General features: G+C 30.1%; 14 protein-coding genes across 29 annotated transcripts in view; 3 read left to right on the top strand and 11 right to left on the bottom strand.

The window, feature by feature from the left end:
* Positions 1-6012, top strand: part of LOC100802507 (CCR4-NOT transcription complex subunit 10) — a 6482-nt gene extending 470 nt beyond the window's left edge. Inside the window, exons 1-7 of one of the 5 annotated variants that reach the window (XR_005889316.1) lie at positions 1-75; positions 1433-1519; positions 2238-2417; positions 2528-2614; positions 2717-2788; positions 3669-5668; positions 5778-6012. The exon at positions 1-75 is cut by the window's left edge and continues 450 nt beyond it. Coding sequence is in view for 3 of the 5 variants with exons in the window: in XM_003549694.5 (XP_003549742.1) it covers positions 1-75; positions 1433-1519; positions 2238-2417; positions 2528-2614; positions 2717-2788; positions 3669-5612 (2445 nt within the window). In the remaining 2 variants the exon portion in view is untranslated. Of the gene's footprint in view, positions 76-481; positions 696-1432; positions 1520-2237; positions 2418-2527; positions 2615-2673; positions 2789-3668 lie in introns of those variants that run through there. The other 4 variants (XR_005889317.1, XM_003549694.5, XM_041011158.1 and 1 more) reach the window with 4 other exon arrangements.
* Positions 6013-13364: 7352 nt separating this feature from the next.
* Positions 13365-15282, bottom strand: ADR11 (AAI_LTSS superfamily protein). Its single transcript, NM_001349545.1, has 2 exons — positions 14453-15282; positions 13365-13607 (listed from the first exon to the last, which is right to left on the bottom strand). The coding sequence occupies exon 1, from the start codon at positions 15027-15029 to the stop codon at positions 14457-14459; it is 573 nt and encodes a 190-aa protein (NP_001336474.1). The 5' UTR covers positions 15030-15282; the 3' UTR covers positions 13365-13607; positions 14453-14456.
* A 12798-nt stretch (positions 15283-28080) lies between these two features.
* LOC100782188 (vesicle-associated membrane protein 711) lies at positions 28081-32702 on the top strand. The gene is made up of 4 exons (XM_003550766.5): positions 28081-29042; positions 31058-31248; positions 31849-32012; positions 32453-32702. The coding sequence occupies exons 1-4, from the start codon at positions 28811-28813 to the stop codon at positions 32541-32543; spliced, it is 678 nt and encodes a 225-aa protein (XP_003550814.1). The 5' UTR covers positions 28081-28810; the 3' UTR covers positions 32544-32702.
* Positions 32703-34205: 1503 nt separating this feature from the next.
* LOC102663027 (uncharacterized) lies at positions 34206-40110 on the bottom strand. Of its 2 annotated transcripts, none has more exons than XM_006600675.4 (3): positions 39378-40110; positions 37119-37303; positions 34206-34825 (listed from the first exon to the last, which is right to left on the bottom strand). In XM_006600675.4, the coding sequence occupies exons 1-3, from the start codon at positions 39871-39873 to the stop codon at positions 34313-34315; spliced, it is 1194 nt and encodes a 397-aa protein (XP_006600738.1). In that variant the 5' UTR covers positions 39874-40110; the 3' UTR covers positions 34206-34312. The 2 variants fall into 2 exon arrangements, with proteins under 2 accessions (XP_006600738.1, XP_006600737.1); XM_006600674.4 differs by having other exon boundaries at positions 37119-37306; positions 39378-40108.
* A 2923-nt stretch (positions 40111-43033) lies between these two features.
* LOC100800909 (putative clathrin assembly protein At5g35200) lies at positions 43034-47799 on the bottom strand. Of its 3 annotated transcripts, none has more exons than XM_003549691.5 (16): positions 47565-47799; positions 47042-47153; positions 46883-46952; positions 46632-46729; positions 46374-46515; positions 46178-46278; positions 45876-45959; positions 45683-45733; positions 45532-45597; positions 45392-45457; positions 45229-45309; positions 45043-45120; positions 44679-44837; positions 44456-44531; positions 44011-44126; positions 43034-43841 (listed from the first exon to the last, which is right to left on the bottom strand). In XM_003549691.5, the coding sequence occupies exons 2-16, from the start codon at positions 47135-47137 to the stop codon at positions 43479-43481; spliced, it is 1647 nt and encodes a 548-aa protein (XP_003549739.1). In that variant the 5' UTR covers positions 47138-47153; positions 47565-47799; the 3' UTR covers positions 43034-43478. The 3 variants fall into 3 exon arrangements, with proteins under 3 accessions (XP_003549739.1, XP_006600736.1, XP_040867091.1); XM_006600673.4 differs by having other exon boundaries at positions 47622-47796; XM_041011157.1 differs by lacking the exon at positions 47565-47799 and adding an exon at positions 47376-47558.
* A 13822-nt stretch (positions 47800-61621) lies between these two features.
* On the bottom strand, positions 61622-70216 carry LOC100781652 (N-alpha-acetyltransferase 35, NatC auxiliary subunit). Of its 2 annotated transcripts, XM_003550765.5 has the most exons (16): positions 69925-70213; positions 69647-69714; positions 69260-69415; positions 68661-68828; positions 67986-68136; positions 67196-67275; positions 66358-66627; positions 66137-66280; positions 65192-65326; positions 64799-64897; positions 64106-64162; positions 63682-63886; positions 63401-63519; positions 63116-63184; positions 62104-62202; positions 61622-62028 (listed from the first exon to the last, which is right to left on the bottom strand). In XM_003550765.5, exons 1-16 carry the CDS (start codon positions 70022-70024, stop codon positions 61792-61794), a joined length of 2157 nt encoding a protein of 718 aa, XP_003550813.1. In that variant the 5' UTR covers positions 70025-70213; the 3' UTR covers positions 61622-61791. The 2 variants fall into 2 exon arrangements, 1 of the variants encoding a protein (XP_003550813.1); XR_419057.4 differs by lacking the exon at positions 61622-62028 and having other exon boundaries at positions 63116-63204; positions 69925-70216.
* A 1381-nt stretch (positions 70217-71597) lies between these two features.
* On the bottom strand, positions 71598-76848 carry LOC100781105 (probable glycosyltransferase At5g20260). 2 transcript variants are annotated; one of them, XM_041011156.1, is made up of 4 exons: positions 76374-76848; positions 76029-76195; positions 73428-73779; positions 71598-72900 (listed from the first exon to the last, which is right to left on the bottom strand). In XM_041011156.1, the coding sequence occupies exons 1-4, from the start codon at positions 76647-76649 to the stop codon at positions 72232-72234; spliced, it is 1464 nt and encodes a 487-aa protein (XP_040867090.1). In that variant the 5' UTR covers positions 76650-76848; the 3' UTR covers positions 71598-72231. The 2 variants fall into 2 exon arrangements, with proteins under 2 accessions (XP_040867090.1, XP_040867089.1); XM_041011155.1 differs by having other exon boundaries at positions 71602-72900; positions 73428-73782; positions 76374-76846.
* A 9690-nt stretch (positions 76849-86538) lies between these two features.
* Positions 86539-90425, bottom strand: LOC100780563 (xylogalacturonan beta-1,3-xylosyltransferase). 3 transcript variants are annotated; one of them, XM_026126542.2, is made up of 4 exons: positions 90291-90425; positions 89633-89784; positions 88208-88577; positions 86539-87324 (listed from the first exon to the last, which is right to left on the bottom strand). In XM_026126542.2, the coding sequence occupies exons 3-4, from the start codon at positions 88562-88564 to the stop codon at positions 86650-86652; spliced, it is 1032 nt and encodes a 343-aa protein (XP_025982327.1). In that variant the 5' UTR covers positions 88565-88577; positions 89633-89784; positions 90291-90425; the 3' UTR covers positions 86539-86649. The 3 variants fall into 3 exon arrangements, with proteins under 3 accessions (XP_025982327.1, XP_040867088.1, XP_006600735.1); XM_041011154.1 differs by having other exon boundaries at positions 90212-90368; XM_006600672.3 differs by having other exon boundaries at positions 89923-90361.
* A 5184-nt stretch (positions 90426-95609) lies between these two features.
* On the bottom strand, positions 95610-98567 carry LOC100780035 (probable glycosyltransferase At5g20260). Of its 2 annotated transcripts, none has more exons than XM_006600671.4 (4): positions 98118-98567; positions 97846-97997; positions 96764-97133; positions 95610-96279 (listed from the first exon to the last, which is right to left on the bottom strand). In XM_006600671.4, exons 1-4 carry the CDS (start codon positions 98415-98417, stop codon positions 95614-95616), a joined length of 1488 nt encoding a protein of 495 aa, XP_006600734.1. In that variant the 5' UTR covers positions 98418-98567; the 3' UTR covers positions 95610-95613. The 2 variants fall into 2 exon arrangements, with proteins under 2 accessions (XP_006600734.1, XP_003550810.1); XM_003550762.5 differs by having other exon boundaries at positions 97846-98000; positions 98118-98561.
* Positions 98568-100528: 1961 nt separating this feature from the next.
* Positions 100529-103639, bottom strand: LOC100800373 (probable glycosyltransferase At3g42180). 2 transcript variants are annotated; one of them, XM_003549690.5, is made up of 4 exons: positions 103071-103639; positions 102805-102974; positions 101725-102091; positions 100529-101332 (listed from the first exon to the last, which is right to left on the bottom strand). In XM_003549690.5, the coding sequence occupies exons 1-4, from the start codon at positions 103284-103286 to the stop codon at positions 100664-100666; spliced, it is 1422 nt and encodes a 473-aa protein (XP_003549738.1). In that variant the 5' UTR covers positions 103287-103639; the 3' UTR covers positions 100529-100663. The 2 variants fall into 2 exon arrangements, with proteins under 2 accessions (XP_003549738.1, XP_025982120.1); XM_026126335.2 differs by lacking the exon at positions 103071-103639 and having other exon boundaries at positions 101725-102096; positions 102805-102942.
* Positions 103640-104829: 1190 nt separating this feature from the next.
* On the bottom strand, positions 104830-107054 carry LOC100779495 (probable glycosyltransferase At3g42180). Its single transcript, XM_014769695.3, has 2 exons — positions 106394-107054; positions 104830-105740 (listed from the first exon to the last, which is right to left on the bottom strand). The coding sequence occupies exons 1-2, from the start codon at positions 106769-106771 to the stop codon at positions 105072-105074; spliced, it is 1047 nt and encodes a 348-aa protein (XP_014625181.3). The 5' UTR covers positions 106772-107054; the 3' UTR covers positions 104830-105071.
* A 6767-nt stretch (positions 107055-113821) lies between these two features.
* On the bottom strand, positions 113822-116865 carry LOC100799310 (heptahelical transmembrane protein 1). Its single transcript, XM_003549688.5, has 4 exons — positions 116299-116865; positions 116125-116214; positions 115269-115326; positions 113822-114871 (listed from the first exon to the last, which is right to left on the bottom strand). The coding sequence occupies exons 1-4, from the start codon at positions 116568-116570 to the stop codon at positions 114188-114190; spliced, it is 1104 nt and encodes a 367-aa protein (XP_003549736.1). The 5' UTR covers positions 116571-116865; the 3' UTR covers positions 113822-114187.
* Positions 116866-121878: 5013 nt separating this feature from the next.
* LOC100798787 (probable sucrose-phosphate synthase) lies at positions 121879-128412 on the bottom strand. Its single transcript, XM_003549687.5, has 13 exons — positions 128014-128412; positions 127817-127906; positions 127473-127723; positions 127224-127287; positions 126220-126918; positions 125501-125617; positions 125202-125333; positions 124907-125083; positions 124417-124470; positions 124274-124336; positions 123243-124187; positions 122978-123105; positions 121879-122821 (listed from the first exon to the last, which is right to left on the bottom strand). Exons 1-13 carry the CDS (start codon positions 128191-128193, stop codon positions 122542-122544), a joined length of 3180 nt encoding a protein of 1059 aa, XP_003549735.1. The 5' UTR covers positions 128194-128412; the 3' UTR covers positions 121879-122541.
* A 10312-nt stretch (positions 128413-138724) lies between these two features.
* On the top strand, positions 138725-143059 carry LOC100798260 (calmodulin-binding receptor-like cytoplasmic kinase 3). Of its 3 annotated transcripts, none has more exons than XM_041011153.1 (8): positions 138725-139260; positions 139332-139806; positions 139956-140168; positions 140425-140684; positions 140866-141031; positions 141114-141203; positions 141790-142088; positions 142753-143059. In XM_041011153.1, exons 2-8 carry the CDS (start codon positions 139545-139547, stop codon positions 142960-142962), a joined length of 1500 nt encoding a protein of 499 aa, XP_040867087.1. In that variant the 5' UTR covers positions 138725-139260; positions 139332-139544; the 3' UTR covers positions 142963-143059. The 3 variants fall into 3 exon arrangements, with proteins under 3 accessions (XP_040867087.1, XP_006600732.1, XP_014625422.1); XM_006600669.4 differs by having other exon boundaries at positions 138730-138884; positions 138982-139806; XM_014769936.3 differs by having other exon boundaries at positions 138732-138884; positions 138985-139806.
* The last annotated feature ends 46 nt before the right edge of the window (positions 143060-143105 follow it).

The following is a 143105-nucleotide window of genomic DNA, read 5'->3' as shown; positions in this document are numbered from 1 at the left end:
TTCCAGTCAGGCAAGTTTGCCGAGTGCGTCGAGGTCTTGAACCAGCTATTGCAGAAGAAGCAAGGCGATCCAAAGGTAGTTAAATTCGCTTCACCATTTTCCGTCGATACTGATCTAAGCGACGTCGTTTCAGTTCTGTATCTGTTTCTCCATGCTTATAGTTCTCGATTGACGCTCGTTCTTGCGTTTTTTTTTTCTTGCTGCTTCGCTCCGTGCTAATTTTTATACTAACTGCTATGCTTCGAGTGATTGATCTATTTGTTCGGTTTTTAATTTTATGAGCTGAATTTCAATTTTGGTACCTTGCTGGAACTGTAGCTAGTGAGCACTTGCAGGTGCAGTGTAGCGTCTGTGGCTGTAGATTTGAATGTGCATCGGTTGTTCAGCTGGTTTGTATGACTATGAATTTCCTCGGGTAGAAAGTGAACGTTTAAGTTGTGTTATGTGCTTCTTTCAGTGGATGTCTATGCAAAGGCATTGGCGCTGTGTGATGTGTGGAACTAGTAGGAATGTTGGACGTAAGGAGAAATTTGTTGGACTTGTAGAAGAAACTGCTGCTGTGGATCTAACATGGAAATTTGACTGCCAAAAGGGGTTTTCAGCTCATTTTTCTGGATAAGGAAATCTTTCTATGTTGGATTCGGTTCGTTTGTCGCATTGTTATTTTTGGTTCTTGATGCTAACTTGATTCACGGGTTAGTTACTGGTCGCACGTGCAACACTAATAAGTTTAAGTTGACGTGTCATTTTGTTAATTTTTGTTCTTGATGCTAACCTGATTTGGGGGATAGTTACCGGTCACACATGCAACATGAACTTACACTTGCATACTTCCATGCAAGTCATTCGATGATGCCTTGTTGCGCTGTAATGGTTTACTGAATGGTTCACAATCACGCCTTGCAACTCACATTGTTTGTGCAAGTATATTTTCCCGAGTGAATTGTGAATTGTTTATCTATGTTTTTTTTTTTCTTCCTTTCATGGAATTTGAAAATGTTTTGGTCCTGAACTTGTACTCTTTATGCATTCTCATAACTGATGAGGCATGCTATATATGAATAAATTAAAATAATTGAAGTGACCTTTGTGTATGTATATCTGTGAAAGTTATTTATGTTGAAGAAATAAATGGACTTTTATCGTCACTGTGTGTGTGTTTTATAGAGCATGGATGTGGTGTTTCTGCTATGCCACATGCCAATTATCTTGTACAAAATATACAATTAAAAATTCTGAAAATTCAATTTCTGATTTTGTGGATTGCATTTGAGATGGAAATTATGTTTTTAGAACAATAAAATTCTCTGCCATCCACATGGAGGCCTGTTATGAGCAAGTGAGGAATATGGTTTTAGAACCCCCCCCCCCCCCCCCCCCCCCCCCCACACAACAATCTTAGTGTTTATGGTTTTAAATCTGAATATTTCAGGTCCTTCATAATATTGCAATTGTGGATTTCTTCCGAGATGGTTGTTCGGATCCCAAGAAGTTGCTTGAAGTAATTAATGGCATCAAGGTATGCTATTTTAAATTTCATCTTGTTTTGGATTTCTGCAAAGTGACAGTTTTGTGATGGGCAGTAGGTTTTATTTTTCACGAATGGTATTTGAAGGAACCAATTTTCACTTGTATTACCTTTATGGATTAAGAAACTGGAAGTGCATGGCATTGGCACCAATTGAGAATAAGATGACAAAATTAAATGTAGACCTAGTTCATAATGTGGCCTCTTTTAAATTTAATTTCTGAGCCTTTATAGTGGTTCATGCAAGTATTTTGGGGTCAATGAAATGCTATGTTGGCTTGTGGCTTGAGCCAGCGGAATGAGTGTTTAAGATAGTAGAAGGCCATATTTTTGTTTCTTTCATTGGAATAAGGATGCAGATAAGATTTAATTACCTGTTGGACCTGGTATACTATAGTTGATCACAATTTTGTTTCCCAAATTCTTTCTTTTTGGTCTCTTATTTATGACATTCTTAAAAGAGGAAACTTTACATACACATCACCACCTCAATGATAATATTACAAGTTAGGAAACAATGGTGAAGAAGAGCTGGATAGCTTTTCCTCATTGAATAACTATCAAATAAAATTCAGTGCAGAAATCAGGAAGTCTTTCTTAAGCTTTCAGTATGTTGGCTTTAAGTTCTCATTTCTCTCATGTTTTGCCCTTATCCTCTATTTATTTGCAATTTTCTACTTATCCCTTCTGTTGCTTGGAGTTGATTCAGAGAAAAAACGACGAGCTTGCTCTGGCTTCGGAAGAACAAGGAGAGTCAGTTAACAATGTTGGAAATAAAGTTTTGGGGTCCAAAGGAAGTAATGCTTCGGTACACCAGTTTTCAGGTGCAAATAGCACCAGCACCATGTATACAGATGAATTTGACTCTTCTGTGGCAATGCTAAATATTGTATGTTCATTTTGCTCCTTATATTAATTTCATTTACATTTCTGTTGCTTTGAATGAATGTGACTTAATTATCTTTGTTGATATGGATTTTGTTATTTCAATCTCTTTAGGCGATCGTTTGGTTCCATCTTCATGACTATGTGAAGACATTGTCAGTTTTGGAACCTCTCTTTCAAAATATTGAACCCATAGATGAGGTATGTCATATATTATTTGATGTTATTTTGTTTTCAAAATTACACTGATACGTTGATAGCTTTGTTTTGCTCCTTTCTTTTGTGTTCTCTTTTCTAAAGCAGACAACAGCTCTACATATTTGCCTTCTGCTGCTTGATGCTAGCCTTGCTTGCCATGATGCATCAAAATCAGCTGTAAGTTCTATTTGATAATGTGAATGGTTGGTTTACTTTTTAACAATTGCAAGTTTTGTAGCTTAATGCATTGCTCTATTCTCTACCATGATAATCATATCTCATAAATTTGTTATTTTTATTTTTTAACTTTCTTATAGTTTGTGGTGGCTAGTTATGTGTTCAATGTAAATATCAATGTTATTACATAATTTATACTTACCCTGACCAGTTCAACCATGAGTCTCTCATTTCTCTGTCAGTCTGTTGATAACAAAAATCTTTCTTCCCAAGCCAATGTTGGGCATGGCAGATGAATGTTTTCAATGGTGATTTGTTCATCTGATCTGTTTCAATCCTTCATTTTTAGCTATTTGGAAGTTTTCTTTATTGTGCATAAATCATGTACTTAAATACGTAATGCTCACTCATCAGAGCTAGAAACTGACTTTGCAAATTATAAATTATAAATTAGCTATAAAATTATTTATTAGGATATTGATATTAGCCATAACATAAAACCCCTAACACTTTAGGCAACCAATGTTGGGCATGGCATTGGGTTCATATGCAGGAAATGTGGGTTTACTCTCAACAAGACGGTTGTGTTGGGAGCTAAACTGACATGATCCAATTTCATTTTGAAAACACTAACCCAGTATCTATATTAAGCCAGTCAAACTGAAAAATTAGTGTGTATAATTTACTTGCTTTTGATTGTTTTCTCTGATAATATACAATGTTAAACTTTCTTGGCATAAATTCTTACCCTACTAGTTGTAGTATCTGTTTATATTGAATAATTTGTTGAGTGAGTGGCTTAAAAATTTCACTGTAAGCAGTTTTTTAGTTTCCCTAATTGTACCAGTGTGGTATTCTGAGCTGGAATCTGTTTGTTTAGGATGTGTTGACTTATCTGGAAAAAGCCTTTGGTGTTAGTAGTGCGAGTCAAGGTGATAGTGGGAACACAGCACAGCAGCAAGCTGTAAATCTAATTACGAAGTCGGTACCTGTTGCCATTAGTGCATCAGCTGCTGATGCATCCAGTTCTGACTTAGGGTCGAGTGCAAATGCATCTGAAAATCATCTATCCAGAGCTTTGTCTGAAGATACACTTGATTATGAAGCCATGATTTTGGATATGGCTGGACAAAATCTAGTGAGGCCAATGGGCCCATCTTCAAATGATCTTTCAAGGGCTTTGGTTGACAGGTTTTCTACTGTTGATTTAAAGCTTAAATTGCAACTTTACAAGGTTAGGTTTCTGCTTCTTACTAGGAACTTGAAGCTAGCAAAACGAGAAGTCAAGCTGGCCATGAACATCGCACGTGGAAGAGATTCATCAATGGCTCTTCTTTTGAAATCCCAGCTTGAATATGCACGTGGTAACCACCGCAAAGCTGTGAAGCTATTGATGGCATCAAATAATCGGACTGACACAGCATTTTCAAGCATTTTCAACAACAATCTTGGGTGCATTTATTATCAGCTCGGAAAGTATCAGACGTCTTCATTATTCTTCTCAAAGGCATTAACCAATTGCTCATCACTGCGGAAGGACCAAGCACTAAAGCTAGCCACTTTCTCACAGGATAATTCTCTCCTTATAATATATAATTGTGGTGTGCAGCACTTGGCTTGTGGGAAGCCAATACTTGCTGCTCGATGTTTCCAGAAGGCAAGTCTGGTCTTTTACAAACAACCTCTCTTGTGGCTCCGACTCTCAGAATGCTGTTTGATGGCTTTAGAAAAGGGCCTAATCAAATCAAGTTGGGTTCCATCAGAGAAGTTGGGGGTAGGAGTTTGTGTTGTTGGGATAGGAAAATGGAGGCAACTTGTGGTGGAAGATCAGATTTCAGGAAATGGACTTGTGGACTCATCTGAAGGGGATGATTGTCCAGGTGAAGATGGGCGACTAAAGTTATCGATGTCCCTTGCCCGGCAGTGCCTCTTGAATGCTCTACACTTGCTGGACTCCAACAGTGCAAATTGTTTGAAGTCTGGTTTGCCCTCTAACTCTTCTGTGGAGGATAATGATGGAAGTGAAGTGTCGCCTTCAAAGAATTCAAATATTAAAAACTTACATGGCATTGATTCAAAGGCATTTTCAGTAGCAGTAGGGTTAGGTCAGGTCAATGCAAATGGGGACACTAAAGAACAAAAAGGAGGAAATAGTCAGGAACTTGTTCAGAACTCCCTCTCCTATTATGAAAATGTCCGTAAAAGAGAAAATCAATTGGTTAAGCAAGCTGTTCTTGCTAATTTAGCATATGTGGAGCTGGAATTGGACAATCCTGTGAAGGCACTATCAGTTGCTAAATCTCTCTTAGAACTTCCAGAATGTTCCAGAATTTACATCTTTCTAGGCCATGTTTATGCAGCAGAGGCTCTCTGCTTGCTGAACAGACCAAAGGAAGCAGCTGAGCACTTGTCATTTTATTTGTCTGGGGGAAACAATGTTGACTTGCCTTTCAGCCTAGAGGACTGTGAGAAATGGCAACCGGAGAGGACTGCTGATTTTGACGAGGTGAATGGAGGATCCACAACTGCTAAGAATTCTTCTCTTGAAGGCACTCAGAGTATTGTTTTCCTCAAGCCAGAGGAGGCACGAGCAACAATTTATGCAAATTTTGCTGTAATGTCGGCGATGCAGGGTGAATTTGAGAAATCCAATATACTGGTTGCGCAGGCATTGTCCATATTACCCAACAGTCCAGAAGCCACTCTTACTGCAGTTTATGTGGATCTCATGCTTGGTAAGCCACAGGAAGCTCTGACCAAATTAAAACGTTGTAGCCGTATTAGGTTCCTTCCTAGTGGAATAACATTGAATAAATCTTCTTGAGTGTTGTATGCTTGGGTTTTGTCATTGTGCCTGGCCCTCTCAGCGTTAGTTAGCAGGTAGCTTAATCCTTCCATAGCATTTGTAACATATATAAGTTCAATTCAGAGAATAATTTTTTTATGATTCATTTTCCTGATAATTCTCAAATTTAGGGTTCACTTACAGGTGGTGGCTGTGTTTTGGTTAGTGCTGGTGCCCACCTTTGAAATTTGAGGTGTAGATCTGATTCGGATTGTGTTTTTTACTTTTTAGAGGCTAATTTGCTTTACATTCAAGAATAGAGGTCATCTCATTGTCCCTGTGCTTATATTCAGAAAACTGAAAAGTTGATTTTGGAATTCCATTTTGAATCCGACGGAGTTCGCTCTTTCTCATTCTCACTCCGTGTGGATGTTATCCAGATGAATATGATCTCGTGTCTTGTGCTTTTTCCCAGTTGCTGTTTTGCTATGTGTGCTATGCGCGGGTGGCTGACGCTCGTATTTTTCCATTAGCAACTATCATTAGTACAAAGTTTAATACAATGAAGTTTGCGAATTTCTGTGTGGACAAGTGTAAATTTGGATTCTCATGATAAGGCAGAAGGGTGATAGAAACTGGATGTTATCCTTTTAACTTAATTTTCTTAAAAGTTGAGAGACGTGATAAAGGAAACCTTTTTTATTATTCACTTGAAACAGTTTTTGTTACGTGTGCACAGTGCAACTTTTTTTAAAAATAGTGTGCACAGTGCAACTTTTTTTAAAAATAGTATGCACTATTTACGTGAAATGATTATTAGAATATAATTAAATTTAGATTATGTTTGATAAGATATTTTAGCTAGTTTTTAATTTTTTTTATTTTACAAGTTATTTTTATTAATTTTTAATTTTTTTAAATGTTATTTGAAGTAATATGTTTTAAAACATAATTTTTAATTTTTTATATTTTACTTTTTTATCTTTAGAGTATTTATTAAATTTATTATCACTCTTTTAAATAAAAATGTGTTTTATTATTTAAACAATTGTATTATTAATTTTCATACATTATTTATTTTAAGCATTTTATTATTTATAACATTTAATTTATTATTTCAAGATTATATTTCATGAATTTGACAAAATAAACATTAGATTTATTTTATTTATTATTATTTTGAATAATTTTATATTAGATAATTTATTTTAACTATTATGTAAATTAATATAATAAAAAATAATATCTTTTTAAGTGTATATTTTTTACTTTATTTTAAATTTAAATATATTTTAAGATATAGTATAAGATTAATAATAGAATAGAGAAAAAACATAATAATTGAAACTAAAAAATAATGAAAACAACTTATTTATAAATAAAAATTACAAGAATTTAAAGTTAATTAAAAAGTTAAAATTGTAACACCTCAAATCTCTCATTATTAATGTTATTTGACATTTTAATTATAAAATATAATAAACAAAATATAAGTTTGTCTCAAGTTCAAGATAAAACCATACTTATCCTCTCTCTCTCTCTCTCTCTATATATATATATATATATATATATATATTTTAAAAATAACAAGTTATAACTTTATTTTTAAAATTCGCTTCAAGCATAACTTGATTCATTGAAGTCATTCAATGTTTTATATATTTTTTTTACGTTAACATGATAAATGGTGAAAATCTTATACCATTGAATAATTGTGTACAAATATGATAGACCATTTTATTGATGAAACGAATTATTAACAAACTTGATTTTCTGTAAATTTTATTTTTATAAGATTAATTGATAAAAAAAAAACTAATTTTATGCAGGGGTTCTCTTTCCAAAGTGTAGGCGAGAGTATTGCACTCATCTCCTTTTGGGGTCAAGCTGCTATAAAAGCCTGATAATAATAGATAACAGATAACGCTCTCGTTTTTCTTTTCCCAACTTTTTTGGTTCTCCTTTAGTCCTTTTCCGCGGTTTCTGGCATGCTTTCTCGAAAGATAATAAGAAATAATGATTAGCTTATTACTTAATACATTCAGCAAAATAAAAGCTTATTACTAAATACTTAATAGCACTATTTAAGCTTTTAGGCAGAAGATACTTTTATGTTTGCAATTTTATTTTTTACTTTTTGTAAGTTTTTGTTGCTTCAAATTAGGAGTCGTAGTTTGGGTGCTTTGTCGACATGAGTATCTTGGGTCGGATTTGACCATACCACATAAAAAGGAATTCAAATAAATACTTATTGAGTAAAGGTGAGTCTGGATTAATACTTAAGCAACCTAACTCATACGTAACACTGCTTAAGCATTAATATATTCTATGTTTTTATTTTGGATGTACTTTAGGGTAATCATGTATTTATGTTCAACATACTTGAAATGTTTTTCTCTTTTGTAAATTGTAATGACTCTGCATGCCAACTCTTGCCTTAACAAAAAATAATTATGTATTTATGTTCATTGGAATTTTCTTACCCCAGAAGAAGGTCTCCTGTTATTTAATGTGTTTGTTTTACAGTTACTTCAATATAAACAGAGGATGGGGGGAAACAATAGTTCCATCTTATTCAAAATAAAAATGTGTCTAATTAAAATTACGGATGACAAAATATGCTAGACTGATCTGATCAGTCTATTTTGCCCATCAATTTTTGTTAGTTGATTTGGGATTTTCAATTAACCAGTCCAAATTGATCTGATTTTTTTTTAGGTTAACCTTCTTACAGTTCGATGCAGGTTAGTCCGAGTGCTCGGACTAATTTTGACAGCTTTAGATTTTAGGTTATATTTTTATTGTTATCATTGCACTTATAAGAAAAATTAGAAATCTACTAGTTTAATTTCCATAAGATTAATATTTTTATGGTTTCAAAAACTGAAATGTGTATAAGTTAGTTTAGTTGAGTTTTAGGTTCAAAACGAATAAAATCGTACTACTTAATTTGACATATTTTTTTAAAACTTTTTTTTTAGAATTTTAAGTTGAATAATTTATTATATAAGAGTAATTAAGATTGTTAATATTGCAATAATCTTAAAATTTAATTTATCTAAACAAGAAAACTATCTTCGATTTGATACAATACATTAAGGTTTAAAATTTAAACCTTATCATTTTTTAAAATTTAAATAAATAAATTTAAAAATAATAAATTAAATTAAATGTTGAATGTATAAGATTTGGATAAATCATGTAGTTTAATGAAGGTAAGAATATCTCTTAAAAATACTCTTTTTAAGGGTGATGGTTCAAATTTATAATATAAAATGTTGATTGTCACTCAAGTTAGATTTTAAGATAATATTTTTTAAACATATTTTAAGATAATTTGTTGATAGACAATATGTAACTTAATAATAAATTGTTAGAGTTTAATTCCTATACAGTATAATTTTTTTATACTGTCAACTAAAATTATGATAAGTAGACTTTTAATTTAGTTATTATAAAAATTAACATAGTATATATTATAATTTATAATTGAATGAAAATAAAAAATTCCTTTATATGGTCAAAGTTCTTGAAGGACCCTTTTATTAACATGTACTACATACTTAAATGATTAATGATGCAGGTAATTTCTTCTAACTTTATTTGGAGAAGAGTTTTCTCCTAATCTAAGTTTTGATGTATAAAAAATTAATTATTGTCTCGTCATCTATAAATAAAAATTAGAATTAGAGTAGTTGTATCTATATTTAAAAGGTGTAACCCAAGTGATGAATAATTTAAACCTTTTAAATATATGTTAGAGGTTCGATTTCTAACTATATAAAGAGAATAATATACGTGAAAAGTGAATTTTTTCCTTGATACTCTATTTACTTGAGAGATTAATCGTCCACTATGAAAATATCTTTGATGTGAAAAAAAAAACCTGTGATCCTAAAGTTCGAGAATCCCGTTCAATTACGAGGCAGAAAAGTTATGCAACGAGAAAATTGTAGTTACAGTGGGGCTATATAACATGTTGCTTTTGAAAGGCAGCATAGTTTTGCGTATGATTAAGGAAAAAGCTTTCTATAATATACTATATTTTTTCATTATTAATGAACAATAATTAATCATTGTCCATAATGGAGTATTAATAAATTAGTATTAATAATGTGGTAGTATATTATAGACTTCTCCGATATTAACGGGCGGAAAATTTACCTACTCTGTAAGTATTATTTCTTTGAAGGCTAGGAGTACGTATTATTAAACATTAGTAACATGTCCTTACCAAAATGGAAAACACATTTAGAGTCTATTTTAACAAACTTCTCCATAAATATTTATAGGATAAAAATTTATAATCTAAAATTAGAGCTTATATATAAGTTAAAAATAAGTTTATGAAGAAGTTAAATTGAGAAAACTTATATTCCTTTTTTTCTTATTTATAAGACTCAATTTATAATATTTTTGTAATTAGTTATTTTAGATTATAAATACCACTTATTAAAAGAAGAAAAATAATGTATTAATAGATCATTATAATATAAAAGTATTAAAGATAAAGATAATTTTAAAAAATTTATAAATTTAAGATATATTTATTGTTATGAATTAAATTAATCACTTTGTTTAGTTTTGATGAATGAGGTAACTTAGTATATATAGGAATAGTACAAATTAAATTAACTTATTTATCTTTTAGAGATTTTCGTTTATTTTTTTTATTTTCTTTTCCGATAAGTATTTACAAATAAATTTATCTGAACAATGCACTTCAATGAATGGTCCTTTCCGATAAGGCGAGGAAACTTCCCCAACGATTAGCTTCAAAATCGCTTAAAAAAGCATCAAGTTTCAACATGGTATAAAGACTGACAAAATCGAATCTATTTTGTTGGTTTATTTTCAACCATTATAAAACCATTCTCTATAAAAGTTGTGAATACACTAAATGCATTACTCCAGCATTGGTTGTGCCTGAGCTTAACCAATTATAGTAAAGGGTTATCTTGTTTATCAAACCTATAAAGTTTGATTGAACAACACTTGATTTTAGTACCTAAAGATACAAGTGAAAGAATACTTGAGAAATTATCTAAAGGATGAAACAATACTTATATATAAGTTAGAATATAGTTCCTGTAATTATGTGTTATTAGTGAAATTTTTAGTAGCTATCAAGGACTATATACATACCCCGAGGAGTGAAACAAACCAAAACAAAAACTTTGTATTTTTATTTTCTTTTTCCTTCACCCCTTTTTATTTTATTAATGATTTTAAGAGAGTAGAGCTTGTGAGGAAGTGTTTTCATTTTTGAACTTAAAGTTTTATAAAAAGTTGTTGATCACCCATAGGACAATATATATAGCTATTTCTTCTTATAGTTTTATACAGATTAGTGAAACATTTTGTCTACATGCTTTCAACCTGTTTCAAAAAGATTTTAATTTTTGAAAAAAATACAATTCAACCTTCTTTTTTTCTTTAAACCCCTCATTGTTATGTTTTCTAGTGTCTTTACAATGAGCTTTTTTTCTAAAGAAAATGATTTTGAAAATATTTTTTAAAGTAAAAATGTCTTCTAAAACTAACTTTCATATTCAATTCTACTAGTTAAATAAAACCTAAATCTATAAACTCAATCTAGACAAGAATATTCCCGAATAATGTTGAATAAAAAAGTTGCATAGATTTTTCCTGAAGTGTCGTGTGATTATTATGGCTCATGAGAGACAGAGAGGGAGTGCGTAGTGAAAGTGTGGGGCATACAGCAGATATACAGTTAATTAGGATATTGATTAAAGTGTCGTTTAGGACATTACGTGACAATGCTATAGCGGATTTTGTGAATTCTGATAGTCACAGTGACATGATATGCCTAAATTGGACAATGTTATTTTCGTGATTTTTGTTTATTTCTTTTTAATATTAAAAGTAACATTATTATCCCTCGAAAGCAAGGTGGAATCTTTCACAGCCCATTGAAAACCAAAACCAGGGTTCCTTTTCCCTTTCTCTCTCCATCAGGTGGAATCATACGTCATTCTATGTCCCAAATTAATCATCTCTCGCGGATTTAGGAAAAATATTTAACTGCCTGTATCTCATTTTCCAGAGAATTGATTCTAAGATTAAAAAAGATTTTAAATATATTTTTATATGTTTGATTTTATTTTTAAAAATAATTTAAAATTAATTATGAATTTAGAATGATTGTGAATTAAAATAATTTTAAGTTTATATGTTAGATAAAAAAATTTTATATATTTTTTTAAAATTTAACTTTAAAATAATATATCCAAATATAAATCACATTACTTTAAAATTAATTTTACAAAATCAAATTTACCCAAATTCATAATAATAATAATAAATCTAAGAAATTTAAACAATCTCACCTTACCCTTTTCCGACAAATAATTCCGGTTAAGCTGATCATTAGTAATATAATGTATTTGGTCGTTAATTCATTATTATGGGCAAGTGGTTCTTTTTTAAAATAATTCAAATTAAATATGAATAAATATGTGCTTACTCGCATGGGTTATGACATTAGTTCTTGACAAACAAGTTGAGAAGACTATAATTTGAATAAAAGCTTATATATTACATGATGAGGTAAGTTTTCTTTAATTTTTAGTGAAATAACTAAAAAATAGTAAAATCAAAGTGCTAAAGATAATTAAACTAATATTAAATCAAATTTTAAAACAATTATTTATAAGTAAGATATTATTTTAAAATAAAACAAGTCAAATGGATATTGTAAAATAATTGAAAACAGAGTGTGTGCGTTCAATATTAAGATGAAAATAAGTAATTTTGCTATTCAGTATTATTCCATCTCGATCAAAAATATATGTGCTGAGTATTATTATTATTATTATTATTATTATTATTATTATTATTATTATTATTATTATTATTATTATTATTATTAAATCAATTGTAAAGTTAATTTATATATGGAGAGTACTTAATGATTGATAAACTATTAACTATTAATATCGGATAAAAATATATAGTTGGATAGAAATTATTTTCTTCCTTTAGCATTTTTAATCATCACATTTTTTTATAATTTCAAATAATAAAAAATGATGTTTTTCCTAAGAGTTACTTCCGTCAAAACTGTAAGCTATTTTTTTTATACTTGCCTTTTGCACTTCATCAATTATATTTTGTCATGGATTTTTTAGGTAATTTTATCATTTGAGATATAACCCTAATATAGTTAACATACAAATTTAGCACTAAAGAAAAATGTTGGACCAATAAATTTGATAAATAAGTTTTAATTATTAAACAATATTTAAAAGTATAAGTGTAAATGGGTTCCTATAAAAAAAATGAGTGTAACTTGGTAGGATTGAGTTGGACTTGATTAGTATATTTCAAGATTGAACCCAATGAAACATGAATGAGTTGGGTTTGTTGTTTTGTTGGTAAGTAACCAAATTGATATAACTCGACATTAATTGGATTGACTTAGGTTAGGTGGTCGGGTCAACTAATTAAAATATTATTATAGTTAAACATTGAAATTAAAAAAATAGAAAAAATATCCAATATAACGTGAAAGATTAAATAAAAATAACATTACATAACTAAAACTAGAAAGAAAGAAACAAGCGATAATCTCACTTATAAAAATGAGACACCCCTAAGGTAAATATTTTTTATTAGTTTCTCAAAAACTGCAAATGATCGATCTGTTTCCATGCCCACAAAGAACATGGTTAATATTTTTTTTTCCTTCTTTATAGAGATTCGAGATTGAGCAGCAGATCCCAATTTGAAGTAAATGCTATACAACAAGAGAAACACGAAACTGATATATTCAACAAATTAAAGCGCAATTCATATAAATTAATAATTGAACATGTCACAGAGAAGCATCTTTGCTGCTACTTGCCTAAGATTATATTAAACCATACATGCAACGATCTCAATTAAAAACAAATGGTTTTACAAATAATAGCAAAACAAACAACAGCAGTTCCAATCAGAAGAGAAGAGAGATAGTGTGGCTCGACATCCTCTCATGTCGATTTTGACCATATATTCCTCAATCCTTTCCACCTGCAAAGCATAGGCCATGACATACAATGAGACAAAGATTTCAAAGTTCACGGGTAGATTAAAGGACGATATAATTACTTTACTGATACGAAATAGAAATTAAATCACGCATAGCATATAGTGTGCTGGACAACATTCATAATCATATATAGCATCAGCTTAAAAAAAAAAGAGGAAAAAGACAGATTGCAAAAATGATACATTTACTCAAAAAAACTTTATATTGTTTTTATTAGAAAAAATGGAGAAAAGTGTTGAAATGTATATTTTTTTATTGAATTGTTTAAACAGAAATTATAAACGTAATATTATAATTTTATGCATAAATATTGTGCTTTTCTACTTGAAATGTTTTAATTAATTTAACAATTTCTATTTGAATATGGATAGGAAAGTTGGTGTTTGGACAACTTTTCTTGCTTATGACGTAGTCAAAGTAACGTCTAATCTCTTTAATTAAAAAGCATATCCTATCATGATCATTATTTCAATAAAAAAAAAAACCTTTGATTACTTTCTTGGTCACAAACTTAATAGCATGCATGGGTCACAATTAGCTTTCCAAGACAGAAATTTAAAGAGAAATAATAGAAGACAAAGTAGACAACCATGCATGGTACTAGCTCCTTCCAAAGAAGAAGGTCAAAGATTAAGAGAAGTTAAATGATTGAATACTAAATATACTTCAATTTCTAAGTCAAGATTAATTTTCATTAGGAGAAAACTGGGTAGGAGATTTACAGAAAGAAAGAAAATTGCTATTCATATACTGTGTAGCTCACACCGTTAATTATTGAATAAAAAAAAGGAAGGAAAAAAAGGTTCATGGATTTCTGGCACTTAACTAGTTTAGAGGGAGCACGTGTAACCAGGAGGAGGAGACTTGCCACAAGTCACAAGGAGCTGAAGGGCAAGTGGGACATAAATGTTGAGGTTGAGAAGCTTCAGTTTAAGAGTGGTGCAAAGACACACCGCAGCTTCAACCTCAACAAGCCCTTGAAGCACGGGGCAGCACTGGTTCGCAACAGGGTCACCCAAACCAATGTGAACCAACCCTCCAAGAAGATCCACACAGGCACCAAGTTTGAGCGTGTCAATGGGGCACGTAGCCTGCGCAGGAGACTTTGGTGGTGGGCATGGAGTGTTCCCTCCCTTCCCTGGTGTGGTTGGTGGGTTAATAATTGGAATTGGAGGGAGAATACCTGGGGGCTTCACTATTGGTGGAAGAACAACGGGAGGAACATTAATGGGAGGGATGGTGACTGGTGGCTTAACAACGGGTGTTTTGGGTGTCTTTGGTGTTTTACCAGGCTTGTGCTTTTTGGGGGGTTTGCCACAGTAGCCACAACCGAGAATGGGAGTGGCGGAAGAGAGAAAGATCATGCAGAGGAAGAGGTAAGCATAGATCTTTGAGGACTCCATGCTTACTACTAGTAAGTGTGAGAATGGAGACTAAGGATGGGGTGCATATATAGGAATAAGAATAGAAACGAGGAGAAGAAAACAAAAGGGGTTAAGAGCAGATCACGTGAAGATGGGGCTAGCTACACTCAAAAAGGCAGATGCCAAGTTTTGCAAGCTGGCACACCTTACAAGTGTACACATTCAGAATTTTAGTTTACACCATATCCCAGAACGGAACCCCTCTCTCTCGCAGCACAAACTTACTTAACCCGTTCCAGTTACTGTGCTTGTTGCTTAACCTCTATTTTATATATGGTTCCAGATTAAGTGTGTGTGTGTGTGCCTCCGAGGTGAAAGAAAAGGGAGCCTGGCCCGTGAAAGTACAGGCTTAGGTTGCTTAACCGGTTAAACCAACCAAAAACTGTACCCTTCATCTTGCCTTCGCCAGGGATCCACAAGACTTTCTCCGCGTTAATAACCTCAAATAATTCGTATACTATCTTGCTATTTCTTTTTAATCTTTTTATTGGTTCAGACTTCATAGTTAAGATAATTAAATCTGACTTGTTTATCATAGGGTTTAAGTTAGCAAATCTTTTATGCATGTGTTTAATATATATACTCACTTGTTTTTTTAGAAGAAGTATATATATATATATATATATATATATATATATATGACATTTTTACTATTTAGTGAATGAATTATTTTTGTGTGATAGTTAGAAAAATAAATATTGATTATTAAATCTTACAATACATTAGATTAAATTAAGCTCAAGTCAGTGAGATTTTTTTTAAAAAAAAAATCATGATTTTTTTTAGGTTAATTATATGATATTAAATCTCAATCATTTATGTATGATATTTTTATGAGATTAAGATTTGCTTTTGTTTTTTTTAAGACATGTAATTTCCTTATATTAATTTTGTCACTAGAGTATAGCAGATGTCAAGTAGGTTCTAGTTCATCCTTTCATCTTACAAACAAAATAATATAAGGAAAAATGTTATATCATGTCATGTTAATAATGTTGAAATTTCTAACCTAATCTATAACATGAACAATGTTGAACATTTTCTCTGCTTTTTTGTTAATCTTTATCATTGTGTTAGTCATTTCCTTCTAGTTTTGTTGATCTTCATCCATCATTTCTAAACTCCATTTACAATATAAATATGACATTAAGTAGATTTTATCAAACCATCTAAATTTACTAACTGATCCATGCACAAACTGATTATGCACCGTGTTTATCTAGGAACCAGAATCATGCAAACAAACAATAATGAGACCTACACTGTCAAAAATAACCAAAACCAAAACCATGCAAACAACCAAAACACCAATAAATCTACAAAACAAATAGAATAGATAATGATTTCATTGAAAATCCCTAAGTGCTCTTGTTATGAAGGAAGCAGAACCATACAACATTTGCTCTCATATTTCCTCTGATATTTTACCAGAATCAGAAACAAAACTATGCCACCAAAGTCTATTTTCTAGTAGTGTGTACATGAAGCTACTACCATATACATAACCCACAAGACCACAACTATATACAAAAGGATGCACTACTATTGCTTAAAAACACAAGTATAATTTAATTTCCATGTTCATAACTGCAAACCAAGCAAAAATAAAAGTAAATAACAGCAACACTGCCATAACTTACGAACACAAGCTTCATTAGAGAATCGCAAATTCAACTCACGAGGGTTTAGTAGCATTTAGCACCATTATCAATTTCAGAGAGCACATTTTCAAACACAAAGCAAAGGCATTGCATAGATAGGGCTAATTTGGGGAGGAAGTCACGAGGGAACAGTCCACGAAACCAAATATGACTTCTTTGTCACGAGGTATCAAGAAGATGAAACGACGATGACATCACAATAAAACACGAGTGAGGTGGTGACAGCGTTGCAGCAGAATGCGGGGGATGGCAGCGAGTTAGAATTATGAGAAAGAGGACCGTTGCAAGGCCGAAAGGTAAGAGTGAAAGTAGAGTTGAAGTGCCAGAAACACAAAAAAATAATATAAACACGATAATACAACGTTGGTTTTTTCAAAAATCGATTTATCTTAAGTAGGTTAACATCAATTTTTGAAAAACTGATGCTAATGAAGTCACGTTAACATCCATTACTGAAAAATTGATGTTAACCAACTCAAGTTAACATCGATTTTCTAAAGAATTGATGTTAACAAACTCACGTTAATATTGGTTTTCATAGAACCGATATTAACGAAGTAATGTTATTTATGATTATGTCACCGTGTTTTTGTTTATGTCGGTTTTCTATAACACCGATGTTATTCTAACGATGTTAAAAGTAAATTTTCTAGTAGTAAAATAATTATTTTTTTTAATTACAAAGACTAAAAAAATTTAATTTTAAATTTGGAGGATAAAAAATAAATTTCAAAAAATTTGATCTACTAAAAACATATTTAAATCAAAAGATGTTAAAATAGATTAATTCAACTCAATCCTATAAAAAAAAACAAGTTGTATTGGATTGAACCCGTTTTATGACTTGATTAAAAAACTGAATCCAACCTTGATTAATTATGAGTTGGATAGGATTGACTTGTCAATTTTTCATAAAAAAAAAACTCATAGTTTTACTCACCAAACAAACAAAATAAAAAAAATCATAAATAAGAGGTCAAATTATTTTAATTTTAGCCATTTATTTACAATATGCAATTGTTATTTATTTCTCTCTCTATATCTCAATATAAAAATACTTTTCAATATTAAAAAAATCCTATTTTTCATGTAATTTTTTCCTTTGATTACTTAATTGTGAAGTGCATATAAATAAAAATTTTCAATTTTAATGTGCCACTTTTTTTTTTGGAATTAATCTAAACCGTGTACACAAACATTACAAATCAGTCACAAAAAAAAACATTGGAAATTAAATCGGAATATTATATTTGTACGCCAACTTGTTTTCTATTTTACTTTTCTCTTTATTTTTTTTATTATCATCGAGTGCATATAAATAAAAATTTGCAATTTTAATGTGTCACTTTTTTTCGGAATTAATCTTAACCGTGTACACAAACATTACAAACCAGTCACAAAAAAAAAACATTTGAAATTAAATCGAAATGTTATATTTGTAGGCCAACTACTTTACTCTTTATTTTTTTTATCATTATTTATAATATCTATTTTTTCCCTCTTTCTTTCGCCCATACGTTCTCAATTTCTCAAATTGTGATGTATGATTTAACCTTTTTAATTCGTTATAAATCAAAGCAGTCCTATTTAAGTTAATGAAGTGATTTTACTTCTGCTATGGTATAAACTATAAACTGTGCATGGTCCACATCCACTTTTTTGGTACCACTTTTGCATAATTCAATTATTCGTTACATTTATTTATATATATGATAAAAAATATTATCAATCAAAAGATATTAATCATTAAAATTATCTTTATTGATATAATCCTCTAAAAAAATTATTGATATAATTGTTTTGTAATCAAAATGAAACTACTAATAAATACTTAAGACAAAAAACTACTAATAAATACATTGTAAATTTATATTAATAATAAGATAATTTATTAACATTTAATATACTGATAATAATGAAATTATCTTTTAATACAATTAATGCATCGGATTGTTTATGATATCTACATATTTATGTTAATAGTTTAAGAGTTTAATGTTTATATATTGTAAAATAGTTTTTATTGACATCTAATTATAAATTACCATGTGAATTATTTTAATATAATTATTTAAAAATAAATAAATTAAATTTATCATACATGATGATCATGATTGGATAATTATGTAAATTTTTTTACAATTTTAGTGCATAACTTTTTTTCTTATACTTTAATTGTTATTACATTACACAAATATTATACTAGAAAAAATTAATGTATATAACACCAAATTATTAGTATAAAACATTTTTATATGGATATATATAACGTGTACTATTAAAGAGAAGGATATGTAATATCATAGATGTATAAACTTTTGAATCCGTTGTAACTTCATACCTCACTGTTTTTTTGGGTATATATACTACTTTGTTTCATTTTTATGAAGAATAATACTTTTACAGAAAAAAAAATTATAGCTAGTTAATTTCGTCTTTTCATTTAACTTATTAATGATTAAAATATGAAAATTCAAAATTAAAATAGAAACTTTTAAGTTACATTCTGTGACAAAAAAATTTAGACTGTGAAAGTAGTTTTTCTTGTGAATTCGTATTGTCATGACAGCGTATGTGTGCAGGGAATTGGTTTCTCGAAGTTTAGTTCAATAATCTAGTAATTTAACTTTTTTAAAAAAATCTAGTAATTATGTTTAAATTGGTTGTAAAATTGGGTTGACAGATATATATTATGTATTATGTAAGTTGTCTGTTTAGTACACTTAAAAAAATTCCACAATTGTTATTATATCTAATAGAAAGTCGTTTTTAGTTTGATTGTAGCGAGAATCCATGTAAAAAGTCCATTTTATACATTAATATTGTGGCCGGAACTAATCTAGAAAAAATTTGAAAAATACCAATGTTAAAAACTTTTTTTTACTGGTGTATAAATATATTTATAAGTTAGCATTTAAATAATTGGTTATTAACTAAAATCATTATATAAAAAACACAAGGCTTGTCAAGTTAAAGTGAGGAACAAAATTGAACAGTTAAAAATGGACATCTAAGTCAATACTTCTATGAGTACTCAATTTCTACATTAATATATTAAGGTTAGCACTCTACATTTACATCAATACGTTCATATCACCAAAACTTTGCAATCATGTTAGCATCTTTGTCAAATATTAGAAGTTAATGGATAGAGTAAAATTACAAAATTAGAAATATGAAAAGTAAAATCAAGTAATTAAAAATTAGGAGATCAAAATCATGAGAACAACAAGTATAATTAAATCTAAAAATTATTTATAAAGAAACAAATAGTCGCTGAAACAACGATTATTCTGCAACTTTGGTGGCACAAGAAGAATGAAGTTTTCCATCAACTGTAAAAAGTTTGAGAAATAGAAATGATTTTTGGTAGTTTTCGATCCTGCTTTACATTTACACGGCGCCATTTTGTTCAAGCTCAAGTATATTGTCCTTTCTCTAAAACTAAACTGTGGGGCAAGATAATTCCATAAACATAAACAAACAATAAACTTTTTTAAACTTTGTTTTTTGGTCGATCGACAAGAGACGAGAAAGCTAAAGAAAAGAAAAAGTGCAAAACAGTTAACACTTACGGCAAGACAATGCCACAAGTACCAAAAAGTTCTTAAACCTTCATGAGTTTTAGAAAGAGAGTATAGTATGGTCTTGAATTGAAAGTGAAACTTCAATGGCAATTTAGCAAGAAGCATATGCTTTGCTTCTTCACTATATTTGTATGTGTTTTTGTATATCATTTTCCAAGCTTATCCAACGTCACTCTATTGCATCAAACAAACTTGTCCTAACGCTTGAAATAGTTTTTTTTTTTTTAATCTTGGAAATGGAAAGGCATCCTATGATCGATGGATGAATGAATAGATGCTAAAGTCACCTATGAGCCATCACTTATGAACCCTGAGCTTAGGAAAAACTTTTGACTCCTGTATAGGCATTCTGTAGAAACAGTGGGTCGTGGAAGTTTGTGATGCATATATATTTAACATTTATTTATTTATTTTTACCAATCCTAGCTATACCAATTTTATCAATTTCCAATCCTTCAATTTTAGGATAATTTTGACCAAGCGTAAAAGAGTCATCACTTATGATCGATCGTTGTTTTCTACCTTTATTTAACTAAATAAATTACAACCTTTTGGATTACCTATAGATAGACAGATAGATCAAACTAGCCAAATACCCGGAAATTGACATGTACGTGAATGACGAATTAAAAGGTTGTAAACTTATTCACTTTTAACTGATGAAAAATAGAACCACGAAGAGAAAACGAGGGCATATGAATGAATTAGCAAGCACATAGCCTTTGCTGTAACTTTCCTCCCAATCCCTTTATAGCTAAATCAACTTGCCAACTCTTACCATCTACTAAGCTTGGACATGCAGCCCCTTTTACTACAAAATGAAAAAGAATGTACGTAGTAACCAAAACGCGCGATTGTAGTTAGATCTATCATCTACTATCTCCGTAGATACTTAGTTTTTGTCTTTTTGACCAACATAAACTGATCAGTTAATATAAATATTATGAGTTTATGTTAACAATGTATTTTAATTTTCTATATGAATAACATTAACTGATTTTGGTCATCTCTAATGCTCGAGGGATTAATTAACCTCTTGATTTCTGATTACGAGAATACTTGCTTTCAACAGAAAAAAACATAAATTCACAAAACGCCTTTAATAATAAATTTATATATATATATACACACACATATATTAATTAACTAAATAACAATTCAATATTAACATTTTTTATTAATGCTGTATATGACTTTTTTTCATAGTACTTGAGATTTTGTTTCGAAACTGTCATAGACTCATACCATTCATAGGTGGGGTGGAATTTATGACCTTGACTATCTTCCTTCCCTTCTCTGCAACGAAGATGTCATTGCCGGCCAATATAAGAGGTTGACTTGGGGAATTTAATTTAGGGTCTAATTATTATTTTTTCTCATTGTTTTAAAATCAATTATATTTTTTTTACAATATCTTTATTTTTCATTTTCAAATATAAGATGTCATTTTATATAATTATTTTCGATATAATGAAAAACTAATTTCATTAGTTATTGTATAAAAACTTTAAAATGAAACAATATTCAAGCATTAGACGACATGCAGGCATGCGCGTGGCAAAAAAACTCTCTAAAGTACATTATTTAGAACAACATTAATTACTATTTGCTGCAAATATTTTTGTACCGAATACATATAAAAAAAACTGAAATTGACTAATGAGGTTTGTGGTTTAAATTAGTAAAGGAGAAAAAAAAAATCTACTCATTAATCATGTTTGACAACATGCGCAGGACAAATTTTGCCTTCCCACATCGGCAGATTTCCTTCTCAAAAGTCTGCTGCCGACATGAATGTGAATTTTTTTTTTTTTTTGGGAGAGATAATTTATTTAAGCATTTAATTTTTCTAAAATGAGTAATTTTTTCCCCAGATTAGACACCACGAATGTTTTTTAACTAGTAGAAACTAACATCATTTGTAGGTGTGTGAGTATCCTTAAGCCAAAAAAAACTTTATATGATAGAATTTGAATATGAATTCTTTCATTAGATTATTTCTACTTATTAGATTTTACATCACACAATATCAACTCTTTAGGTTCTAAAATGAGTAATTTGGAAAGTAAAGTAATTTTAGTATTTGTTTTTACTGAAGTAATTCTAGTTATCGGCTAAAAAATTAATAAGAAACTAGCATTAAATAAGAAGCAAAACTGAAAATAGTAATTTTCATTAAGTCAAATAAAAAAGTCTTAGAAACTCAGTGTTAAATAGAGTGCTGCTTATATAGTTACACCTAGAATTTTATTTGAGAAAAAATGAATTACTTAAAAATTCATTAATAATAATAATAATTTTTAATTTCTATAATATTTGGATATTTTGTTTTGTTCCTCTTGAAAGAAGGTATGTGATTGTATATCTTTATTATTTTTTTAATTCATTTTAGTTACTAGCTAACATCAAGATATCTTGGTACGCGTGATTATATGACCAATAAGATTGAAAATCGAACTTGGTGTTCCCTAAAATAAACATCTTTGATCAATATTTGTTTTATTCCTAGTAATTGAAGATAAATAATAGAAAATTTACAATGACATCTTTGATCAATATAATATGATTGTATAAATTTCTTTTACAATTTTATAAAGACTCAAATAATGAGGTGAAATATTAGTGTAATTGAAATATTACATTTAGTACTTATCTCTTTTTTCTATTTTTTCATTTGTAAAATTTATTGCATAATTAATAGTTTCTAATATCAAACACTTCATTAGTACTTATTATTTATATTTTTTTCTTTTTATTACATAAAGCATATTCTGCCAACAAATTATTAGTCTAAGTGACATTGACTTACTGAGTTTGATCTCCTATGATTAGGAGAAGAGATTCTATTAAAAATGATCAGTCAAATTTTTCATTGAAGATTAATTATTAATAAAACTGATAAATTTAAATTATAGACATATTTAAATTCAAGTGATAATTAAATAATCTAGAGTTTGTTATTCATCCGTACTCTCTTTATATATCTCTTGCACACTCATAATATTACATCATCTTCTTCTTCTTCTTCTATGCAACGAGAATCGTATCATGTCCTCCATTCAAAATAAAAAATCATTCATGATGATTAAGTCCTTTTGGGTGATTAAACTATTTTATTTCTATCTTTTTAGGTGGTTAAGTTCTTTTACTTTTGCATTTTTAGGTGGTTAAGCTCTTTTGCTTTTATTTTTTGGTGGTTAAGCCATTTTCTTGTTTTTATCTTTTTAGGTGGTTAAACTTTTTTCTTGCTTCTGCCTTGTTAAGTGGTTAAACTTTTTTCTTACTTTTACATTTTTAAGTGGTTAAGCCGATTTGTTTTTACCTTATGATGACATGTTTACTTTTACCTTATGATGGTTAAGCGTGCTTATTTTTCTTAAGAGGTTAAGCTTTGTGTTATATTTGTTGTTTAATGGTTAAATTTTTATTTGTTGGCTTTAATCAAAGTGCAAACCTTCTAACAAAAAATCTTACATTTCCAAGTCACATATTTCTCATAAATGTTGTCTTTGTCATCACCATCTTATAAGAATGTGTTAAATTATTCTTATGATATAATAAATAATTACAAGTTATAATTTAAATTCAAATTATAAATAATTTAGTATATAATTTTAGAATTTCTTATTCCACTGTAATATATATATATATATATATATATATATATATATATATATATATGTTACACACTGACAATTCACAATTAAAATTAAATAAAATTTTAATTATTCCATCCTTCGATCCGTTCTTACACGTCGTTCTTACACGTGTGAGTGGGGGGTGGATCGAGAAAGAGAAAGAAAATGATTATTCAGATAGCATCATGTCCCTGATGTGGATGTGTAATAGTGGTCTTGTCCGTGATGGGATACACACCTTCTAAAGGCCTTTTAGTTTTTGTAACTTTGTAATCCGTGAATCAGCTTTCTATGCTTTGATGTGAAATCTCTCTCACTTATCTTTCCTTTATTTTCCTCTCTCTTATCACCGTATTTCTGAGTTTTACCGCCATTCACCATGCCTGTGCTGCACAAAATTCAGTATATAGTATATACATATCGTGAACCATATGCTATATAAATGGTGAATACCCGTCACACACCATCCCCCATGTTTAAAAGTGTTTACAAGAATTTACAATGTAAACCATGTATTAATTAAGAGAAAATAAATTATATAGTGTTGGTGTAATTCAGTTTTATATTTTGAGTAATAGCGTAAAAGTTTTTGACACAGATTTTTTTTTTCATAAATAAATATTAATTTATTAATTTTATTAAAAATATCAGTTAAGGAATATATATCCACGAACTTTCTTCCTCCTTTCATCCTTTTTCTATTATTGGATCAATTTTATATCATAATCATTTAACTTATTAACTAATAATTAAAGTAGTGCATGTTTGTATAATGATTAATTGATTACTTTTTTTTATAGGTCCTTTTAATTACTTCATTTAATAAACTTCAAAGTGAAGTTAATTCATGCAGACTTTAGTACACCTCGCCTCTCTCTCAGCCAGTCTGAGCTTTTTGCAACTAATGATCCCATTATTAGATTAGATTAATACGTAGAGTATGTATAAGTTTTTATAATAAGCTTTCATTAAAAAACTATGTTAAATTGGAAGGTAACTAACCAAAGCCTATTAGTTATTCTTTCAGTAAAAAGATTGGAAACTGGAAAGTTACGCAGATGCAGGGTGATTTTATCTGAAAATGAAGTTAGATCGATGTCGAAACTTCTCTGACCCTCTAAAATCTGCATTTGTTTTCTGACCACAGAATCACGATGGCGGACAAAAGACATTAAACCAATATATTAATCGGCATTTGTCGTCTGCGATGTCAAAGACTCTCCAAATAGATACAGTAACATGGAAATCGAGGCTCCGTTTTCAAGCAAAAACTAATGGCTGCGGTTTATTCCCCGAAGCTTATGGTTTCCGAGTGAACGTACACTGAAATGTACATAGTGTGAAATTGATTCAATCGTGATTTAATTTAGTGGTTTACCTGGGACGATCGACCATGCATGCAATTTGATTAAGTACAGCCAAAATTGATATTTATTTCCTGGGTAAAATTTTCCTTATAACAACGTATGTAGACACATCGGGTGCAAGTGGGTATAGAGATATACTTAGTATAATAATATATTTTCCGATGGAAATTATTGATCTGCAATTGTCATGTGGCAATACATTACAGGAGGAGGCAGATCACATACAAAACTTTATAAATGAGATATGGGTGTATATATATTTGGCATATATGATATCATCTGATATCCTTGTCATCCATCTGAAATACAGAGGTGGCACAATGATATGGCTAAGTCTCAATACAATTTTTCTCTCACTTATATCTGTTTCGTATTTGCACAAGATTTTTTTGGGAGATGATTGTATTTGCAAAAGATTAGTTTACGCTTCTTTTTTTTCTTAAACATTTTGTTATCTCATCTCTATTTCATCTTAAGCCAACATCAATTTGACACATGACCCTGCTAATCATTCTATTAATTTTCACTCTTAGTCATACCCTCGCACGTTCGATGAAAAATAATTTGGTCTTATATTAGAATCTTTTTTTTCTAATTTTATTTTACTTCAATGTAATAAAAATAGTTCATAATTAGTTACTTGAAAAATTAAACAATTTTTAACTGAAAGTTATATAAATTTAATTTATAAAATTAAAACACTTTTAGTGTGTGTTTGATTTATTGGCAATGCGTATTTCAAGACTTTTGAATGGAGAGATATGTTAGAAAGTGCTTTCAAATGAAGACGTTTGAAGTCACCCAATAACAAACCAAACACAATATTATTAGAATTATAACGGATAAATAATGTAAAATGACATAAAATTACGTGTAATTAAATTTAATTAGAACACATTAATAATTAAAATAATTTTTTAAAATAAATCATGAATTGTCTTATTAATTTTATAATAATTATTTTAAAAATTATGTGAAAAATAATTTCTAATTAGTTAATATTTTACATAAAAACCTAATTGAGTAATATAAAATCTTGATGAGTTCAATAGCGAAGGTATATTATTAGAATAATTTCAAGTACTTGAAATAGATACATCCTAAGGATTTAAAAGCACTTGGACCATAAGTAAAGGTGAAATGCTGAACATTAATTCTTAACAAACTATGTATGTGCTAAAGTATTACTATTTATCCTAGGACGCTTCTGATAAAGTTTACTTATATGGGAGTGAAGTGGAGGCGTTTTGTATGAGATGTGAGTAGATAATTTCAAAGACTATATGTGATACATCTTTAGTCATATCCAAAATTGACTTTTAGTTTAAAATTTAAAATGCCTTAATGCCCACACAAGTTAGGCTAAGCTTGTCCGAGTTGACCTGGGCCATCTAGAGGTCTAACATAAAACAATTTTAAATAACTTTTCATTAGAAAATTTTCTTGCAAATAAAAATAACATTAAAAGGCTATTTGGAAGAATAGTTAAAAATTTAACTGAAAAATCAAAAAGTTAATTGAAAATTGAAAAGTTAGTGTTAATTAAAAGTTGAAAAATTAGTTTATAGTTAAAGGTTATTAAGTTTGCTACACTGTTAGGTCATCGTTTCTAAAGTATTGACTATTTTGACAATGATTTGAATATGATAATTTTTTTTATCTTTAACATGTCTTGATGGATTAAGAGAGAATGATGCTTATAAATTATCTTAGTTATGATTCCTAAGTGATATAAGACTATTTTGATGTACTAGAATAAAAAGTTATAAGCTAACAACGAAATTAGCTGAAAAATTAATTAAAAATAAAAAAAAATTAACTAATAGTTGAACCTGAAAGTTAAAAATCTACTCAAAAATATGTTTATTGAAATAGTTAAACAAATTTTTCAATTAATAAAAAAAATAAAAATGAATTGAAATATAATGTCAAACAATGTATATATTATTTTGACACATTATAAATTTAGATTAAAAATTAAAAGCATTTATTCAAGTGGTATATTTTATTTTCGTTTAAAATAAGCTTTATTAGTATCAGTTACGTTATAAATCACAGGATGAAATGTTTAATATTTTAAATGGATTTTTTTTATTATTCGTTGCATATTATAGGCTCTGTTTTCTGAAGAAGAAAAAAAAGCATACACCCCAGTTCAAGTATAAATGCGGGTTGATGACAGTGTCACCTTGCATCCAGACAAGCTGATACTATTTAGTCTAAAACAGATGATATTTGAATTTAAAATCAAATATATTGAAAGATATAATAATGAATTTGATATCAGTGTATTCATTATTAAGTGACTTTTTTCTCAAAATCAATCTAATTATATAAATATATGAAATACTTGTTTGATTAAGCATTAGGTTGTCATAACATAAGTTTAATTTTACTCACGCTTCGCTGATGTAATATTTTTTAAAAACCTCTATATTTACCATAAAACAATTGTATGTAATTAAACGAAAGGCAGACGTGATCCCTTGTTCAAAAGTGATTTTTAAAAATAAAAGTGTATCGATGATTACCACAAAACTATATCTTACCTCCCATCCAATGAATGAACATTATGTTTGTTGTGGGCCATAGGGGTGCCAATGTGGAGCCAGACAATGTGATGTACTTAAAGGGTTACCCTACAGCTCATAACTGCTAATCATACACTCACACACTTGTTTACCCTAAAAAACCAACGTGTACGTGTCCCCCTCTTGCCTTAGTCCTCCCAATGCATCATGATGTGTTCTTGTTCCTTAGTTCATAAAGAAACCCTATTTATGTTCCCTTTTATTATAGCTCTAGGAATTGGATTCAACGTGTACCAGCTAGATATTCGTTCAGTAACACTCCTCTTCACTTGCTTTTTGCTATAGACTATTTTAGTGCAAGGAAGAGGAAAGGAGAAAAAGGATTCTAATGGATGAAAAAAAGAGAGAAAGGATTTTAATGAATGAATATGAGAGAAACATCTTGTTTAATTATCAAGTAAAGAAAATAAATTGTTATTATAGAGTCTAATCATGTAAAAGTTTTTTCTTTCTAGCTGGATAGAATGAATAATAAATATTTGTTTTGTTTAAAATAATTTCCATGACTAACCATGTGTATTTTCTTTTTAATATAGTGGTGTTATTGTTGTTATAACAAGTTACAATTAATTATGAATTCCTTTGACGTAGGATCTATGTCCATGTTTTCCGGCAATTTTGGTGGCACCGAAAATGCCATGGTAGGCATGAAAAAGGGTAGAGGCAGAGTTTCCTTTTAAATTTCCAGACTGTCGTTTACCCCATTTTTGGACACTAAATCAAATCAAATGGACACTTTGTTTTCTCTTCATCCTTGTCTTGGTATTGGTGTAATTGCACCTCCAAAACCAAAACCAATTTCGTTACACTTTTCTAATCATCCGAAACAACAAAAGGCCTTAATTTGGCAGATTAATTAACCTTCTTCTTGAGAATTTCTTCACTCCAAAATAATTAACCAAACCATTATTAATTAATGGGGATATTGTATGGAATGGTGGCAAGGGGCCAGGTGATTCTGGCTGAGTTCAGCGCCACCCAGAGTAATGCTAGTGTCGTAGCCAAGCAGATACTCAGCAAGATCAATCAAGGGAGTGATGATACCAATAACGATAGCAATGTTTCCTTTTCCCATGATCGCTATGTTTTTCATGTCAAGAGGACAGATGGCCTCACGGTTCTTTGCATGGCTGATGATGCATTTGGAAGTAAGCTTCCTCTCATAGTCTCATTCATTCATTTTTTTTATTAAAAAAGTATTGTTTTCTAGACTACTGCTTGTTTTTTTAGAAGCAAATGTTAATTAATTGTTAGTTTGTATTAATAGGAGAGATCCTTATATGAGTTTAACTTGGTGAATCTTTTAATACAACTATGAAATATTTTTTTTTATAGATAAATATTAATTATTAGTTTTTGTTAGTAAATATATTCCAACCCATGACATTTTCTTGTGGAAACAATGTTGATCCAACAGCTGCTTTACTTTTTTGTTCTGGGGTGGTGCTAATGAATGATTCACTTGTTGCCATTTTTTTTAATAGAATTGGTGCTGTTTTTATTTTTCGACATCAACGCAGATGATTTTTCGCTCATGTTTTGGTTGATTCAGATTTTTTTCGTTTGCAGTCTAGACCACATGGCTAGGAACACCTATAGCATGGTGGGGCTAGCTCTACGTTGAAACTTGAAACTGTTGAGCCTTGTTTTAGAGGAATTCCACTTGAACCAATAAAGTGGTAGTCAGATTTTGATTATATAAAAGAAAATAACTTCTTGTAGTTGGAAAGGAAATGAAATTATGAGTAAACTTGTTATAGATAATCTTAGGTAACTTGTTTGTTAGAGTAAACTTTTCGCTTTGATCTTAAAACCATGTATACTATCCCAAAATTACAGTTCTGTTATGAGACTGTATGTGAATGTGAGGCTTAAAAATGTCAAATCAAGAATGCTGTTAGCAATACACCAGACCCTACAGCAGTACCCAATACAATAGAACCCAATATAACAGAAAGGCCCATAAGAGAAATCAAGCGCCCAAGTTACCTTCAGGACTATGAAGTTTGAAGTGGAAGCATTAGCACGCCAATATCCAGTTCAGCACCAAAAGCACCCAACTAAAATCTGTTGCAACCATTTATAATAATAATTAGTAAATTGGAATATTGATATAGTTTGTTAGAGTTTGTTAGAAAGCTGTTACTACGAACTTGTGTATAAAAGATTGCTAGTATCAATGAAATACACAGAGAAATTTATCCCAATTCTTACCTTAGGAGGTGCCTTGTCCTCGAAACAAGGTGTTGAGCATCCTCTGCTGCTATCAAATGCCATATGCAAAATCCAGAAAAACGTGGGAATCTGATGGCGCCAAGATACACTCGTATGGGCCCAATCAAGCTAATGATCCCTTCCTTGCTCTTTTTTTTTTTTGGGAAGAACGAAGGCATACCTAGGAGTTACTTTGGTCGGAGAAAAACGTAGCATCATAATCAAGTAAATGTTTGCATTAAAGAATTATGCAGATTATTAAGATAAAACTTAAATTTTGATCGGAGAACAGTAAGAATAACAACTAAAGTACTGTATCTAAGTTGTATCCTCTTTTTTACACCATGCATCTCACAGCTCTGATTGGTCAGTTTAATGACATTCATTATATTTATTCTTACCTTGGACTTACTGGTTTCCTGTAATTTGTGATGCTGGAGAGCCTCCTGGCCCCCTCTTCTATAAATGGGATTACTCGGTATCATAAAACATATAACTTATTTGGAGTGAACTATAAAAGAATTTAGTTTTAGAAATTAGACTTTCAACACATTATGATGCTACTTATTCTGAAAACTGTTGAAAGCTTTCATTGCAATTGAAAATCCCTAGTTACTACTACTTACTAATGATATGACACTTCTTTGTTTACCGATAGTGTGAAATGCTTTACATTGACAACTAGATCACATTTGAACTTACTGAAATATGGTATCAAGTTGATGAAATTGAAACAGAATGGACAACATATTGCTGGTTATTACGTGACTAGGTGGTTGGTTGAAATCATTTCTGTGATATGTTTTTGGGTAGTCAGAATAAATTATTACAAAGTTTTTGAGTCAAACTGTTCACAAGAAAAACATTCCTGCTTGATTGGTTGTGCACTAAAGTTTGCAATTCCTGAATGAGCTGTAATGAATTGAATCTCCTCTTGGAATCTCTGCAGGAATGATCCCTTTTGCATTTCTTGAAGATATTCATAAAAAATTTGTGAAGACGTATGGCCGTGCTATTCTTTCAGCTCCTGCTTATGCCATGAATGATGAGTTCTCAAGGGTCTTGAACCAACAGATGGAGTATTACTCCAATGACCCAAATGCTGACAGATTAAACCGTCTCAAAGGTGAAATGACTCAGGCAAGTTCAAAATATACACATTTAGATTTGTCTACACTCTGATCCTTGTTTATAATTGATTCTCTTCTCGAATACTTTGTCTAATTTTTCATTTTTTTAATCAACAAATGTTAGTTTTTTTAGTGGGAGGATTCAACCTTTCCCATCCTGTTCCTTCTTCTTCACCACTAGTTTTTCATTCTGATCCTATAGATTCTTTTTGGTTAAATTTTTTAATTTACCTTATGATTTTCATATTTGACAAACTTAAACTTGGAATTACGTAGTTCCAACTAACTCTGTTTTGTATTTGATGTGGTAAAGTAAATTTCAAAGACATTAAGGTCAGATTTAGTGTGATAAGATTTTTTTTTTTATTTGGTAGCTACTATAATTAATATTTTAGGTTGTCTAGTGATACACAAGATTTTTACAAATTTCAGTCATTTGGACTGACTATGAAACTAATTTTATAATCTTTTAGGGTTCAATAATAAAAAATCAAATAAAAACTTAAAATTAATGATTTTTATAAATAATAAATAAATAATATATATCAATCTTACAAATAATCTTACGATTTAGACTAATACTTGAAAACTTGACTTGTGATAATGATAGGTGAGAACGGTGATGATTGACAACATTGACAAAGTGTTGGAGAGAGGTGGCCGGTTGGAGATGCTGGTGGAGAAAACTTCAGCTATGAATAGCAATTCGATTCGTTTCAAAAGGCAGTCCCGCCGTTATAAAAATAACCTGTGGTGGAGTAATGTTAGGCTAACGTAAGTATAATAAAATCCACATTTGCATAATTAATTTCATTCTCAATTTTTTTGCATTTTGATAAGGGAAGAAAAATATAGTAGTGTTGGATTTTTCTAGGTTTTCTTGATTGTCCTAGATGAGAATTAGTATATACTAATATTTCTTTAAGCACCCATTGCAGGGGCCTCTTATCATGTGCTTTGCTCATGAAGCCAGTCTATACCTAATTTATAGAAATCTTGGCCTTTGAAATTTTCCATTCATTATTACCATTATTGAATTGCACAATAAAGCTTGAGCATACCTTTGACCTACTTTTCCAATTTATTTTTGTTGCACTTTTTTTTAGTGTACCCTGAATTTGGGAGTAGAATAATTATTTTTGCCTTTTCTTAAAAAAAAAAGAGGTTTAAATATGAACTCAAATTCTTATGATCCTCCTCTCTTCCTCATGCAGGGCTGCACTTATTATAATTTTCTTCATTGTCGTTTACATTATACTCGCCTTCATCTGCCATGGTCCCTTGTTGTCTTCGTGCCGGAGATAAGCTCTGAAGGCTAAAAGTCAAAAAAAATTTGCACTATTTTTCGAGGCCATTCTACTACTTATTTAAGTTCAGAAAATAATTTATGGGGTCAACTAAAAAGGGAATATATTTATCGATATGCAATCATTTTTTATTTTTTTTTTACTGCATAGCAATTGGAAGTGTTTGAGGTTTCAAAAATTCATCCAAATCAAACTTAAAAAATAAATTTGATTCGATTTGATTTGAATTTTCATTTAAACTAAAATCCGAACCAATCAAATCAATATTACAGTTTAGTTTGGTTCAATTTTTATGATTTTTAATAAAACATTATTTCATTAAAATTTATATATATTTTTTCATATTTTAAATAAAATTACATTAAAAATTGTTAATAACAATCTACGAAACTTATTAATATGTTAAATCTTCTATAATAAAAAATTGTAAAATTTCATTTATTTTAAACTAAATATCTTAAAAAAATCATATACATTATATAAGTTTCGTATTCATAACATTACAAAATATTTTATGAAACTCAAGTGATACTCACACAAAAATATATAACAATAAAATAATATAAATGGTAGTATAAATATTATGATTTTATTTAGTTTGGATCGGTTTTAAAAATACAAATCACAGACTGAACCGAACCAATTAATTTTAAAAAAATCATCTAAACAAATAAAAAAATTGATTTTAGTTTGATTTTTTTATTTTTTGAGTGATTTTTTATTTTTATTTTGAATGATTTGAATTTAAAACCCGTGTGCAATCATTTATTAGATGATACCGATCTAGGCTAGTGCATGTTTTAGAAAGTAATTAAGCATTGTGGATGACTGGATGCACTCTCCAGTTTATTGTAGTATGTGATTTGCTTTTCATATTTAATATTTTTTTTATACATATGAACATTAAAAGCGAGCTAAACTTACAACCTAAGAAAATAAGTTCCTAAAGCATCTGCTGCAAGAGACAGCCCCAAGGAAGTGGGACAATTCTATTTTATATTTTTGCTATTTAACATTTAAAATTTGAAATGTGCCAATACTGTTTTTTCTTAGTAACATTAGTTTCACTATTAAATCAAACATTAAAGGTATCAACAAGCCGTTGAATATTCGATTCCTTTAAATAGATAAAGACGTTGCCCCTTCCAATAATATAATTAAAAAAAAGTTCAAATATTAAAGACGTTGCCCCTTCTTACTGAGATCCACCATATACAAGGTAATACATGATGTTTGCGCAATATAAAAACTATTTTTTAAAATTTTAAAATTGTTGCTACATATGACAGACAACTCTTTTGTGATAGTTAAATCATCCTCTTCGTGATAAAATTCAACTTTAATATACTTTCCCTATAAATTTTTACTGTATTATTGAATCATAGTTAAAGAATTTGATTTTTTCATATAAAAAAATTAATAGTGACACCTAAACTTCTAAAAAAAGTGTTTTTAATTTTGAACAAAACCATAAATTAACATATTAACGTCAACGTTCTGTTAATCATTACTAACAGAGACTTACAAATTACAATTATTCTTGAAATCCTTGATTTTATTTGCATTGTACAGTTTGAACAAATGAATGTTGTTTACGCAATGCCCAACAGTGGTAGCCTTGTACAAACAAGAAATATGTACGTGTGAATAAGAAAAGAAATAGTGAAATACTTGAATTTATATAATTTTGTACTCCCTAAATACAGAACCACGGAGAAGGGGGGAAATATTGAACCTTTAGAACTTGGTAAATCAAGAAAAGACTATCTAATTGAAATCATCAACAGTGAGCCAATCATTTGACTCATCTTCTGAATCCTTACCCTTTACACGGATAACCTTCTTCCTGCCATCACTCTCAGAACTTTTACGCAGCCGAACCCAGTCACTAGTAGCACCTTCAGGTGATGAACCCCTGATGTCATGTGCCTCCCTATAGCCTGATAATTTGTCAGAGCTATAACTCCTATCATCATCTAGATCACTGAATGAGACGTCCTCTTCCTGTTGAAGTTTTGTACAGGAAGCCAATGAACTAGCATCAATATCTGTATCTCCCAACCATTTTTCAGAGCTAATCGTGTCATCAACTTCTAAACCCTCTACTGCATTTGTAACCTCAGTCAGTATCTGGTTTTGTTCAGATGAGATACTTTCTCTTTCAGAGTCCTCCCTACCCTCTTGATATGTATCCACAGTCCTTGGTTTTTCAGGTTCTCCGGCTTGCAAATTTTTCCTCTCTCCTAGTTTCTGAAGAAGCACATCTCTTGCTTCAACAATCTAACCAAAAAGATAAACGAAAAACATGCATGATATAGCAGATTAAAACACTGTTGCCACCAAAATATGTACACATAGAGTACAAGAGATTATTATCTATAAGTAGTTTATCTTCAATCACATAATTGTTGGGAGCAGTAGACCAGACAATCTGAAAAAGTGAAAATACTTCATAGATCCAAATCATGTGGAGAGAATGCTATAAAAAAGAGAAACAAAGATAAAAACAAACACTAAAACTACTGAAGAACTTCTGGCCATAAGAAACTCTTGGGTAGACACAAATCCAACACATTATTCTTAGGCATAACCAATAAGAATTTTACAACTAATAAAATAAAAAAAAATCAGAATATCAAGTAAAACTAAATTTGATAACCTTTCTGTTTTATTTTATAATCTTCTTCCTAATTTTTTTGCTAAATTGCATTGAAATTGAAATATATAAAGGATTATAATTCAAATTTAGAAAATATAATTTAAATTTCAAAATAATATATTCTGGTGGTGTAAACTTGTAGAGTATTTTATTTTAAATAATAACTTTATTAATGCAAATAAAACATGTTGTTTTTAAGCGATCGTAAGACTTTGTTGCCGTTGAATTTATAATTTTAATTTTTAGTATACAATTTTAATTAGGATTGATAAATATTACTGTAATATTAATATTCAATGTATTCATAAAAGAAAGACATATTCAGTTTATACAATTTATCAAAAGTTTAAAATTAAAATCAAACTATAGTTATAATTAATAATTTTTAAAAAGAAACATCATAAATAAAAAGTTAAAATTAAGAAAAAAAATCCTCAATGTGAAGTTACATTCTATTTAAGGTGTAGCGTATTTTAGTTTTGAACTTTTTGTTTATAATTTTTCTTTTTAAAAATTATTAATGAATTATAATTATAAATAGAATAAAACCCTGCTCCACTTTTTGAACCTGCTGCTATACATATTTTTTTTATTCGTTTCTGCATCTCATGTACTTCATAAAATCAAATTTCCATGAAAAGTTTTCGACTTACCTTCGACATTAATAGAAAACATGAATATTATATATTAATTTTTCTTTAAAATTTTTTTTATTTCAATTTATTTTCACTATAATTTATTTATTTAAATTAGGTGTTTAATTGTTTCTATGATTTAAATTATGCAATCTTTTATAATGTTGTTTGTGTACGTGATTAAACTTTTTCTTATCATAAAAAAGAAAACATTACTAATATACTTTATAAAATATTTTTGGCATATTTTTATATTGGTAAAATTTTATTATAAAGAACAAAATTTTGTAGGTTTTATTTTCTTATTTAAGAAATTTCGTTCATAATCTGTATCTTTGATTTAGCAAAAAATTAGGAAGAAGATTAAAAAAAACAGAAAGAGTATCAAATTTAATTTTACTTGACATTCTGATTTTTTATTTATTTTATTTTATTAGTTGTAAAAATTTATCGGTTGTGCCTAAAAATGATGTGTTAAGAGTTTTTCATTGATTTTATAGGATCTGATTTAGGGAAAACTTAATCTCCTCTAATGATGTGTAATTATTACTATCCGTCTATATAAAGTATAAAAAAGCATCTTGCTGTGTACTCAGACACATGGTTTTCACTCAACTTCCCTTTGTTTCTCTTATTTTAGGGATAACCAGACCATGTTGAGACTGGCAGTACATGGGCTGCTATTCACTCGAGCAACATATACCATACAAGCTGCATTAAAGAATGGGGCATAGGGAACTAGAGGATGAGGAATGGGAACACTTCAATTAAGCATATAGAAATAGTGTCAAGTATAACCTGTACTAGTGCTATGTATTTCTTGGGTAGAACGAATTTTTACTACCAATGAGTACTATAGATGTTCAGCATGCAATAATTTGTTTTTGGTTCTGTATGCCTAAAAACAAAAACAGCAGATAACACATTCCATAGAGTATATCGACTAAATCTGATTAGCATGAACGAATAAGACTCACATAGATACAACTGCATTAACATAAGGAGAAAACTTATATACAATACCTTAGGAGCTGTTTTTACTGTTCTCTGATCAGAATTGAAGTTTTACCTTGGTAATCCGCAAAATCTTTTAATGCAGATTTTATAATGTAGATTACTGAGGTAAAACTCCAATTCTGATTGGAGACCTGTATAAGCAGTACCTAAAGTATTGTATCTAAGTTTTGTCCTTAGCGTAAAAGGAATTTAACACATACTTGGCCATGCTAATCAAGTGAATCAATTGAGAATAAGACAATATAGGATAAGCATGGCTTGCCTTGGGAGTTGATAGGCGCTCAAAATCATGCTGATTTAGTCTTGGAAGTATTAACAAAAAATAGATCATCCAAAACTTTTCCACATTCATGTAACTGCAAAGATTCAGCCTTAGTGCGATGAATTCAGGTACCAGTTGTTCTATAGCCAATGCATGTTCTCTCTGAGAATTGGACATGCTAAAATCTGCTGCAACAAATCAAATTTCAGTATTAAATCTCAATATATACTCAGGTAGAATAAAAATAAAGGAAAACTGTTGTTTTGGTTTCTTGGACTCATGCTATCTAAAAATAAAAATTCAAAACCACTTTTATTCAAAGAACATTTGCTTGAGAATCAAACAAGAGATATGCTCAGCAGGACACAAGCACTTTGGACTTTATATTGGTTGGAAGTGTGAACTAGTTTAATACAGGATTAATTTCTTCAATATCAGAAATGCTGAAGGAGCACTGCAGCAGTTGTTCGTTGAACTTACCCCCAATATAATTCTAAGAGGTTAGTTCCCAAGAATTACAATATTAGAAGTCAAAATGGCATGCAACTCGGATGTCATACCCCTAATATTCACTAAATAAACTGCACATTATTATATAGCAGCGACAGTTTTATAGTAAACATGATCATACCACACAAAATATTTAAATAAGCAAAAGTTAGAATTTTCCATGATATATGACAGTATGAGTGGGATGAAACTTCCATTATTTCTAAAAATTGTTAGAACCTTGCACATTAACCTTGTTACTTGTGAGCTTATCAGCTAAATAACAAATAGATCCATTGCCAAGTATAATGAAGAAAATGCCCCCAAAAAAAAATGATCAATTATAGTCACCTCTTTTACACTGCATCGGTAATGCACACTTCTTAAAAAAATATTAATTACACAAATTACTATGCTAAATGACTTTCTTTGATAAAATTATACTTTTAAAAGAGTTCAAATGTTGTTGTGAATTCATTTAAGTATTTAACTGAGATAAAAAAAAAACAAGGGTATTATTGGGAAAACAATAATTAATACTCTTGACTTTCTGAAGTGACAAATATTTCAAGACAAATGAAAATACTCGGAGACATATAATATGAGAGGCAGAGGAAATAAAAATTATCTGAACTGACATCCCATTTATTCTTAGATAATAGATAGTCTTTGAATTGACTGTAAGCTCATTTCATACACCATGATTATGCCAAGCATAATAAAAGTTTAACAGCCCTGGAAATTTAATCCACTCTATACTTACTTAAGGGGGTTTCCTTTCCTCAACTAAACTTAACCAAGAAAAATGTGATGGACAGCAAAGCTATGCATCCAAGACCAACTCATTGGATCTTTCTTTCATGTATAAAGAAAATAGTAGATACTTTTTGAGTATGAAAAAGTTTAGGAACAGGTCAGAGGTTGTCCCATACAATGGTCAAGGCCGCCATTAGCCTTAACAAAAGCTTACAGGCAGATATACTTACAAATGACCTACCAACAGTGAGGACTACATATAAGTCTAACAGTAGGAATTGAATCCAAAACCTTTTTGTTGGAACTGCTTGATCCTGGCAATTTAGCCAAACGTTATTGGCAGAGATTTTTCAACAATGGAATTCACATCCAAACATAGCTAGCTATTACTCCATACTCTAGAAGCATGACCACTGGCATTGATCATTGTCAGTAGTTTAAATTATCAAAATTCTTTTTGTACAAAGCAATTATACATTCAGTATAAATGCTGAAAGAGGCATCGCTGCCAGCGGCAGAGAAAATGTACATAGAATTTTATGTGTCCTGCATTCCTACCAGCTTGGCAAGAGACAGTACTTTCCAGCAGAGCATTATAAACTACGCATCCATTACAATCCCTATATCTCTACTCAATTTAACTTACGCAGGATTTGTATTTATTTATGAAATCAAATCACACAAAAGCATGAGCTATACCAATTTTAGCCACTGACAATTTCATTTTTCTGTTGCGCACTGTGCATGAATTAGTTAGGAAGGCAATTATTAAGCTTAGAAAAACGACCACGAAACTCATGAGATTTAGCCAATTAGCCAGAGAGGCACCACCGCAGAACGTCTGAGAACACGATTAAATTAAGAGTACAAGCGCACAATTAACTCAAGCAATTACAAACTTTATCATAATCACTAGTCAGATTATACAGATAGTATTCAATTGAGAAAACAGAGAATCATAATCAACACAAATAACAAATAAGACATATGATTATCGAAGCAAACTTCAAGTACCGTTATGGAGCGGCAAGGGGAATTCGGTCCAACACTGAGGCCGCGCAGAAATCTCCTTCACAAAACGAACAATATCTTTCGTGGTTCCAGGCACCGCGTCGTCATCGTTGCTCCGTTGTTGATCAGGCTCCAACTGCAACAACTGAGAAGCGAACTTGGAGATTCCGGTGACGGCTTTGTTCGAGGAAATGCGCGAGAGAGAGTTCTTGAAGCTTCCGCCGATCTCCACGAGATCGTTCCGGATTCCGGTCAGAGCTTGCAAGGAGGAGGAATCGCCGGCGGAGGCGGAGGAAGAAGAAGAAGAAGAAGAAGAAGAGGAAGACGACGGCGGCGGAGCGAGGAAGTTGGCGACGCCGCGGAAAATATGCGATATGTCGTCCTTGACGCCGTGGCGATCTGCGGCGGCTTGCGGCGGCGAAGACGAGTGGATAACGGTGCAGTCGTGGAGATTAGAAGATTCTGGGTCGGGGTGGTTGGACTTGAAGAGCCAAGACATTTTTCTTTTTAATTTCTATTATTTATCGGAATAAAGTATTTTTGTGTTTTTTTTTTCTGGTGCTAAATGATGTATTGTGGTGTGGAGCAGGCAGCTATGGGGATTGATAGGACTCAATTAGGAAGAGAACATGATGGCCACTTAGCTAAGCTTTCTGTGTTTCTGTTTCATCTGCAGTTGAGAGAGAGAGAATTTGACTCTAAAGATGAACTGTTCTAGTGATGCCATAATGGATTTTCAACATTAAAAAAGAAAGTAATTAAATCATTAAATATGTCTAAAAATGAAATAAATTTTTAATTATACTCTAATAGTAACTAACATGAGAAAGAAGGTAACACACATAAAGAGAGAATGGAATATCTAAAGAGACACTCATATTTTCATTAATTGAATTGAGTGAGAAGAATAGGTGAAAGTTGCATAAAAAATAGGCTTCATTAATAATAAAATGTTTGAGAATAATATGAATGAAAATTAAAAAATCATTATTAATAAATAATTGGTAACTTATAAATAAGATTAAATATTTTTTTTTTACTTTGATAATGTTTATTGGTGTTGTTACCTAATTACTTAGTGTGATAATGAAACTTTTTTGGTATGATTAAAAATATTTTGGGGTTATTAGTTCGAGTAAGAGCAATGTTAGTACTACATTCTTGCATTCTTTTTAATTAATTAAAAAAACTACAAAATTAAGAAAAAAAATTACAAAAAATGCTAGAAACACATTTTTCAATAATCTTTAATTATTATAAATTTAATTATAATATAATTTATATATTTAAAAGTATTTATTTATTAGAAATTATAAAACTTAGTTGTATAAAATAAATATTTATTATGAACAATACACAAACTAAAATATTAGTGATTGATAATTTTTCTAAAAATATTAAAATTTGAATTAAAAATAAAAATGAAAAGAATACATATTAAAATAAGAAACCAAAACAAATGTATTCTTTATATAAATTAGAATAATTATCTTGAACTAAATGTGTTTAAGAATTATTTTTCTTTTAAAATAATTTTAAGATTTTTTTTATCTCTTTTATATTTAATTTTATTTATTTTTTTCATATTTATTTATGAATTTAATTCCAATATTATATATCTAAAAAATAATCTTTCATCACAATATGAATTATTCACTGTAAATCTAATATATAATTTATATATTTAGATGATTTATTTATTATAAATGTTAGTAATATTTAATAAAAAAATGTTAGTAATATATCAATTAAAATACTAGTTTTTAAACTACTCTAATGTGTATAATATTTTTTCCAACAATTTATAAGTTTAATTGTACTTTTTATCTCCAACTTTTTAATTTGACATATTTTATTCTCAACTTTTAAGAATCTTACAAATTTAACCTCCCTTATTTTATTATCAACATAATTACACTTTTTACTTATAACTTATTATTTTTTGGATAATTATTACTCCTAATTTTTTTTTTGACAAAATTTACCTCTAACTTTTGTGCTTAATAAGATTCTTAAAAGTTTGCATAAATGCACCAAATTAAAAAATTGAGAATAAAATTTACCAAAAATAAAAAATAAAAAATACAATTAAGTCTAATTTATATAAAAAAATATTATGAAAAAAAGAGATATATACGTAAAAGATTTTAATCTAAAAAATTTATGAATTGCTTGCCAATGTAAAACTCTGTATAGCAATTAAACTGAGATTATAAATTGAGATTACATAAATGAGAATCTGTAAAATGAGCTTGAGGTAATTAATAGTTAGCGATACCGTAAATCCGAATGCACGTATGTATGCCTAGGACGTAAATGTCTTTCGTGTTGACCGCATAACTGCAATTGCTTTTTCACTTGTTTGAGTTTGACCTAATGCGTAACCTTCAGTCCTTCTTCCTTCACCCCCTCAGGCCTCAACCTCATGATTGTCACATACCATTGTTGATTTTTTATTTATTTATGGGCTACACTACACGCCACCATTCACATCGAGTTTTTATAGCAATCACAATCACTTGTATCAGAAGCGTTTTACATAAGACCTTACTTGAAACATACATAATCTTCCCGTGCACTCTAAACCAATGAAATTAATACTATCTTTTACAAATTTCTAATTATTTCACTTTAATTTTATGTTAAAAACTAATGCCGTTGTCATATAAGATTATAATTTCGTAGCCTTAAGAGGATCCAAACAATCACATGAACAAAAATCACCAGCTGGATACCATACCTTGCAAACACAAAAATTTTGTTCAGGAAAATAGGTTTCCTATTTCGATTTTTCATATAATTGCTAACTTTAAGAGCTAAAATTACTAGCATGTGAAAAGTGACGGCAAGTACATTTATATACGATTTTGTGAAACATGGTTTCTGATGATTAACTCTTAATTAAGGGATCTAGCAAATAGCAAGTAACATTTAATTTATGGACTCCTTTGGTGCCAATTAGTCCCTTCCACTTTAACTTAACACCAAAAAAATCCACCATTGGTTTTGCAGACAGTTTTAAGTTTTAAGTATGGGCTAAAGGCTTATCATCATTAATTTAAATTAAGATGTTTAATAAACATATCTATTTCAAATCGATGGTAGGTAAGCAAACCATCATTATCTCACGTTAAAAAGCTAAATATGGTATAACAGCTACGTCCTATGATTACCGCGTTACCATATCGAGAAACCAATGGAGTTGTCAAGACCAATGTATGGTCACACCGGAAAAGACTGTGTAGCTGTGTTAAACTGTTAAACCATGCGACACTAATCACTCTATTGATTAAGTTTAAGTTTTTTTTTTCTCTTTTATTCAAACATTATTTCTTTATCTATTGATTTCCCCAATACTTGGAACATAGTGAGAAAGAAAAACAAAACGGCGCACAAAGAAACCTGAAATTTTATACGGCTAATGTATCTTCTTCAATTCCAAAGGAGTGTCCGCTTAAGAAAAAGAGATGAAATTTACTACGAAAACACAATTTATACCTTAATTAGTTTCAAACAAATAAGGAAAAATATTGCTAGTTCACAACTTCTATGGGTATTAGTTCACCCATCGAGAAGAGAAAAATGAGTATAATAAATTAAATACTTGCACAAACGTCTTACAGAAGTAACACATTACACATGGGAATGAAGAAAAAAAGTGTTCCTCAAACCAAAATGACTCATTTATTAGACTTGACGTGTTTTCATTGAACAAATTGTATAACAATCACATAATGAATATAGTTCCCACCATATACAGGAAATAGCAACTGAGAACAATATAGTCCAATATATCAAGAACAAATTTTCTGCTAAAGCGTTGAAGTAGTCTCAACTAGGGGCAAATGAAACTAAGTGGTTTGAATCAGAGCTCATTATCAATTTACCTTGTACATAAAAAATCATATAATCAAAACCCTCCCTCTGTGCTAATTATTCAAAAAGAATTTCACTCTAGCTAACTATGGCACACACCCAACGTATGATACAAGTCTATTCTTTCTTAATGTTTCCCAATCTCGGAATCGAAAGCTTAGAGTAATCAGAGTATCCATTTCTTTTTTACCTTGAGCTTATTAAGGATTTGTTTTCCACAGGAAATGCCTAGATGAGACCTGTATATGGATTGTATGATTGAACAGGCATACCTGAGCCATAGGGATGGACAGCGGCGGCTCCATAAGGATTTCCAAAAGGATTTACAGATTGTTGTTGGGGGGGCATCATCATTTGTTGTTGTTGTTGATGTTGAAACATGAAAGTTTGCTGTTGGTTGGACATGGCAGCCATCTGAACAGAAGGTGGAGCGGCAACTGTATTAGAGGCAAAAAACGGATCGTGCATTGTCGGTTGCATCATGTTTCCCCCTGGTGCTGGCTCCCATGGATTATAGCTGACATTTTGGTTGTTTCTTCTGAGTGCATCATCGTATAGGCTGTCTAGTGTAAGCTTGTCCAAACCTCCAGCCTGATTACCAAGCAGGTCACCACCACTCATTATTAGAAAAGCAAAAACGTGTGTTCATGCAAGGAGTTTTTGTCATTGTTTATGCTGAGATGCATTACATGTTGAGAGACAGATTTCATTCACTAATCATGCGAGCTAACTAAACAGTCAATTTATTGTAGAAGTATACCAGTTTGCTAGCTGCAGTGGCAGTCTCGTTTGAACTAGGAGCAGTAACAAGTGCCAATTCCCATCCTGTAGTTCCATTTGCTTGATTTGAAGCAGCAGAAGGTTGTTGCTCAACAGCTGAAAACCATCATTAACAAGATAACATATAAATTGACCCCAAGACATATGCTTACATATATTCTAAATAGTAAAATATCAAATGTAGCATTTGAGTCTTAACTGCCAACAAAGTGCAGAAAAAGGAAAACAATGTGAGTATAATTCACATGATTAGCCACTAATTAAGAGATTTAGTCCTGATAATGTGAAACATCACACTTCTTGAAATGAAAACCAGTTTAGTCCAATTCTATGAACCAATTATTACTGTAAATTATTTCTAAAGGTTCACAAATGCTTTTACTCAATGTACTAAACAAAGTGGAGGAAAAGGAACAACAAATTACCAACGGGGACAATGGCTAAAGCCAATGCATTCTTCTCTTCCAACTCTGCAGCAGCAGGAACAGGATCCTCCAAATTCTAATTAGTAAGCCAACAGAAGAGAAATTTGTTAGTGCAGCTAAAGCAACATTGTTACAGATAAAGCATTACTAGTAGAACTAGTCAGCAATCTTGAATTATACCAAAATCAGGGCTAGAGAAAACACACAAAAAAAGAGTAATTACCAACAAATCAGGTGGTGGTTGTACTGGTGGTGCGTCCACTTTCACAGGTTCAGAAGGTGGAGGTGGAGAGGGTGAGGCTGAGGCTGAGGGTGGACGTTCCTCTTCCACTTCTGTTGTCTTTTTGTATTCAATAGCCAAAACTTCTTTGTTCTCAATAGCCTGCATTTAGTTAATATGAAAGCACTGGTTGGTAAAATATATTTATATGGCATATTAAGCCAACAATTCCATGGTTCCATTTGTGCCTTCTGTGTCAACTAGATGGGTATGAAGTAATACACTCGCTCTTTATGATTGCATCCTTAAAATAAAGCCACAGAGACCACCATAACAAAAAACATAGTTCTTCAATGTTCATACGTACCAGATCCTTGTGAACTATTGGTCCCTGGGGAGCATCTTTGACATACTCTTCCATGGCTTGCAGAAATGAGGAAGGGGGCTTCACATCATCAACTAATAAACTTAGTATATGTTTCCCAAAAGAACTATTGAAAAATCAAGCTAAATGTCTTTGACATAAACAAGCATGATATAAGATCCAACCAACCTGCTCAACTTTAATAAACTTCTCTCCCCGTCCAATGTCAAGATTACGGCATATTTCATAAAACTCTGACAGTCTCTCAGCCTGGATTCATGTAGAGAACCTTTAACATTACTGAATAGATGAAGTTAAGAATAGAAAAAGAAAACTACACCATAAGAGATACCTGGTGCCCAACCCTCCTGTATATATCAAGAGCTTTCAGAGCATCATGGCGTTGCATCTCAAAAAACTGTCACAATAGTCTCATAAATACATAGAAAGTTGAACATCAAGCCTCAAATCCATGAAGATAACCATATATACCTTATCAACCATATTGACTGTTCCATCACTAATAGCTTGATAAATTTTAATGCTTTCTGAAGCAACCTATAAACAATATGAAGTACATTCAGAAATGTGGTGGAGCAAAAACTACCAAAGAATATAGTATGGGGTTAAGTAATTGACCTACCATTGAGAGTGCTAACTGAATGACAAAGTTATTTACAGCTGCCCTGTGTGGCTGCACCACATAAAAGTTAAAACAAGTTGAACAATTACTATGCTGCCTGCCGAAGTAAAATTTGTTCATTAAATCAAACCCACAACCTGAAATGTTTGGGTAAAAATTCATCTATCTTGAACTATTTGGATCAAAAGCTTACCTGGCAACCAATAACCCGATTGAGAAGTTGCTGTAAAGCTGGCAACTGCTCTAACAGTTCTGCAGTATCCAAATCTTTGGTCCTCTGTGACAAAATTCACAAATGGCAGAGTTTCCTAATTTAGATTTATTTATGTAATAAGATAGCAATGACAAGTAAGGAAGGGCCTTCTAGTATCATATTATTACTGAACAATACTCGTTAATAGATACTATGCAGATAATTCAACTACTCATGTTGGAGTGAAAATCTTAATTTTAAAACAGTAAGTTAATGAAAATGATTAAAAAACAAGTACTTACAGGACGGTCTGCCTCAATGTCATACTTCAACACACGGAAACATTCCAGCCTCTCCTCCAAAAATAAGGCATAAGTGCGGACCCACGCAGAATAATCCCATGCTGAGCAATAAAACAATGAACAACAACTACAAATTCAATAAGCATAATAACAAAAATGACAATAAAAACAATCGTGGAGAGAAAGACAGAGGCACCATTTGGACTGGAATCATCTTTAAAATGAGCCATGTTGAGCATATGACTTCTACTTCTCCCATAATTTATGAGTTCTTCATGAAATGTAGGATCCACTTCCCTTAGAGCACGGTGAATAACAATTAAAGTTTTCAAAGCAACCTAAAGGTAAAAAACTTGTCAATCAACCGAAATAGAATCATACAAGATAAGATGAACACAGATCACAAAGCTAATAAACCATATTTTGCACGAGATGTAATGCATAATACACATACCGCCCAGTTATGTGTCTTTGATAACCGCCTGGCAAGTGCGTGGATACAATAGGCAACATCAGCCCTGGGTCTTGTAGCTGAGATAGCTGAAAATATAGCTACAAGAGAGAGAGAGAGCATAGAAACACTTGGAATCAAAATCTTAACTTATCCAACAATTGTTCCTCCTACAATCTACAAACATGTAACAAATAGCAGAAACATAAAACAAGTAGTAGACAAACAATCATAAGGTGAGGGAGAAAACAAACCTCTTATATGTTTTTCCTTAGCCGGACGTTCAACATGATTTGTGGCTCTAACTATAGCAATGTCCAATTCCTGGAACACAATAATAAATAAACCCATTGAGAACAAACACAAAACACCTGATCCAGTGATCCCATATCCAACAGAGTCTATTCTAATACCTTGTAATCACTGTTGACCTTAGCCAACGAGACTGTTGTGGTGTCCTTAAGGGCTCCAAGTGCTTTTCTCAGACTCTTCTGTGTGCCACCAGACATCCTCTCCCTCACTCAACTACAAAATTCAAAAACATAAGATCCCATTTCCAACTAATCTGACATCAAACACAGTTCTCTTTATAAACATCTTGTCTATTTTATTTTATTTTTACAAAAAGAGAGAGAACAATAATTAATCAAGTGTAAGTAATGAATATATCTCTTTAAATACAACTCGATAACGCAGTTGTTATATTACTGAGCTCAGATCCAATCCAACTAAGGAAACAAGCCTCACCGACAACAAAATAACTCCCCCAAGCTCTGAATAACGTACACAGACAGACAATAACCGAACAAGCTTCTAAATTAAACAACGAAAATGAAGAAGAACTAAGACATAAGAACCAAACACGGCCTACAATTATTTTAAAACTAAAACTAGAAATAAAAGGAAGGCATTGTTGACAAAAAAAGGTGGGCTCACAGAATTTTCCAGCAAGCGAATCGAATAAAATTGAAGAAGAAGAAGAAGAAGAAGAACCGCAAGTAGAGAAGTGGCTTCTCAGGCACAAAAGAAAAGGCACGATCTACGGTTAGAACAGGATTTCGCTGAAGCTGAAGAAGCTGAATTGAAGAGAGAGAAAGAGTGTTGTTGTTTGCCTGAGACCAGAGAGAGAAAGAAAAGTCGACAGACAATATAGGCTTGGTTTGGTTGGTGGTCGTCGTCGTCTCTGATATTTTTTAATTTTATTTATTATTATTATTGGTATTGGAACAAAGAAAAACAACGAGTCCAACAAAAAATTAAGAATTAGTTGTAGCATATTTTCGCTTAATCTTGGTGGTGTCAGAAAATACGGTATTGTAAGAAGTTGTACTGCTCCGTGGTTAAATTGGGATTTGATCCCCTGCTTTTGTCTCTACCTTCTCTATTCTTGGTCTCTTCTGCCACCTCACCCCTTTCAACTTTCAACCATCGCCCTGCTGTTTCACACTTCAAGACGCATCATATATAAGTAGTATTATTTTAAAGATTCTTTTAATTATTTATTTTATTTTTATTTATAATATTCATATTTAAAATGCTGTATGTTTCTTTTAATTAGACTCAATCTATAATCATCATTGTATTAATTATTTTTAAACTATAAATACTCCTTCTAAAAATAATAATATATTGACAAATTATTAAAAGAGAAATAAGTATTAATGACAATTATAATTTTTAAAAATTTATAAATTTAAGATAATTTTATTGTTATCAAATAAATTAATTATTTTTCTTAATTTTGATGAATTAGATAATTAAATTTTATATATAAAAACAAAGGAACTAATTTACATTATTTAAAAAATTGATTAATTTAGTTAGTAACATTAAATTTGTTAAAAAAATTATTAATTTTTCAAAAATATCCTTAAAATTATTGAGACTCATCATCTTATTATTTTCACTTAATTACTCTCTACCTAATTAATGATTACATGTTAATATTATTCTTCCATCCTTACAAGAGAAAGAATGTATTTATTTTTTTAATTCATAACATTTATTATAAAGTAATTAAGTGTATTTTAGTTTCAAAAAAAATAATAATTAATAGCAAAAAGAATTTTTAAAAAATATTATAAAAATCAACAAACAAATATAAAAAAATAATCTTATATTTAGATACAAGTGAAGCAATACTTAATAAAATGTGTTGAATATTTAATTTAATAACAAATAAATAGGTGGATTATTTTTTTATTAGTTTTAAAACATTTCCTTTTATATAGAGTTTTTCTAATGTGTTGCAACATTGTGCACGATAAAAGTAATTAATGAGTTAACTTTATCTAATTTAGATTACTACTTATGATTAATTACTCTTTCAAATTAATTATTATATTTTTCTTATTTAGATAAATAGATTTGTTTCTTATAATATTTTCCCCTTCAAAAAATAATTATCTTTTAAAAAAAATAAAAATAAAATAAAACAATCCCTCAGTATTATATATGAATTTAAATTAGATAAAATTAAGTCATTACTTATTATTCTTATTGTGTGCAATGTTACACACATTAGAAAAATTGTTGTATTAATATATGAGAAAAATGCAAATACCTTAATTGAAAGGAAAAATACTATCATAATCCAAGCTAAACATCCGGGAACATCTAAACATTATGTTGCATTTTTTTTTATCAAAAAAATTATGTTGGATTAATTTTAGAATAAGATCCTTAAAATTTTGGAGAATGGTTGGTTTTGCCTGTCAACGAGGCTTCAGATTATGGAAATGGTTCTCTAATTTTGATAAACGCTGCAAGAATTTTATGAATTATTGGTTTTTATAACAAAACTTTATATTTTTTTCCTAGCTGCTGAAAGATCACATTGTCCATCAATGGTTTAATAGACTGAGTAAGAGATTAATATTTCTCGCAATAGTTTATTGTGGTCATTGATTCAAGAGAATTTTATATATAAAGGAAATTAAACATAATTTTTTTTACTAAATAAATTATTCTTTCACATATAAACACAACAAAACCTTATATTATTACATAGGAGTGGACCTATCTTATGGGAAGAGGGGCTTTGGCCTCCTCATTTTTTTTTCATTTAAAAAACATAACAGATTATTATTTATTTATTTATTATAAAAGAATCTATATTTTATTAAGTAAAAAATCTGGGTTTTTTTATTTGTATGAATCAAAGACGGTATCAAAAAACTTATAACATTCACCCATCTTACTTAACCAATTGAGTTAGACCCTTTTGCTTTGGTAGTAAAAATCTGATTTGAAATTGAATATAATTTTTTTTTATACAATTAGTTTTTATCTCTTAACTTCTTTTGGATTATAAAATTAATAATAATCATATGTTTCTTAAGAAATCCTATGTCAATATTATATTTTATCAAATTTTAGTTATTATATAATCAATTTTTATCGCGTAACTTTTTAAAATTATAAAATCAATAATAATTTTATATTTTTAAAGAAATTTTTATCTAAATATCATATTTTATGAAATTTTAGTTATCATATATAATTAGTATTTTTTTTCTTTTGTTAATATCTAATTGTTAAATTATATTTCTTGTAATTGAAAAAATTGTTGTCTAAATCTCATATAAACAAGTGTTATTATAAATAAGTGTTATTGAATTGATTAGAGATTTTTATAATTTTCAAATTATTAAAACAGACAATAGTAGTCTTTGTAATAATAAGCCGGACTATGCAAAGTTGGCAAGAGACAAAAGTTAAAAGACACTAACACCACATGAAAGAAAGAAATTTTCAAATATGATATTAAGTAACAAATACTACACATAGTAATAAGATGAAAAGAAAATATTTATTAGTTATTTGTTAGTATAAATTAAAAAAATGTTAAAAATTAATATAAATTTAATTATTAATTTATTTTCATGACATATAAAAAAGATATTTTGTGTATTGATAGATTATTATTAAATAAATATTTAACATATTGAAACTTCAAATTATAAAAATTTTGTTTAAAAATTGATGAAATATAATTATCAGATGAATTTTATTTTTGGTGGTTGACCCCTCTTATCCCATTCTAGATGTGTTCCTGTCACAACCTTGTGTGTTTACAAAAGTTGATATTTGATTGAAGCTACTTATTTCCAGCTTCAATATAATTCTATTTGACCGGATTAAGACGTTCGGTAAATACTGTATTTACTAATTTATAAAGTATATGCTATTTAAATTAATTTATAGTTTATAAGTTTATAACTTATGAGAACTTGAATGATAATTTTTAGTGGATACTCTTTGTACATTTTTTATTTTTATTTTTATTATCATATTATAAGTGTAAAATATTCTAATTTTTATTATTTTATCTAAAAACTTGACTAACCTATACTTTAACGTGTATTCTTTCTCAATTATATTTTCTCCATACACAATATTAAAATAAATATTCTTTTTTTATAGTCTTCGTTGTGAAAATAATTTACCTTTTTTTTTTCTTTTGAGTGTCTATTTACTGAACTAATTTAAATTTTTACTTTAGTTCTCTATTATGTAAATCTGGCTCATGCGTGGCAATACATGGCCGAAGCTTAATTTCTAGTAGTGATGGCAATTAAAGAATACCGATAACGACAGAGACCAGAGGATACCAGCAAAGACATTATATATTGGAGGGTCCTGATGAAAATAGTGATCAAATAATGCTAGCTAGCAAAGACAATGATTGGAGGATGCTGGTGACAATTTATAATCAGATAAAGTCAATAAGGATGGATAAAAAAATAAAAAATAAAAACTAACAACAACGTATGATTAGATTTCACCGTCACCATGACCAGCATTGATAAAGGTTTTTGCCAAAGTATGCCAATAGCAATATAGCATCAAGTATGCATGCATGCATGCAACAGAGAGAACGAATAAAAAAAGAAGAAAAAGAATTGCCAAAAGCTGTTAACTTGGTAAAGGCTATATATGGACATTGGAGTAACCCTTCATTCGAGGAATGGTTTAATCTCAGATCTATATATATTAAGGTTGAATCTGATCACGAAAATGGAATTCTTATTATGTTTCTAAAACAAAACCTTCTCTTAATTGGAAAGGAACATGAAAATCCCATTGAAAAACAAAATTTCTGGTTGATTGACAAAATCTCCTACCCCAGGGGACATGTCACAACCAACAACCTCCAATTATGGGGACTTTTAAACTCATTTTTTATGGCACGGATTAACATATGGTTGATGAGGTGCAACCGTGCAAGCATAGTGTGGATAGGGACTTTAATTTGACGTACAAATTCTTGCAATAGCAACTTGTATTCTTCCTCATGGCTTGGAACCAATGATGGTAAAGAACTGCATGCGTTGCATGCATGAGTTATAATTAACCTTGCTTTTGACTAGGCATTTAAAGAGGTAATGACAACTTTAAGGTATGAATTACTTTGACAAGTAATTAATAAGTCTCATAATTACTTTTCTGGCTTAATCATGTACTAGCTTTTTGAACGGTATAGAAGGGACAGGATGGAGCAAAATGACCGTGAGCTAGGTAAATTAATTACTATCCAAATTGTGTCTGAATCGAGGCATTTGATATAGAAAATGGATTATCTAATATCAACACTATATTATTGATTTCATTTATAAATACATGTCTCTGTTTGAATATTAATAAGATTTGATTTTTGTTCATAACTTCATATAGTTAAGGTTTTCAGTGGTGCGTGAAAATGCCTCTTTACTTTGAACTGGGAGTTTATGCTGTGCGGTGTCTTTATGAGAGCCAAAAATTTTCAGAATTATGACCCCAATAATAGAAGTAATTACTGCAAGAGCTGATTGCCTGGTATATACATGAGATTTCGCTCATCCTAGGGAGTCATAATAATAATAATATAACAAGAGGAAATTTTATTAACAGCTCCTCATATTTTTTTCGAATTCCACTTTTTAGGCTTACTTAGTCAGCCCTAGCATTCATTTATTATGGTTGGTTATTATTGCATAATAATTGAAGAGGAGAAAAAATGTGATTTACATTTCAACTAAAAAACAAAACCCTATTTACAAGTGATTTACCCGAACATAGAACGGACTATAGGTATATCCTTAATACGGACATGGGTTTAAAGGTGGCAGATTCTATTATTGTTTATCTTCCTCATTTTCAACTAAGAAACTACATTACGTTTTGTATAATTATTTCTCGATCGTACTTAAAGGTGGCAGATTCTATTATTGTTTATCTTCCTCATTGTCAACTAAGAAACTACATTACGTTTTGTATAATTATTTCTCGATCGTACTTAAAGGTCCCTTGGCTACAAAATCACCGGGTGGATCTCCCATATAGTCATATTCCATAAGCCCCTCTAAGCACTAGGGTTGGAAAAGTGCAATGCAAGAGGGCTTGAATATAAAGTTTTCTTTTACTACAAAAAGAAATGGAAAGTAGACAATCATAAACTGTGGCTAACTGAATTCTAGGGCTAGAATGGTGTGCTAGAGGACCAGGGTGTTGGCAATTGGTAGTTGAGCAGAGTGGTTGCACAAATGATAAAGAAGTTTTTTTTTCTGTGTTTACTAGCCATATGGGTTTTTATCCCCAAGGCCAAAAGATTCTACTTGGTGAAAGAATCACTAGCACTCACAACCCCACTGTTCGTAAAACTTTAAATTGAATCTCATATAGCACAGGGGGTGCCAATTTGGATCCTTCAAATTTTGGGGATCCTTCAAATTTGGATGAATTTATTTATTTTTAATTTGCATACAATATAAAATAAAACCAAACATTTTCAGACTTCAGACTTCAACTTGTGATAGTATTAAGAAGCAGCATTATTGCATTTACCATCCTTCTTATTTAGGAATAAAGAAATACTTCAAGTCACCACTTGTCTAGCTTTTGATAAGTATGAACTGTATAAAGATCTCAGGGAAGGGTAGTTAAGAGGTCATGTATAATTGATTGACAGCTGAATTAGCTGGAGAAGTGGACCTGAATATTCATAGTTCCTTTCTTGAAAATCCTGCTAAATTGCTTGAATATAGAGCATGGTGGCCTTTTATTAGTTCAGAGTGTTCAACTTGCAAAGAAGCTAAACTGTCAAATGATGGTCAATAATAAAATTGAGACAGACTATGGGCCTCCTTTTTGTTTTTTATTTTCATATTTTCAATGTGGCAAAGGTGGAAAAAGCAGCAGCATTTGTAATTCGGATATCATTTGCTAATGATTCATATTTGCCTGCAGAAATTGCAAATGGGGATGAGCATGTTAAAGCTAGTGCAATACGAATAGGAAACTATAAGGATGGCCAGTATCCTACAGACAACAGAGAATTTGCTAAACGAATATTCTATACTGTGTTTATGGGATCTGAAAACAGGCAAGTGGTAAATTTCAGGTTTTAGTGTTTTACACTAATCAGCTGTATCTCCCTAAATTTCTATCTGCTATATTTCATTGATACTCCATATATGTTTGTATAAGAAGAGACACGTCAAATAAATTACTTTAGTTCAACTAAAAACACACTCTTATCAGATGTTATGTTCACTAAAAAATCTCTTGTTTCAGTTCAGAAATGACAAGGTCACGAGCCAAGGTGCTGGTTGATGAAATTGGTTCATGGAACCTTGATGTTAGCGTTGATGTAGTTGTGTCTGCTTTTTGTCATTGTTCCAAACACTTACAGGAAAGCGACTGATAGCAATATTGACACTGCAAGCACCACAGCAAACACCAGACCACTAAGAAACAGCAGAAGGCCCACTTACCTGAACGATTACGCATAAAAGGGGACAATATAAGTGCTTACACAATTCTGTTACAACAGAATTGTTACATTCTGTTTCTGCCATTAGCACTGTAAAGCCTATAAATACTAATCCATGAATAAGAAAGGACAGAACAGAATTTTTATCCAAATTAGCTTTCTTAATTTCTTCTTCTCTTAGTTAGGAAAAGGATAGCTTCTGCTATCAGCGACCACGGTATAAGGTAAATGAAGCATGAACTTGAGAATTCTCTCAACCATAAATGACAAGTACTAGAACTCTCAGACTAGTAAAATAACTGTGTAGCTTCTTTATGTGGTATCTTTCTTTTCTTTCCTAACTAAAGATTTGAATCATCTTGTATATTTTATGTTTTCATAGTAACCTCAAATAATTTTTTTGTATGGTTTTGTTCCTACGTACAGATAGATGGTGGATCTAATGTTGAGAATTTAAGCTTGCAGAACATTGAAGCTCGAATCAGAATGGTGCTAGCTTTCATGTTAGCATCACTCTTACCTTGGGTTCACAGCAAGCCTGGGGTTTATCTTGTCTTGGGGAGCTCCTATGTGGATGAAGGGTTACAAATGGCTGGGAGAAGAGAGGGTTCTTCATGCAGATTGCAGAAGAAGTCATCTATGGCAACATGCAGGGAGGTTGAGAAATAACAAACAGAAGTCTGTGGTGGGCAACGTGGACAGTATGGAACCACAAGAATGCCATTATATTCAGGGACAAATCGTGTGATTCAGATATGGTAATGGATGAATTTAGGTACAAAGCATGTAACTGGTGTAAAGTCTACATTAAACACTTTGATCCGTTATTGTACATAGCATCATTGTCTTCGTGATAGATATATTTTATAGTGTATAACCATATATAAAAGTCTCTGTCAACTTGTGCAAGCTTGAAAGTATAAGGTTATTAGCCTCACCCTAATTTTACGTATGCGATGCAATGTAAGAAAGTAATTTTTTTTTAAAACTAAAACATGATATAATTTGGCTTCAGAACCGCTGTAAATTAAAGTAATTTTTTTTAAAAAAATTGGGATGGTTTTTAAAAAAATCCACCTTAAAATTCTATTTTTTACATTTTTAAAATAATAATAATTATTTTGATAACTAATATAGAATCTCATATACTAAGAAAATTTAATAATCATGGTGAAAAAACTTTTGATAATTACAGTTTCAAACTCGACTCAAAATCATCATGAAAAATATAAAATATCCATGTTTGGAAACTTTTTTTTAGTAGTAATCCCATTCTATTTCATAATATATTTTTATTTTGATTTTGCATAAAAATCAAATTAAACCAAATCTTTATTTTATAATTAAATCCACACAAAATTGATTTATAAATTAAAATTAATTACATTTTCAATTCATTGTATGATTTTAGTCTCCTATCAAGTGAAAGTAAAAGGTGTAGTTTTAACATTTTGTGCGAACTGTGATTACCTTCTATTAATCCTATGTGTGCGATAGTTTTCAGTGGGCATAATTAATTTCCCTAATCAGCAAGTAGCTTTAGGACTACTCTAGCTATGGTGACAAATTCATATGCCTTTGTTTTATCTTATCAGATTAGAAATAGAGATGACACAGGAATTGCTTAGAAACAAGAAAACCTCACTATATGTACACATAGTGCCAGCTAGCTACTTAAACCCAAAGTGTAACTCTATAAAAAGGTAAGACGTGTAACTAATTATATATTTAAGCTGTCATTGTTTTTTTTACATGTAAGCAAATACTAATTAAACAAAAATAGTTATATAAGTTACATTAATAATAAGATCAAAGTATCATTAAACAATTCTCCTAATTATATGAAAAGCATTGTATGTGTCTGTGAATTGGTACTTGCATCATTTATTCTTACGCAAATGATTATGGACAAAAATGAAAGCTGAAGCTACACTTGTAAAAGAAAAAGTTAAACTGGCAGACTTTTTTAAAATAAAGAACTTTTGTTTTCGCTATTAAAATGAGACTTTGATATCATGTTCTTTAGAAAAATACAAAAATAAAAACTGTAGCCACAGATTTTGCTTTTAACGAAAGTGGCTTTGGCAATAAACTTCTAAACTCATATAAAGCATCCTTTCTACTTTAACATTTACCAACATTATTTAGTATTTGACTGAATCAAATGAGAGTTAATAGTAACCATCTAAGTGAAGAAACATGTGGATATACATCTAAAAATTTAAACATCTTTTTTTTTTACAGAAAAAAGTTTGAACATCTAATTTTACATAAATGACTGAAATTATAAATTAAATAAAGATTGCATGTTCAATTTAAAATAGCATAACCTTGATTTATAACTTTATCTATACTGAATATTCAATAATTATAATATAATAAATTTTTCATCTAATAATCTCACATTCTCACTTAATATCCCATCTCTCAATAACATAATATAAAAAAAATACCATTTCAATCATTTGTGCTATATTTCAAAAAAAAAATTGAGCAACTAATCTTATTTAAAAACACAAATTCTTTATTATTAACAAAAATAACTTTACATTATGAAAGAATTGTACATTTTAAATTTGAAGTGAAATTAAATTAAATTTTAAATTTTGACAACAAAAAATGTAAATATAAAATAGATAAATATTTATGTTGTGTCACTTAATTTTGTAGGATATATTATATATCTCTCCAACTAAATATAAATATTTAGTTTGTGTTTGTATATATATAATTGTTAGGATATTCCTTTCAACTAAATTGACTTGTGATTTCTGAACATCCAACCACGATGTTGTGTTCTGTTCATCGACAATAACTGGCATCTCCACACCCGAACCCGATCATGCACATCACATGGCATATTTAAGATTCCCTTTTCTATTTTAAAAGGACACTACTGCGCACTGGTCTGTCTAAAAAATACAATTAACATCCCACAACTCTCCATTTATTCGTTCTAATTAAAATAGTTGTTATAATTAAAGATTTGAAAATAAAATCAAATAAATAATATTTTTTAAGTTCTTAATATACTAAATATTTTATTAAAAAAGTATACTGAATGTTAGAGTTTAATTTTTATGTAATGTTAATGTAAAAAAAAATACCGTCATCTAAGTATAAATTATTAATATAATTTTAAGAATATCGTTTTGTAATTGAATGGTGTTAAATACATCCTTAGGATACACACAATTTACTTTACCATTCATATATGTCTTTTTTTTTTAAAATATCCTCAGTAAATCATATGAAACTTTTAATGAAATTTAATACAAAACAGACCAGGCAATTTTAAAAGCATTCACTGTGCACACGGTACCATTTTCCTCTCATTACCATATACTACTATCTGTAAGCATTTTTTGTTTTCTGCACTTGTTTGTTAAAAATAATGTGTGTAAAATAACATTATTATTTAGGTTTGGTTTTTATTATGATATGTTCTGATGTCAAAATAAGATAAAGTTTTAAAGTTTTTCTAATGAAATTTAGAATTTATTCAACAATCATTATTTCAAGGACACAATTTAAATGCAGTTTCATAAATATTTTGTGTGCTATTCTCTAATCAAAATTAAAGTTTTACTTCAATAACATATATTAATATTTAATACAAACTTCTATTTAGAAATGATCAAAACAAATTAAATCTTAATTCTAATTTAAAATCATACTAAAAATATCTGAATATTGTATAAAATTAAAGTTTATCCTTATTCCAAATGCCACGGAAGGTATTACTTGGAGAATTATCTGTTATATTTTAATAAATATAAAATTTGTGCTTCTTCTTGGTGAATTGCGGCTGATAGCAATCCACGGCGTCGTATTCTCGATAACTTAAGAATTTAATTACAAGTCATTGATATATAAAAAATTGCAAAACCTTACCCCGTGCAAGATTATTATATATGATAAAATTATAAATTTTTAATAATTAATTTAAAACTCATATTTAGAATAATTTCTTCAATTTATTTTTTAATTAATTAACAGTATTAAAAAAATTTATACTACTATATAAAAGTTAAATTCATAGTATAAAAAATTGGTGCATTAATATCCTATCTGCTTATAATAACTTGCGTTAGAACATGCCAATAAAATTTTACTTGAATAGGTTTGATCTTTACTAGTCTTTACTCTAAAATAATATCCTTACTAGTCTTTAGAAAGGAATTAATCACACTGAAAATTTCTAAAATTAAATGCCGCAATCACTTAGGCATAAATTAATATAATCTGAAAAAATTAAGCTAACTTTTTAGTCGGTGAGATGTGCAACTAAAATGGGTTGGATGCAAATAAAATGCAGCAGGCATTCATTCGGTTGTTGATGCATCGACAAACCTGCCACGCCAACTCAATACCGACACTGAAATTAACAAAATAGCATTCACTTCCAATTCAAACCTTTTTTATATTTTTTTTGTATACTTAGTTATGTAACACACACACACATATATATAATATGTCATGTTTACTCCAAATTCTTGTTGTACCAAAAGATCATCACTCTATTCTATCTTTTTGGTAGAATGAAACGTAGAATAAAGTTTCTGCAACCTTCGGAATTCGGATTCACCCATGTCATTTGGAAGATAACGGCGAAAACTCTCGTCTTTTTCAGAAAATTTAATGTTACGTATCGGCTTCTACTCCAGTATTTTCCTTATATTAAGGTAAATGCTAAGAGATTTTAACTTATGCATAGTCTTTTAATCCAGCATTCTCTAAAAAATGATTTTAACTTATAAGCTAAAAGTTTACGAAAGAAACTTATTTTATTTTATTTTTTCTTTTTTTCTTTTTTTTTTATATGCTTTTATAGAGAAAATTATCTGAACGAATTAACGAAGTCTAACTGTCTAAATTCCTCTGAATAGATGAATGCTGCTGTTTGTAATGATTTAACATTGGTTGGGAAAATAATATGTAATTCTTGTGACGTGCTTATAAGGGAGAATATATTATGATACGGATAAGGGGAAAATACAAAATTATGATATGAAATTATAAGGTTCACTTGGTAGAGAAGTATATTAACATTTACACTTAAAAAAAAATCCTCCCCCCAACTTTCTTTTTTCACGAGTGGAAGGTGTATTTTTTTAAACCTATAATTTTGCCTCCTTAACAAATTTTTTCCGATTCCATTTCCATGAATCTAAGTTGTATTGCATCTTAAACCTTTAGGAATTTCTCATAGTTCAGTATCTAACAGAAAATTATGGTATTCTAGAGGTGAAGATGGGTCATGATAAACATAATCAAATTCTATAAGTGTATTTAACTATTATGATATTTTCACTTATATCAACATAAAAGTTAAATATTAAAAAATTATAAAATACAGTTAAAAACATGCAAAACACAACTAGTGCTTCCTGGATGCCAAACAAGACAAAACATGGCTGCGTTTAATTTGTTGTCATCCACAGTTTGAATGAAATATGTTGTTATGATCAATAGAACCCAACGTGAGTGTACTACTTTAGATAGCTTTGTTCCGTGTAACCCAAAGCCACATATCTGAAATGTTTTTAGTATAACTTTCGTGTTTTTCCCTTAGATTTTTGGGTGTATCTGCTATCAATTTAGACACTTGGTTGGGTAGAAGAGTAGTCGATGGGATCTCTTTTCACTTTGTTACATATTCCTGAAATTTATACAGAAAAAAGGTAAAAATAGAAAATAACAAAATAGCTTTATCATTTTACTATAGAAACTTTTGAGGATTAAAATAAAAGAAAAAAAAACATTTTTTTCAAATAAAATGGACTCTTTACTTAGAAACTTGACCCATCACCCATCCTAATTTTTATAGTTTAGGTCTAGCATTTGATCCCATTTTTTAGGAGTGGGCACAGGTCAGGTAGACTAGCATGACATATGTCCTAATATAATTTTTTTAACTAGAATGAAGTTAGACATGTATCCTGGTTATGATTATCGATTTAAAACTAATATAATTAAAATTAATTCTACAACTTTATAATAAACAGGCTCTAACAAAACTGACTAGAAGATGCCTAATTGCCTACCAATCATAAGCCTGGTCCTGAGACTATGCTACTGCACTGCTCTGCACTGCAGACCCACGTGAGAGCCTATTATCACATTTCAGCTACCAGAACTGGAGTACCAGAATGTAAATTGTCTGTGTCTTTTTTTAAGAAAAAATTAATAGCATAATAATACAACTATAGTAGGGTTGCCTAACTTTTTTTTAAAATTTTATAATATCATGATATTTAAGAATTTTTTTCTCCAATATTTTAATATTTAAGAATTTAAAATAAGTCCTACAAATTGATTAATAATTTTTAAGAACATTCATTTATGTAAGCATGATTCTTACATAAGAAACGATTCTTATATAAAATTGTCATGAGAATTGTTCAAATGAAAAAATTATTTAAAAAACCGATATTTAAGTTTAAAAACTTCATAAGTAACTTCCATTGAAAATACTCTAATTAAAAGTATATAAAAATAAATAGTTAGATAAGTCATTTAAAAATAAAAATATTTTATTTTTCTCATAAACTAAAAGATATCTCTTAAAATTAAAAAAATAAATACTACAGGCATTTTTCAAAACTTATTTAAACGCGTTTTAAACATAATACTCCAATTACTCCAATTTTAATTTCTCTTAAAGCAACATCTCGCATTCTAATCTAAGTCTGTAAATGAAAAACATATATCAAGAACTTTGTCTCTTTAAATGAGTCAAGTTGACTAACTATGACTAATTAGAACTCTCAATGGAACTTCTCAATAACAAGAGTCTCATGAAAAAAAAACCTCTAAATATAATACATTAATATTCCCTCCGTCCCTAATTATACAATCTTTTTTTCAAAAATTTATTTATTTCTTTTATAAGATTATTTTCTAATTTCTAAATACATAAATTATTCTCTCAAAATATTAATAAAAAATAATTAAGTGAATAGAAAAATAAGAAATAATAATTTTTGAAATAATAATACAAACAATTAATACATTTGATGTAATTAACTAAATCAACTATTTTTTTAAGAAGCGTGAATTGATACAAATAATTAATACATGTAATTAACTAAATCAACTTTTAATTAAGGACAGAGGAAACAGTACATTAAACAAGCAACTTAGAAGCATTGCCATTTTTGCAGTTTAAAGCCTTAAACAAGACACTAAAAAAACATGTCCTCTCTTTTGCTTTTCGGGTGCAGCCATGGAAGGAAAATTACCATAAATATTTGTTTTATTTCCTTATGATAAAAAAATTACAATTTCAATCTAATAATATGAACCACAAAAATTGTTTGAATAAATACTAGTGTTACAACTGCTAATGCCACAACTCATTTGCTCCTAACACCCTATAAAATGTTTCAAAATTGGTTGAATCTACTATCAGGATCTCTTCACAATAGCAGTAGCATAGAAAGGATGATGACAGAATGTAAAAAAAGTCTTCAACTTTGGATCAAGGGCTCCTGCCCGACAAACATTCAATGCAATGCTGTTGCGTTCTGCTACTTGCTCTACTCTACGCAGCTCGGCCATCGTGTCAGGGTCATTGGCAAAACTACTTTTCACCTCTTTTGCTATCTTCTGAGCTTCCTTGAAGTGATCACAGATGGCTAGGGTCTGAAGGGGAAACAAACAAGTAAAAACCTGTCTCTAAAAGCAACAACACCGAATAGTTTTCAGAAGAATACTCACAGAGAAATTAGCATGCATAGTTGACTCCTTGAATGTCACATATGAGATGTGATCAGGAACGCAAGCTTTCTGTAAAAGCTCGAATTGCTGAATAAATATCTGGAGAAAAGTTTATACGTGAATTAAGTTGCAAATGAAAAGCTTGATTCATAAAGTACGCAATTCCATAGTGCCCATTGTTATATGGATTTACTGAGGGTTAACCACACACAAATTGGTCAAGAACTACATATACATATTACTGAATATCTCGGGATCTTTTAGATGCTTGATTTACAACATGTACTTGGATACCATAGAAAAACCTCTAAATGCAGTTTAAATAATTTATTAAAGGTTTATCCTTATATTTTGGCAAATCTAAACTTGTAATCCAAAAACTATCTTTTCTTGTCAACATGATTACAAGCATTCAACTATTTTTTCCTATCAACATGACAAGATTACATGTATTCAGGGAAAAAAATACAATATTAATGACTAATTGTCCATAAGATATATTTGTTTCATCTGAGCCACATCAATGAAATGGTGGGAACTATGAAACCATAATTTAGTATATGATGTATGGGAAATAAGTCTTCGATGGTTCTAAAAGACAAAAAAAGGACTGGGATTTAGGACCCGTCAGAAAAGTCAATCCAACACTGGCAATAAAAAGATTAAGTGGGGTTTGATTGCATGCCAAAATTAAAATTAGTGAAAATTTCTGAAAGCAATAAACTAATTGAAATAGTATCCATTAGTGTAATCTTATTTATTATATTGACATATTAATACACTTGAAAAAAAAAATCAAGCATAAAAGTTTGGCACTTAGTGTGTCTGGTTCCCCGAAGACACCACATTCAACGGGGTTTTCCCACTTTCCAAGACAAGAAAGTAGAAACAAGTCCCTTGTTGCTTTAGAATGAAAGCTAGTTACGTTCAACATGCTAAATTTTAGTTTTACCGAAGATATAATGTGCTTATTACATTTGAAAACTATATATGGTGAAACAGAAAACCTTACCTCATGTTCTGTGTTGAAAGGGCTTTGCAGTGGAACTATTCTGCGCTCATTCCTCAAAGCAGCAAACATCTAGAAAAATAATTGGATAGCTGCAGAATGTAAGTCCACTAAATTGGATCAAATAACAAAAGAAAAATACACGGTTAAAGAAAAATACAGATTACTAAATTCTAGAACCTACAGATCTAGGAGAAAAATTTCAAGCCACTAATGTCTCACATCTCTATTCCTACCTAGATGAAATAATGAAAGACATCATCATTGAGAAAATATATACAGAATTACCATGCTTAGACCTTCAGCAAGATATATTTGGCTTTGAAGAAACAAAACAGCTGCCGGGATCTGATAATCCATTTCCCCATCCTTAAAAGAATCCCTTTTTTTCTTTGTCTTCTTCTTAGCTGGTCAACAGGACAAAGGTACATATTGAAGTCAGAGTTAGCATAAGCTTATTTTTTCTTCTAATAACCAAACGCACCGCTAACATAAAGCAGAGTATTCACTCTTCACTCATATAAATCACTTTCCTTAATAAAAACTCTTGATGAATTACTGTCACATACCAGAGTCACTGCTCATTGCCATCCGGAGATGTTTCTTCTCTGCAAGCTTGATCAACACAACATAAATATACCAGTATACCATGCAATAGTCATGGACAGAGTAGAGCTCCAATTCAAATCCCAAATTGAGAAATCGAAAAGCTATCCAATAAGTTTGCTCTTCTACCCATGCGAGAATGTGTTGGTATATTTTGAAACATATTTTCTGGTAAAACAGAGCAATATTATAAATTAGCAGATTAATTGCAGTTTATTGATAACAGCTAATTGACAATCAACCAATTTATGCCCATAAAAGCATGTGTGCTGCAATGCAACACGAGAAAATTCACTTCCATGTGAGTTTAACATTATTTCTCAAAGGCATGTGATAGCTAACTTTTTGAAGAGCACCAAACAATTGGTAAACTAACAAGAAACAAACCTTATTGTTTGAAGTTTTTGAGGCTTCTGCAAACTCTCCTTTAAAAGCCATCTCCAGCTGTAGAGTAATGCAAGATTAAATTAACAGATTAGCTTTAAATGAACATCCAGGAAGTCATAAAATATATGTATTTGCATCAACAATAGAAGCTTGCATCATACACCAAACACTGGGATATCTTGATCATTTAATCTTTTCCCCTAGACTAATTTCTATTGTACTCTTTTGAATTTTCTACTTTTTGTGTCCGTTTTAGAGGAGGACGGGGGTGTTTTCAGCTGTCAAATAAGAAAAATGAACACTAATAACTCAAAAGATCCTAAATGATGTAATTCCAACAACCTCCCTCCGCCCCCCCAAAAAAATGTAATTTCAGCCACTTATACTAAAGAGGAATTAAGAAGCCTCCATGAAAACCTCTAAAATTTAACTCAAAATCTTAAAGAAAATAAGGCATGTTAAATGTAACTGGATGTAAAAAAATTGAGTGGGACTAGTTGTATTTTCCTTCTTCAACACCATTCATTTCGGTGTCTTGTATTAAGACTATATGAATCACTAGAGAGAAGAAAAAGCAACTCTTAAAATTTCAAGGCGTAATAAACCTATTCAAGCAGATTTTTTATGACTGAGAAAAGAAAAGGGGGGAGGGATAGTTTGTAGTATACTCTGGAAAACAAGCAAGGGACACACCTGTACATAGGTGACACGCCAGTCTTGTAACATTTTCCCTAGCTTACGCCTTTGCCATGCAGCATTTGTACAAAGAATTTTGAGTAAATTTATCACCAACTGCATGCATAATATTTGTACAGATTATATAGTGTCTAATTAAACAAATCATGAGATTAATCAGATAGGAATAATACTGTCCTTGAGTCAGAAAATCTAAGTTGATTATAAAAACTACACAAAAATAAACAAAAGGCAGTAATTGAGCCTTCATAACTTCTGGTACAAAGCTGATGGTCATCATCAAAAGCATGCATGTCTATACATGTTCAGGATCACATACAAAAGAGTGAGAGAATTTATGTTATGTAGATCATTAATAGTATGCCATACCAATGGCTATAATTGCACTACCTGTCCTAGTTGCACCATAAATTCATTTTTCTGAATGTCATGATTCTCTGTGACTTCAGGTAATCCAGCAGCTCTAGTGATCATAGAAAACATAGGATCCCGACCATAGAGTTTCCCGTCCTGGACCAGCAGAAGCTGATAACAAGTTTTAATGGTTGAGATTGGAGAACAGAGCACAAAAAAATAGAAGTAAAATTCTACTACCATGCATATCTAGCATGCCCTTACAGTTAAGGACGGAGTGACACAATTGGCTAATAGCACAAAGACATGCATCAACATTATAATAAGAAGCATGAAGACATGATAAGTTACTTTGTATGTCTCTAGCATCCCATAACAGATTCTTCCAAAAATACAAGTGTTACAAGAAATCAGGTGCTGTGCTTAGCCATGGATAATAGTTCCTTTAATATTTTGACTAATAGATGTAAGCTTTATAGTGATGTAATGGAACTCCCTAATATTCTGTTCAACTAGGTAAAAACTGTGATAATATACATTATAATGCTCATTAACAGTGTCAAATCATCAGGTAACAAGTAATTCATGTTTATCAACTAACACTTCACACGTAAATTATAAAAACAGGGCAACCTGATGCTTTAAAGTTCCCACTATGTCAGAGGTTCAGGGAAGGGTCAGACACACATGGTCTATGGTAGGCAGCCTTTTCAAGAGGCTGATTCCTCAACATAAAAGGTAGAAAACAAATTTACATTTTCAAAATATTAAATACAGTAAGGGAAAAATTCTAATGATCATAAAAGACAATATATATTTCTCTTCCTAGCTGTCTCCTAAGAGGCAACAGCAGTTGAAGAAAGAAAAAATCTAATTGAAAAATACTCAATTTAATTAAATTGCTAGTCTATGTAGAATGCAGAAGATTCATTAAAGTAGCTATAACAAGACAGTCAAAGCAAGGAATGTTTGAAGATCCACCTGAAGATGGGCTCTAGCAACCAAATCAGGTTGAGATTTCTGGAATTTAATCACAAAGAGTAAAGCAGCTTCCAATGATGGGTCCAATGAGTATGAACATATAACGTCCAGGTCTTGAAGGAGTTTCATGAAATATTCGAGGGCCTGCAAGAGATAAACTGAAAACATTATAACAATGGAATTAAGTTTCATGCATTAAAAGCAACCCTATAAACACTTACCTTTTCCAAAGAAAGAATTTTGATTGACCGGGGTGGTGTTGGGGCAGATAATCTACAGTTTAAACTAGCATCAAAGCCAATTGGTTGACAACCAGATGCAGTTGTATTGTCTATGTTTTGTTCAGACATTCCATGAGCATTAGCTCTAAGAAATTCTGAAGATTTCCGAATGTAATCAATCTCTGAAATGCATGAAGCTATGTGTTTTCTTGCCAACTCCAAACCTCTTCCTTGGGGTCGTTTCATAGACATCAAAAGATGGTAAAAATGCTGAAAGAAAATCATGACATGAAATTTCAGTCAAAGAAAGCATGCTTAGTTGACAAAGAATGAATTGAAATTGCAATGAAAGCTGAATTATCACAAGATGGAAGGGCAAATACACTAAATAAACAACTAATAAAAGTACAATCAGGGAAAGCCAATAGGATTAGGGTAGTTGTGAGGGGCTTGGGTAGTTTGGAGGTCAGATTTGAACCTCCATGAAGCCTTTGTGACCAGAATAATGATGATGTAAGGGATACAAAACGTTCCAGGTATGGGTACCTAAGTTTTAAGGCCAGATGTATAACATGGTGGATATGGTCATTAGGCGTAGGGACATCCTCAACTTCCTTTATTGAACTAAAACTATGCTAATCAAGGAAAGTTCCAAGGGTGCATGATAATTTTACAATGATTATCATCTTATCTTTGACATGTGTAGATTGATTAAATATATTGCAAAAAGTATATCTATTTACAAATAGACTCAAATTATAACTAATGCATAAATTATCCACACGCATAACACTGCATTATTTACATAACTTAGAAGAGAATAAACATAGGATAAAACCTTACGAAAACGTAATCGACACAACAGCGCTTTGCAGTAGCCTTCTTCCAGATCAGGATTATTTTGAAGCGGCTCAACATCTGCAACCAAATAGCTCAACTAAATTAAAAGGCATAAGCATATGTCACACCCCTTTTTGTGATTGGGGAAAAAGGCAGGATGATTTTGAGTTTGACATTATGAAGCTTAGAGACTGTAAATGGCATTTGGGTATTATGAGCAATAAATGGAAATCATAATTGCCTATGCCATTGAACTCCAAACTTCTTATTTCTATTCATCTTTGTTCTCTGACTTCACCAGTGAACACACAGCAAAACAAATTTAGAAGAGAAGCATCAAATAATCATCAAACATTCAAAATGATGCTCATATCTCAAATATACTAGATGGTACAAAAAGCTGATAAGGGATACAAAATTCAAGGATGGCATAAAACCATCTGCAACAGGTACTTAGAACATTTTCAAACGTAAGAATATTAACACTCTTCAAGGCTTATTAATTTTGAGGTTTAATTTTTTCCTCAAGAAGACTAGAAAATCATCATTAAGTGCCACCCACATTCCCTTCGGAAAAACTATTTGAACCTTATGACAATTTTGATGAGACCTCACCAACAAAACAAAAGGTAACTTTTTAAGTTTCAACATGCAATTACCTTCTTTTTTTAAAAAATAAGAGGGCTCAATGCATAAGATATGATGCTAAGGGATTACAATAAAAAAAAGTTTGAAACATAACCTCAAAACACACCAGTAACAAGACCTATCTAAGAACAACCAATTACCTTCTGACACTCTTCTTTTTGACGATGAAGCCTTACAAGCACGCAATTGGCGAGATATTGTTTCTTCAACTGCATTTAGCATTGATAAACACTTTTCATCCCCATTTCCACTCAAAGGAAGGCCATATGCCATGGTAAATAGATCCTCTTCCTGACACACATAAATGACCATTTTTTAATAGGGGAAAAAAAGCTCTGCAAGATTATGATCTCAAAATAGAAGGACAAAAAAACATGGTCATATATTCATAGAAATGTACAGCTTATAAAAAGTACTTATATGTAGAGCATGTGTTAGGAAATCAAACTATGACCACATATCTATATGCAACCATTTAGAGGAAGGCTGCATTTCAGTGTAAATCAGTAATCTTCATGTGACACATGTAATTATCACAAAGTCTAATCCATAAAGTGAGATCCACATAAATAAATAAATATTGAACATAAAGAAATTTAAGTCCTAACATTCTATTCCATACTTTTCTTCCTAAAGTAATTTAATGAATGGCAACAGAACAATAAATAATCACATTTTTCCAAAAGAAGAAAAAACATTATTTATTTGACCAAACAGAAGAAATTAAAAATTTCAGATAGGTAACGACACCAAAAAAGTGTTCATATATAAATAATTAGATAGGGATAAAAAGAAATGCTGTTGGAATACTTTACTTCATGTGTTCGAGCTTCTGAGACAACTGAAAGAATTGCTTTGCAGGTTGCACGTATGACTTTACAGTAAGAGTGCAACAGAGCATGCGACGATGTTCTTTCCGGTCGTAGAAGATAGAGGCAAGAATAAACAGTTTGTGCCAATGAATGACCCTTGTGCCATGTTGCCTGCAATGTCAAATGACAACTAACATAAAGAGAAGGAAAATGCATAACGAATACTTGTGTATAACAGACAAAACTATTGAACTTAAACTAATGTTACAGTCAGAGCCATTACTATTGGTGTGTTGTTAAAAATTGTGCTTATACAAGTTATAATTTTCTATTTGACTAAAATGTATGCTTATTGGATGAATGTTTTACATACATCTGGGGGGAAAAGCAAGTTTAAGAAATAATGTGTAAATTTGGATGTATTCAGAGCATTAAAATAGAGACTAAATTCTGGTGCATTAATTTATTTATAAATAATTGACTAAAGAGCATCATATCAAGATTGTACATTTGTCAGCCTCACAATAATGAACATGCATATGCTGATGTTTCTGTATGTTTTGGAGAAAGAGGAATTTTTAAGCCCCCTTGGAAATAAATACCTCACAGGCAAGTAGATGGTCCATGATGTCAATCATGCATCGAACATCAGTAGTTTTATCCGCACTAATAGGAACAGGAGCAACACCATTCTCAATGGCTTCATCGAGAGAGTAGTATGTACAAGCAATTCCAGAATCCATCTTCGGGTCCATTATCTGAAAAACATTCAATAAAAAGCAATTTGTACAAGTTAGTGATACACAAAACAGATGCAAAACAGAAAAGAGCTCCTCTACGTAATGCACCTCTAGACATTTTTCATTCCACGATAACTAAGGTAACCTCATTACCTCATTTCAAAACTAATTATCTATAAGAAAGTTATATAATTGTGTGTTGTGTGAAATGGAGGATAAAAGAAATGAAATGATGATAAAAAAGAAAACCTCCAATGCGGACATGGCGGCAAAAAGATTGAAGTTGTCTCCATGAATAAGCTCTCCCTCTTGAAGATCTGCCAATGCAACAAGGAAAGTTACTTCTAATTGACCACAATACGATAGTGAAACACACCATAGCACAAATTTGTTGAGCAAAACAAAAAATAAAAAAACGAAGAAGCAAATTTGACACTAGTATATTATTTATTGAATTAATTCATTTACGAATGAGGCGATCGAGTAATAATAGGGAGAAAAGGAAGAAGCAGTGCATGTTTGTTGACCTTGGCAGGCGGCTTGGAGGAGAGGGGAGACATCGGCCCAAACGGAGTTATCGGCGGAGGGAATGGAGGCGCGTGGAGGGAGGCTGCGATCCTCGGCCATGTCTTCTTCAACCTTGTGATTGTGAAGGGACTAGCAAGTGTGTGTGTTTTTCACTTTAGGTTGAGGTTCAGGCTTTGTGTAAACACTCTCTCTGAACGACTTTGGTTGAGTTTGGAATGGAGGGTTTAGTTTAGGGTATGCTATGGACAATGGATCCATCCAATCCATGTCTTTGCATTTTCTTCTCCTTCCTATTCTCTTTTTTTATTTTCATGAGCTCAATTTGATTTCATAAAAATCATAAATAAAATATAATTTTTTTTCTTCCTATTTTTTTAAATTCATGATGTTACTTTTTTTTATTTTTTAATTGAGATGTTTTATCTCTCTGTAATATTAGTTTTCTTATTTTTAATGCAAATGTTTGGTTTCTCATTAAAAAAATTATAATTTTAGTCTTCTATTTGTCAACTTTAGTCTTGATTGTGTATTTTTTTAATTACTTTTTTAATAAATTATGTTGGTGATCAATTAAATAATTTTTTAAAATTATTTTCTGTGGATGATAAATAAACACATGTCAATTAATGTTTGAGATTGATAAAAAAAAATTAAAATTATAAATTTTTAAAAGATCAAATATCTCAATTAAAAAAAATGAGAAACTAAAATTAGAGTTTTTAAAAGTAGGAGAAATATTTCAATTAAAAAAATAAAAAAAAAATTACAAACTTAAGAAAATAAAAGAACACAAGTTACATCTTAACCTAAAATATATTTATAATATTACTAATATCCAAGTGTAGTTGGTGTACATTATCATTTAATAAAAAAGTTGTACTAGTATTAATATATTTAACTTATAATCCACTCATATTTAGAACCATTTATCTCTTTTAACCTACTCTCTTTTATTTTCTTTTCTAAATTTAATTTTAATAATTTTTTTTACGAAAATTGTTAATAGTTAAAACTATCATTATATCATATTTAAATTTTTAATTAAAAATATAATTTATGAATTTAAAAGTATTTATTTATTATAATATTTAATTATTATATAATTTAAAATATTTATTTATTATAATAAAATTAATGTTAATTGTATAAAAACAAATATTCGTTATGAACAAGCTTCACAACCATATTCTATTGCAAATTGCAATTAACAACTAACAATTATTGTGTTCATAGATAGAAATCTTTGCTTATTTGATATGTGTTTGTATACATGAAAAAAAGAGCTCGTAATATCCCTTTCACTAAATAATTATGTATGCTTAAAGAAGGGCTATATCCCACATGGGAAGATGGATCTTTAACATTTTCCAGCCTTCGTTTCCCATCTTGAATCTAACACTGTGATGGAAAGTTCATTAACTGAGCACAAGTTGTGATCTGCTTCAAATGCAACATCGTTTTCAGTGTAAAAGCCAACAACCTTTGGTTTTGGCGACATTTTATCACCATTCAACATTAAACCCTGTTTTTCATTTCAGTTACAACAGAATAACTCCATAGCTAAAGACATCCGACTTCAATGAGAAGTGACCACGCATAATATATTCAGGAGACATGTTACCACTTGCAATAAAATTTTCATAATAAAATAATCAAAAGTTCACACAGCAATAGCAAAAAATCATAATTAGATAGAAACTAACTATGTTCCAGCCATCCGATTTGTGTTTGCCTCAACTTGATCTCTGAAAAATGATAGCGCCTAATAAAATATTGCTAGCTTTTAGATCTCTGTGAATAATCCTTAGCCTAGAGTCTTGATGAAGATAAAGAAGTACTCAAGTGATGCCACTGATAATGTTGAAACGCTCGGTATAACCCTTTTTGCAATTAGAATTGATCCTTGTAACACAACCGTTAGACCAAATTGATAAATTCCAGTGTTGAGGGAACTTGGGAACACACCCTTTCACACATTCACGAGTGGGATAGCTACCATCATAACTGCATATAGAATTTGCAACACAAAAGACATAGTTTCCGCATTGATATTGGCTGAATGGGAGGGAGAGAGAAAACCAAAACACCATTCACGTTCCCTTGTTGAATTCATCTTCCTACTATCCAGCATTTTTTAAAATAAAATTATAGTTTCATCACGGGAAGAAAGAATTGTGATAATTCAAGAATTGGACAAAGACAAATATGTGCTAAAACTTACTGCGAGGTCAATATACTTTGTAGTTTTTACAATGCAATCATGCACATTTCATTAAATTTTGTACACAGAGATGAATGATCAAATATTAATGGTGTAGCCTGATATTGAGCCGTCTAAGCCATATCGAATGAAGAATCATATGAAACACATCAAACGGCTTGGCCGGTCGATTCAACTCAAAATGTCTTTGAACTTTCATCACTCTCTTCTGTAGTTTCAAGTACTTAGCATGTGGAACATTTTTCAGAATTGTCTTGATTTCAGCTATCCTTCTTGATGGAATATGCAAGGAAAATTTACTCCAATCAAGAACATCACTAAAGGGAAGTTGATAGTAATCTGAAACAATGACAGGAACACATCCTATATTGATAGACTCCACAATTCGAGGACTTGCCACTTCATAGCCACTTGGGCACAAACAAAACTTGCTTTGTCCCATGAGGCCCTGATAGTCAACACCTTTGGGAAGATATTCATGCACTTGAACTTCTTCATCTTTGTCTTTCCAATGTTCTAGTAGTATCTTCCTAATCCTACCATGAGCCCCACCAGCGAAGAAAGCAAGTATAGAACGATTATTGAGGTCAAAGCCAGGAATTGGTGAGCTCAACTTAAAACCTTGCAAGTTCATTTCAGGCATTGGCACATCTTTTTCAGGCTTAAATCCTTCTGACGTGTTGGCATTACATAACACTCTTATTATGTTCTTGAAAAGCTCCCTGCCTGATTCCTCTCTCGAGATATCTGGTGCCTGCAACAAAGAACATATATGACCCCATATTTTGCATCAATATTACTAAAATTAAATATTTACAATTTGGTCTTCTAAACTGACAATGAATTAGATTCTCTTTGAATAACTTAATAAACTTCTTCATAAGAAAATAAGTACAATTAGCTTCTTCTATGAGATAAAATCAACTTATATAGGTTAACTTCTTGAGGAGTTAGATAAGAGTTTTTATAAAGTAGGTTTAAATTTTTTTTTTCTTGTAATTTTTAAGGTTTGTTTTCATCCTTACGAAAAAATTCTTCATTTTAATTATAATAAAATATGTTTATTTTATTTTTCGTTCTTAAAGTATTTTAGATAATATTTTTTTCATAATTCAAAATATTTTTTTACTATTTAAAACGTTCTAAAAATGAAAAAATAAACATTTTGGAAGAACTAAAATAAAATAAAAAATTACAAGAATCAAAATAAATAAATAAAATGTGGCAAATTACATGAAGGAAAAAAGTATTTAAGAAAAAAAATATGGTGTGAATTGTTACCCAGTCATGACAAGAGGCTAGGAAATGATCTGCTCCTTTGGTCCTGTTCCAGTATGGGTACCTGTGGGCTATGATGTTGGTATAATCAACGGTGATCCGCATCAATTGATCACGAGAGTAGGTGGTGAGAGGATTGTATACGTATCGCACGATTTGGGTCACACTTATGGGTAGCATGAAGACATGGGCCTCATCTGGATAGCGGGCCAAGAATGGGCCTGTTCTATTGTCTATTTGGGCTATTAAGTGTCCCTCGATTCCATAAATTGAACTCATGGGCCCTTCATGCGCTAAGGGTAGCTCACCTTCTTTGTAAGTCCACACCTTGAATCTCTTCAACATCTCTATGTGACTTCTGGACAGTTTCAGAATGTTTTTATGAAGGTTATGGCTATAACCGAAATAAGGAACAACAATGGATATGAATTTAGGACACTCAATCTAGAGAAAATAAAAATTTCACGTAAAGGGACTTGTATTGCATTTCATATTCAATTTCAAGGGAGAAGTAACGTGCGAAAAAGTGAACACTAAAGACTAGCGACTTGCATATTCAACTTATTCAAGTACTTATCAGATAACGGAATTTCAGCACGAACAAGTGTAAATTAGTGTTTTTATTTGTTGTTAGTTGCCCAAGGTATATCTTCAAATTGAGAGTTAAAAGACTAATCTTTCAAGAATATTTATTTAAGAAGTTGACGTATTTTAATTTTGACAAAAAGGAGTTAATCAAGATATCCTAATAGATATTTCTATACTGTACACACAGATATCTAAGTATCAAATTTACTATGTTTTATTATCCAGCGAAATTGGGGGACAGGAGAGGAGCTAAAAGAAGAAAAGGGTTGACAATTTGACATCAAGTTATCAAGAAAATCTGCATGACTGAGGGAATCAACTCATACGGAAATATGCATTCTCACCCATGATTCAATGTAATTTTTTGCCCTTTTCTAATTTTTTTCTATAAATAGAAATTGAACATAATATCATGAGTCTATAACACTCAGATTTTACTAAATAGATCCCCTTAATTGTTATATTCTAATTTAGTATTGAATCTTATTTTCTAAAAGATTATAAAAAGTAAAAAGTAATGAATATGAACGTTTTGTATACTTTGAAAAGGTCAAATTATTGGAAATAAAATAAAGTCGTATATCACAAAATAGAATTACTTCTTTTTTTATTTTAGAGGAAAAGTATATTTTAAATAAAAAGCTGACGTTTAATAAATGTATAATTTATTATATATATATATATATATTAACAATTAATTGTGAACTTTACTTTTTTTAAAGTCGATAGTCAATTTTTTTTACTGAAAATAAAACAAAACTATTTTCTTATCATTAATTGAAATTCTACAAAAAAATAATCTTTATAAACTAAACTTTTCTCTCAAAAAGGTCAATTCTGAAAACAAAATTATTAAAAGAATTTATTTTCGAATTGCAGATTATTACTCAATAAAACGATTCCATCAATGTAAATAACCTAAAAAGGAAAGAAAGAAAATTGTAGACGGTTTGATCATTTTTATTATTTTTCTAATCAATCTCCCATAATTAGCAGGAAAAAAAATCTGTCTCTTAATTGTTAACAAATCCTGTCTTAATTATTTTTTTTATTAAGCTGCCTTATATATTTAGTTAGAAATTTACATACACGCCAAAAACGATTTCATAAAAATGACAAAAGGAAAATGATAAAAATTCAATTGCAAATAACTATTGCCAATAGCAATAATAGTCAAATAAAATATATCTTTTTATCTTAATTTTTTATGTGTTTAAATTAGCTTATTTTATAGTTAAATATTATTTTTTTTTTCTCTAAAAAGAAACTTAACTAAAAATTTCCCTAGCCTTAAATTTTTAGCAGCGTAATATCTACTCCTAAAATTCTACACTAAGTTACATCTGATGACCGGTAAACTCATTATTATTAGTTTGTAACATTTTATTATCCCTTAAAAAAATATTTTATTATAATTAACTTTCATGATCTACTGTTTTTAAAAATATTGTTCATCAATGTTGTTTTTTTAGAATGATAAATAATGTTAGTGTTAACTAATATAATTAATTTATTAATAGTCTGATGTAACGAAGTTCAAATGTTTAGAGGTAGATATTATACTACTGCTTACAACAATGTGATATATATCACCTAATTTTTGCCAATATCACTATACATCACTAAATTTAGATATAATATCAATATAATAAATTTATGCATGTCATTATATAATTAATAATAAAAATTAAAATATTATAAAACCCGTTTCTCGTGAGTATATAACCTTCCATCTAATTTCTACTTTCCTCATAATTTAACTCAAAAAATAATTGATACATTATTACATTAATATGTTAAGCTGATTAGGGTATATTGATTAATTCTTCCAAAAGTCCTTAATTTTAACACCTTGAATATAGAACTAATTCCCTCAATGACTCAATCTCTGGCAGATAATTGAGCGTGTGTGTGAGACATGCATGAGAGACTGAGAGTGGAAAATAAGTGAAAAAGGAAGCAAACCCTATATATGTAAATGGAAAACGCTATCAAATTTAATTAAAAGTTGCTTACTGATGAAAAGCATAAGCGTTTCTGTAAACGCATCCTCTGGGGACAAAGATCTCTTTCTTATCTGATGTGAAGTTTCTCTTTAGTATCGCTCTGTGAATAGCTACTCTTGCTTCAGCCAAGTCTTCTTCAATTCTCACTAAACTGCTATTCCTATTCCTCTTTTTCCCCTACATATATCAGAATCACAAATTCAATCACACATCTAAACGCAATAAAAGATAATTAATTCAGTAATAATAAAAAGGGCATGCACGCCTCAATAAAAAAAAAAATATTGATATCATGATATGAATAAAAAATATCAACCAAACTTAATTTTCATTAATGAAAAAAAGAGAGACACACTTGGACGAGGTTAGCGACGACTTCTTTATAGGGTTTTGTTTTATCGATGGTAACATTAACATCTTGCAAGGATGGCATAAACGGTACAGTACTATGTTGTTGTTCCTTTGTGGCGTCAAGAGTTTTGAGATCTTCTGCGGATGGTAAAAGGTTGATGGCAGCTGGTAAAAGGAGAGTGATGTCGTTTCGGTTATGTGCGAAGAACGTAAGGAGGATAAGGAGGGAGAGCAACGTAACGGAGAATACAAGCCATGAATTATTCATTGTTGTTGCCATGGTTATTGTGTCAGTTTTCTAGATTTGGTGATCGATGGTTACTTCACTCTCTTTTTTCTCTCAAAGTGTTCCCTATGGCTATGATCGGCTAGTATATAAGCTTTGTCAATTGGTACTACGAAGAAAAGGATGGGAAGAGAGACATAGCATGAGAAGAGGGTATTGTAGAAAAAAAGTTTACCAACTATTATGGCACTTTAGAGACGACACACTTACTTCTCATGGTTGGTTTAGAATAGTTTGGTCAAGGTCTAATGAAACGTTGTCTGAATGGAATGGAGGATGCGCACTTAATTTATGATAGGAATCACATCTCCATTACACAGTTATGATACGAGCAATTCTAAGGAACCTTTGTATTTTGAAGGATTTTGATACCCATTCAGATGGACCAATATATTATAGACATTTCATTTAATAAAATTATGCCAATGTTTTATGGAAAAAAAAAGTTAATTACATTTTAGTCCTTTTTCTTTTAAATTAATTATAACTAAATTATTAGCATTAATATTAATAAAAAAAATATGAGTAATCAAATAAGGTTTTCGTCACGATATCATAAAAAAATCCTTAAAAAAATCAAGTTTGTTGCACCATCAAAAACCTCTGCGTCGGTCCCGTTCCAGATCTACATTTTTTGTGACGTGATTCGAATACGCCCTTCCCCAATCTGCATTTTTGTGTTGTGAATGAGAAACCTTTGTCTCAGATCTGTGTTTTTGTGTTGCGAATGAGAAATTTAAATTAAACATCCCTAGGATTCAAACCCTACTACTTAAAGCAATTAACGGTGAATATTACTAAGCAATAATCAGTTACATGCTTTTATAAAACAAATATATATATATATATATATATATATATATATATATATATATATATATATATATATATATATATATATATATATTATCTTATGCTTAATTTCATTTTAAATACTTTTTATCCATTTTTGCACTCTAATATTTTGAAAATTTATTATATCCATTTTTTATCCACTATTACATAAATATTGCATTTAAATGTAATTATAATTTTTTTAATCTTTTGAGATTTCCAATAAAAAAGTGTTTCATCAACTTAATGAATTTTTAATTTTTAAAATAATTTTTTAATATATATGTTGTTTCAATTTAATTTATATTATTAAAATATATTCTTATAATTTACCTAATCTTTGATTAAAATGTAATCGAGTATATCAATTTTTATTCTTATCAATCATATATTCTTGCAAATATAATATCATTCATAAATTATCTTAAGAGAATTTAGTGCATGAGTTGTTGTCACGTGGTTAGAGTGTATAGGTAACTAATAGATACCAGAAACTTTTAACTTAGGTTGAAGTCAAAATACTCTAGTCAAGGTAAAGTTGTAATTAAAGTGAAAAAAATACTCGAGAATCAAAGGTCAAAATATTTTTTCTAAGATTGAGTTGGAAATACTTTAGTTAAGATTAAGAGAGAATTAAAGATACTTTAATTTAGGCTGAGGTCAATTTACTCTAGTATAAGTAGAAGGGGAGATGCTCATGTCAAAATAGAGACAAATGTATTTTAATTAAGGCTATGATATTATCCAAAATATTTGACTCTTTATCAGGAATTAAATAATAATAATTGCACTTAATATAAATTTAATAAATTAGATAATAGTTATAGTATCTTAAATTATTCAGGATTATATATTAATTTTTAAAATTAGTGAAAAAGTTCATTGCACATAAAAAAGTGTAATATGATAAAACATGCCCACAAATATTTTAATGCATTTGCATTATTAATTAGGATGAAATTTAAAATACATATGTAAAATAATAAAACATACCATGTATTTTGGTCAAGATGAATTGGAAAAAAGAAAGAAAAATTATTTTATGTTGACCAAAGTAATTTGACCTTAACATAGAAATATCTAAAAAAAATTCATTTCAATTTACTGGAGGGTCTAATAAGAGAGAAACATATATATGATTTGTGGGATCCTACAAATCACATATATCTCTTTTTCTTTCCTACTAAACTCTTTTAATAATTTAAGAGAAGCTGAAAATTCAGAGATATATGTTTACCTTAAAAATTAGAAAATATGTTTTGATCAAAGTAAAGATATTTCAACTTAGGACAAGCTCAAATTATTCTAACTTAAGCAAAAAAAAAAAAAAAGAAGAAGATGCTTTGAAGTAGCATAAATGAAAAAATTAAAATGCTAAAATAGATAAAAAAAAAGTATTTAAAATGAAATTATGCATATTATAATATATATATATATATATATATATATATATATATATAATTGTTTAAATTTTTGATAAAATTGATTATGGCTTAGTGGCAGATTCATCAAATTCTGGTTTTTTGGTTCTTTATTATTTTTCCAAAATAAATAAATTAACTTTAAAAAAATCTAAAACCATCGCTGACAAGAATCAAACACTGAACCGTTCACCTAACGTTGATGAAACTGAAGTTGACCATTAAACTATACGAATACTTTCGTTAGATAGCAGCATCGTATTTTATAATGATCCCTACGGTTCTTTTATCGTCTTCTACCCTGAGATGGGTCATTTCAGCCCCGAACAACAGCATCGTTGTACAGCAGGTCTGTTACATTCGAATCAAAACACAACAAATGCAATTCTGGGACGGGACGGCGCAGAAGTTCTTGACGACTTGATTTTTTTGGGATTTTTCTGATGATGATACTATTGACAAAGAAATCTATTTCATATTATTAATCATATAAAATTATTCATTAATGTTAATATTAACAATTTAATTATAATTAATTTTAAAGAAAAATGACTAAATTGTAATTTGAAATTCTTTTCACAAAACTTGTCATGATTTTATTAAATGAAGTTCTGCAATATATTGATCCATGTGGATGGGTACCAAAACCCTTCAAAATGCAAGGGAACAATAAAATTTCCCTTATAATATTTGATTATGTATAGAATTTTAAAACCTTGAATAAGGTTATTTAGTAAATAATCTTAGGTCAACGAAAATATATAGCGAGTAAACCAAATTAAAGGCTCTCCCTCTCCCATGGGTGACATTCTCACCCTAATTATATAATGTATATAAGTCAAAATTTAGATATAGTAACATAGATATGTTGATGTTGTTTTCCAATTTTACTTTGATAACTTATATAATAAAAATCAATATTAAAGGATTATTAAAGTAAAATATCAAATAATTAAATAATAGCATAAAAACATGTTCAAAATAAAAACAATAACTTTAGATTTGTGTAGACTAGATTGTACAAAAACATACATTCAAGGGCAAGTGGTAAACATATTGCCATTTTCAAGGACAAAATTGTAGGTCAACTCTTCATTTTTCGTAACATTCATTTTTGAGGATTAAAACAGAGAATTAAGAGAAGAAATCTTATTTTTAGAATAGATTTTGGATTAAACTTTCAAACATGGTGTGGTCAAAACAAACCTTGAATATACATATCTCATTTTATTGGTTACAAAGATATTTATTAGAATGTGGATGTTCATGGGTTTGTATTAATTTGATAATATGAAATCATAAAATAAACTAGTTTAATAGTTTAGAGCCCTTTTGAATGGTTGTACATGAGTTTTTCGTTTTGGATTTTCAAATAATGTAATTTTTAAAACAAACACATTTAGCAAAAAATAGTTTTGAAATGGTTTTAACTTATTAATTTATTTTGAAAACACTTTTACAATTATTTTTAAAACCAAGAGAAACAAAATTTATTTTTTAGTTTTTAAAAAATACACTCTCCCAAATAGTTGAGACTAAATGTGCTTGAGTAAATAAATGATTTTTTCAAGGTCGAGTTTAAGCCGTCTCCAAAAGGGAACAACTTAAGTTTAATCGGTAGTTTACATTTTTTAGTTTTAGGATCATGCTTAAGTTGTCTCCAAATAGAGACATCTTGAGCTTTACAAATAGCTCTCATGTTTTCTCCCACATATTGACTTAAGTTGTTTTCGATTGAGGATAGCTTAAGCTTAGTAAAAAAAAATCCCAAATGTCTTATTTTCTCTTTCAAATTGGTGATGATGATGCTTTCCAACTCCTCCCATATTGAGTACTTTAACATAATATTGAATAAATAGTTGAATCACAAGATAATTTTTTATAATTGTTTGGTGATTGATGTATAATACAAATAGCTTTGTATTGTATTTTGTTTGATGTATTTATGTAACGGACAAAATAATATAAATTTTACTATAAAATTCTAGATATATTACTAAGTGACACAACAAAAAGAGAGACACCTCCACGGAGGAGGCACAACCCCTAATGCCACCAAATACAAGGCTTGGCAGCACGAAGCCACCACAGGGTCACGACGATAATGGTGGTGGCATAGTGGCGTGATGCAGCCTCGCTGGAGTTGGTCAAAAGAAAAAAAAACATAACAAGGAGGAGGAAGATGATCAAAACATTTGAATAAATTAACAAAGAAATAATGAGAAAAAAGGAGAACAACAGTTGTCCATGTAGTCCTCCTTAACAGCGAAGATGCCCACGTTAACAACTAAGGTATGACATTTGAAGAGAAAGATTTAAAGAAAGAAACACATATGAAAAAAGAAAAAAAGGTGTGGCATAGTAAAAAAAATAAGAATAATATTATATTTTTATTTTTATTAGATATTAAACAAAAAATTATACAAGATTTAACAAGTTATAAATTTTTAAATATTTATCCCTTTGAGGGCGAGCCCTGGTGTAGCGGTAAAGTTGTGCCTTGGTGACCTGTTGATCATGGATTCGAATCAGGAAACAACCTCTTTGCATATACCTTCGCATAAAAGAGCCTCTGGACAATGAGGTACGAAGTTTTATCATACTTTATTTTCTATTATCTTTTGGTTATTTTTTAAATCATACATTAGATAAATATTTTTAGGTTATTTAATCTCTTATTTTTTAGATAATTAAAGGGACTCTTAATCTTACTTTTGACCACGTGAAAGCTAAAAAGGTGAAACCGTGAAAGCAATTTGATTGCACAACCGTCGGTGACTTTCAATAAATCTTCCTCTTATCTCTTTTTCTTTTTCTTTTTTTACCATCGTATCCTTTATTGTATTTGTCACTTTTTGTTCTTCTTCTCCTTCTTTTCAAGTATGGACTTCCCAAAATAGGGGTGTGAAAACTAAATAACGAGGTTTTTGTGCATGCTTAACGTATCCAGAATTTCAATACTTTTGCTTCTTGCAAATTTATCTGTCCTGTTATGTTCTGTAGTTCATCATTTTTTCAACAACTTAAATCATAGTTGATTATTTATTAAGAATGTTCGGATGGAAAGAAAGTAATATGAATTATAATGCATATATTCATTTTATTTGATTATATGTTGAAAATATAAAATAAAAACTAAAATTTTAAAAAAATTATTTAATTTAAATTTCAAACTTTTATCTTTAAATTGTATTATTAGTACAACATTTTATATAACATATTTTTTCATTTAGTATCTAAATTTTGATGGTTAATGTTTTTTAACTTTTTTTCGTGAGCACTTTTAATCTTTGATGCACAAAAAATAAAATTTTAATGATAAAATTCATAGAAATAAAATATGAGTGATAAAATTTAAATAGTAAAATGTGCAATAAAACCTAAAAATATTATAGAACGACAAAATATAATACTAGATATTTAGCGGGAAAAAATAAGATAAAAATAGTTTTAAAATGATGTAATAAAATTCTTAATATATTCATGTATGCACATGTTAACTGGTTTTATATATATAATGGTTGTTATTAATACTCATTTATTTTCCTTTTGATAAAAACATGTTTTTTTTTTTACAAAAATTCAATAATTATAAAATATCATTTAAATTTCTTTTCTCACTATATCTCTATGTATATTTAAGTTATATACGCATGTATAAATATATATTTATAAAACTAATATTTTTATAAGATATAGTAGTATTTATATAAATCGAAATGATACATGACATTTGTAAATACATCTAAATTATTTTAAAATTATGCTGACAATAATGCGAACTATTTGCCAATTTTATTAATTGATATTATTTGTAAAAAATCTAACAACCTTTAACGGGATCTTTTAATATTAATGATTGTCTATACACACACATTCAATTACATATATACTAAAATGTTTTATATTTTGTAAAAATAAAAAAATAATAAACAAATACACATTAAAAAATCATAATAGTATAAAAGAACATATAAAATTTGTAAACTTAATGCATACAAGATATTAGATTAGTTAACAAATAACATTTGGTGTTTTCCATAAAAGAAAACTAGCTAGGACAAAGAGAAGAAGATCAACATGTTATCTTGAACAATAAGTTTAAGGTTTAGCCTTGTGAACAAGATCAGGTGAAATATCATATGTATCTGATCGAATGGCTTAGCTGATCTATTAATCATAAAATACCTCGCTTTTCCAAAAAAATCGCAAAAAACCTTCAAATTTTCAATACATTCATGTGCAAATTTTAAATACTTTTTTCTTGAAACACTTTGTAATATAGTTTTGATTTTTGGTATTTTCTCTACAGGAATCTTCACAGAAAATTGACTTCAATTCAAAATATCAGTAAAGGGGTGGATAGTAACTATTACTAATTAACACATGCACACATCCTGCATGATGAATTGCTTCCTCTGAAGCTTTCTCTATACACTTTAAGTTTGCTTACCTTAATAGCTCTATTTAAAACAGTGTTATTGTACACGTAAGTATCGTTTGCAGGAGTAAAGTAGGAACGGTGGTGTTGGTGAAGGAACGAGAGGAAGAGGTTATATTTGTGTGGCTGTGTAAGTCTTTGATTGTGGAAATGACCAACGAGGAGGCAAGTGGGTAACATAATTCCGTTCCTTCCAGGGAAAGAAGATGAAGAACGTAACAAAGAAGAAAACGGGGAATAAAAATGTTGAAACGGGGCATCTGAACCATTTCCATTGCCTTTAATTAAACATGACAGCCTTTGCCTGTACTTTATTTTTTCGATAAACTCTGCCTTGTACTTTCAATAAATAATTGATCCATGTCCGGAATAACGGTATGTTTCTTTCGAGAGAAAGAAAATTAAAAAAGAAAGAAAAAAATCAACAGTAAAATATGCATAATTCATAATTTTATATTTTTATTTCAATTTACTTTTTTTTTCTTCTCTATATAACCTAGATCATCTCTAATGAAAGTTTCTTAATTTATTTTTTTAATTTTTACATTACTTTTTTTATCCTCAAGATGTCATTCATACATAATTCTATTCGAATGATTTATATTTTTATATTTTTATTTAATTATGATATTATTATGTAATTGATAAATATTATTTTTTATTATTACAAAAATTTATAATTTCTTACCAAACATACATATTTTATTTTTAAAAAATTCTTATTATCACAGATTTATTTTAATAAAAAAGAAATTATAAAAAATAATTTTTTCACTTAAAAAACCTTTCAAAAAATCTCATTAAAAATGGGAAGTGATGAACTTATTCAAAGGACATTTCTTTCTGGTTGTTATGTAAAAAATTAAACGGTCGGAAATGGCTTTAAGTTTTAAATTTGAGAAGGTGAGAAATATTATTGCATAACGTAGGTGGGTTTCTATAAGCATAATTATATTCATCATACACACATTTAATTCTTTATTTTTTTCACAATTAGTACGAGGGAATTGTCACTAAAGTGAGTACAAAAGTTACGGGTAAATTAACTAGAAAACAACATTCGTGAAATTTATCAACAATAACATTCTTTTATAATAGTACATTTAAAAAAAAAAATCAAGAATATAAATTTGATATTTTTATCTTTGTTTCACCCATTTTTATTTTCTTTTTCTCTATCAACATTCAACACTCAACCAAACCCATGAAAAACATGAGGATGAGTCTCTGAATCATATGCCTCGGGACCAACAGTTCTTTAAAGCATAACGACTAGAAGTAGGGGACACTGGGACCGCACTTTACTAGTTTAGAGATTGAGATTCCTTAAAAATAATTTTAAGATTTCTTATTAAAATTTTATGCTATCAATCAACTATTACAAAATAATGATAAGTATAACAAAAAATACATATTGGTAAATTATGCCAACTTATGAAATATGTTAGTTTTAAAAAAAAATGTTAATTTCTTATTCAATGATAGTATAAATTTCTTTATATCGTCCACTTAAGTATAGATCATTCACTCATAAAAAAAATATTAGTATCAAATATCTTTTAAAATATTAAATACAGTATATATTTTAGTATGGAAATTTTAAACGTTCATGAAAATTTTATTAAGATAGATAAGAGAAAGATATATTGTTTGCAAACTTATATTATCAAACTTATCACACTTATATTTAATTCAAATTTAAATTTACAACTTTAATCCAAACATATATTATTTATTTAAAAGGAAAAATAGTTTTAAACTCTCAACTTTAATCCACACGTAAACTAGTTTATAAAACATTTTTCTTATCAAATCTTTCATTACTTTTCTCTCTCCTCTAAAATTTGTTGTATATTTTGTACATGCAACATCATTGTTTTTATAAATATTAACCAATGTTTTTAAAATATTAATTAAAAAACTAATTTTTTTTAATTCTTTAACCTGAAGTAATTGGTTAGGAATACCCTTAGTAACAAACAACAAATGGTTCAGATTCATTTAGTTCCTGCTGCATGGGTAAAAGGTACGTCAATTTGGAACATTACAGAGGGGTCGCTGTACTGAACAGCCAACCTGAGTGGTGTTGCACAACTGGATCGACCACGACAAGGTTGTGTGGTCTTTGTCCTTTGAGTTGCGGCTTGCACTTGTGGTTGAGGTGGGAAGTGGGCACAGCCACGAGATAGCACCCAAGAGTAATTCCAACCACATCTTCATAATCTTCAACGTGCCAATGGGACCGTAATTAAGCATTTTTAAGAAGGAATATACTGTAATTAAGCATTAAAATTTACATTGTTATTGGCTGTTATGACGACTGAGTCTTTGACAGTACTTACTGCTGATGATGAGGCTGAAGAACACAATAAGGAAAATGTCTAAAAAAGGTATGAACTAATATTTCAAGGTATTAGTTAAAAATAAAAATTAAATCACATTTTGATAACATATATTATACTCCATAACATTACTAATTTATTTTATTTATTTATAACTAAAAAGTCATTTCTTTATTTTTTAATCAATGTTTTTCAAATACTAGTACTTGTTAATAAGATTGATGAAAATATTAACACGAAGAAGGGACGGCTAATCCTTTTATGAGTTTTCTGCCAATATCAGACATTACCACTGACAAGTAAATTTTGATGGTGGACGAAAAGTTTGTAGTCAATTTGCCATGATTATTAATTTTCTATATAAAATGCGTATGACAAAAAAACTTGAGATGGGACCCGGACAACCTTGCAGATTTAACATGCATGCTTTTATATATATATATATATATATATATATATATATATAATTTTAACTTCTTTTTTTCTTTTCATAAACAACCAAATATAATAATTTTCAATGAAGATTTGAATCATAAATTCTTAATACATCACATTATGAAAGACTAACTTTTTTGAAACTAGTTTATTTTGCTAGACTCACTTGCCTTACCTGTTCCGACTTCAGTGACTTGATTTGTAGAGGTGAGTATTTGTATTAAACTAACTCATTAAATTAAATTAAAAAATTATACCTATTTTTATTATCATAATTTAGTTTGATTTTGGTTCTATTTTTTAAAAATGACAGATAAATTAAAACTTTTCAAACAAACATTATTTTAAGAAAAAAATTATTATGCATAAAAATGTAAAATAATTTTATCCATCATCTAACCCCACAAGCATTCAATAAATTTATTCATATTTATAATTAACTTAAAGTCATATCAAGGTTGACCTGTCATTCAATGACAATGTTGTACGTTGTCCGTTGTTTTTACCATGAAATACAATATTTAGGAGCTTGTGGAACCAATCAGTCTAAGATTTAATCTTCTAAGCCAAATTGAGTGAAGTATCATATGCATCAAATCGAATGGTTTTGCAGGTCGATTAAGCATAAAGTGTCTTCGAACTCTTAGCACATTCATGTGCAATCTCAAATACCTATTCCTTGAAATACTTTGTAATATAGTCTTGATTTCTGATATTTTCTCCACAGGAATCTCCACTGAGAACTGACTCCAATTCAACACATCAGTAAAAGGTGGAGAGTAACTACTACTAATTAACACGGGAACACATCCTGCATGAATTGCTTCCACCACTCTGGGGCTTGCAACTTCATACCCGCTAGGGCACAAGCAAAACTTGCTTTGTCCCATTAATTGGGTGTAGTTTTTGCCCTTTGGAAGATATTCATGAACTTGGATGTCGTTATCTTTGCCTTTCCAATGATTCAATAGGATTTTTCGAATATCACCGTGTTCTCTACCAGCAAAAAACGCTAGTATGGAGCGGTCATTTGGGCGTTGCCCCAAATTAGGTGGACCTAGCTTTCCTTTGGGCAAATACACTTCAGGTATCGACACATCTTTGTTAGGTAGGAATCCTTCTGAGGTGTTAGCATTACAAAGTACCCTGATGAAGTTCTTGAAGAGTTTAGGGTTGCCATATGAAACTTTCGGACCCTAAATCATCAAATAAAACATTTGTTACTAATGACTCTAATTTGTAAGAACAAAATTGATAATCACAACACAATAACGAAAAATCTCCTTAGATAACACCCAATGAAAAAAAGTGAAAACTAAAAAGAAAAAGGGAGAGTAAAAGAAGTAGTTTACAAAGGGATGGAATCGCTAAAAAAAGGTTAGTCTTTGATTGGTAAAGAAAAAAATGGAAATAGAGGAAGAGATGAGAATTATTTAGTTTGTTTGGTAGAGGAGATTAGAGTGAAAATAATTTAAAATTTGTGAAGTTCACTATATTATTTATCATCTATTTTTGTTCATTTCTCTATCTCCTTTCTCATCTCTTGTCTATTTTTCTTTATAAAAACATCCATCATTTTTATTTTATTTCTCACCTATTTTTACTCATTTATTTTATTTTTATTTATCCTAATTCTCTTCTCTCAACCAGATCAAATAGGGCATTAGACTTGTTTTATTAATTATTATATTCTTTATGCAGCTGAAATTGATGAAATGTCAATATAAATATAGTGAGTTTATACTAATAATTGTGAGTTCCTATGCTAACAAATATTTTTGTTTATTTCTATAAGAAGAAGTCAATACGTAGCATTTGTACATAAATTAAACCTATAATATTTATTCTAAAATTTACTTTTTTGTTAAGTCATAGACAAGTAAGAACTTAATACTTAATTTAGTATATGCTTTTTGTTGCAGAATCGTCAAGCAAAGCATTTGTTTGTTTTTATTAATTCATTATTTTACTACTAACAATTATAATCAAGTAATTAGTAATAAAATTAATATAAGAAAAAAGAGGGAGTAAGAAGAGCAGCCACACGAATTATAAGATAAGATATAATAAGATATTTACCCAATCGTGACATGATAGTAAGAAATGGTCTGCCCCTTCACTTCTATTCCAATAAGGATACTTATTGGCAATAACACCAATATAATCTTCCACTAAGCGTTGGAGGCGAATAGGTTCGTAGTCCGAATGCTTTCGAATAGGCTTGTAAACATAGTGAACAACATTGGCTATGCTGAAGGGAAGGAAGAAAACTTGTGCTTGATCAGGATGTTCAGCCCTGAAGTGGCTCCACTTAGCATCGTTGTCTATTTCATCAATGAATTGACCCTCAATGGAGTATATATCATTTGCTGGCCCATCATGCACTAATGGTTGCTCTCCCTCCTCATACACCCACACCTTGAATCTCTTCAACATCTCTTCATGACTCCTGTTTAAATATGGTGTTATAGAAAATAATTTGTCAGAACACCCACTAGCACCATTTCTCTGGCCACAAAAGTATATGAATTTGTTTTTAAATAAAAAAAAAGTGAGGATAAAAAAATATATTTTCTAATAAATTTTAACTCATAATAAAAAATGTGGTAGAAAACATTGTGTAACATGACATTTTTCTATTGAATATGCACTATGCAGAGTTATGCATGATAACCGGGGCCGCCACTTGTTTAATTTGTTTGTCTCTTTCTCGAGCTAAATCCGGCATCATCTAAATTCTTTTAAAAAATATATATTATTGTTAGGATGTTTTATTATTAGATTACAAATTATATAAGTCACAAAAAAAAGATTACAAATTATATTTTATTACTTTTTGTTAACTGTAAAGTTACATAATTAAAAAATATGTATATAAATATTATTATAAATCATTTGAAAGGAAATATTTAAGGAATTATAAAGAATTAAGAATATAATTTTATGTTTATTTTAAATTCCAACAAAATATGAGTATTAAAATATATAAAGTCTAAATTTCCTAAAAATATTGTTAACTAACGAAATTAATATTCAATTAAAATATCAAGTTGCACTTTAAGATTACTTCTTTTTAATACGTTGTACTAGTAATTAATTGTGTGAAATTACTGAAAATTATTTCTTTTAAAATTTTATATCAAGTCAATTATCTTAATGACAAATTGGTTACGTGCTCAAAACAAGAAACAACTTTCATATGCAAAGATAAGCTGTCTACAACGACTCTCTTAACTTATTCCTTCCTAGTTCTAACACGGGGTACCTTATTGGTTTATATCAAGTCAACTATATTAAAGATAGTGGTGGAAGGAATTGACATGTATAAAAATTTCATCAATAATTGTTTGATTTTTAAAAGTTTTTAAAAAAACAGAGCAAGAATTGTTGAGTTAAAACTTGAATATGAAACCATATAAAATTTCTACGCACTACCTTAATTATATTGATTATAACGAGTTTAGAAATGAAGACGACGATAGGTTTCAGAATTTCAAACTTAACTGATGAAAAGCGTGTGGATTCAGGTAAATGGATCCTTTGGGGACAAAATTTACTCTGTTGGCTGAAGTATAGTTCCTTGATCGGATAGATTCCTGAATTGAGGCCCGTGCTCGTGCTAAACCTTCTTCTATTTTCTCCAAACTTGGATATTTCTATATATCACAAGAGAAACACAAAATTAAAGGGTAGACAACCAAAGTACAGTAAAATAAAAGAATATCATATATATATACACACACACTTGAAATTAATGTAAGGAAAATTTCTTTGAACACTTTAAGGTTTCTTACCATAATAGTGCTACTTAAAACAGTAGTGTTATTGTAGCTTTCATTTGCAGGAGTAAAATTGGAAAGAAGCTCAAGTGGGAGGAGAGGTGGTGGTTGTAGTGAAGGAGAGGGAGAGGGAGAGGGAGAGGGAGAGGTTATAATATTTGTGTGGTTGTTTAAGTCTTTGATAATAGTGGAAAGGACCAAAGGAGGAGGGAAGTGTGTAGCATAGTTTTGTTCTTTCCAAGGAAAGAAGATAAAGAAAATAATAAAGCAAAACGCTGGGAATAAAAATGCAGAAACAGGGCACCTGAGAAATTCCATTGCCTTTGAACTTGATAGCCTTAGCCCTATAATTTTAGTGATGTGGAAAAATAATTGATGCGTACCCGGAAAATAAAAGTTATACTTGAGGTGAGACAGAGCGTAAGGAACTTGTCCGATGTGGCTTCGTCGTTATGCAATGAATTAAATGGTTCGTTCTCTAGTTTTAGTTTTGAGCACGTGAAACAAATTTGGATTCTCTAACGTCGGTCACATTCCAAAAACAGTCAATAATTTAAACAGCGAGGTCATAAAATAGATACAAAAAAAAAAAAAAAGGTTCTCGAGCATGCTTAATGATAAAGGCATGCTTCATTTGAGTATGTGTAGGGATAGGGTGGAACGATCGACAGAGACGAAAAGAATGACACGTAAAGATAAATATTGGAAATACTAAGGTGCCTACCTCTCTGAATGTTATAAATTTTGGATATCGTATCATATGTATTAAAATAAAAGATAAATATTGTAAATAATGAAATGCCATGAAAATGTGACAAAAGTAATTAATAACTTCAATTCTTTAAGTATACGACAAACTGTAAAAAAAAAAAAAGTATACAACAAGGTTTCAATTATTGGTTATACAAATAAAGTAATATATGTGTGAAGAGAAGAATTATTTCTTGGTATTTTATTTTTTAAAAAAGATTATTCTCATGATTTTGTATTATAGAAATACCTTGCTTTTTAAAAAGATTATTTATTTCATTAAATAAATAAACAATGGGATTGAAAAGGAAAAAAAATTAAATATATATATATATATATATATATATATATATACATATATATATTGTCTGTTACTTTTTTCTTTTATTTAGTTGCTTTTTTATTTAACACATTGCAAAAATGCAATGCACCTTTCACATTCTCCCTTAGATTTTTGTTTGGTATAATGTTTCTCTTGCATAGTTAATCCAAAATGAAACAGCAATAAGAGGACAAGTTTTGTTTTGTCTCCTTTGGGAACATATCCTTACACAGATTCTTGGTGGGATTGATGTGTCACAGTTATCCGGCCAAATGATAGTTTAGAGGTAATTTTGTTGGGATAAATTTTAAATAAATAAGTCACAAGATAACTCATGATTTTATAGTTTAAAATTGTAAATTATTTTATGATTTTTTTCTTTTTTACTTTTTAATTTTTTTAAAATATAACTTTAATGTCGTATTTTTTTATATTTTTGATAGAATTTATGACTTCAAAGTTATATATATATTTTTTAATTAAATTAATATTTTTAGTTTTAGTTTTATTGAATAATTTTTATATTTTTACATTGTTTTATTTAATATTTTTTATTTTTTTTTATTTTTGTATTTATTATTTTTTATATGTTTTATATTATTTTATTTAATATATTTTTTTATAAATTAAACACTAATAAAGTGAAATTATGATTATATGTACCACTTTAAAATTAAGCTCGTTGGAATGTATTATAGTTAGGGAAAAAAAATCCTTTAACATTAGAAAAAAAATAGAAAATATTAAAAAACATATTAAAATATTAAAAAAACTAAAAATAAAAAATATTAATTTAAATAAAATTATTTAGGACTTCTATCAATAAATATATATATATATATATTATATAAATTTATAACTTCAAAGTTATATTTGATAAAAATTAAGAAGTTGTAAATTTTTTATGACTTTAATAGAAAAAAAAGATTATAAAATGATTTATGACTTTTAACTAAAAAATTATAGTGTATCTTAGGACTTACTTTTTTTAGGTATTTATTTAAAATTTATTGTCATTTGATAATTTTTTTTTATAAAAAAAATACCCCTAAACAGTTGATTCCCCTGACAATCGGACACAGAATTGGATTGTTAAGTGCCTTTGGTTTTAGAGAACATGTGTCACTAGTTACGTAAATTTACCATACATAAAAATTTATAATTGGATATAGTGAAAAAATATTTAAATTATAAAAAATGATTCAAATATATTATTTACTCTAAAATATATCTATTTATTATAAATTCTAATTATATAAAATAAATATTTATCTCATGTCATATACATGCAACATGTTAATAATATCAACATGTTAAATTCGTATTAAAAAATTCCCTACTATGTACTTCTTCTTTTTTTATACCAGGCATTGGTTGGGTAAAAAATAGTGCGTTTCTTTTATTTCTAAAATATACTAGTAACTTTTTTCTTTTATTTATCTTAAATGGAAAAAACAAATTATCATCCATAACCATAAGTTTATTCTGACATTAATGTTTTTATTTTCCTATGCACCCTCAATATATTTTTATTCCAACATTAATGATTTTATTTTTCAATGCACCCTCAATATATTTTTCTGGTGTAGGGCATTAATGATTTTATTTTTCTATACACCCCCCTCCCCCTCTCACATCGACTAAACGATAAGAATGAATTTGTGCTATTTTCAATTTTGAGTCATGGTGAAAGGTGGGGCATACTTCTGGAAAATTCGCTGATATGCTATATGTAAAGTTCTGTCCATTTGTGGAAACGAAACTGAATCAAATGCCTGGGGACGAGAAAATTTATAATTAATAATTCTTGCATATTATTCAATTAATTAATTTGTGCAATTGAATCGAATGCCTGGAGTATATGTCTTTGATTCTGCTTTTTATATTAGCAAATTGTGCCTTTTTACACATAAGCCACGTATTTTACGAAGCTTTCAATACCCTTTCCACACACTTCTCTTTTTTTTTTTTTCTTTTTCTTTTCTTCATTTCAATCACCTTTCGTCGTTATATATGAAGCACATGAAAGTGATATGGAACCAAACACCCATATAGGTCACAAGATGTACACAGGGGGACAGCTAGTTCCAGATGCCTCAAAAACAATGGTTTACTTATTCTATAATCTCTCTCGTATAATTCACAATTAAAAACAAATTAGTATTTCTTTGAAATAAATTAAACCAAGCACCTCTCGTTTAAATTAATTAAGGCAGCTTCTTTGCCAGCATCATTTGCGTAACAGTCAAATAATAATAATAATAAACAAATGGCTCAGATTGATTGAGTTACTTGCTGTGCGGGTAAGAGATATATAAGAGATACGTCAACTTCGGAAATCACAGAGAAAGGTCCCTCTAATTAACAGGATATTCATTTTGTTTTTCTCTTTTTATTAAGTAAATGCCATTTACCATCTTGTTTTTTTAAAAAGAATGTATTAGTCTTTTCTCTTATCACTAATAATTTTACTTTTTTGGATTCAGGTTGTTACTTTTGCGATTCCATCCAACCAAAAATCAGTGAATTAAAGTCTACTTAATTATATTTTACATTAAATGGAAGCTAAATTATAGAAAATAAAAATATAAAGAGAAAGAAGCGAAGGTGAATGCTACAGTGAATTTGGACCGGGGAAAGATAAGATGAGTGGAATCAAGTTATTGTACACGAGGCTTTGAAAAAATTGTTTTAATTTATAATGCATTAAATATAATAATTTTTATTTAATAACTCTTTCATAAAACGTTAGAAAAAATTATCGAAAAAATGTGTAAAGAGAAATAGTGCACCCACTTCACAATTTGTACAGTTTGTAATGATTACACTCTGCTTTCACTATTATTGATCTGATTTCAGTGATTTGAGGGGTTGCATGTTGCATCCCCCTGGCGAAGACAATGGGAGTGGCTTTGCTGTTGGCTTTAATGACGACACTGACAATACGTACTGTTATGATACAGTGAGGGAGCTATCAAAGTGGAGGAAAATATGTAAATAAAAAAAAAATACAGCATTTATTAGTATTTTAAAGTACTGATTAAAATTTCAAAAAATCATTTCTACAAAACACAATATTAAATGTTTTGATATATTTTTATGGTAGTTTTTCTAATATTTTTATTTTATAAATTTTTTAATCTCCATATTTAAGATGCTTCTTAATAAACTTATTCAAAAACTAGTGGGCGGCTAATCCTTTTATCGGACAATATCATGTATGAACATTGACTAAACCAATTTTGATGGTGGAGGAAAAAGTTGACCCTCATAATTCTTCGTATAATGTCTATAATGGTGGAGTGTATTTTTATAAAATGTCAATAAGTGTTCCTACTACATTAATTAAAGAATTATTTTTTTTATTAAGATACATAAGATTGTACCGTTCGTAATTTGTTATATTTTTTAATTTATTAATGAATGACCTAAGAGACTAATTAACAAGATTTTTTTTTAATTCTTTGTTTATGGAGGAGTCATTTAATGGATACATTTTCCTCAGTGGATTCTTCAGCGTCGTGGACAATCATTACGGTCACCGTCATAACAAGTCATAAGAGTTATTATCCTTATCTTCATCAAGGGACCACGATGCTCTTTAATTCAACTGCGAAAATAACAGCCTGATAGTGCAGCTTTAATCCCAGAGGTCAGGGACCATGCTGCTTCTGGAAATAAATAAATAAACCATGAAAGTTTTATAAAATATGCCATTCGATCTAAAATGCATTAGGCCCACTTAACTTTCGCATGGCATAAAATCCAAATCCCATGGAGAGAGAGTAGTAATGGACTAGCGGTTTTCACCTTTTGGTCCCCATAAGAAGATCAGACGATTTTTGTCGAGAAATATTTCATTTCTTTAATTTGATTTCATATTTTTTTTTTAAAAATTGTTCAATTTTTGTTTATTCCGTGACATTCAATATTTATTAGAAATCCTGAGGTTATAGATTAAGTGGAGCTCACACAAGCTATCGATGTTGGTTTCAACTTGTTTACTTTTGCTTTTTACTTTTTTCAAATCGTGTCGTTAATTATGCTTCACATATTTACTTACATTCAACATTTTTTTAGAAAGAGTTTAATATTCAATGTATTGCCTGTGCAATTTTTTTTATATAATCAACTAATTAAAAATTATCTCATATTTGTTATTATAACATTTATTTCATCATTATTTAACAATAGAGATACTTTTTCCTTTATAAACAAATAGTGGTGATGTTGTTATTTTATATTTTTTTTCTATATAAATGTATAGGCAAAGCAATAGTATGATACATAAAATAAAACACTTATATTTATAAGTTTTATCAAAGATTAACATACTCATTCAATGAATAAGAATATACGGTTAAATATTCTAAATTGTATCGAGAATCAATAAATTCATAATTTTAAGAAGATTTTTAATATGGAATGCATTGAACCTCCGTTTTATGCAATAGACGACAACTGGGAGATTAAGGTAAGTAACTCAAAGAAATATATGGAAATCAAGGTATTTCTGTTCTGGTTAGATAATTACTATTATACACAAAGAAATCAATGTAAGTTACTCAAAGTCAGTTGGGGAAATTAAGATTTGGGAGGATAAAAGAAAGATATGGAAAATGGCTGGTGATTAATTATGAAGCAATCAACTTTATGTTTAGCCTTCTCAGCCAAATTGAGTGAAGAATCATATGCATCATATCAAATGGTTTTGCTGGCCGATTAATCATAAAGTGTCTTCGAACTCTTAACACATTCATGTGCAATCTCAAGTACTTTTTCCTTGAAATACTTTGTAATATACTTTTGATTTCTGGTATTTTTTGTACCGAAACCTTCACTGAAAATTGACTCCAATGCAGCACATCACTGAAAGGTAGAGAATAATTATCACAAATTATTACGGGCACACACCCAGCATGAATTGCTTCAACCACTCTGGGACTTGCAACTTCATGCCCACTAGGGCACAAGCAAAACTTGCTTTGTCCCATTAATTTTGTGTAATTTTGACTTTTTGGAAGATATTCATGAACTCGCACTTCATTATCTTTGTCCTTCCAATGTTTTAAAAGTATTTTTCTAATTTCTCCATGGACCCCTCCTGCGAAAAAAGCCAATATAGTGCGGCTGTTTGGGTGCTGGCCTAGGCTCGGCGGACCTAGCTTTCCAACAGGCAAGTACACTTCAGGGATGGACACATCTCTATTTGGATGAAACCCTTCTGAAGTGTTAGCATTGCAAAGTGCCCTAATGAAACTTTGAAAAAGTTCAGGATTGCCATTGGAAACTTTTGGAGCCTGTTTTCATCAAGTAAAGCACGTGTTACTTGTGGTTTTGATTTACTAACACAAAATTGCTAATCATAACCATACTTAAAAATTTCCTTTAAAATAACTAAACACCAAAGTAGAATAATTGTGGAGATAAAAAGAGAAGTAGCTAGCAAACATGACAAAAAAAAATTGTCATCAGCAAAACGTCTTAATCATTAGACTTGTTGTCTGTATTAAAATAATTTTATATATTAAAAATCAAAGTATTAATATAGACATTTTACCTAAATGTTAACAAGATAATGTATGATACTAGCTACCAGACAATGTTTGTTTATTTTAAAAAATTGATAAATAAGGCTACAAAAATTTTACGTATTACTTTCAATAGTATACAACAACATTATTGTGCTTTATAATAAGAGGAAAATTAAACAATAACAATAGTGGGTCTATCAATAGAATTAGCTACTGAAAATTAAATACAATACTATATACATTTACTTACCCAATCATGACACGAAAGCAAAAAATGGTCTGCACCTTTGCTTCTATTCCAGTAAGGATATTTATCTTCAATAACACTAATATAGTCTTCAACCAAGAGTTGCAAACGGACAGGTTCGTAGTCAGATTGCTTTAGGATAGGCTTGTAGACATAGTGAACCACATTGGCAATGCTGAATGGAAGGAAAAACACATGTGCCTCCTCAGGATGTCTTGCCCTGAATTGGCTCCACTTATCATTATTGTCTATTTCGTCCATAAATTGACCTTCAATCGCATATATGTTGTTTACTGGACCATCATGTACTAATGGTTGTTCCCCTTCTTGGTAAACCCACACCTTGAATCTTTTCACCATCTCTATGTGGCTCCTGTTGCCAACATTTTATATTAGAATAGAATTTGTCAATAAACCCCATTACGTACGTTTTCTTCTTGCTGTCACTAACTCCAATTAATACGTTTGAAGTAATGATATATTTGTCCAATATTTTTATTTATAATTAATGTGATAAAAAAAAGGTCTCGTGGATCAGTTGCCTCAGTAAAAAGGTTTTTATTGTTACAGTTTCATTAAAAATTATGGAAAGTTACACAGTTAATTACATTTTTTAATTAAAAAATTAACTTCTGATTTCTTCTCTGGCGTCTTAAGGGCACTTGTTGTTTATTAACATGCTTTTTAATTATTATTGTTTTTAACAAAACTTAGGTATAGTTTAGTTAAGTGTTGTTTACATTGTTCTTTAATTATATAGTTTTCAATTCTATAATCTACTTAATCCTTTAATGTAGATTTTTATTATGTAGATTATTCAAGTGTTCTAATTTTAATTGAAAAACAACACAACAACACGTAAGAAACTGTATTTAAGTTTTTTTTAAAAAAATATTACAATAAATGCGGTAAATAAATGAGATATGAATAATATACTAGTAGTACTACGGAGTAACTGTTAAATGAAAGACAGCACGTGGTAACATTAATTGCTAGTTCTACGGTTAAGTAGTAGCACTAATTACAGTCATTAATAAAAAGATAAATTAATTGAAGGTGGCTCAGAAATTTTGAGTTTACTTAACTGGAGAAAAGCATGGGGATTTCGGTAAATGGATCCTTTGGGGACAAAACTTTCTCTCCTTTGTGAAGTATAGTTCCTTGATAGGATATATTCCTGAATTGAGGCCCGTGCTTGCGCTAAACCTTCTTCAATTTTCTCCAAACTAGTCAAGTCCTTCTTCCATAAGCAAAACCGAAGAAATATAAGTTAGAAATGAAAACATTAAGAATAACATACAATGATAGGATAACATGCTCTCAACAATATTATCTCAGACAAGTTAAGGTTGTGTACCTGAATGACACTACTTTGAACAGTGCCATTATACATGTAATTGTCGTTTGCAGGATTAATGTTGGAAAGAAGCTCAAATGGTGGTGGTGGTGGTTGTGGTGAGGGAGAAAGAGAGGTTCTAATATTTGTGTGGTTGTCTGAGTTTTTGATAGTGGAAAGGACCAAAGGAGGAGCAAAAGCAAAGTGATGGGTAAGATGGTTTTGTTTCTTCCAGGGAAAGAAAAAGATGAAGGAAAGGACAAAGAAAAACAGGGGGAATAATAGTGCAGAAATAGAGCATCTGGAGCATCCCATTCCCATGGCCACTAAACTTCTTACAGCGTTTATTTACTTTACACTTTCAATGGTATAGTTATACTTATATAGCAGAGAAATGCTGCAGTACCGCGACACGTGATACTTAAGATGGAGCCGCAAGGAAACTTTTCCCAAGTACTTGCCTCAAACTGAAAAATTATAATAAAAAAAAAATGTTTCGAGCACGTGAAATAAATAAATTGGATTGCATTTGCATTTTGTATATATGCGTCGGTTGAGTTTAAAAAAGTAGTGTTATAAAAAAAAAACTAATATAAGAGCTAATTTAAGTTTCGTTTGAAGTTTAAACAGCAGTTTATGAGCACAAAATTCAAAATGACATAGTACGCTTTCATTCAGTAAGTATATACGAAAAGAAGGAAAAAGAGAAGATGATTAATGTAATAAAAAATATAATATTATGATTAGCTGAAAACAATGGCCAATTGATTTGTCTGCTATAAAATCTCAGCATATAAAGGGAATAAATTTGTGCGGCGTATAAGGCGCACCGGTAGACAAGAATCACTGTCATTTGCCGTCAGATATAGTAACTGTTTAATAATGGAGGGCTCAGATGCATTATGAGGTATGAGAATTTGAGAAAAAACAACAAAGTGGTCTCGTAATGAAGAGCCAACCTCGCAGAACTAGATTTGCTACGTAACTAGATTTTTATTATTATTTAATTTTAACTTCAACACATTAATTATTTATGTCTAATTATTTAGTTAATATTTAATTACTTTTAATATATTAATGTTATTTAAATATTATAAATAAATAAAAATAAGTAATTTTTAAAAGACCTAAAAGTAGGCTTGAAGCCTTTTTTCTAGGGAGGCTGCTATAGCACACATTGAGAATACGGAGCCAACGCAATGGACTTGTTAGAGGTGACTGAAGGGAGGGTAGCTCTTTGGTGGACCCGCCGCTGATTCTGTAGCGTCTGCCTAGCCAATGTGTCCAGGCCCACATGTCTTTCAATATTTAACACCTTTTTTGTATGGGGAAACCTTTAATGTACATTCTTTTTTTTATTATTATTTATCACTAGGTTCATGATTAATTGATTATTTTTTTGGGGTTCTTATTAAATTTCTTCTTGGTTCTAAGGACCCAATATATTAAAAATTTTCCTTTGAGCTCCTGTCCTTAGTGGATCTCCATTTTCTGATAACCGTGTTCTAAATATGTTACGTATACACTTAGAGTTGGTAACCATGTGTGTTGAGATATTAGAAAATTAAAAGATTAAAATACTTTTTAATTTTCTGATAAATTAATAAATTTTGTTTTTGATTTTAATAAAAAATTTCTTTGAGTTAGATTCTTAATATATTTTGTATATTTATGGTCAAGTGATGATGTGTTGGTTAAAATTTCTAAAATGCAATCTTTCGTGAAATACACTCCTAGAAGATGATGATTTCTTGATACGAGGAAGCCATATTGTGATGAATGATTTGAATGTTTTGCAAAGGTCACAGAGTTGTCTCTATCTCATAAAAGTTATGTTCTTGACTCATGATTCGTGGCTATTACCATGATGATGATGAAGTTCTAACATTTTTCAATGGTTGGATCCATAGAGAGTTTCAATATGTTTATTTTGCTTTAATTTGTATATGAAATATGAGATTGGTATAGTGATTTGAGAAGAAAGAAGGGGGAAAAAATGGCATAGGTTTAATTTTTTTCATCTAACATTTTTAATAAAATTAATAAATTAATATTTATCGATAAAAAAATAAATTATTCTAAAAGGTGAAGAAAATTTTTCTTCTTGGGGTCTGAAATTGCAGTGACGAATGAGAAGATAGAATCCAGATTTGTTTCGTTTTTAGTGAAAACCTTCGGTGTCACATGTAAAGTTGACATTGTAGGCTATGACACCGATTGTCACATGTAAGATGACATTAGGTTATGTCACCTTCGGTGTCTTATTAAAACGACTTCGTAAAAAAAATACCCACAACAGCATATTATTAGCCACATTAATTAGTAGAAAACTTACGCTATTATATTGAGACGAATGTGAAGAACTTACTCGATAGCAGTGTTTGAAGTTATAGGAATAAATTTACAGAGAAAAAAAAGTATATGAAATAAAATAGTAAAAATAAGTGTAGCTTACAAGGATTAAAATTGTACTTTGCACTACGTATTTTCATCTGAAGGTCACTAAACTCTAGCGTAATATTATCATCTTCAAATGAAAAAGGAGTGTTTATGCGCAAAGAATCCTCTTAATGGGAAGCTGTTAGCTTGAAATTTAGCCTTCTGAGCCAAAGTGAGTGAAGAATCATATGTATCAAATCAAATGGCTTTGCTGGCCTGTTGATCACAAAATGCCTTCGAACCCTCCTCACATTTGAATACAACTCCAGGTACTTATCTTTTGAAACACTTTGTAAAATAGTCTTAATTTCCGGCATTCTTTCAACTGCAATTTCCATGGAGAATTTTCTCCAATTAAGCACATCAATGAAAGGCAAAGAATAATTGTCACAAATTATTACTGGGACACACCCTGCATAGATTGCTTCCACCACCCTAGGACTTGCTACTTCATGTCCACTAGGGCACAAGCAGAACTTGCTTAGGCCCATCAACTTTGTGTAGTCTTGACCCTTTGGAAGGTACTCGTGAACTTGCACTTCTTTATCTTTGTTTTTCCAACGCTTGAGTAGCTTTTTCCGAATCTTACCATGGGCTCCACCAGCAAAAAAGGCTAATATTGTGCGGTTATTAGGGTGTTGACCCATATTAGGTGGGCCTAACTTTCCAGAAGGCAAATAAACTTCTGGAATGGACACATCTCTGTTGGGCTGGAATCCTTCTGAAGTGTTGGCATTGCAAAGTGCCCTGATGAAGTACTTGAAGAGTTCGGGATTTGCATCTGAAATTCTTGGACCCTGAATCATCAAGCAAAGCCCATGTCCTTTTATTTTGAATTTATTAAAACCAAAAGCAACATGGTAGTATTTTTCAATCAGAATTGGAATTTTGTCTTATTAATATGTATAATAAAGGTTTGGATAAAAGATCAGCATAAAATATTAAGGTAAAGTTTTTAATTCTATTTTTTTTAATAAAAGAAACTATATTAAAGTTTTTGTATCTAGTAAAACCAATGCAGCTTATGTGGAGCAACTGATCAATAGTATTTTTCAATGAATTGGAGTTTTACCTGGTTAATTTGTATAATAACTAAAGGTAAATGTTAAATTCTGATAAATAAATAAAAAAAACTACACCAAAGTTTTTGTACGTAGCAAAAGACAAAGAGCAGACTATGTTGACCTACCCAATCATGGCATGAAACAAGAAAATGATCAGCACCTTTGCTTCTGTTCCAATAAGGATATCTATTTGCAAGAATGTTGATATAATCCGCCACCAAGCGTTGTAAGCGATCAGGATCATAATCGGATCTGGACCTTCTGGGCTTGTAAACATAGCGAATGACCTTGGATACGCTGTAGGGAAGTAGGAAGAGATGGGCCTGTTCAGGATGGGTAGCCTTGAATGGGCTCATGCTAGCCATGTCCATTTCGTCGATGAATTGGCCTTCAATGGAGTATTTATTGTTTACAGGCCCATCATGCACCAATGGCTGCTCCCCTTCCTTGTATGCCCAAACCTTTAACCTCTTCATCATCTCCACATGGCTCCTGTTCTAAACAAGATTAATCACTTAAGCTCAATGGGCCCGCTTTATTTATTTCGGCTAAAACTTAAAATAGTTCTGTGTTCGATTATTTTTCTTTATGTAGTAACTAATTTGTTCAAAATATTTAAATTACTAGATTATGTTCAGCTGTTTTCAGGGTTCGGATAAGAAAAAGAAAATTATTTCAAAATAATTATTATTTTTTAATATAATATTGATTATTTTTTATTTATATTTCTTATAATACTAATGATAAATAATAAAATTATAAATAAATTAATAATAATATAAAATTATTTATTTATTATCATTGTTTATATAAAATAACTTAAACAATAATTATTTTATAACTTTAGCTCATGTTTTGAGGTGCGCATATAATCAGTACATATTATGACAATCAGAGCTTCATAGGTTGAGAAGGAACACAAACCTATGGAGTTTTGCAAAAAAGTAATACGTATTATATAGGTGATTTTAATAATTTGATGTGACTGTCTATAATTATGTATTATTATATAACAACTCATATAATATTATTTTTCTATCATTCTTGTTATATCTATTATTTTATCTCGTAAATTTATGCAAAGCACTAACTACAAAAACAGTAGAACAGGGTTACTTGTGAACAAAAAAGCAACTTTTGAAATCAAACCAAAAAGGAAAATAAAACAAAAATAATCAGAGATCAAGGACTGTTAAAAGCTTAACTGGTGAAAAGCGTGTGGATTCCAGTAAATGGAGTCTTTTGGGACAAAACTGTCTTTCGTGGCGGTTGTGTTGATCTTGGATCGAATTGCTTCCTGGATAAATGATCGTGCTCGTGCTAAACCTTCTTCAATCCTCTTCAAACTAGTCACATTCTTCATGACATGGCCAAACTGATAAATTAAAGACAAAAGGAATCAATTAATTAATGAATCCGAGAACAATGAGAACAGCCTTCCAAAACATTATTAAGGTTGGGTGATGAGTACCTTAATCACTTCATCAACTTCATTGCTGTAGCTGTCATTTGCAGAGGTCGAGGGAAGAACATGATTGGCTTTGATTCTACTAGAAAGTGTGAAAGCAGAATCCGAATGGAGATGAATCATATGATAATCATATGAGGGAGTGAAAAAAACGAGGAAAACATTGAGGAAGAACACTAGAAAGACCAACGGAAACAGTCGAGATTTGAAAACTTTCATTAATTCTTTCAGAACTTGGAAATCTGTCCCCAGGATGCCTCAGTTTCACCACCATGTATAAAATAACATTAATTCTTAATAATTGATGATTTAACGTCCCACCAAATAAACAATCTATTCTTATCCCAAAGCAACCCAGTACTCTTTCACTCTTTTTCTTTTTTTTAAAGAACTGAAATTAATATTAACTTTTCCAAGAGGATCTTTATTTCACCATGTAAAGAGGACTCGCTTCTTTCACTTTAAATACTAGTATATATGTTTTTGATACAGAATAATTTTGCTTGTATAAGTAGTAATTCTTTTCTTTTCTTTAATACTACAACCCTCCCTTTTTCTCATATTAACAATTTTAACCGTACCTCACTCACTCTATAACAGTTACTTATTTTTAAATAACCTCGCCCTCCTAGAGATGCTCTAATCTTATAACTTTATTGGAGTAGTATGTAACTAGCAAACAATTTAACCAATTAATGCTGCCATCAGCTATGACCCACCTATATTGATGCTCACATGAAGGCGTGTAGAGTCGAATTCTTACGTTTCCTCTTGAATTAAGAATGTATTCAATTTTACTTAGTTTAAAAATGGGATCCGGGATCCAACCCACTCAGTTGGATCGATCCAATCGGAACTTAGTGACATAATCAGACTAGTTTAGTTAGATGATTAGTTTTACATCTAGTCCGAAATGATCCAGTCAGACCCGATCAATTTAAGGTAAACCCAATGATCCGAGTTGATTTTCAAAATCAGTTTCACATAAAAAAAATAAAAAAAAATCGCTTCAAAAAGAACTCGAGACTTGTATAATTATGTTATTAAATTATTATTTATGGAATTGTGTTATCAATTTTAATACTTCAATTGTTATTTTTTATTTTGGAGTATAAATAAATTTTTCTTAATCAAATAATATTAGTCATATACTTATATATGATATATACACATATAATTTTAAATTTTTTAATATATATTAGATCAAATCAGACCAATTAATAACCCACCAATTCAATCGCTGCCCCACTACCTCAATCGAGTCCATCACCGGATTCATAACTTTTGCAAATTTAACAAAGACATTCATTAATCAGTAATATAAGAAGCATTGGCTCAAATCAGAAGTATTTAATGCGGAGAGAGATCTTATACCTTCTAACAATTTTTTGAATATTTCATAATATAATATAAAATGAAAAAAATAATAGTCTTACAAATACAAATTAAAAGCATTAGATATTTTTTATATTTAAAAAGTAAGCGGATTAATGAAAAAAGTTATAGGATAATTTATAATTATTAAATTCATACTTAAATTAGTGATAGCTACGGACTACCAACCAAGTGAAGCAGAGCATAACAGTGGTGGTATATTCATAAGTTGTGTAGAATTACTAAGAATAATGCAAAAAGAAGTCACTATACCAATGAGAAAGATAAATCAACCGAATTAAGCAAATATGGAGGTATAATCAGAATCCTTACTATTCCTTAGACTGGAACTTTGGGCCCATGATTAACATACAATTATACACTTAATCATCATTACTTTGTCTATCTAAAATATTACTTCCAACTGAATCTATAATGCATAAAGGACAGTTACATGGAAAATCTTGAACAACTACATCTTGTTTTAGCTGAGAACATAGCTCAGATCAACCAAAAATAGTTACTCAAATTACTTAAAACAAAAATAGTCTATATAACCTCCTACGAGTTGTATCCAAACGGGCCTAAAGGAAATAAAAAAAAAAGACCTTTGTATGCAAAAACAACCCTTTAATGTGAAGCCATGACCCTGAAGTTGAGTCTTCTGAGCCAAATTGAGTGAAGTATCATGTGCATCAAATCAAATGGCTTAGCTGGTCTATTCATCACAAAATGCCTCTGAACTCTCCTCACATTCCTATGCAATTTCTTGTACTTTTTTTGTGTAACATTTTGTAATATAGTCTTGATGTCTGAAATATTCTCTACAGAAATTTGTATGGAGAATTGACTCCAATTAAGCACATCACTGAAGGGCAAAGAATAGTTCTCAGAAATGATCACAGGAACACACCCTGCATTAATTGCTTCCACAACTCTAGGACTAGCCACCTCATACCCACTAGGGCACAAGCAGAACTTGCTTAGGCCCATTAATTCAGTATAGTTTTGACCCTTTGGAAGGTACTCATGAACTTGGACATGGTTATCTTTGTCCTTCCAGTGCTTAAGAAGCAATTTCCTAATGTCACCATGGGCCCCACCAGAGAAAAATGCTAATATGGTGCGGTTCATTGGGTGTTGGCCCAGATTTGGTGGGCCTAGCTTTCCAACGGGCAAGTACACTTCAGGGATAGACACGTCCCTCTTGGGTTGAAATCCTTCTGAATTGTTGGCATTGCATAAAACTCTTATAAAGTTCTTGAAGAGGTCTGGATTGGCATGTGAGATTTCTGGTGCCTGTATCATCAAGTAAAGTAAAAACAATTTATATTAACTCAGGTTGTATTCAACAAAAGAACCACTTGTTATGATTGTTGAATACTTTTTTTTTTTGTCAAAGCACCCAGAAAAGATATTAAAAAACTCCAAAGTAATAATACACATGAAATATATGAAGCCCCAAGTAAGGCATTTGTTCTATAGGCTTCAATTCAAATATCATATTGTAGTTGTTTTCATCTCAAGTTTGGAGGTACCACATTTGAGGTATCATTCGCTTTTGTTTTGATAGCTTAATCATAGTTTTATCTTTATTAAAAGACGTTTTTTAATAAGGATAAAACCATAACAGAGGCTCTAAATACTACAACAAACAATCTTTCGGATGTGATGATGTATATGATATCAATGGACTTGAAGTAAAAAATAGCAGTTTTTAAAACTTTCGTACCTTACCGTTAGATTAAACTTACATTAATTTTTCATGTACACATTACATGCATGCATAGTTATGAAAAGTTATTAACCTCAACATTTTTAATTTTTGGGTCTAACTCATTCATACAAACATTAGCTTGATGATTGTTTAAATCTTATAGGCTCTTATTTTTTTTTCCAACAAACACAGCAATTAGCAAATGAAGTGACAGGAACAGTTTTAAGAAGGGTACCCAATCGTGACAGGAAAGGAGAAAATGATCTGCACCATTGCTTCTGTTCCAATAAGGATACTTATCAGCCACCACTCCAATATAATCTTCCACCAACCGTTGCAGGCGGTCACGGCTATAATCATTTTGCGACATGTAAGGTTTGTAAACATAATGAACCACATTAACCACGCTTAAGGGAAGAAAAAAGGCGTGTGCCTCATCAGGGTTCCTGGCCTTGAAGGGGCTCCTCTTGCTATTGTCTATTTCATCAATGAATTGACCCTCAATGGCGTATATATCATTTACTGGCCCATAATGCACTAATGGTTGCTCTCCTTCCTCGTACACCCACACCTTGAATCTCTTCACCATCTCCATGTGGCTCCTGCTTTTCATTTTATTCAAAAACTCCACTTGTTAGTAAGAAAAATTTAACTATTTTTGTGTGTGCATGTGTGTAACTTAGGCCAAGTGTGTCATTATAAGCAAGGTTTTAAAAAATGATCCATAATCACAATGCCAAAGTAGGGTATGCCCAGCCACAACCTGACCACAATTGCGGTTGCATTAGCTACAATTTTCAGCAACATCAAAAAACACAATGAAACTATAACTATGACCGTAACTTAAAACCTTGATTATAAGTAACGAAGATGAAAATATATCAAAATCTTTCGAACTTAACTGGTGAAAAGCATGAGGGTTTCTATAAATGGAACCTTTTGGGATAAAGTGTTCTTGCTTCCCTGAATTGCTGTGGTTCCTATACAGAATTGCTTCCCGGATCGAGGCTCGAGCCTTTGCCAAACCTTCTTCAACTACATCAAAGCTAGTCCTTTTCTGCATGCAACAAATTTAGAAAGAGTTTTTTTTTTTCGTTAGAAAAGTGGATACTGATAATAATGTCATGTATTATATATATGCGTTATATATAGGAAGTTTGACTCCAAAACTCTGAGCTTAATTTTTGCACACTGCACCTTACTTCTATGCTCAAGGCTTCTATATGCAGAGTTAGCCAGATACTGACCATGGGGTCGTAGTAGTTGTGTTGTGATGCCCTTTATGCTGGAAAGGGAGAAATTAGGAAACTCGAAGGAAAGATGCTGATTTCCCTTGAGGTGAATGATGAAAAGGAAAAGGAAAATGGAGAAAAGTAATGGGAGTAACATAGAGGCTGTGGAGCATCGAGAGTACAACATGGTAGTTCATAGATTGAAGGAAAATTTGCCTTCATCAAAAGCCATGACCATGATAGATATATAACCTATAATATTCAACTCATGAGTAATCTCAAGGCATGTGAACTTGTCTAAGAAGTTGCAGACCTACGTTATTCTAAAGAAACTTTTCACTAAGTTTTTAGTATCAGGTGTTTAATTTCTAGTTGAAGGCATGTGCCTTAAACCTTAAAAGTAGGGCATTGTATTCAGAACCTTGCACGTCGATCACCATAAACATTTATTTCAGTGCAAGCTTGTTCAAAAGGAAAAATGGCATTTTACTTGCCTGAGATGAGAAAATTTTGAGCTAGCTGAAGCATGTAAATTCTAAGTAATAATGCATCAGTTTTCTGTTTTCACTCGCTAAAATAAGGGAACTCAAAGGAAATACAGATAATTAATGGAGAAACAGGAAATGATAAGGTTTTTTTTCCACTAATTATAATCATTAAGTTTGAACTTATTACTACCTAAATTTCTTCTACTTACCCGATTTTAATGGTTAGTTAAAACCTCAGCTTCGAAGTTGTTACTGTAGAGAGAACTTTATCTAGTAATAAATAAAGCTTGATTTAAAATACCAACAAAAAAAATTTGAATGGAAACATGTTTATCGCGAGGTTAATCAAATTGCGAATATACTATCCAAGCCCGGTTTATCTTTTGTTTGAGGTTAGAGGGTTTAATTTTTTAATTTGTTCCAGCTTTTATTTAGTGGTCGTTATGCCCGATGCTCAACCTGTTATGTTTTCTTGTGGTTATTAATGAATATTTTCTTCTGGGGCTTTAGCCCTGATCTTCTACCAAAAAAAAAAAAAAATAGGCATTTTTAAATTAAAAGTCTAGTTTTATGTTTTTAAAATAAATTCTGTTAATAAAATTTAATATATACATTTCAATAATTCTTGTTATTAGAATTTGCAAAATTATGATTAAATGAAAATAAAATTTATAAAAATAGAAAAAAGAGTATTCAAAAGGGTAACTGATTATACATTTTTATAACTACCAATGTATAATTTTTTCTTTGATCGAAAATTAAAGGTAAAACATGTGCCTTTTAATTTATTGAAAATAAATACACTTTGTTTGATACTTTTAGAAATTGAAAATTTGAAAAGTTAGAAAAACTAAAATTAGAAAAAACCAAGGTTAAAATTTTAAAATGTGTAAATGGGAGAGGATGGAAAATAAAAATGTATAACTAAAAATTAATATATATATATATATATATATATATATATATATATATATATATATATATATATATATATATATATATATATATATATATATATATATATATCACATAACAATTGTAAGAGAAAAATAAGAATATTATATAATACGTAAGTATATGAAAATTTCTTTTAAAAAAACTTAATTAATAGGTGACTATTAACAAACTAACTGCACCAAGATCTCCATTTCTCGAAAAAAAAAATATTAGTTAATACGTGGATACCTAGGATTGTTAAAAAGCGTGATAAATAACACGAGTTCAAATCTCCATAGCATCATAAACTTATAGTTATGGGAGCATGCGGAGAGTTTTTTTATTTAAATAATATAAATTAATTAATTATCTAAATAATACATCAAAAAATTATTTGTCTATTTTTTTCTTAGTTAAGAAATCGGTTCTCTTTCTTAACTACATTTTTTTATATATTTAAAAATCAATTACCCAGTTCCTAACTTGTAAACATTCCTTTATTTTTTATGTTTCAAAAGTTAAGAAATCAGTTAATGGGAAACTAATTTCATAAATGTATTTTATATTTTTTTGTTTTTAAATTGTTTTTTATTTTTTGTGTTATTTATTGTTTATATTTATGTTTCTTTAAACGGAAAATAATATTGTTTTTTATATGTTGTTGTTAATTTTGTTTTACATATTTTATGTTTTATCATGTTTTAATGAGTTGAATTTTTTTTATTTCATTTTATTTGATTATCAAAATACATAATTAATCAACAACTTAATTTAAATTTAAAAAACATATTTAACCAACAAGTTGAATTGAACTAAAATATTTAAGTTACAAAATAGATATGAAATTACATAATAGAACAAAATATTTAAATTTGAAATAATACACAAAACTTTTAAAATACAAACAATATGACATAAAGCTAACATTGTTGGCTTGAGTCCGTGTGGTGGTGGCATTTGTTTTTGAATTTTTTAGGATGCATGCAACGATACATGGAACATCATTTTGATTGACCTGAACCTCGAATATCCATCTTGATGTGTATATGAGAAGAGATATGACAACCTTTAAAATTTCTTTTCATCCTTTAGTCAAGGCAAATTCTTAGCTCCTAACACTTCGTTGTGCAATTCCCCAAATAATCCTTTGTACAGATTAGAGACACTTTTCAACATATACAACTCATGTATGTAGTTCCTATACTCATAATGAGCATGCTTATAAGCAGCAACAACATGAGAACAAGACATGTGTATTTTTTGAAATTTGTTATAGTCACTCCCCACCTTTCATTCAGTCTGACCATGAAATTTTTGAATTTCTTTTGATTAATTGTCTCCTGCACTAAGAACTTTATGTCACATCGATCGAACTCAAGAACAATGTGAGAGTTTATTTTTCTTTATCTTCCATAGCCTTGTCTAATACTTGTGCATAAACTTGGTTAGATGTAATCATTGCGGCAATTTCTCTCCCTCTTTGGTTGAATAATGCATTACACCTTGTATAGGTTGATTTTACCGGTGCACATATTGACAAATTTCATGTTTTGTTAAGTACCGAATTAATTGGCTCAACAAGATTGGTGGTCATGTATTTCCATCATCGACCACCAATCATATGCACGAGTCAACTTTTCTCACGGAATCTTCCTGAGTCAATTAATTGTTAATTCAACTTGTGTCTCCTCCCTCAAAGTGTTAAAGTAGTGATTGAATTAAGGTTTCGTCTTTGCATATGCTGAGTAGTGATAAACATACCATTTCAATTATTATTCACAGTACAAAATTAAGTGATATTTAATATATAGAGAAAAAAGTTTGACACTCATCCATATTGATAGTTAATTTTTTTTATGTTATTATTCTTGAACCTCCTCATATAATTTTGTGTAATGCATCAAATGCAAAATACATGTACAAAATTCTATTTTGTTCATCCACTATCACGCCAGACTGTCTGGTGGAGTGACATGCCCTTTAAAAAATGATTTCTTAATTGAGTTTTTTGATTAAAAAAAATCACATTTAGAAATCGATTTCTCAAGAACTTATTTCTAAATGTATAAAAAATATAATTAAAAAATTGGTTCATGAAAAGCTGATTTCTTACCTAAGAAAAAAAAATAGTATGTGAGAAATCGATTTGGGGGAATCGATTTCTCACCTTGAACAATAAAATGTATATCCATGTAAATAAAATTTTGGATATATTATTTGGATAAATAATTAATTTATTTATATTATTTAAATAAAAAAAACTCGCATGCCAATTGAAATGCAAGCTTTGCAGAAAGTCCAACCTTCTAGATCGGAAATTAAAAGAGGTAGCTCTATGCATGGTTATCAAACTCTCGAGTTAACTCGGTAGACTCTCGAGTTTACCACTAAGTCAATGAGTTAGCAAGTTAAAAAAATTAAACCAAAATGTAATTCATTTTTTTATTATTTTTTGTTTGTTTAACATTCAACATACCTTTATTTTATGTGTTATTCTCAAATACAAAATTCTCACCTTTAATAATATCAAACCCTTGTTATCTAATAACAGCAAACCCTCGATGAGAATGATCTACCACTACTATAACGTCTGTAAGTTATTATCTAGTAGTGATTTATTATTACTAGACTTGGTTATTTAAATATTCTGAACTTTATGATTTATTGTTTTGTTTTATTATATTGTTGAAATATTTAATTAGTATGTTATTTATAGATATTTTGTTATTATTTTTATATGAAGTAGACTCTTACGAGTCTAGGAGTTAAGTCCACGAGTCGAGTCTATGAAATTCTCACAAATCTGCATAAACTCTCGAGTTTGATAACCTTGACTCTATGACCTGGGAAATAATTAAAATTATTAAGCTGCCTTCACCTTGAAAACATGATAGCTAGGCATTTTGTTTAGGGGGAATGTTATTGATGTAATATTGTCACAGGTATTGTTGATTCTATTAAAAAAAAGTATGGTTGATGTTGTTCTCCGTTAGATTTAGAATTAGAGTTTTACTTTATCAATACATATTGATATTTAACGAATTTTTATTTTATTTTTTTAAGCAAAAGGGACACTAAATTTGGGCTAAAGTACTTATCATAATCTCAACTAAGTTGGCCTCACGTACAATAAGCAAAAGGTCATAGCAGCAAAGTCAAATATATTAATAACCAAAGCATGCAAAAGATACACGAGGATAATGGGGGTTAGACCGTACCAAACCCATGAGGGGACAATGCAAAACTCTACCTAGACATATAATACAGAAGAACATATCTATCTTGATTCTTGAACAAAAAAAGAAGTGAGAAATGTGGGGGTGAAATCCCACCAACAAAAATCCTATATAGTGATGGCATGTGAGACAAATCTATTTACAGATGAGTTATTTTCACGATCGATAAATGTGATCCACCAGAGTTCATTGATTTGGTGAATCAAACTGTATTTTTCCACTTACTTTGAATCTGCCACGGGACTATGTTCATGTCCTTAAAGTCTAGGACCACTAATTGAGAGTCGCATTCCAACCAAAGATTCTTCCATTCCTTGTCAAAGACTATTTCAATAGCTTTTAGCAGCACTCTGCATATTGACACTAAACTCTAGATTTAATTAGAGAACAGTACCAATAATACTGATGAAATTGTATACTTTTTTTCACATTTAAATTAGTTTTTTAGGATTCTTTTTATGTAAATAAAGAACCAAAAACCCCAAAAAAATTATTAGGTAGCTTAGAATTATGATTGTCTCAACTAATTTATGCATGACACATAGTCAAGTATAATTAATTATTTTTTTAAATTAAAAAACTTAAATACTCCATTCGTATTTATATACAAGAATCTTTTCTTTTTCTTTTTTTGTTTTACCAATACAAGACTCTTTTCATTTTATTGTTTGTCACTTTTTATAATATTTTCTCCTAAATGTCTAGTGCATTAATTATTTTTTTTATGATAGTCTCAATTAATTATAATATTCTATCCAAACATTAATTAATCTTATATGAGAAGCAATTAAGTAGAGAAAATAATGAAAAATAATTTTGAAAGAATAATAAAATAATTTAAAAAATTAACTACTTTTCTTAAGCAGTCTAAATTTTATTAAAAGAGTCTTAAAAACAAAAAAAAAAGTATGTACATAAAGATAAGTTGAGACTATTAATACTTGGTAGTCCGATCGAAAGCTATAATTTTTTTTTTGACTAAAATATCATTTGGTCTTTATATTTTTTTGTTTTAATTCTTTACTTTTTAAAAGGATTTTTTATGTTTGCCAATCAACCCAAAATGTTTCTTTCATCCTTAAATGATTATATTAAGTTGACTTTGTTATTTTTTTTTGTTTTAATTCTTTACGTTTTAAAAGGATTTTTTATGTTTGCCAATCAACCCAAAATGTTTCTTTCATCCTTAAATGATTATATTAAGTTGACTTTGTTATTTTTTTTTGTTTTAATTCTTTACGTTTCAAAAGGATTTTTTATGTTTGCCAATCAACCCAAAATGTTTCTTTCATCCTTAAATGATTATATTAAGTTGACTTTGTTATTTTTTTCAATTCAAAAGTATCAAAAATTATTTGTTTGAAGCATTTAATATATATATATATATATATATATTAAATAATTTTATTAGATCTAAGGTATAGCAATTTTAGACGATTTTTAATTGAAAAATGCAAAAATATAATAGACTAAAATAATATTTTTAGTTATATTTTAATAACTTTTTTTTAATATAATAATAATGATGATAAAATTGGTTTAGTAAAAAAAAAATTTTGTTAATTTTCTTATTAGGAGTATCAACTCCCTTAACCAATGCAACAAGCTATAATGAATTGTGCAAGAGGTATGCAGTATCGATTTTTTGGCTCAACAAAAAAGTAGATTAGATTCGGTTCACTTACTTTTTGAGCTATACCTGTTAAGCCAACCACCTCTATAAAATATACACCACTTTTGAATACTGTCATCGATATATTTGACATCTTAATTTCAAAAGAAAAATGCAAGATATTCATCTAACAGCCACATATTAAACAATCAAACAATCGAGAAAAAAAGAGAAACCTACTAAATAAATTCTAGGTACAATCCTATTATATTGACTAACAAATTCAAAAGGGAACAAAATCAAGGCACTAGAGAAAGAAGAGGAGAATTAAATAATTATATTCAGAAGAATCACAGCCTCTTTGGACTTTGGTAGTTATCACAGGCTTGAAACCCAACAATGAAGCAATGCTCCTTAATATCACTACAGAGAAAAGCTTGGGCCACTACAATTAATATGAAAACCCCAATCAAATCCATCTTATGCTGCATATAAGTTTATCTTTGTGAAAGAGACATATATGGATCATAGAACCGTGTCACACCCAAAAGAGTCACGCCACTCTAGCATTTGAAGAGTGGCTGCATAATGTGCCAATGCCCCAACAACAACAAGAGCATGAAATATTTGATGGCTATGACCTGCCAAATCGAACCACCCAGGCTTCCACCTTTCGGGTATCCTTGTCACATAGAATAAGGTTCCTGTCAAGTAAGACAAGGCCATGCCAATTTCATATGCTAAGGTAATGTTGCGTCTAGGATTGCTCCAATTCACAAAGCATGCATGGATTGCAGGCACAATGCCGAAAAGTCCCATTGAACAGAACAACATGGCCCGAAATGCGCGGTATTTGCTAGTCGAAAGTGTCGGAGAGAGCATCGTTGCTATGGTGAATAGTCCCATGGCTGTGATCCCAGCAAGGTAGATGATTTGCCAGTGAGGTTCACATAGGAAGACATAGTAGATTTGAGGGAAAAAGGAGGTTATGATCATGACAACTATTCCTACATAGTCCATTCGCCACAGGAACAGGTTCAAGTCACGGGAGTGACAACAAAAGAGGTGGCACATGCTGCTAGAGAGGAGGCAGAACATGGAACCACCTAGGAAAACAAAGAATGGCCATCTTGCTATAACCAGTGCTGTGGACTGAAGTTCGATTGTCAAAGGCGTTTGATGATTTAGATCAAAGAGTAATGTTGTTCCCTGCAAGTTCTTACAAATGTCAATAAATATATATACATTTTGTAAGGTAATTACGCCCTGCGTGTTTACTTTCACGTTAAATTATCCAGAATCACATTGAAATACAAGGTAACATGAGAAAATTATCCAGAATCACATTGAAATAGAAAGTAACGTGAGGAAAATTTTCACATATTTTGTTTTATGCTGAAAAAATTGATTGCATCCGAGATTGATTTAAATCAAAATAATTTTAAGTAATTTTTCGGTTGGATCAAAAATATTATATTCAACTTTATTATTAACTTACTTTTAAATAAAAACATCCAAAAGTTACATCACTTCAAAATAAATTTTGTTAGCATTAAACTGGTAGGGTAAGTTTATCTGTTTTTACTGTGATCATGAGCTCAATTACCTGAAACAAATCTTTGACGTTATGAGAAACATTTTTTTCCGCGCTTGAAGAAAAAGACCTGCAAAAGATGATATGCAAATTTAGTTGACTTGTGGTAAAATCTACCATACTAGTATTAGCTAGGTAGTTCACATTCCTAACCGCAATGGCTAATATAAAACGACACAAAAAGGAGTGGAATTTATTCTAACTCATGAATTGGATGTTGGGCAAGGCAAATTACTGAGCACCCTTGTTCTAGTTAAACTACATCTCTTACTCAAATTGTACAAAAAGTTTGGTACATCAACTGCACAATTTTATGTGCTTAAATTTAAGAAAAGTGTTTAACATCACAGGACTGATTCCTTAAGTATAAAAAATGATAAAATTTTATTAAGAATTATTTATTTCACAAAAATATATAAAAGTATAATAAACACTTTCTTTCATGATGAAGCCTTAAAGTTAAACAGATTCTGATTGTTAATTATTTATTTGTTAAATCAAACGTGTGTTAAAGAAATCATTTCCATCATTGTGCCAGCTTTGAGTGTGAAACAAGTGATAACAGGAGCCTCTGTTCCAAATTCCAATATTTATAGTAGTACTAATTCTCAGAGTTTCTTTTATTTTATAAATTATGCGTCAGCGTTTAATTAGATAAAGCAAGAGGATTCCAATTTTCTGTTTGTTATTCCAAAATTTCAACATAGCCACCAGTATCTGGCAACAAACATGCTGACATGTGTTTTCTGTTACATGACGAGAAACGAGATTTTGTAAATCTTAGTCTCTGACAGCAAGTAGCTGAGTTTGTTTGTCGTCACGCGCTCACAAACACAACTGAATGGGGAAAAAAAAGTTGTAGAAAAACCTGGTAAAGAGTTCCAAGAGATCCACCACTGTAGGCTTCATTAAATTGGCGAGGGTCAATCCAAGAAAGAGTAAAAACCCAATTAAATGGCTGAAACACACAAATAAACAAAATTAGCCATATTAATGAAAGAAAAGAAATAGAAACAAAGATAGATTGAAGGAGCTTACGCACGTCCAAACATTTAAGGTTTCGTTATGCCAACGAAAGAGGCTGAAGAGAGCTTGCTTGAAAGGCCAATTAGCTCTGTAATAACGTAGAATGTATTCGTTGTCCTTCATGTATTCCGGCAGCTCCCAAAACGACAACAAAGGGTAGCGTTTTCCGCTGTGGCGGTCGCACATGTTATTGTTATCCTTGGACTTTGTAAAACACAAGGTTTCAGTTTCAGCAGCTGTTTCTTTGCCTTTGCGCTTAACCACGCATTTGGTCTGAATATAGTTCATTGCCCTTTGGCACAACAAGGTAAGGTATTGTTTGTTTATCTGCAGAGAGAGTTGTGATGAAATTGTGGATGTAGTAGTAGTAGTAGTAGTAGTAATTGATATGAATGAGAGAATGTAAATGCTAGATGGATAGAGAGACTTTTCTCTCTTATGTGGTTGCGTGGCTAATGTTGATGCAGTAATGGGGGCTGCACAACTGCACCAACTGCAGCATTTAAGGACTCCTTCTCGGTAAGGTTTGGCACTATTATGTGGGGTTTGTTCAAAAAACTTTAAAAGCTAGCTAGCGCACACTTCATAATCAATTAAATCCAATCCTCATATATAGATGGAACAACCTTGCTCTCTTTTTATATTTTATCATTTGTCAAATCTCAAGTCAATATCTAAAATTGGAAACTTAGGTAACTTATAAATCATCTACCAACTTTTATTGTGTGGAGTGTGGACTACAGCTATCGTTTCTTTTAATTTAATTATTATCAGAATAAATCATAAATGTAATTTAAGGCAAGAGAACTAATGTTGGTTTCCCGGGCTTCGGTGTAAATAGGGCTTAACTATTACCATTCATTAATTAGTTCATAAAAATAAATAATAGACTATATAGTAAGTTCTATTTTTTTGGGTATGTTCTTTTATTTTATTAGTAAAAATTGGAGACGAATAATAGATGTTTTTATAATAATTTACGATTATGTTTAACTAATAAATTATATTTTCTAAGTTATTTTTTAGGGTATATTTACATATGATTTGGTTTGCTTTTTGGATTAAAAAAAATTTTCTGAATCAAACATAAAAATGATAGGTGGTTCGATTTGTTGCTTTGATTTGAATGTAATGTCAAACCAAACCAAATTTTCATTGGGTCAATTTTTACGGTTTTTTTTTGTGGTTTGTTAATCTTTTTTAATTGGTTTTTAAATGGACTTTAAAATTATTTTTAATTTGACATCTAACAAAATAAATTGATATAATATAAAATTTAATAACTAATTGAATCATAATCAACATTTAAAAATTAATAAGTAGTTGATCGAAATAGAATTAAATTCTATCTCTAGTAATGTTTTGTGTTCAAGATCCTTACAAATAAATAAATAAATATATATATATATATATATATATATGATTGTAAATATAGATTTCACTAAAAATTATCAATCAAATTTTTTATAAATATTAGTTATCATGAAACTAAGAAATACTCAACTAATATGATAATGATAAAAAATAATCAACATTTGAAAATCACTACAAGCAATAGAACAAATAAAAAATCACACATGATAATAACTACCTTACAAACTATTCGTACTTAGTCCTGCATTATGATCAATATCATAAATTTATAATTAATTAAAATTACTAAAAAAATGTCCAACACATATGAAATCATACTATATCATTATCTTTTTTGAGGAATACTGTATCATTATCAAAACTTAGTTATGACTTTTCTGTCAAAAAAAAAACTTAGTTATGACTTAAGAATAATTTTTTATGAAATTAAATATGTTTTTTAGTTTTTTTAACACGTTTTTTCAATTTTTAGAATCTGAAGGTAACATTTAATAGTATTTATAAAACGTTGTCTAAATCATTCTGAGGAGTAAAGTTGTACATTTTAAAATTAGAAGGATAAAAATAGGACCAACAATTAATTTTAGAGGGACCAAAACCTTTTACCCAAAAAATTAATATATTGCTAATGTAAACTTTTATAATATCAAACATATAAAAAATCATTGTAGTAGAAGAATATGTTTTGTTTATATATAGTAAAAAAGTTTATTATTTTTTGGGTACGTAGGCAATGTCGAATAATTCCGAGATAATGACTAATAAAATTTCACCAATGCGTGGCCATATATGGTAAGCTTTGGCATCCACTGTTGTTTGTCGTATATCTCAATTCTCCATTTCTCCTTGTATTGGCATGGATCCTAGTACAGAAGCCTTGAAGTGAGAACGAACCATAAAAGTGGCCCATTACTATTAAAATCACATTATCTCTTTTTCCCCCCCTAAGGTTCATACCAGATCCAATAATTCTAGAGTTATACTTTCTAAAGAATCACCCATCAACCTTTGAATCTGGGATTGGATTAGTTAGGGTGCATATTGTACCCGTGCTCCTTTTTTTTCTGATGCAAGGATTAATTAGACGGCCATAATTAATATAAAAAATATTTTGATTTTAAACTTTTTTAAAGAAATCATGCAAGCATAAAAAAGTCGGAAACAATATTTTTGCAATACTTTACTATAAAGTTATTAAAGTACTTCTCTATCATAATTGACTACAAATGCTGAGTATATTATTTTGAGTAAAATTAAATAATAATTAAAATCATTCTAAGAAGATAAAAATGATTGAAAATTCAATTTAGATATAGGTGAAAGAAGATATATTGAAGTAAAAATACAATTAATAAGATAAATATAAGTTTAAAATGAAGAGAAAGTGGTTAGAGATAATTGAATTTTGACCCGTCGTGAGAATAATGTCTAAATGTACGTCTAAGGAAGAGAAGTGAAATAATATTGAAAAAATTTAATTGAAAGAGTGAGAATTTTACCCTCCAAAATGTAAATTATAATTTACAATATATAAATAAATTAAATTCAATTAAATTAAATTAAACATTTTTTATTGAAAACTAATTTGAACTGAACTTGAGAAAATCCTAAATAAATATTTGGTTTTGGACATACCCATTTGACTAAAAAATTTACCACAACATTTTTGGTCATGATATTACTCATAATATATGCAAATTTAAGCTATTAATAATAATTTCGCATGTTGCTTTGATGTTTATACCTAAATAAATTAGAAAAAAAAACAGTTTTTATAAGAAAAATCAAAAGAGTATTTTAAAAAAGAAGTCAAGACTCAATAGTAAATGAATAACTCGTTAAGTAACACAATCGATTAATAATTTAGTTAATTCATGGATTATTTATTAGCTCCTTTAAAAATTAAAAATTTAGATTAATTTTCCCTTGAAAATTCTCTTCTTCTTTTTTTCATCTAGAAGAATAAACCCGTATGTTCTTTTCTCAAGTATGAGGGGAGAGAAGAAAGGTGGTTGCTCCACTTACTAATTACGGTCTCCAAGCCATTATTAGTGTCAAATTGTGATAATGCCATGGACATGAGAACATCACCTTTCTATTGATATGTAAAACAAAATGTCTTAACGCATGTTGGGTTAAGACTTAAGATTGTTTCCTAAAATTTATTTATTTCTCTATTATATTTCAACAACAAAAAATTGTTTCTTGAAAATAATTTAAATAAAATATTATTAGTACATCCTATTCCCTTTATTACGAAACGCTAAGTACCGGTCATGGATAACACAACCATTGTCCAAAGACACATGCAAATACGAGTTCCGACATGGAAAGAAGTTTATCGGTTTATTAGATTAGTAGCTCAACCATACTTGTTAATTTAGAGGTGGCCATGGGACTTCACGGGTAGGGAAAAAAAATATGGTTGTAAAAGGGAAATGGAATTCATTAAACTAAACTTTAAAGTTTAAACTTGTTTTTAATACCCCCAAATTCTACCAATTCGGTTGCTTGAAGGAACAAAACATTTATATGTGCCACTAAGTCCTTTTAAACATTTTTTCAGTGTTGGTTGAAATTTATTATGAATGCTTATTTATGCTAATAGGAATAGACGCTTTAGAGAATAAAGATAATTACAGCGAACTGTAAAGAAGAAGATCAAATGAAAGTATTTATTTAAAAAATACTCTCACATTCAACTCGATGTTAAATGTAAGACTTTAAAAAATAAAGTCAGAAAATTATCTAAAGACATGATATATCTTATATGGTGAGAAATAATTTGAAAAAAAAGGTTATTCAATAGTTATCACAAATTATAAAATTTTATGAGTTTGGCATGTGATTTTGAATAAATTTTAATTAATAATAAAGAGTATATTTATCAAAATTGTATTAGAGACCTAGTTTAGCTAAAGTTAATGATAGAAATAAACTAATAAAGTTATATACACAAGGGATAAGGAATCCGAGTATAACTATGGTATAGTTTAGGTAAAATTGATTTATTAAAAGAAGTAGATTGACGTTAGTTGGTGGATGCATTAATTGAGTGATGAGTGGATTAACAGAATAATTAGGCGACAGGTGGCTGACTCTGACTCCAAGACCCATTAGGCTTTACAAAATGCGCACGCGACCATAAATTACATTTGCCCTGCGTTTTAGCCAAAAGACTAATGTTAAATAAATTGCAACCCCTCTTCAACAATATTTGGAGCTGTTCAATGGGACATGGACATGTACATCCCTTTCTAGCCGAAAGTTTATTTACGAAACCAATATGCTTGACCAAAACAAATTAGCATCCACATATAACAATTTAGAACTACTAAAGGAACATCCTCTCAAAAAAAGAGGAACTTAGGAACCAACTTAGAATAACATGGAATATTTCACGCTTATTTGATTTGTTTGTTCTAAAATACGGGGATGGATGATAACTTCTGAGAGTTTCCTTTTATTAATAGCTAGAAGTAGAAATCAGGCCGACAACTGAAGAAGATTCATCCATGCCCATGTCAAGAATTGCACCTGGACGGTATTACGTAGATGTTTTTGCGGTCCGATATGGCGCACCACCACTTTGCCCCTCCTAAAAGTCGCTGTACCAACAGTTACACCTAACTAACTTTATAGTGTTTTTTTTATTAAACAAGTGTCGTTAATAAATATATATTCTTAACCGCCATGAATTATTATTTAAATTATAATTTTTAGGAATTATTAAATTCATTTGATCAGTCATAAACATTTTCATATAAATTTTATGAGGATAAAAGAATAACTTAATACTTTTATCACAAACTCTGATTATTTCGAGAAACATTATTTTCTGGAAATGTTATTTTTAAAAATTACTTAATTCATTTTAATTCTAAAAAACGGCTACAAAATAATAGTTCTAAAATTACAAATGTGAAATATTTTACTTTCATAGTTAACATTTTCAAAGACCAAATTAAATTATTAATGATCTTCTCCAAGATTAAATTAGTGCATTTTTTCTTTTTCAAAAACTTTGTACTAAACAATAAATAACTCATTTATAATTTTGAATATTACTTAATTACTTTTTTTTCAAAGATTAAATCAAGTAGTGTTTTTTTTTCACAAACCAAATCGGGCGTTTATTCTAACTTCGCTAAACATCATAAAACTTCAAAACTGAGTAAAGAACATACAATTGAATTGCAAATGAATGGAGCTAAGAGATAAATAAAACTATAACAAGATTTCTCGCATTAAATGAAATATCACGGGCCACTAATCAAGTGTGCCACAAGACAAAACAACGATGTACTTGACACTCAAAGCCTAATGCCCTATTCGAGAAGAAACCATCTGGTGGTTTCTTTATGATTCACTAAAGCTCTGCACAATGTCTTTACTGACCTGAATTGAATCTCCTATATTCTTGGTTCTTGAATGTTGATTTTTTTTCTTCGTAATCTCTTTTTTATATATTTGTGTACGCTCCTACTATAGCATAACGAGGAAAAGGAAAAGAAGAAAGAGGATGTTGAGTACAAGAGGAATTGGATATTCGCCATCCAGCGAGATTGTGATCTCCAGTCACGAGATAAGCCGGTATAAAATCGACAAAAGAAACAAGGCACGGGAAATGAGAAGTGGCCTTTATTAAAAATGTAATATGTAAGATACAGAACCAACAAGGAGATAAGGGGGGGAAACCAGAGGAAATATGTTTCATGTGGAAGTTTGTGACGAAGAGAATGATATAGAAGTTACAGAGGAGAGAGGAGGAAAAAAGCTTTACGAACATTGTGGATAAATTTCAGATTATATGCTTGCTCAGAAGTAGGGTTTCATAGCAGGCAAACACGAAGAGGCATATTACTAAAATGATTTTCAATTTCTATCATCCAGTGAGATATCCCACTTTTTCGATCAAAGCCTGGATATCAGCACCCCTAGTCCCCTCAGTTGCTTCGATGATGTTGGGGCTGTCTAATGGCATGACATCTGAAAGAGGGTAGCTTCTGTTATTATGGAGTTGACTGATTGCACTGCTTCCCACTCCCTTCAGTATGACACTTCTGTGTAGACCACCAAGAAGTCCTTCGTAATCTGTGTCACCACATTCTCCGACGAACACCACCATCTTTGACAGTTCAAAACCCCATCGAACATACAGGTATCTGAAGGTAAAGGGCATCATGTCACAGTAGAGGAAATCATGCAAGAGAAACGAAAAATAGTTCCTTAATTCATAATTTCATGCCAAAATGTCAGAAAGAAATGCAGTACTCTAACTTTTGACTTGATTGAATTTTTGGAATGATGATTCAAAATACCTGAGAGCTTGGGAACGAGATGCCAGCACAGGAATTACATTCAGTCTTGTCCCATTTTGACAATATATAGGATGGCAACGTAGAGCTTGGATCCTTAATAACTTCCGAAGCTCCTTCACAGGGGGAGCCTGCAAAAATAAAATAAGATAAAACACTAAAAATCAATGCAAAAGAAATAACTGCACAAAAATTTCACGCAGAATCTTAATAACTACAAATGGTTTTAAAAACAAAATCACGAACTAGAAATAGAATGAAAAATTACCATTCCTGGCTTTCGCACTTTGAAAGCATAACAATAGTCGGTAGAAAGCTGTTCAGCAGGACTCACAATTTGTTCGTCATTATCACCCTTCTTATCAGTGGTTGAATCAGCCCATCGCACTAAAGTCTTCCTCAACCCTTCTCCACCCCAACGGTATTCAATGTGTGAGTGGTAATACAAGTCAACCACAAATGGGCGCTCTCCAGGATTGAGGGATGGATAGTATAGATCACTGCCACTATTGCAAATATAAGCATCAAAATCAATGGGACTCAAGCCACCTGAGATTAGAAAGGACTGTATCTCTGATATTGTTAATGATGTTGACAATATGAAACCTACAGTGCCCTCAGCCTTATCCTTTCCAGCAGACTCAAAGATGGCTTTAATAGTTTCAAGAAGGCCTGAAGTGGTATCACAATCCACAGCAATGACAAATAGATGTTTTCTTCTCCTTAATGGAGGAAATTTACCAGCGTTTGGATTTTGATCTGTTTTTTCGATAGCCCCACCCTTGCGTATGTCCTTAGAGATGCCCTTTGACCATGACAAAACAGCATTCTCTAGTTTTGCCCCTCTATCAGCAGCATTTCCATCAGAATTCAAAGAATTGTCATTTCCACTACCCTCACTCTTCTCTCCATCTAATGAAAACTTCAGATTTAGAGACAAGTCCTGTAAATCTCTCAAGGAATCACCTGGTGAATCTGATTCTGAACTTTCACCTCCATCCTCACTTCGCTGCCATTGTGGATGCCTTGGTTTACAAGTGGCTATTTTAGAAAGGTAAGTCTTACAGTGCTCGGGCCATGAAAATAAATGAATATTCTTTAACCCATTCTGTCTACATTTTGCCCAAAGTTGCTTGTTGCTAACAAGCTTCAAAAGAGCATCAGCAATAGACTGCTGATCATGGGGATCTATGAGCAGACCATTGTCAAGTACCTGTATTAGTAACCAATCAGGCATAGAAATTTCCAAGGGAACCTTTTCAAATCAATACATAACCACCGATCGATCAGTAAGCATACCCTATGAATATCAACAGGACCTCCATTTTTAGTAGCAACAATTGGCAAACCATGAGCAGCTGCCTGTTCAACAAACACACAAGTTAAAGTTTACATCTCCAAAAAGAAACCAATAGTAAATAATTCAAGATTGAGAAGATCACCTCAATTAAGGTAAGACCAAATGGCTCAATGAAAGCTGGATTAATGAAAACACCCTGCATAAATATTGGATTTGAATGAAATGTAAAATGACAACATAGTTTGCATAGCAAAGAATTAAACAATATATGATGAAAATATATAGATTGGCTCACTTAAGAGTTTTGGATTATGATTGATGGCATTACGGTATTATTGAAGTTTACTTTTCCTTAGTCATAAATGAAATTTAAAGTATTATTTGAGAACATTGAATATTAACTTGTTTTAGGTGTTGAACCGTGCATATTGAAGTTCTTCATTGACGTGTTTCTAATGGTATGAGATGTTACCATTCACAATTCACATTTCAACAATTTAACAAACAATTCTAAAAGAAAATCACAATTCAACAACTATGCTCAAGAGAAGTGCACAGTTAGCGATTTTCTTCTAATCCATTTTAAGTTTGAATTGGCAGATCATGTATTAGAATCAAATAGATAAAGATACCTTTGTCTTTGCTGCTAGGCGATATATGTCAGGAACATCATATTGTTTGTGATGTTTAGGATAGGCCACTTGCCCATACAGATCATACTTGTCAATCAGCTTAAGTACCGAGAGAAGAACGGAAGCATTTGTGCTTGACATCTCATCAATTCCATCTCTGTTGCCCATAATTAATGTCTGAAAAGCCAAAGGAGGGACAAACAATTGATCAGTCAAGCAAATCAATTCAGATGACCTGAAAATCAGTAACAAATGATACTCAAAAAGTGCAGACTGATCATTCATAGTTTCATACAAGGTTGGCAAGCTCTCGAAGAGGACGACATTCTCCAAATGCTTTTACCAAAGTTGTGATGTTCTTTTTAGGGTCCGGCCTAGCAAGAGCAAGTATCATAGGCTTGCGAGGGTTGGTAAAGAAGCGCATTATCTAGCAATCACAAAGTTTAAATTGGCATTAAATTCCATTTTGTATTGAATTGCAGGAAGAACTTGCTAGTCAATAGACATCTAACCTTATCAATTATAATCCAAAAGCATTGAACTGTATAATTATTCAGGAAACATTAAAAGAAATGCAGAAGGCATATTTATAACCTCAGACCAAATAGGTGGATCTTGGGGGGCAGGATGATCCAAATTTCCTTCTGGTTCACCTTCTATATCGCCATCGTGTGGAACAATATGATGGAACTCCATACCAGGAGGAATTGTCTGCAAGATGCGATGAGATTATAACATCTAATTTTACATGGCATACCACTTGCAATGAAATATTACTTAAAAACTAAAATCTAGCATCAGGAACAGGACTCCACAATAACTGCTGTTATCAAATATCAAAAGGTACTATGCAACTAAAAGCTATGCCTATAGTCTTTCTAAAACAATACATTCACAAGAAGAAAAGATACTCAATATCTGAGTTTGCTGCCATACACACAAAACAAAAGTACCTTTTTGTTCCTGGACAGACTAATAAGCCATACTAGTAGAAAGATGGAAAACAAAATTTCTTGTCTCATCCCAAGCTTAAATAAGAAATCCAATGACAAGAAAAACAGAAAATATGCTCACATATGACCCTATAATACAAATTAAGCAAGTGGCAAGACATTTTTCTTTAAGAGTTAGGTTATACAAAAAGGCTCAAATCAGTCACCAAGATAGAAAAATTAGCTTACTATATCTCAATGCAAAGGTATATAAACTTAAATTTTAACTCTAGCCACCTGAAATCTATAACTCAAAATCATGGTCCCCAAGAAAGGTCATCAAGATGTAGTTTGAAAGTTTAATTTTGATCAAGTACTTACCGCCATGCGAGGCATGAATCTCCCATAGCAGCTCACATTACGCCTGATCCTTGCTCGTAGTTTACGCTCCAATACAGGATCAAAACCATCATACAAGCGCCATTGTTCTTCTATTTCCTGTTTAGTGCTTGTGATGACTATTTCAGAACCATCAAGGGCCAATTCCTCAGCTTCAATCCTGCGCATAATCTTGTAAGTTGTGTTGATTTCATCCTTTGATAGTCGACCTTGCTTTAAAAGTTGTTCCAACTTGTCTCGGCCAAGTGAGTGGCCAGTAAAAAGCATTGGAACATTTAATGCGCCAGATAGGAGAGTAGCAGAGTCACCTGCATCTGCATAATGTCCATGGATGGCAACAGGCCAGACAGCATGCCCACTGCCAATCTGTTCCCCAAGAGACTTGGACATCTGTATAATGTGGTTAAGTGCTCCATCAACAAATTCAGGAATGTAAGGCCAGAGAAGTTCTTTTGGAATATATTTATCTCTTGGACCAAAGGGAATACGAACGATATAAGAACCACTGCTCTCTCCCATGTCATCTCCAAAATCATCTGTGTCTCTTGGAGACAACATTTCTGTCGGCTCCCCATAACTCCAATCTACATCTGGTGCCGACACTTGTCTAGTTAGCAAATCAACCCGATAAACTCCTGGCATTGATCCCAATGCCCTCGCAAGTTCCACAACATACTTAACCTGTTCAGCAGAAATGCACATACAGACAGACAGAAAGATTTTAGTTTCCCACATATTGGCATAAGTAAAAAGCTAAGGGTATGTTTACTTCTATTTTAATTTCCTATTTTTCATTTTCTATTTTTGACTGACAAAATTGTTACATTGTTTTCAATTTATTTCCATACAAATCTTTGAAAACAATGTGGCAATTTTGTAATTAGAGGTGAAATTAGAGAATGAAAACAGAAAATGAATGTCTGAAAGTCTACGAGGCCTAAGAGTATCAATCTTAATAGCAAACAAGATAAGATGAAAAGTATTACCTGACCACCCGTGTCAGAATCACGTCCTAGCTCCATATTCTCGCCTCGAATTAGGCCATGAATGCTGCAGATACATACACTCTTCGTTAAAATCAAGAATATCGATATCAAACACACCAAATCAGACTCTGCATAATAAAATAAAATCAAGAAACAAGCTGTCTAACAAGAAATCTACGATATTAAATTATTAATCTAATCATCATAAGAGCTTGATTGAATTACGAATGAGGTGAAGGATAGACGTACCTGATGAGTACAATGTAGAGCTTCTTCCCTTTCTGACTGTTGGCCCAAGTCTCCATGGCATCAGCGGAACTGATTCTAGGCAACCTGGCTCGGTTGTTGGCGGCGTCGCCGCCGTGAGCCGACACGTCACTCACCGGATCTCCCTTCTCTCCTTCCGACAAGTCCTCAGACATATCCGCGGTGGCTTCCCTGCGCCCTCGCTCGCGCTCCAGACGACGCTTGTTCACCCTCTGCGCTGTCTCACTCTCCAGCTACTCAAACAGCACCATCATCACTCAACACCGATCAAACAAAAACAAAAGCAGAATCCATAGTTTGCATAATTGAGAAATGAGAAATTGAACCTGCTTCTTTTGGCGAGCGAGGTTCCAAATTCGCCAGCACATGTTCTCCAGCCTGGTGTTCCTCTCCTGAGGACTCCTGGTGGAGGAAGCCTGGGATATGAAAATCAAGAACGGAATCAGTGGAACCGAAGGAATGAAAGAAAGAGATTAGAAAGAGAGAGAGAGAGAGAGAGAGAGAGAGTAGTATGGCAGGGTACCCGAACCCAAGAGCGATAGAGATCGGTCTCATCGAAGCCAATAACCTCTTCGACGAAGTAGCGAGTAGGGCTGAACCTGCCTCTCTCTCGGAGAAGCAGAGAGGACTTGGCATCGTCCAGGCCAGGCCCGACGTCAAGTATCGCTTCAAGGTAGCTGTTCAGCCAATCGTTTCCTGCCATTTATGATTTGCTGGTGATTTTAAAGAGAAGAAGGAGACTTGAGGTGGTGAGTGACCAAAAAGAATATTCTTCCCAGGAGGAGTCTGGAAATTGAGTGAGAGAGACGGAGGGTGTGTTTTGCGGGAGCGCCTGGGATGGGATGGACCTTTAAGCGGTTAAATGTGCTTTTTGTGTTTCTTTTTTATTTCTCATCTTCCTTTCGTTATGGTCCTCCCATCCAATCCTCGGCACTTGTTGTCAACGGAAATACTACTTTCTTACATTCAGTCCACAATCAACTACTATCTCATAGTATGATAAATTAAAATTTCAATATCCTTCAAAAAACAATATTCATATTTAATGTTACATGATTTTCAAATAAGATTCTCTATGAAGGAGGAAATATGTAAAAAAAAATTTAAAAAATAATTTATTACTTTATTTTATTATTGGTTGTGATTAGCTAATATGTTACCTCCAACAAATATAATGGAATAGAGTGTAAATATAAATATAGGATTTTTTTGTATTGAATTTTTTTTTTACAACCAATGGCTGCTTGGAGATCAAAAGTCTTCCTAGCAACATGAAGGTTTGGCAATGTATCTCGCTAATGTGAGATAACAACAATGCAAGTATTCAAAACATGTCAACCCCAATGATTAAACTCTAGAGGCCTATATTGAATATTCAAGTATTTAAAAAGACTTTTGCTTAAGATAGAGCTACCATGTGAAAAAAAATGTGTGCATATAAGGAGAATATTGTTAAAATTCAAGTGTTAAGATAAAAGTTTCACATTAGATAAAGATGAACAAATTAAATAATATGTGAATGAGAAAAACTTACAAACCTAATATCTTAAGGTGAGTTAAAGTTATTTTCGATATTGTTATTCCTTCAATCTCCTAGTATAATTAACTAGAAAATTTCATTCTCATAAAATTACTAAGTATCAACTAAACATGTTCATGAAAGTATTTCTAAGACATAATCTTAATAACAATATGATTCTTGAAAAATGTAAAAAATTTTCCATGAAATAAACACTCATATATTTGCAAAAAAAAATTAAAGTACTAACAAACAATTCAATTCCTTTCTTATGTGTTAACTTATTTATTTCAAATTACAACATTTTGATCTTCATTTATCGTAATGTAATTTTGATTATGTAAGTTTTAGTTGCACAAATTAGATACTTTAAGTATTACAATTGTGAAGAGTTTAATAATAATAATAATAATGCCAAAGTTGATATTAGTAAATATTTTCATAAACTAATATTAATTAAAGAGGCATTATAAATTTAAATCAAATTATACTTATTATTTTATATATTAATTGATATTTTGGATATCCAATAAATATATTTAATATTATTAATTGCAATTGTAATGTTGTTAGTATCTATTTATTAATTTATATTTGTCAATATTTATTTATTTATTAATATTAACTTTAACATTATTAGTATATATGATATTAATATTGTTTATTTAATAGTATGAAATATATGATCAACATATCAGATATCAAATGTTTTTCTATTTTTTTAAATTCTATTCGTATATTTTTTGTTATTATAGATATGTTTGTAAAATAGTTACAATAATTCTGATTTTAGTTGTCAAGTGCATAATGATTTTGATGTTGTTATTACAAAATATAATAGAAACATTATTTTTCATACTACAAAACATTATAACCAAACTATAATTGGAAGAATAAGAACTTAATCATAATCATTTACAATATGAGGCATGTAATCATTTGCGATCAATTATAGTTGATCATATAATAAATTATTTTCACAATTCAGCTTAGCAAGAAAAAAAAATGACAAGAAAGGTGCCAATTATTCCCATTTAATGGCAGCTGTAGCTTGTGGTGCTGCTCTTCGAGATAGTAATGGTAAATTTATCCGAACTTTCAAGAAGATTCGGACATTACTCTATTTTGGTCGGAGTTGGAGCTTTGGGCGATATTTTACATAAATTTAACAAATTCAACTCAACCTATATTCATTCTTAATATGAATTATCAATATTATTTTAATTAGTTTTAAAACAAAAAACATTAACCATCGATTTTTCTAAAAGAAAAAATATTAACTATCGATTTAAACTATACAGTTAGAATTCTTTATTCTCGTGCTTTTCATTATTTAGAAACACATAAATTTATATTTTGTATCAAAATGAGTCTATTAAAGAGTAGTTAGTTTCCTTAAATACGGTTTTGAATTCAAATTTTACACATGAACAAAATTCGCCTAAAAAATAAATTTTGTGGTCTAGACTAAAATATTAAAATGACTATATTTCATATAAGGTTTACAGAATTTTGTATACGGGAATTACAAGTTTAAAAATAATAAATTTTAATTCAAACACTTTATTTTTTATTTTTTCCATTCGGATTGTCGTTTTCACGTTAATTCCACACTGTCTGAGGAGTTAATGTTTCAGTGATTATTATACATTATACTATCTTTGTTCTTTTTTATAATTAAAAAAAATCAAATTTAATTAATTAAGAATAACACGATTTAATAAAGCAAATTAATTTTTTAATACGTATGGAATCTTTTTTTATATAAAAGTTAACGGAAAGTAGTACATATAATAATTTAAACAAAAACTTGATAGAGTAGCAGACACATGGCATACTTCTAGTGTGAAAGCTTTATGTAATGTTAAAATAACGACAAATATTTAAAGTCACTTATTAAATTAATTATTAATTTACACCAGCACATTTTTTGAAAAAAAAAACAATTTAAAAAGATATATTTAAATGCGTGATCAAAATTTATGGTTATAGTTTCTTAACTTATTTTTTTAAAAAATTAAGTGAGTGTGAGTTAACCTTATTATCATATATTTACTTTTTAAAAAAAAAAAAGTTAACAAGTTAAAAATGTGTATTTTAAAAAGAATTGTAGTTATAATTTATTAACTTATTTATTCTACAAAATAAGTGTAACTTAACAAGTCTCTTAAATTAAATAAATAAATAAAAATAGAAACAACTATCTGGCAGAATAGAAGACTTTTCGGTGAAAATACTTTTTGTAATGTTAAACTGATAATAATTAATAATAAATATTTAAAGTTACTGATTAAATAATTAAAAGTTGAATATTAAATAAAAATGTGAAATTTAATATGTTGAAGGGTTTTTTAACTAAATAAAAAGTTTTGTATGAAAAATATTTTTAATATGCAGTAAAAAAACAATTAGAATTTAAAAAATACTTATTAAATAATAATAATTATTATTATTATTATGATGGCATTGTGGGTACGGGTCGTTTTTGTCAAAAATACTCTATTTTTTTGCCGGCGGTTCTGAAAATACTTAAATACCCCTGCATTGAACGGCTAAATCGTTGTTGGACGTACACTTAACGAGTTTTAGAATATAGGATCTCAATTATTAGAATACAACTTTGTTAAACAATCCTAATTGACCAACTTATCTAACCAACATGCTTTAACATCTGATATTTGATTGTATATTAGCAAATATTCTTTCTTTTTTGTATGTTAGGTTAGCAGATTCTTTCTCTAAGTATGTTTAGAAGTTTCTTTAAAAAAAATGAAATATGCCTTTTCGATATAACTAAAATATTTTTTTAAGAAAATAATCATAAATTTGTATAAAGAAAAACTTGAAATATCATATAATGATATATTATTGCTTTCGCATTCAAAAAAAATATATTATTGCTTTCTTTTACAATAGATAAAAATATTCAAATAATTCAACCGATAAGTAATTGTTAAAAATTTTGTAAAAAAAATTCTTAATATATGAGGTAAAAACCACATGACCTAATTTTTTTAAAAAAATTAATTACAAATTTTACTACTTAACTATTATTATTTTATGAATATTATCATTTAACTTTTTTTTACGCATTTTACCAATATGTTAAATTTGTAACGACGTGTTTTGACATAATTTTTTGTGAAAAAAGTCATTTTGTTACCAATATAATAATAAAATGCACCAAAATTTTAAAAAAAATATAATGATCAAATATAATAAAAACTTAAATAATAAAATTCAAAAAAATAATTGAATGATAAAAGAGTAATTAGACAAGTATATATATATATATATGATGCACCGTGTTAACAATGAGTAAAAAAAAAAAAAAGATTCTCCAATCAACAATAATACTACAAAATGGCCTACTCACTACTAAGAAAAAATGGAAATCACCAATGACAACAATAACAGTGGAAAGTGTATCATAGTAGCACCAAAGAAGATGAAGAAAAAAAAAAAAAAAGACTGCTCATATAGAAGACCCACCAAAAAAATCTTGAGTTTTTACCAAAAACAAAACACAAACGAGCATCATAAAAACATAAGCCGCAAAATTTCCCCCTCCAAATAAAATTAGTTGTTGCACGTTAAAAAAAAGGAGACTTTCTTGCTGCTACACAAGTACACGTTCTTATGTTTTTATTTTTCTTTGTACAATAGTAATGATGTTCGAACCTAACGGCATCGCCAACATCATATCTTATTTTAATTGCTTAAATATAAGATACGTTGCTAAATAGAAATTATCATTAGATCAAAATAAATGACATTTCTTGTACAAGCAATGTCACTTAACCAAAATTTGTCAATGAATAATATCCTTTCTAGGCCAACAATCACTAGAAAAATGAGGAAAGACTATCAAGATCATCAAGAAGAAATTAAATAAAAATTTACAAGAACAACAAAATAAAAATGAATAATATTTTATTGGTAAACCAAAATCATTCAAAATTGAAGATTTCATCCTAAAAAAAGAAGATATTAGAACGTTTGGTGGAAATCTGAAGTACTATATATGAAATCTTAAAACCTTTGTATGGCCATTGTCAAAAATAAAAATAAAAATCTTTGGTGATTCCTTGAATCATACCCAAGTATCCCAGTAGACCAAACTATAATTCCTGCAATGTAGTTACAATCAAAGTTATCACACTTGAAGATGGAAATTGCTGTCCTCTTTCTCATTATGACTTCATCTCCAATCCAAGTGTGTGTTCGGGAAAAATTTTTAAAAATGTGGATTACATTGTTTCTCTCCATGTCTACTAAATGAAACACGCAAAAGCTAGGAATACTGGCTTCAGTTTTTCAAGTCTATCATGTACATGTGTGTTTGTGTTTGGACTTTGGACAAGTACTCATAAGATTGATTTTGAATAAAATTTATTTTGGTTAAAATTAATTTTAAGGTGATATAATTTATGGTTGAATGTTTTTATTACAAAATTATTTTTGAAATCTTTTTTAACATGTAAAAAATTAACTAATATGAATTATGAATTCAAAATTAATTTTTCAGTGTAAAATCAAAGACAAGTCTGTTTCGCAGGATGCATATCCAAACATATAGTAATTAAATTCTGTTAACTATAAAAAAGTCACACGTCATTTCATATGTTTTTGGTTCTGTTAAAAACAATTATCATTGTTTCTTTTTTTACCAAAACCTAATATTCACAATATCCTCTGTTTTGAGTGTCTAAAACCATAAGAATAAAGTTGATATTAGATAAGGAAAACGGAATTCGAATCTGTACCCCCCAGTCAGTGTCCCAGGTACAAAACGAAGGCAGATTCTTGTAGACTATGATTTGGTGGATAAGAAAAAAAAAGTGGAATAAAGTAACAAAATACTATTAAATTTTATTAATTAAATTGTTTAAAATAAAATAAATTGATGTATAATTTTTTTTAAAAAAATATGTTTATACTTTATCCAATATTTTTAAAATATAAATATAAAAGTAATAAAATATATAATTTTTGTTTCATTTCACTCATATCAATGATCATACTAGTATTTCATAACAATAGAAAAACACGCATTTGTACACGGATTTGTAATAAGTTTTCTTGACTTCCAATCTTCAAGAAAAGAGGGGATATGAAATCACTCCCATAAATATAGAATATAGAGGCATTGATTTTTATGAGGATTTCAATTCACAAACTCAATCTGCAAACGACGCGTGTGGGGGTTGTCTCACTGCTGCATGTGAAAACGCCTTTTTTTTAGCCAAGAAAACATGTGATGCAATCAGTTATATCAAATTTGCTCCAACATTATCCTCCAGGCACATGACATGAGACATAACTGAACTTTACACCAAAATGGATCCACGTAGCATTATTGTAAAAGATATCTAATATATATGTGGTATAAATTATAGAACTTGTTAATAATACTCTTAGATTCAGGTATTCGTAGCCCTAGGATCAAGAAGGGTTTTTTGTGCATAAATTAAGATGGCTTTGTCTGGGTCTAAATTTTAACTAAAAAATCTCATTTTTTAATTCAAAAAATCTAATGACGTGTGCATTTAATTAATATCGAGTTTTAAGTAAAATAAAATTAGACCTTACTTAAGAGATAGTTAGGCCCTTACTTAAGAATTCAGATACCCAAATGAGATTAGAGCGAGATAGAGTGATGATAATAACTCATTAAGACTTAGGAGCTCGCGTTTTATTGTTTTTTCATTTTTCCTTCCGAATTTCCTTTATTACTTAAAGAATAAAAAATGCTCTGACAGAAAAATTTCTTGAAAATAAATTAATAACAGACAATTATTTATTTATTTTTTTATTCTGAGACGATTATTTTACTTTAATATGATCAAATTTTATACTTAACAGTTGGTGTTTGATTAAGGCATTTTATAAATTTACATCATTTTAAAGTATGTTTAGGAGCGTGATTTTGAAGAAACCATTGAAAGATAAAATTTTATTTTTCAATGAAGAGAAATGTATAATATTTATAAAAAATAAACAAAAAATTATTACATAAATTTTGTAATTAAAGAAATGATAAGATAAGTAGCCTTCTGTGCCCTGCAATTGGATTTGATATTTTCATAGGAAGTTTGTTTTTCTGAGACCTAAAAACCGTAGAACGAAAACAAAACGATTTAAGCCCAATACCCAGCCTCACTCGAAGCTTAGTTAAGCCCAACGAGCAGAGCCACGAAAGCCGAAAAATAAATAAAGATTAAAATCTTTACTTAAACTGACGACGAAAAAACTAAACTAAAATTGATAAAAAAAATATTTTTATTTGAATTCCGTTCCCTTAATTTTTCTTTGACATGTACAAAAATAATTAGAAAATTAAATTTAGAATAGACTAGCACACTCACCAAAAAAAGATTGGATTAGCACTTTATACTAGTGTTTAATCATAAACTGTTATTCTCTAAAAAAATCATAAACTCACCAAAAAAAATTGGATTAGCACTTTATACTAGTGTTTAATCATAAACTGTTATTCTCTAAAAAAATCATAAACTATTATGAATGATAATATTATTAATTTTGTAATAATTATTTTAAAAATTATATATTTAACGTAGACTTATATAATATTTTTTCTCAGCATGAAAAAATATAATATTTTTTCGAATTTTTTTCAATGTCAAGACACGTGATTTTTTTTTAAAAATAGATTTAAAGTATATTCGGGGACACTTGTATTATTTGAGAAAAAAACTATTTCAAAAAAATTGTTATATCACTATTCATATATGCCTGGCATTTTTTTTTAGAAATTCCATTTGGATTTGGATAACCGTTTTAAAAAAAATACATATTCAACAAATTCTTATTTGTGAAATTTTACTATTTTAAAGTATATCAATTAATCAACAAGTCAAAACTTTGTCAATTTAAATGTTTTTTTTATTTAGGCAGATATACATTTATCATAGGATGTAATAAGTTGATACTGATCCATAAAAGATTGATATTTTAAATGTCACTAACTTTCCAGTCTTAACTTAAATGATAAATGTTCAACATATAAGAGAGTAATAACAAATTGTTTTCGGTATTGTATAATTTGTTTGGGATGAAGTGACCTAAAAAAACTTAATGGAGACAAATTTTGAAGAAGGCATTTATGAGTTTCAGAAAATGATTAGTGATATTGCTTATCGTAATAAAATGCATGTCAATAACTTATAAGTGAAATTGATGAATGCTTATTTTTTGGAAAGAAAAATGACGAATGTTTAAACGTCAATAGTTTAGGGAAAAAATGTTCCTATTTATCATTAAAAATCATATTAAACATGACATTGAAGCAAATTCGGTGTACTTTTGAATCCAATAATACTCATAGCAAAAACACATTTAACAATTTCTTGTTTTTTTAGGAGATTTAGCAATTTCTTATTATATTTTCAAGAATGCGATGTAAAACTTTCTAAAGCAATAATAAAAGTTAGAGACAAAATCCATCTAAATTTAATCTCTAAGAGAAAAATAATAACAATTGATTTGTACTTTCACTGTGATAGTTATGTTTATAATTTTCATAAGTTCAAGTAAGATTCCTAAAAACTCAGATAATCTTTTTTTTTATAAAGGAAACAAACTTTTCAAGATAAGAAAAAACTTTAAACTTATGATTAAAGGTCACTAACTTACTTTCTAGCTAAATTCCATTTTTCTCATTTTATATTATTGACAATTAATTATACTAAACAAAAAATTAATTAATACAAGTACCTTTATATTTTTTGTAATTTTATTATAGAAAATTAGAAACATAATTTCTTTTATATAATTTAAACAAATAGTTTAGGCACATTTTTTTATATTTCTGGATGGCATATAACCGTGAATTGAATGAAAATGAGAGAAATGATTGAGATTTGATAGCACTGAATAAAGGAAATGGTAGAGAATCAATAGCGTTGAAGGATTTGGGAAGTTTTTCATACACTGAACCTGATAGCAGTATAGCACTACTTTTTGTCTAAGAAAAAAAATACAACAAATGCAGTGAAAAACTATGTATGTCGCTATTTATGATAAATGCTTTGAATAACTATGTATGTCGCTAGATTAGTTTCAAATATATCCATAAAAAGATAATTTAAAATGTTTTTCAATAAAAGTTAAAATAAAACTCAAGCATTGAGGATATTTTTTTAAATGCATGCATAGGAATTTCTTTTTATGAGACATAAGTTAAGAAATTAAAATGAAAATATTCAATATCTTTAAAACTCAAATGTATTTTTTTAGGTAATTAAGATGACTTAATAAACGATGATAAATATTTCATAACTTGTATCTTAAGGACACCTATTTATTTAAATCTTCTATATAAAAATAAAACAAAAAAAAATGATTATACTTTCAATTATTCTACAACAATTCATATATAATTTCTGCTTCTTAATATTTTTGTAAATTTAATTATTCATTCTTTAACTTATTTCCGTCAAATCTTTATCTAAAATTGGAGGCCTCTAAAGTCCCTCCCCCCCTCAAATAATTAGGGATTTAGGAGATGTAATTCAAACAATGCAAAAAGTAGTTATAAAGCAAATGATGCTTTTTCTTTTTTTCCTCTCTTCTCAACTTGTTGCATTGTTTAAAGCAAATGATGCTTTTCATTTATATTATTCCAATTGGAGTTCAACCATCATGTCTAATTCAGCTTCATATTTTTTTGTTTAGAAAATCATCCTTTTACCTTTAGTCTCTAACATGGACTAACAAATTCAATCCAAACTTGGCTCTAACACAATTTCATTTCCCCTAATTCAACTTGCAGTAATTACAATTTAATATTAAACTTGAGAACAACAATATCAGCTTCACTCCAAGGTTACTCAACTGAATTTCCATTTTCAAATCACACGTGAAAACCCTTTTCAAACTCAAAAAAAGGTTAAAAGTTCAAACCCATGGTGTCACATACATCACTGATAATTTTTCAGAATCCCAAAAATGTCCTCCAGATACTTTCCTAGCAATTCAATGTAGCTTTCCACAACCAACTTCGAGCCTCGATGGTCAACCACGGCATCTTCACACTTTATCCCACTAAGTTAAAAAAATACATATCAGTAATACAAATCAAATATTTGGGTGTTGAATACAACATAATACATTAATAGTACGTTTAAATTCAGATAATTTAAATTTTTTTGATTTAAAATTTATTATTTGGATGTTTTTTTTGAAGAATTTAAATTTTTAAAATTTTAAAATAGAATTTTAAACAATTAAAAATATGAAATTTTAAATTTTTTTAAAATATGAAAAATTATTTTTTTTCTTGATACTCCAAAACGTTTCCTTATCTTTTTTATAATTTTTCTCTTCTTTTTCATCTAAAAGTTTTGAAATTTTGTTTTTAAACTGATGACTTATTTTATTTATGCCTATATAATTTAATTCTTTTATCCAAATATAAAGTTTTAAAAATAAAAAAATTTTAATTGAAGAATAGATTAACTACCAAGGAATTCTCAGAGTAGAATTAAACAGAATCTCGTATCTAACAAATTGCATGTTCGAACTCCCACTCATCCCAAAGGGATGCCTTAAATGTAAGTATTTCAAAATTTGAGCATGGATGTTTTCTTTGCGTTATTTCTCGCTCTTAATTTTTTTTCCACAAAAAAATAACAATAAATAAACAAAAAATATTATAATACGATTATATATTACGTAGAGACGGCAATTGGCTTTACGTCAGAGTCTACCATTGCTTCTTTTTCTTGTCTTTCTCTCTTTTCTCTCTCTCTTTTTTTTTTCTCTCTCTCTGTGCAAAACTATGCTTGATATTAATGAATAATGTTGATTCTTATCTGCCAGTTTGCTACTACTACTTGGGACAATTTTGATATGTAAAGCTGGGTTTGCTTCTATTAATTATTTTTTATTATTATTAATAATTTCATTTTTCCATAGCCGCCTAATGTGATTCTCGCGTTCTTTCTTCAGCAGCTCCTCCTAGCTGCTTCTTCTTTTGCACACCCCAGATTCCGAGAAACCCACCTTTCCTTGGTTCTCAGTGAAAAGTTTTGTTCTTTTGTCTTTTCTTCTGTTTGGGTGAATTGGGTAATCTGAATTTTCAACAACAACAATTGTTAAGTTCCAAGGTCCTGTCTTGGATTCCTTGCCAGCTGGCTCCTTGAGGTGTTTTGTCCGATTGGATGGTGTTCGAGGTTTTGGCGAAATTAAGGAAACACTGCATACAACACAACTGTAACTTCATCCAAGGCAAACTCCTCTTTCACGTTGATCTTTTGTTCTCACTGTCAGAAATTGAACCTTACCTTTTTTTTATTCAGAATCTCAATTCAATTTTCATGGTGGACCAATTTGCTGAATTGGGCTAACACCTTTGATTGATCGTTGTGGGGGTCTTTTGGTCAATATTTTGGAACTGTGAAGATTTTTGTTTTAGACTGTGCTGGTTTTGTTTGGTAATTTTATGCACTAGGGTGCTTCTGTGTTACTACAAGGAAATGCTTTCCTATTGGATTGCAGTGTTTTAGTTAACAATGGCTATCACTGTGTTGTTCTTGGTGCTGTTGCTGCAATTGTGGACAGTTTTTGGCTCTGAGGTTGTCCTACAGTCAAGGGATTGTGACTCTGATTGGGTGGCACATTCGTATTCTAGTCATGGTCAGGATCTGTTCTACATAAACGGCAATGTAGTGAACAAAGTTGCTTTCTGTGAGGCTCTCCAATTGTATATTGCAAAGGGGTGTGATGTGAAGGACTACTTTGGAAGTGTCAAATGTGTGGTGGATGACTCTTTTGGTATGGTACCATATGATGTTAATTTGAAGTATGGTTTGCCATTTGCCATAGTTATGCACTTTTTTTTTTGTTGTAGATTTCCACTTTTACTATAACTATCTTTGAGAATAGCATTTCTTTTAACCTGTGTTGGCTTTTTTTGTTTGCAGTGAATTTACCTTTAAAGGCAGGGAGGAAACTTTTGAAGGATTTGAGCAATGAATCCACACCACGAGGAGATTCTAATCCTGTGTCATCCAAAGTAGTTGTTATTGGTGCGGGGGGAGCTTTGTTGGTGTGTTGTGCTGTTCTTTGTCCTTGTTTCTATGCCAAGAGACGTAAAGCAACTTCTCATGCTGTTCTGGCCAAGGACCCAAATTCAAGTGAGTTGATGTTTACCACCTTTTTTTGGACTTTGTCTGGATAACTTCCATGCTAGACATGTGCATTCGTTTTATGGATTTGGAGAAGGGTTTTTTGTCATGCAGTTTGATAAATAATCTGTTCCTACTCCATTAAAAAACTTAAGTTTTCATTGTTATTATATGCTGTCCTTTTCTCTCTTTCTTTCTATTTTATTTTTCATGATTATGCTTCTGGTTACACTTGAATAAGTAATGAACAATTTTGATCTTGTAGTGGATTCGGTTTCCTCCTTCGAAGCCTCCACTAATGATAAGATTCCAGCCAGTCCACTTCGGGTGCCACCTAGTCCGTCAAGATTCTCAATGTCTCCAAAACTCACTAGACTTAAATCGTTGCATCTCAATCTGAACCAAGTTACAAGAGCTACCCAAAACTTCTCAGAAACATTACAAATAGGAGAGGGAGGTTTTGGAACTGTCTACAAGGCCAAGTTGGAAGATGGCCGGGTTGTGGCTGTAAAACGTGCAAAAAAGGTAAGAAGTAACTCGTATGTAGTTTAAAAGTCTGTAGCTAACCTTAGAATGCTCAAGTTCTGGATTCTTTTTTGTTAGGAAAATTATCAAAATTGGAATATGAAATGCTTTGACTGTCCTGTATCACTAAAAATGGTAGAAGTACTTATTTTCTCTGTCCTGACGTGGCTAAATCGTATAGGAACATTTTGATAGTTTGAGAACAGAATTCAGCAGTGAAATTGAACTTTTGGCCAAAATTGATCACCGAAACCTGGTGAAGCTACTAGGTTATATTGACAAAGGAAACGAACGCCTTCTTATTACAGAGTTTGTGCCAAATGGTACCCTTAGAGAACATTTGGATGGTAAGACTGCCTTGTTATCTGCCAACAATCTGTTTTTGAATATTGAATCTAATGCAGAATGTCATTTTGATATTATTGGCAGGTATGCGTGGAAAAATCCTAGACTTCAATCAGCGCCTTGAAATTGCAATTGATGTTGCTCATGGCCTGACCTATCTGCATCTGTATGCAGGTCAGTGATTACTCTATTCTGCTCACCTTCTACTTTTGATTTGCATACAAACCAACTGTAAGATTGTTCTACACTACATCTTACATAATTAGAGTATAAATAAATGCTTTGAAATCTTGAGTTTATTGAAAACTGCCTTAAATAGGGTTATTATGTGTTGTTTGTTTACCGAAACAGTCTATTGACCCGACATTATGCTCAAGTAGTGATCATTGGTACCTTTTTAACATATTTCAATGCAATCAACCTTATGTAAGGGGCATATCTAGTGAGAGAGTGAGAGGTGAGAGAAGTTAATATATATAGATGGCCAATATTGTTTTTATCTTAACCATTTGAATTATATAATTGAGATTTGTTCCTCTCACCTCTCGTGCTCTCACTTGATACGCTTCTTATATGTTGTACTTGGTAAGGATAGATACATATTTTATTGCCTTGACAATGTGCCAATTATTAGATTTTCAGTTTTTAACTTATTTTAATTCTAGTATATACATGCAACATGATTTCCCTATAGCTTAATAATATTTATAGATCTGCCAATTGAATCTTGATGCCTGACCTTTGTCATCTCTTGGAACAGAAAAGCAAATTATTCATCGAGATGTGAAATCATCCAATATTCTTCTGACAGAAAGCATGCGAGCCAAAGTTGCTGATTTTGGATTTGCAAGGCTAGGACCAGTGAACACTGATCAGACACACATTTCTACCAAAGTGAAGGGAACAGTCGGTTATTTGGACCCTGAGTATATGAAAACATACCAACTCACTCCCAAGAGTGACGTTTATTCATTTGGAATTTTGCTTTTAGAAATTGTGACAGGCCGCCGTCCTGTTGAGTTGAAGAAAACTGTTGAAGAGCGGGTTACACTCAGATGGGTAAGCTCATAATTTGCTTTTATTAAGATGAGTTTTTTGTTTATTCATTTTTTTACAAGTGTTAATTGTCTACTTAACCTTTGACTTGCTTAGAAAAGATGATGTACTGTGTTACGCATCCAACACTGATCCCATAAGTTAGGGACCTCTTTAAGAAAACTTCCACTCTCACCACAAAACTGACTGTAGTCTCCCCTTGAAGAACTCTAGTGGCTCCTTTACTTTTGGACATGTCTATAGGCTTTTGTAGCAAGGGCAAGATGAAACATAGTATTGCAAAGCATTGTGAATACAAGATTGTCAAGTGAACTAGAAATCATGCGGTCCCAACCTTTATTTTTTTGCTTAACCAAAATTGAGTTTGTAGTTGCTCTTAGTAATTAACTTCAGAGTCTAATTTTTATGCACTCTCTGTATAAAAAATTTGCATTACTAATCAATTAGAAATTATGATAGGTATGACTTTTAAATTTTTTATTGAAAGTCAACAAACTTACCATTCATATCACAAATTATAATTAAATGACAGTATAAAAAGAACTTCACATGGTTTGTACATATACCATTTACTCTTAATTCAATACTAGATCAAAAGCTTTACTTTTTCTTTTCATTTTGAAGCACTACTCAACCTATGTCTACTATGTGTTTGATCTTTATGCAGGCCTTCAGGAAGTATAATGAAGGAAGTGTGGTGGAACTGGTGGATCCTCTAATGGAAGAAGCTGTAAACGGAGATGTTCTGATGAAAATGTTTGATTTGGCGTTTCAATGTGCAGCCCCCATTCGAACAGATAGACCTGACATGAAATCAGTGGGCGAACAATTGTGGGCTATAAGGGCAGATTACCTCAAGAGTGCAAGGAGAGAATAAGTGGTGGTGGTGGTATTTGGTGATGATATTGTGAAGTTAGTCTTTTTCTTTTTGTTTAAATATATTTTTAGTTATTGTAATTTAATGTTTTTTTGCATTTTGTCCTTGCAAAATTATTATTTTGTGTTTGGTCTTTATAAATT

This window comes from Glycine max, chromosome 17 (genome assembly GCF_000004515.6).
Source record: "Glycine max cultivar Williams 82 chromosome 17, Glycine_max_v4.0, whole genome shotgun sequence".
Taxonomy (NCBI): Eukaryota; Viridiplantae; Streptophyta; class Magnoliopsida; order Fabales; family Fabaceae; genus Glycine; species Glycine max.
Note: the sequence above shows the minus strand (reverse complement) of the source record. Positions and strands in the feature narration are given on the sequence as shown.

Coding starts and splice junctions, on each gene's coding strand:
- ADR11 (NM_001349545.1), bottom strand. CDS start 15,029: ATGGAGTCCTCAAAGATCTATGCTTACCTCTTCCTCTGCATGATCTTT.
- LOC100782188 (XM_003550766.5), top strand. CDS start 28,811: ATGGGGATATTGTATGGAATGGTGGCAAGGGGCCAGGTGATTCTGGCT. Junction 29,043..31,057: donor GGCTGATGATGCATTTGGAA/GTAAGCTTCCTC, acceptor GAATCTCTGCAG/GAATGATCCCTTTTGCATTT. Junction 31,249..31,848: donor TCAAAGGTGAAATGACTCAG/GCAAGTTCAAAA, acceptor TGATAATGATAG/GTGAGAACGGTGATGATTGA.
- LOC102663027 (XM_006600674.4), bottom strand. CDS start 39,873: ATGTCTTGGCTCTTCAAGTCCAACCACCCCGACCCAGAATCTTCTAAT. Junction 37,307..39,377: donor CCCCTTGCCGCTCCATAACG/GTACTTGAAGTT, acceptor GATTTGTTGCAG/CAGATTTTAGCATGTCCAAT. Junction 34,826..37,118: donor AGCGCCTATCAACTCCCAAG/GCAAGCCATGCT, acceptor CTTTTTGGTTAG/ATTGTTGAAGCAAGAGATGT.
- LOC100800909 (XM_003549691.5), bottom strand. CDS start 47,137: ATGTCTGGTGGCACACAGAAGAGTCTGAGAAAAGCACTTGGAGCCCTT. Junction 46,953..47,041: donor AGGTCAACAGTGATTACAAG/GTATTAGAATAG, acceptor ATTGTGTTCCAG/GAATTGGACATTGCTATAGT. Junction 44,532..44,678: donor AACCACCACCTGATTTGTTG/GTAATTACTCTT, acceptor CTTACTAATTAG/AATTTGGAGGATCCTGTTCC.
- LOC100781652 (XM_003550765.5), bottom strand. CDS start 70,024: ATGGCCGAGGATCGCAGCCTCCCTCCACGCGCCTCCATTCCCTCCGCC. Junction 68,829..69,259: donor ACCATCTACTTGCCTGTGAG/GTATTTATTTCC, acceptor TTGACATTGCAG/GCAACATGGCACAAGGGTCA. Junction 62,029..62,103: donor CTATGCATGCTAATTTCTCT/GTGAGTATTCTT, acceptor TTTCCCCTTCAG/ACCCTAGCCATCTGTGATCA.
- LOC100781105 (XM_041011155.1), bottom strand. CDS start 76,649: ATGGCAACAACAATGAATAATTCATGGCTTGTATTCTCCGTTACGTTG. Junction 73,783..76,028: donor AACGCTTATGCTTTTCATCA/GTAAGCAACTTT, acceptor GAAACTGTCCAG/AAGTCACATAGAGATGTTGA. Junction 72,901..73,427: donor TAGCCTCTTGTCATGACTGG/GTAACAATTCAC, acceptor TCTTTGTTGCAG/GCACCAGATATCTCGAGAGA.
- LOC100780563 (XM_006600672.3), bottom strand. CDS start 90,225: ATGGAATTTCTCAGGTGCCCTGTTTCTGCATTTTTATTCCCAGCGTTT. Junction 89,785..89,922: donor TTTTAAGTAGCACTATTATG/GTAAGAAACCTT, acceptor TGTGATATATAG/AAATATCCAAGTTTGGAGAA. Junction 87,325..88,207: donor TACTATCATGTCACGATTGG/GTAAATATCTTA, acceptor TTGATGATTTAG/GGTCCGAAAGTTTCATATGG.
- LOC100780035 (XM_003550762.5), bottom strand. CDS start 98,417: ATGGGAATGGGATGCTCCAGATGCTCTATTTCTGCACTATTATTCCCC. Junction 98,001..98,117: donor TTCAAAGTAGTGTCATTCAG/GTACACAACCTT, acceptor TGCTTATGGAAG/AAGGACTTGACTAGTTTGGA. Junction 97,134..97,845: donor AATCCCCATGCTTTTCTCCA/GTTAAGTAAACT, acceptor TGTTGGCAACAG/GAGCCACATAGAGATGGTGA.
- LOC100800373 (XM_003549690.5), bottom strand. CDS start 103,286: ATGAAAGTTTTCAAATCTCGACTGTTTCCGTTGGTCTTTCTAGTGTTC. Junction 102,975..103,070: donor AAGTTGATGAAGTGATTAAG/GTACTCATCACC, acceptor TTAATTTATCAG/TTTGGCCATGTCATGAAGAA. Junction 101,333..101,724: donor TTGTTTCATGCCATGATTGG/GTAGGTCAACAT, acceptor TTGATGATTCAG/GGTCCAAGAATTTCAGATGC.
- LOC100779495 (XM_014769695.3), bottom strand. CDS start 106,771: ATGAAAAGCAGGAGCCACATGGAGATGGTGAAGAGATTCAAGGTGTGG. Junction 105,741..106,393: donor TCCTTTCCTGTCACGATTGG/GTACCCTTCTTA, acceptor TTGATGATACAG/GCACCAGAAATCTCACATGC.
- LOC100799310 (XM_003549688.5), bottom strand. CDS start 116,570: ATGAACTATATTCAGACCAAATGCGTGGTTAAGCGCAAAGGCAAAGAA. Junction 116,215..116,298: donor GAAACCTTAAATGTTTGGAC/GTGCGTAAGCTC, acceptor TGTGTGTTTCAG/CCATTTAATTGGGTTTTTAC. Junction 115,327..116,124: donor CTCTTGGAACTCTTTACCAG/GTTTTTCTACAA, acceptor CATCTTTTGCAG/GTCTTTTTCTTCAAGCGCGG.
- LOC100798787 (XM_003549687.5), bottom strand. CDS start 128,193: ATGGCAGGAAACGATTGGCTGAACAGCTACCTTGAAGCGATACTTGAC. Junction 125,334..125,500: donor ATCCACCTATTTGGTCTGAG/GTTATAAATATG, acceptor TGTGATTGCTAG/ATAATGCGCTTCTTTACCAA. Junction 124,337..124,416: donor TTGGTCTTACCTTAATTGAG/GTGATCTTCTCA, acceptor TTTGTTGAACAG/GCAGCTGCTCATGGTTTGCC.
- LOC100798260 (XM_041011153.1), top strand. CDS start 139,545: ATGGCTATCACTGTGTTGTTCTTGGTGCTGTTGCTGCAATTGTGGACA. Junction 141,032..141,113: donor CCTTAGAGAACATTTGGATG/GTAAGACTGCCT, acceptor TATTATTGGCAG/GTATGCGTGGAAAAATCCTA. Junction 142,089..142,752: donor AGCGGGTTACACTCAGATGG/GTAAGCTCATAA, acceptor ATCTTTATGCAG/GCCTTCAGGAAGTATAATGA.